This window comes from Balaenoptera physalus, assembly GCF_965194825.1.
Source record: "Balaenoptera physalus genome assembly, chromosome: 21".
NCBI lineage: Eukaryota > Metazoa > Chordata > Mammalia > Artiodactyla > Balaenopteridae > Balaenoptera > Balaenoptera physalus.
In genome coordinates this window covers 11,496,227-11,603,319 of record NC_138902.1, presented here as the reverse complement: position 1 = coordinate 11,603,319, position 107,093 = coordinate 11,496,227, and the positions used below count along the sequence as shown (strand labels likewise).

Here is a 107,093-nt window from a genome sequence, read left to right as displayed (position 1 = left end):
GTCACAGATGAGGTCGCTGCAACCCTCTCCCCTGTCCTGGCAGTGAATTCCGCTGTGTGGACAGAAAACTAAGCGGTGTAAGAACCTGACAATTGATCTCCCCATCTTCATCAGGTCCCTGCTCTGCCTTCTTGGGTTTCCATTGTAATGGTTGGAGATCCCATGAAATTTAGGATTTCTCATCCAGCTAATAACCCTCATGAAGGGTGAATTCCTTCAGATGTGGCTCAAGTCATGTTGCTTAGCAGCTGATGGTAGCACAAGGCGGGAATGTGGGTGGGTCTGCAGGTACACGCAAGGCCAGATCCTCTGTTGGCTTAGATGTAAATGTTTTGATGGGAACCACCGCAAACCTCACGGGACTCCACGAAAGCAACTCAACCAGTGCAATCAGGTTCCAAGAGGTGTGGTCCCTCCTCACCTGGAGAAAGCTGACGTTCACAGATACGGACGCATTTGAAACTCCCATGTGTGATGCATGGTGACCGTGGCCGCATAGCTTTCAGTCCAGCGATTGCCACCTTCATGGTTTCCTTTCAGCCTTGTTGGGCTACCACAGGCAAGTCCCTTTTGAAGACCCTGAACTTCCCCCAAGTGCATTTATTTCGGTACTTATGTGGCACTTCAATCCACGCAATCTTTCTTAACATCCCATGTGGGATTATTGGACCAAGTGGCCACAGATAGATTTAGTTAATGGAAAAGACTTTATGACACATACACCTGATGTTAAGTGGCTAAACTTGGACAGAGATAGCCTCCGTGTGAAAAAAATTCATTGATTCTATTTCTTTTTCTGAATGGCTATGTGAAACCTTGAGTTGCTGTCACTTCTACGTTCAAACCTCCAAGCGTTTGTAGGATCCACGCTATGCGTTGCTCTTGGAAGCTGCTGGGAATTCTCTTTCTATTCCATACGAAGTCCCCTCTCCTTCCACAGGCCCTCCTTCTAGCTGGGTTTGGCAGTGAGCTGTTCAACTCCTACCTTTAGGGAACCCACCTGGACCGTCTCATGATAACTTTTATTTGCTCATTCTGAGTTCTGTCACCCCCTAACTCCTGGGGTACAATTTCTTTATCAGCCAAGGGCACAAACCTTATAAGTGCTTCTTGAGGAAAAAGTCTACAGCATGGTTTTGTCTGCTTATTCACCTCACCTGCGAGCGCTACCATCTTACTGGGTAAGATGTAAGGCACACATCTTACCCTTACTGGGTAAGATGTCCTAGGACCTCTGTTTATGTCGGACTTTGCTCCCTTTGCTACAGGTGCTCCCCAATCTTCTAGACCTGCTTTAGGGAGCCTGGGTTCGTACAGAGGCCGGCTGCTGACGCCCTCCCATCTGGTGAGGGTCTACGAAGCGACGAATGGCACATGGGTTCCCAGTCCGTCTTTAGGGGACAGTATCCAAATCCATGTCTACGAGCAGTCCTTTCAGATGGTTCCAGAGCAGCTGATCCAGCCCCCCTACCCCCATCACCCACTTACCAGCAAGGCTTGCAATACCTGTGTTTCACGATCCCAGGCTCTGCTGGGGACATGCTGATTGCGCATGAGATCCAGGCTTCTAAGCAAGGTTAGTGGTGGGAGCCAAGGACATCCCATGCTCCCCAGAGCTCACCAAGTGTTCAAGGATTATGTATGTGCCTGTCAACTGCTCAGCACTAAGGCCTCTTCTTCAGCACAAACCAGGAAGCTGTTCATTCCCTTGTGGCCACAGACCTGAAAACTCTGTCTTCTTTCTCCCTTTCAGCAGCTGCCACCTCCACTCCAGAGCTGTCCTCCCCTCTCCCTAAGCCTGCTGACCAGTGAGCCACAAGGCTACTCACTCCTAACTTCAGAGCTGTTCCCCACAAAGGAGCACATAGGACTTTGGGGCGTAATTTCTATTTGTTGTGGAGGGAACATGGAGATGTTAAGAAAGTTGGAAATTTGTTAATTAGTGGCTCCTGATCTAACTCACCTGAGAAACTTTGGAGCTGGCTAAGGCTTCACCCCACGACGTTAATTCCAAGGGTAGTTCTTTTCTTTTCTTTTCTTTTATTGAAATATAGTTGATTTACAATGTTGTGTTAATTTCTGCTGTACAGCAAAGTGATTCAGTTATATATATATATTCTTTTTCATATTCTTTTCCATTATGGTTTATAATAGGATATTGAATATAGTTCCCTGTTCTCTACAGTAGGGCCTTGTTGTCCATCCATTCTCTATATAATAGTTTGCATCTGCTAAACCCAAACTCCCAATCCATCTCTCCCTCTCCTCCACCCCTTGGCAACCACAAGTCTTCTCTATGTCTGTAAGTCTGTTTCTGTTTCATAGATAAGTTCATTTGTGTCATATTTTAGATTCCACATATAAGTGATATCATATGGTATTTGTCTTTCTCTTTCTGACTAACTTAGAATGATCATCTCTAGGTCCATCCATGTTGCTGCAAATGGCATTATTTCATTCTTTTTTTTATTTTAAGAAATTAACATTTCTCAATATAAATTTGTTTTTATTTATTTATTTTTCGTTGCATTGGATCTTCATTTGCTGCACGCAGGCTTTCTCTAGTTGCGGCGAGCGGGGGCTACTCTTCGTTGCGGCGGGTGGGCTTTTCATTGTGGTGGCTTCTCTTGTTGCAGAGCATGGGCTCTAGGCACACGGACTTCAGTAGTTGTGGCACGTGGGCTCAGTAGTTGTGGCTCGCGGGCTCTAGAGCACAGGCTCAGTACTTGTGGTGCACGGGCTTAGTTGCTCCACAGCACGTGGGATCTTCCCAGACCAGGGCATGAACCTCTGCCCCCTGCATTGGCAGGAGGATTTTTAGCCACTGCGCCACCAGGGAAATCCCTCATTCTTTTTTTATGGCTGAGTAATATTCCATTGTACATATGGGCCACATCTTCTTTATCCATTCCTTTGTTGATGGACGCTTAGGTTGTCTCCATGTCTTGGCTCTTGTGAATAGTGCTGCCATGAACATTGGGGCGCATGTGTCTTTTCAACTCAGAGTTTTGTCCAGATATAGGGCCCAGGAGTGGGATTGGTGGATCATATGGCAACACTATTTTTAGTTTTTTGAGGAACCTCCATACTGTTCTCCATAGTGGCTGCACCAATTTACATTCCCACCAACAGTGCAGGAGGGTTCCCAAGGGTGATTCTTGCTACCCTACTACCCTCTTGCAACTGACAGCTCTTATGAGTGCTTCTTGGAAACCCCTTTTCCAACCCCAAAATGTAAGCTGAACAGTGTCTTGCCTCATATGAGACATTTCTGTCTCTGGAATAGTCTCTTCTGGGTGTTTTAGCTGTTTGTGGAATACCCTCCCTTGCTAAGGGCCTGCCTCAGACTCTCAGAGGAGAGGATGCTCATCCCTATCATTCTCACTATTCTCACCTGTAGGGGGCAGAGTAATGCCCCTCCCCAAAGATGTCCACATCTGTGATGGTTGGTTCTATGTGTCCACTTGGTTGGGCTATACACCCAGTTATTTAATCAAACACTAATCTAGGTTCTGCTATGAGGGCATTTTATAGATGTGGTTGCCATCCACAATCAATTAATTGACTTTAAGTGAAGGGGATTATCCTCAATAATGTGGAGGAGCTTCATCCAATCAATTGAAGGTGTTAAGAGCAAAAACTGAGGTTTGCCGGAGAGGAAGAAATTCTACAAAAAGAGCTATTCAAATCACAAAGTTCAAGGGGTGACAGAAGACTCAAGCCCTGTTGTCCAAGTGATCTGGGCCAGAAAGCATATAGCTATCCTCAGCCTCAGAGTCACAGGTTTTTATAAAACTTGTTCATTTTATATTCATTTTAATAAAATTTATCATTCATTTATAAAACATGTATTAGTATTAAATGTTATGATGTTTCAGGGCTGCAACAAGGCCCTGGGCATTACCTCAATTGAGGACAGTCCAGGATGATGCAGGAATCAAGTAGAACTTGGGGGAGAACAGTGTCCAGTCTTGGAACTAGAGACTGGCAAGAGCCATCAGCTGGCCTGAGGTTCAAGTCTGGGCTCCACCCCCAGGAGGCCACCTGCACTGAAGGCTGGTGCTGCAGATGGGCCACCTACAGACAGGTTCAGAGAAACTTGTAACCTCATGTCCTCTCCTACCCCATCCCCTGCCCACTCCTACTGCAGGCTTAGACACCCAGCCCACATCCACTGATGGGAAGAGCATTCTGAATAAGCTTGCTTTTGAAAGTTTGAGACCTATTCTAGAAACCTATTGCTGTATAATTTATAATTTACACCCAAATTTATGATGTAAAATAATAACCATTTTATAATGCTTATAGATTGCATGGCCAGGTATTCTGACAAGATGCAGTACTCCACCATATCTGGGACCACAGTGGGAGGGTTGAAACAGTTGACAGTAACTCGTATGGTTGAGGGGTGGAATCATTTATTCACTTACATGTCTGGGGCCTGGGCTGGGAAAACTCAAAAGTTGGCTTAGCTTTTAGACTGTCACAGGCCACAAGTGAGTCAAGGAACTCAGCCCACATTCAAGGGGAGGGGAATTAGACTCTACTTCTCCCAATGAGATAGTGACACATCACATTGCAGAAAAGCATACGGGCCCTCAAGTTAATAAAGGACATCTACAAAAAACCCACAACTCACTTTATACTTAAGAGTGAAAGAATGAATATTTCACCTCTGAGATTAGGAATAAGGCAGAGAGCATCCCCTCACCACTTCTAGAAGTTGACAATTAGGCAATAAAATGAAATAAAAGGCATCCAGTTTAGAAAAAAAGAAGTAAAAACTATCTTTACTTGCAGATGGCACGATCTTGTGTGTAAAAAATCCTAAAGAATTCATTAAGAAAACTATTAGAACTAATAAACAAGTTCAACAAGGTTGTAGGATACAAAATCAGTATATACAAAATCAATTGTATTTCTATATACTTGCAATGAACAATTCGAAAATAAAACTGAGAAAATAAAACAAAATAGTTGGAAACAGATTTAACAAAAGTGTGAAACTACACTCTGAAAACAACAAAGCATTGCTGAAAGACATTAAAGAAGATCTAAATAAATGGAAAGATATACCATGTTCATGGAACAGAAGACTGCATATTTTAAAATGACAATACTCCCCAAACTGATCTACAGATTCTATGCAATCCCTACAAAAACTTCAGCTGGCTTCTTTGTAGAAATTGACAAACTGATCCTAAATTCATATGGAATTGCAAGGGACCTAGAATAGCAAAAACAATCTTGAAAAAGAAGAGCGAAGTTGGAAGACTCATGTTTTCCAATTTCAAAACTTACTATAAAGCTACAGTAATCAAGACAGTGTAATACTGGCATAATACTAAACGTATAGATCATTGAAATAAAATTGAGAGTATAGAAATAAACCTATACATTTATGGTCAATACATTTTGGTTTTTGACAAGGGTGCCAAGACATTCAATAGGAAAAAACCAGAATAGTCTTTTCAACAAATGGTGTTATGAAAACTGTATATCTACATGAAAATATTCTCACACCATATACAAAAATTAACTCAAAATGGATCAAAACTTAATTATCAGAGTTAAAACTATAAAATTCTTTGAAGAAAACACAGGCATAAATCTTCATGACCTTGGATTAAACAATGATTACTTAGATACAACATCAAAAACACAAACAACAAAAGAAAAAATAAATTAGACTGCATCGAAATTGAAAACTGTTGTGCTGCAAAGGACACCATCAAGAAAGTGAAAAGGCAAGCCACTAATGGAAGAAAATATTTGCAAATCATATATCTGATAAGGGTCTTGTATCTAGAATATATAAAGAATGCTGACACCTCAGTAATAAAAAGACAATCCAATTAAAAATGGGAGAAGGATCTGAATAGACATTTCTCCCAAGAAGATATACAAATATGAATGTTCAACATTGTTAGTCATCAGAGAAATGCAAATAAACACCACAATAAGACATCACTTTGCACCCAGTAGGATAGTTATAATTTAAAAAACAGATAATAACAAGGTTAATGAGGATTGGAGAAATTGGAACCCTCATACACTACTGATGGGAATGCAAATAGTACATCTACTTTGGAAAACAGTCTGGTAGTTCCTCAAAAGGTTAAACATAGAGTAACCATATGACCCAGCAATTCCACTCCTAGGTATATACCCAAGAGAAATAAAAAGATATGTGTACAAGAAAACCCATACAAAAATGTTTGTGGCAGCATTATTCATAATAGCCAAAATATGGAAACAACTCAGATGTCCACCAACTGATGAATGGATGAATAAAATGTAGTTTCATACAATGGAATGTTATTCAGTCATAAAAAGAAATGAAGTTCTGATACTTGCTACAACATGGATGAAATTGAAAATATCATGCTACATGGATGGACCTAGAGATTGTCATACTGAGTGATGTAAGTCAGACAGAGAAAGAGAAATATCATATGACATTGCTTATATGTGGAATCTAAAAAGAAATGACACAAATGAACTCATTTACAAAACAGAAACAGACTTGCAGAGTTAGAGAAGGAACTTATGGATTCCAGTGTGGAAGGGTGGGGGGAAGGAATAGTAAGCGAGTTTGGGATCGACATGTACACACTGCTATATTTAAAATGGAGGGACTTCCCTGGTGGCACAGTAGTTAAGAATCCACCTGCCAGGGCTTCCCTGGTGGCGCAGTGGTTGGGAATCTGCCTGCCAATGCAGGGGACACGGGTTCATGCCCCGGTCCGGGAAGATCCCACATGCCGCGGAGCGGCTGGGCCCGTGAGCCACAACTACTGAGCCTGCGCTTCTGGAGCCTGTGCTCCGCAACGGGAGAGGCCGCGACAGTGAGAGGTCCGCGCACTGCAATGAAGAGTGGCCCCCGCTCTCCGCAACTGGAGAAAGCCCTCGCACAGAAACGAAGACCCAACACAGCCAAAAATAAATAAATAAATAAATTTATAAAAAAATATAAACAGGCATAGTTAAAATTAAAAAAAAAAAGAATCCACCTGCCAATGCAGGGGACACGGGTTCCAGCTCTGGTCTGGGAAGATCCCACATGTCGCGGGGCAACTAAGCCCGTGCACCACAACTACTGAGCCTGCGCTCTAGAGCCCGTGAGATGCAACTACTGAAGCCCGCTTGCTCTAGGACCGGTGTGCTGCAACTACTGAGCCCACATGCTGCAACTACTGAAGCCCGTGCGCCTAGAGCCCATGCTCCACAGCAAGAGAAGCCACCGCAATGAGAAGACCGCACACTGCAGTGAAGAGTAGCCCCCACTTGCCATAACTAGAGAAAGCCCGTGCGCAGCAACGAAGACCCAATGCAGCCAAAAAAAAAAAAAGGATACTCAACAAGGACCTACTGTATAGCACAGGGAACTCTACTCAATATTATGTAACAACCTAAATGGGAAAAGAATTTGAAAAAGAATAGATACATGTGTATGTATAACTGAATCACTTTGCTGTACACCTAAAACTATCACAACATTGTTAATCAACTATACTCCAGTATAAAATAAAAAGTTAAAAAAAAAAGGAAAATATCATGCTAAGTGAAAGAAGCCTGTCGTAGAAAACCACATATTGTGATTCCATTTATATGAAGTTTCCAGAAGAGGTAAATCTACAGAGAGAGAAATTAGAGATTTTGGTTGCTTAGGGCTGGGGAGGAGGAAATGATTCCTGGATAAGTGGTGGCTTTTGGGAGGGGGTGATGGAATGTTCTAAAATTGATTATGGTGATGGTTGCACAACTCTGAATATATTAAAACCATTGAATTGAACATGTTAAAGAGGTAGATTATATGGCAGGTGAATTACGTCTCAATAAAACTGTTATTAAAAAAAGGAAATGGGATGAAAGTCATTACGGCAGCTGTCGTTAGAAAATAGAATCAACTCAGTGCCTGAGCAAAGCTGAGCTGGTGAGAGGTGGGTGACCACATCTACAGGGCATAGAAGGTTTGGGGAAGGACTGACAGACTATAGCACCTGGGCCCTCCAAAATCTGGCCTTTGAGTCATTCCAGAGTGCCCCCAGGTGACCATGATTGGCCCAGGAGTGGTTCATGGCTGTGGCCAACACACCAAATGCATACCAGAGGCTATTTCAGTGGAGGACTGGAAATGACCCCTGTCCTGCCCGGAGTATGGATTCTCATGCCTGGTCTCAGAAACTGACCTGGTCAGGCCCATTTGCTTACCTGCTATGCCTCTCTCTTCCTTCCTTCCTTCCTTCCTTCCTTCATTTCCTTCCTTCCTTCCTTCCTTTCCTTCCTTCCTTTCCTTCCTTCCTTCCTTCCTTCCTTCATTTCCTTCCTTCCTTTCCTTCCTTCCTTCCCTTCCTTCCTTCCTTCCTTCCTTCCTTCCTTCCTTCCTTCCTTCCTTCCTTCCTTCCTTCCTTTCTTTCTTTCTTTCTTTCTTTCTTTCTTTCTTTCTTTCTTTCTTTCTTTCTTTCTTTCTTTCTTTCTCTCTTCTTCATTCTTTTCTGGAGGGGGTGAAGGATATAAAGTGAGTCCTGCAGAATTTAACTGATCTATATACAGAGTTCCTAATCACTGAAGTCCTGCTTGATGCTTAGTTCTCTCCCTAGAGACCCCCTCTCCAACAATTCCCCACTCCTAATCCCTACCCCGAATACTTTTATAGTCTTTGAATATGTGGAAAGAGGCTGCTGCTTTTGGCCCTGGGACTACCCAAAGGCCTCAGGAAGAAAACCTGCTGAGGCTAGGACCAGGCATCTATGCCCTGTCATATCTTATCTTAGGATAGTGTCTTATCCAGGAACTACAAGTTCTGCCCCCTATTGATAATCAGTTCCACCTCTCTATCCTCCTAGTTTCCTGTGTGCTTCCAGGAACCCCTCTAACTTCAGGACCTCACCTTAACCAATTCTCTAGTGTCTAAATTTACTTGTTATCCACCTACCCCCTCCCAAACACTCCCCTCCTGACTGCTTGTTCACTCTCCTGATGGAGGCCAACAGATGCCACACATCTGATGCCCCTGGGCTTTGCAACTTGGCCCCAAAGGCAACTGACACGGTTCTAGAACTCTTGGTTCTAGTCTAAGCTGGTCAGGTGGGATCATCACTTTTAGGGACCTACAGGTAATCCTGGGTCTGGTGGCACCTGCCCCTTTAAGACCTACTCCCTGCCTGATGGGGACATGACAGCTAAATATAAAAAAGACCTTGCTTTGCCAAAAGGCTGGTGTCCATAATATTAATTGCCTGATATTAGTCCGTGTCTGCACTTCACAACATCTTCGCCTTCTCTGTGACCGAGCCCCTGTGCCTGTCCATTTCTGGATATTCGTGTCCACAGCCTCCAGTCTCACGGCTAGTCCTTGCCTTACTGCTTATCACCTTCTGGCCCAGCCGGTCTGAGCAACAGGGGAGATGACCTTCGTCTTGGCCCAGGCCATTCTCCTGCTGACAGCCCCCATGTACAGGCCAAGTGAGCCTGGGCCTCTGCATGCTACTCTGGCTCCTAGAGGGTCAGATGGCCCATGAACTCCTGGCCCGCAGACCCTGGCACCCCTTCACTTCACAGCTACCTTGGGAGGGGAAACGGAGAATTTGATGGAGCAACTGGGAGACAGAATGGGAGAACCGTACCCTTCACAGCTCTGCAAGGATGCATGTTTAGCAGGACAGTTCGAGAACATATGGAAGGAAGGAACTACCTTAGAGCCATAAAGAGCCATCTCCTCTTCACAAGGTGGCTGTAACAGCCAGAAGTTCTGGACCTGTCCCAGAAGAGCCAGCCAAGAGGTGCGCAGCCCACTCTCCATAGTAGAACCAGCATGGTGGGCGTTAGCACGGTTGTGCTTAGGATTGCTTAACTGGGCAGGGTTTCTTTTTTTTTTTTTTAATATTTATTTATTTATTTGGTTGCACTGGGTCTTAGTTGCAGCAGGCAGGCTCCGTAGGTGCCAGCAGGCAGGCTCCTTAGCTGTGGCATGCGATCTCTTAGTTGCGGCATGCATGTGGGATCTAGTTCCCTGACCGGGGATCGAACCCGTGCCCTCTGCATTGGGAGCGCGGAGTCTTACCCACTGGACCCCTAGGGAAGTCCCCTGGGCAGAGTTTCTTACTTGAACTAGTACATCAAAAATTAAACCAGTGAGGTAGGTCTAAGCCAAGTCCTTGAAGAAGAGCCAAAGATCAAGGCACAGAGTTCCAAAAATGCCTAATGGTGCCCTGCATGATGAAACTGCTTAGGCCCCGAAGAGGGCAAAGAAGCCTGGTGGAGGCTGGCAGTGGCTGAGCACCGCACCCATCTGTCTGCTAGCTCCCACAGTTCCTGGGCAGAGGCTCTGCTTGCTGGGCTGAAGGTGCGCTTGGCTCCTCTCTAGCGTGGCTCTCAGAGCCCCCGCTGTCCACGGCGTTGCTCATGAGCTGCCCAAACAGACCTGGAGGCTCCAGGTCATTCCCCGTCTCAGGAGACATGGTCAAATTTCAACGCAATCTGCAGCCTCCACTGCCCACCTCCCCCAACCTAACCACCTGTCAGGCTGACCATCAAGTATGGAAAGGGTGCTGTGATACCACTTACGTCAGCAGCAGACGGGTTCAGCCACTTCTTCCAGCAGAATTCTCAAAGGTTGCCATTCATTCCTCCACTCTGAATTCACTGGTGCTCGACCGTGGTAGCTGTAACTTCTTCCCAGACATTTTCCTCCCCAGTGCTGGTTATAGAGCTCTTACTTCTCATAGAGAATTCATACTATGTGTCTCAAATGGGGTCAGGCCCCCATCTCCCACCACAGAGCTGGGCAGATGAATCAGGTCTGGATAATTCTATTGGACCATCCCCTGGTCATAATGGTGGTTCAGGAAAGAGCATGTGATCCAAATCAGGCCAACCAGCAAAAGACTTGGGACTTTTGCTGGTGCTATCTGGAAAAAGGTGTTTTCTTTTCTATGAGATCACTAGCTGAAGGATGATGTAAACACAGTATTGCCTTTAGCCATCTTTGCTTCCACAAGGAAAGAGCATGGCCGTGATCGAAACCAACACTGAGGAAAGCAAAAGCAGGAGATGAAACAAGACATGGAGTCTTGAGGACAAATTTTTTGGTTTTTTTTTTAAATGCACTTTTATTTATTTATTTATTTATTTTGGCTGTGTTGGGTCTTCGTTGCTGTGCGGGCTTTCTCTGGTTGTGGCGAGCGGGGGCTACTCTTCGTTGTGGTGCGCGGGCTTCTCATTGCTGTGGCTTCTCTTGTTGCAGAGCACGGGCTCTAGGCGTGTGGGCTTCAGTAGTTGTGGCACGCAGGCTCAGTAGTTGTGGCTCGCGGGCTCTAGAGTGCAGGCTCAGTAGATGTGGCACACGGGTTTAGTTGCTCCGCGGCATGTGGGATCTTTCCGGACCAGGGCTCGAACCCTTGTCTCCTGCATTGGCAGGTGGATTCTCAACCACTGCGCCACCAGGGAAGCCCTCAAGGACAAGTTTAAGTCCTCGGATGAGTTATGCCTGAAGAGAGGTTGCCTCTGTGCTCTTTAGTTACACAAGCCAATGGTTTCCCTTTCCACCTTGGTTAGCTCCGTTGGTTTGACCACCGCAGCTGAAAGGTCCTCCCTGCTACATACTCTTCCTCTGGTGCTGTTTCTGTGCCCAGTTCTCTGCGTCCTCCATTCCCAGCTGCCCCCGCAGCAGACCAGGACTTAGAGGGTGGGGCAGCTAAGGATGAGAAATACACTATTTGAGAAGGGTTTAGTTACAAAGGTATTAGTTTCCCCAAATGTGAGTAAGGTATAAGGGACCCTCACAAAACACTAGACAAGAACCTGGACCCTGTACCCCAAGAGAATGAGCGGGGGAAAAGCTTGCCTGCAACCTGGAGCAGAGCCATGCAGATTAAGCTTCCCTGAGAGAACCAGTGACACAGCCAGCCCAAGGTGACGTCGTGGGGAACCAGGAGGACAAATACTCTGGCCTCATTCTCCCCCCTACTTCGGGTTTCCTGATGGGTCTCCCTAGTGACTGAACCCAACCAGAAGAGGGAGGGAGGAGGCTAAATTATACAGGTCAGCCTCCCAGGGCAGGAATCAGGGAAGAGAGGAGTGGAGAGTGTTTCTGGGGGCAAACAGAAAATACGCAGCACAGAGGCATTATTCCCCATATCAGAGGGCCCCAGGATGACCAAATGAGAAGTTCATGGCTCTGGACAGTTAGCCAAATTCACACCAGAGGAGGTCATTTCAGTGGAGAGCTGGGAAGGGTCTAGTCTTGGCCAGAGCATAGATTCTGGAGCTTGTTCTCAATATTTGCACTGGTCAACCCAATTTGGCCTCCCTTCCATTCATCTTCTCAATTTCCCTCTGGCTCTTCCCACACATTGGCTGCCACAGCCCCACTCTGCACACCATATATCCCTCCTCCCTCCCACAGAGCAGAGATACTGAACAATATGTACATTACAAGCTGTTCCGGACTCGCAGTTTCTGGAGGCCAGTGACAATACCAAGTGGACCAGAGGAGGCATAGTCTCAGAGCACACCTGGAGACTCACAGCCCCATTGAGCAAGACCTCACCTGTGTGACAGCATTTTACTGGGAGAACCAGGAGAATCCTACCACAACCCAGGCTGTAGAGTGGGCTGGGGAAGTTGGTGTCCAGAGGACAGCTCAGTGCAGGGTAGCTCCGATGGGCCACACTTCCTCCATAGCTCCCCACTGGCTTGGCCAGGGTTTTGTTGCGCCTATCTCACAGTTCACGTTCTTTCTCTGACTAATCCTGTCACCTCCACCTCCTGTTGGTAGCTGGTGATCCCTCATAAACATCTTTGTTTCAGTGTCTGCTCCTGGAGAATCCAACCTTGGACAACAGCAATTAGGGAAGACTTTCTGTAGCTCCTAACACCAAACCTTCAGACTTATTTCCGTCTGTGCTCTGTGTCTTTCCTCCTGTGACAAGGGGTGAACTGCACACTGGATGATCCTCTCCATTTGTGTACTAGGTCCTGTCCCAGCTCACCTGTCACTCAACCAGCTTGCCCCACCTAGCGATTGCTCTTCTTCTGTGTACATTTTCCTTGTTCTACTGGACCATTTCCATTAGCATATAAACCTACTGCTACTTCTCCCACTGAAGAAGCAAACCAATGCCCTCTTTGGTCCTCCTACCTCTTCCAGCCTTTGCCTCATTTCTCTTCCTCTCTTTAGAACAAAAATTCTTTTGTTCTTTTATTTAGTTTTTAACTAATTTTCATTGGAGTATAGTTGCTTTACCATGTTGTGTTAGTTTCTACTGTACAGCAAAGTGAATCGGCTTTATGTATACATATATCCCCTCCTTTTTGGACTTCCTTCTCATTTAGGTCACCACAGAGCATTGAATAGAGTTCCCTGTGCTATACAGTAGGTTCTCACTAGTTATCTCTTTTATACACAGTAGTGTATATATGTCAATCCCAATCTCCCAATTCATCCTGCCCCACCTTCCCCCTTTGGTATCCATAACATTTGTTCTCTACAGCTGTGTCTCTATTTCTGCTTTGCAAATAATAGAACAAAATTGTTTAAACGAGTTGCTCTCATTTCTCACCTCCCATTCTTTCTCGAACCCCATCACTCCATTGAAACTTCTCTGACCTTGTTCTCCCAAAACTTCCACATTGCTGAATCTAATGAAAAATCCTCTGTCTCAATCTTACTTGACTTATCAGCAATGTTAGATACACTTTCTTTTCTTCAGGACCACCCTCACCTGGCTCTCCTCTCTGACCAATTCTCAGCCTCCTTCTCTGGTCCCTCCCCATCTTCCTCACTTCTAATGTTGGCATGGCTTTGGATGTCTTCTCTTTTCTACTCACACCCACTCCCCAGATAACTTCATCCACCCTTGGGCCTTTATAAACACTCTCTGTATGCTCACAGCTCACAGTGTTCTCCCTCCAGCCCTGACTTTTTCCCTGAATCTCCCAAGTGGAATATCAAACTACCTACTTACTCCATTTCCACGCCCCTTAGTCTGACACCAACTGGGTGTACTGCAATATGACTCAATCCTGATGATACTCACCGGTGTCTCCAGGCCACCACCCTTCAGCCTGACTGGCTACAAATATGGGGATTCCCAGGACGCACTCAGATTCAGTAATTCCCTTAGGAGGACTCACAGAACACACTGACAGTGCTATGCTTACGATTCGTTTTATTATAAAGGACACACATAGTTGGGACCTTGGGGGGAGTGCAGAGCTTCTATACCCTCTCCTCACGGAATCAGGGTGCATAACCCTCCGACACAGCACTGTGCCCATCAACCAGGAGACTCCTCCAAGCCTCCATGTCCAGAGTTTTCACTGGGGTTTCATTTCGTAAGCATGATCGATTAACTCTCATTGCCCAAGTTACTACACTCAATCTCCAGCCACCCTCCCCTCCCCTGAGGTCAGGCTGGCCCAAAGTTCCAACCCTCTAATCATGTGGTCAGTCTTTCTGGTGACCAGCCCCCATCCTGAGGCCATCTAGGGGCCACCATGAATCACTTCATTAGCATAAATTTATTTATTTAATTTATTTATTTTTGGCTGTGTTGGGTCTCTGTTGCTGCACACGGGCTTTCTCTAGTTGCAGCAAGCGGGGGCTACTCTTCATTGCGGTGCGCGGGCTTCTCATTGCGGTGGCTTCTCTTGTTGCAGAGCGTGGGCTCTAGGCGTGCAGGCTTCAGTAGTTGTGGCATGCAGGCTCAGTAGTTGTGGCTCACGGGCTCTAGAGCGCAGGCTCAGTAGTTCTGGCTCACGGGCTTAGTTGCTCCGCGGCATGTGGGTTCTTCCCAGACCAGGGCTCGCACCCGTGTCCCCTGCATTGACAGGCAGATTCTTAACCACTGCGCCACCAGGGAAGCCCCACCTCGTTAGCATAGCAAGACACTCCTACCACTCAGGAAATGCTCAGCATTTTCTAAGCTCTGTGCCAGAAACCTAGGACAAAGATGAGATAGATTCTTTATTATACCACATTACTCAACAGCTCTGCTTGGAAACATCTCAAACTTAACCTGTCCCAAGCTGACCTTCTGATGTTTCAGCTCAGACCTGCTCCCCTTGTACTCTTGTTCATTTCAGTAAAGAGTTACAGTCTCTTTCTTCCTAGGCGCTCAGGCCAATAACTTTAAAGTCATTCTTTTTTAATTTTTCTTTATATTCTTTTTTTAAATTAAGCTTTCTAAAAATTGAAGTATAGTTGTTTTACAATGTTGTGTTAATTTCTGCTGTACAGCAAAATGATTCAGTTATACATATATACATTCTTTTTTTTAGTTTATTTATTTATTTTTGGTGGCATTGGGTCTTCGTTGTTGCGCATGGGCTTTCTCTAGTTCTAGCTGCGGCGAGCGAGGGCTACTCTTCCTTGTGGTGCACGGGCTTCTCATTGCGGTGGCTTCTCTTGTTGCGGGGCATGGGCTCTAGGCGCGCAGGCTTCAGTAGTTGTGGCTCGCAGGCTCAGTAGTTGTGGCTCGGAGGCTCTAGAGCGCGGGCTCAGTAGCTGTGGCGCACAGGCTTAGTTGCTCCGCGGCATGTGGGATCTTCCCAGACCAGGGCTCGAACCCATGTCCCCTGCATTGACAGGCGGATTCTTAACCACTGCGCCACCAGGGAAGCCCCTACATTCTTTTTTTAAAAAATTCTTTTCCAGTATGGTTTATCCCAGGATATTGAATATAGTTCTCTGTGCTCTACAGTAGGACCTTGTTTATCCATTAAAGTCATTCCTGACTCTTCTCTCTCACACTTCACACCCAGTCTTCTGGCAAATCTTCTTGGCCCTACCTTCAATTATATAGAGAGTCCAACTACTTCCACTCTCTCTACCGAGGCTACCCTGGTCATTTCTCACCTTCATTATCGCAGTAGGTTTTTACCTGGAATCCCTGCTTTCAGTTCCCTGACTTCCTGCCACTCTCAGGTGATAAAAGAGAGGAGGAAACACCAAGCATCCAGTCCTCACACGTGGAGGCAGGAGGGACCGACTAGAAAGACACTCTCTCTGTATTAGAGAAAACAGAATGTTTATAAAGCAGCCCAAGAACTTGGAAGATGAAAAAAAGGCAAGTGGTCCAGTAACAATGAGAAGATGCAGTAATGGGGAGGAGATAATGGTTCCCCCCTTTTATTGGCATTCTTTTTTGGAGCTTTATTGAGATAGACCTCACATATCATTAAACCTGCTCGTTTAAAGTATATGGTTCTGGGACTTCCCTGGTGGTCCAGTGGTTGAGCATCCGCCTTCCGGTGCAGGGGATGCGGGTTCGATCCCTGGTCAGGGAACTGAGATCCCACACGCCTCAGGGCAACTAAGCCCATGCGCTCTGGAGCCAGCGCACCACAACTAGAGAGAAACCCATGCGCAGCTGCTAAGACCTAATACAGCCAAATAAATAAATAAATATTTTTAAAAAATAAATAAAGTATATGGTTCAATGGTTTTCAGTATATTCACAAAGCTGTGCGAGCATCACCACAATCTAATTTTAGATTTTTTTCACCTCCCTCCAGGGAAACTCCGTATCAGCTGCCCCTTCTCGTTTCCACTCGGCCTTGCTCCTACTCCAGGCGAATCTACCCTCTGTCCCTAGAATTTTTTTAAAAAATAAATTTATTTATTTAATTTAATTTTATTTTTAGCTGCGTTGGGTCTTCGTTGCTGCACGCGGGTTTTCTCTAGTTGCGGCGAGCAGGGGCTACTCTTTGTTGTGGTGCGCGGGCCTCTCATTGTGGTGGCTTCTCTTGTTGCGGAGCATGGGCTCTAGGCGTGTGGGCTTCAGTAGTTGTGGCGCACGGGCTTAGTTGCTCCACGGCATGTGGGATCTTCCTGGACCAGGGCACGAACCTGTGTAGCCTGCATTGGCAGGCGGATTCTTAACCACTGCGCCACCAGGGAAGCCCTGTCCCTAGAATTTACCTCTTCTGGATAGTTCACATAAATGGGATCATATAATATGTGATCTTTGGTCACTGGCTTCTCTCACTTAGCATAGTGCTTTCAAGGTTCATCCTGTTGTAGCATGTATCAGTACTTGCCTTCTCATGCCACTGTGTGGGTACACCAATTTATCTATTCATCAGTTGATGGACATTTGGGTTGTTTCCACTTTTTGGTTTTTATGAATAATGCTGCTATTAAAATTCGTTTACCAGTTTTTGTGTGAACATATGTTTTCAGTTCTCTTGGGTGAACACCCAAGAGTGGAATTGCTGGGTCACATGACAACTCTATGTTTCACCTGGTGAGGCACCACCACACCGTTTTCCGCAGCAGACGTACCATTTTACATTCCCACCAGCAACAGCGGCAGAGTCTCATTTCTCCGCATCCTCACCAACCCTTGCTATTTTTTGTTTTTTTATTATAGTCTTCTTAGTGGCTATGCGGTGGTATCTCATTGTGCTTTTTTTTTTTTCCCCTCCAAATTTATCTATTTATTTATTTATTTATTTTTGGCAGTGTTGGGTCTTCGTTTCTGTGCGGGGGCTTTCTCCAGTTGCGGCAAGTGGGGGCCACTCTTCATCGAGGTGCGCGGGCCTCTCACCATCGCGACCTCTCCCGTTGCGGAGCACAGGCTCCAGAAGCGCAGGCTCAGCAATTGTGGCTCACGGGCCCAGCCGCTCCGCGGCATGTGGGATCTTCCCAGACCAGGGCTCGAACCCGTGTCCCCTGCATTAGCAGGCAGACTCTCAACCACTGCGCCACCAGGGAAGCCCTCATTGTGCTTTTGATTGGCATTTTCCTGTTGACTAATAATCTTAAGCATCTTCTCATGTGCTTCTTGGCCATTTGTGCGTTTTCTTTGGAGAACTGTCTATACAAATCCTTTGCACATTTTAAAGTTGGGTGTTTGTATTTTACTTGTTGAATTGTAAGTGTTCTTTATATTCTAGATACTAGAGCCTCGTCTGATTATGATTTGCAAATATTTTCTCCCATTTTTTCAGTTACCTTTTAACTTTCTTGATCGTGTCTTTTGAACCTGGATGAAGTCCAATATCTATTTTTGCTTCAGTTGTTTGTACTTTTGGTGTCATACTTAACAAACTATTGCTAATTCCAGGTCATGCAGATTTATACCTGTTTCCTTCTAAGAGTGATAGTTTTAGCTCTTACATTAAGATCTTTGATCTATTTTGTAGTAATTTAAAAATTTTAATTGTAGCAAAATACACATAGAGTGTGCCCTCTTAACCATTTTTAAGTGTACAGTTCAGTACTGTCAAGTATATTCACATTGTTGTGCAATCAATCTCCAGAACTTTGTCCTCTTGCAAAACTGAAACTTTATGCCCATTAAATAACAACAACAACTCCCCATTTCCCCCTTCCCCCAGCCTCTGGCAACTGCCATTCTATTTTCTGCCTCTATGAATTTGACTCTGCTAGATGGCTGGTATAAATGGAATCATGTAATAATTTGTCTTCTTGTGACTCGCTTATTTCACTTAGAATAATGTCCTGCAGGTTCATCCATGTTGTTGCATATGTCAGAGTTTCCTTCCTTTTTAAGGCTGAATAATTGTCCAGTATGTATAGGGACCACGTTTTGTTCATCCATTCATCCATTGATGGACACTTAGGTTGTTTCCACCTTCTGGCTATTGTGTGAAAAGTGCTGCTATGAGCATGGGTGTGCAAATATTTCTTCAAGTCCTTGACTTCAATTCCTTTAAATATATTCTGAGAAGTGGGATTGCTGAATCATAAGGTATTTCTATATTTAATTTTTTGAGGAACCGCCATACTCTTTTCCACAGTGGCCACACCATTTTATATTCCCACCAGTTATGCAAAAAAAAAGGATTCCAATTTCTCCACAGCCTTACCAACACTTGTTATTTTATTTATAATAGCTGTCTTAATGAGCGTGAGGTGATATCTCGTGATTTTGATTTGCATTTACCCGATGATTACTGATGTTGAGCATCTTTCTTATGCTTCCTGGCCATTTGGGGGGTTTTTTGGTTTTTTTAAAATTATTTTTGGCTGTGTTGTCTTCGTTGCGGTGCGCGGGCTTCTCATTGCGGTGGCTTCTCTTGTGGAGCACGGGCTCTAGAGCACGTGGGCTTCAGTAGATGCGGCACGTGGGCTCAGTAGTTGTGGCTCACAGGCTCTAGAGCACAGACTCAGTAGTTGTGGCGCATGGGCTTAGGTGCTCCGCGGCATGTGGGATCTTCCCGGAACAGGGCTCGAACCCGTGTCCCCTGCATTGGCAGGCAGATTCTTAACCACTGTGCCACCAGGGAAGCCCCTTCTTGGCCATTTGTATGCCATCTTTGGAGAAATTGTCCATTCAAGTCTTTTGTCCATTTTTTAAGGTTGTTTTGTTGCTATTGAGTTGTAGAAGTTCTTTATATATTCTGGATATCAACTCATCACTGATAAGCCGAGTAGTATACTGTGGTGACATTTTCTTTCTTGTACAACTTTGTTTTTCCTGAAATTAACACTTACTTCTTGTCTGTTGGCTTGCTCAGGTTTCTATGTACCCAAATCATTCTTCTTTCACTCTCCAATAGAACTATATAGCCCCTCTCCATTATTTCCCACCTGTCAAATGCACCAGGTAACCTGTCAATCCTCCTCTTCTTCTTCCTCCTCCATCTTCTTTCTTGCTTTCTTCTTTCTTTCCTTCCTTCCTCCCTCCCCACTCCCTCCCTCCCTCCCTCTCCCCTCCCCCCCTTCTTTTTCTTTCTTTCTTTCTTTCATCTCTATCTCCCTTTGAATCCACATAGGTTTTAGATATTTTCTTTTCTTACTGTAAGTTGGTTTTCATTCTTTGACTTGGGTACTCAGTGAGTCCTTTCAGTTTAGATCCTCAGGCCCTTCGGTACTGGGAAATTTACTAGATTAAAATTTTTTCCTTCTCTCCACTTTCTCCATTCTCTATAGCATTCCGGCTAGTAAGATATTAGGCTTCCAGGACTTCCCTGGTGGCACAGTGGTTAAGACTCTGCACTCCCAATACAGGGGGCCCAGGTTCGATCCCTGGTCAGGGAACCAGATCCCACATGCACGCTACAACTAAGAGTTCACATGCCACAACTAAGACCCAGTGCAACCAAAAAAAAAAAGATATTAGACTTCCTGCATTGGTCTACTAATATTTTAATATTTTCTCTACTTTTTTTTCCTATACTTTCTGGGAGATTTCTAGACTTACTCTCCCAGATGTTTTATTGAACTTTTAAGTTAAGATGGCCATACTTAAAATTTCTGAGTTCTTTCTTGGTCTTTGTTCTCTATTGATCCTTTTTCATATTGTTCTGTTCTCATTCCATGCATCCCTTTTACCTCTCTGAAGATACTAATAATAGTTTTTGTTTTCCTCATCTTCTAATGGAAGATGCTTACAATTACCTTTCCAATTTCTTCTATGATAAAAGACCATTCATATTTTCTACTTTCTCTTGGGTCATTTTTGTCATTTAAATTCTACCTGGAAATTATACATTTCATCTAGATCTTCTAATTTGATGCCACATAATTCATAATTCCATGAAGAAAACTTTTTAAAAACTCTCTTTTATACCCATGGTTACATCTTTCTTATTCTTTTCCATTTTTACGTTCTTTTTTTCCTTGATCAGTTTTCAATGTAATTAATTTCAATTATTACTGTATATTCATTTTCTCTTCATAATTTTTCCCTTTTATCTAATTTAGTAAGATAAATACTTACCTCCTTACATACTTAATCAAGAGACTTCTTATAGAGTTGGGGATTGGCATTAGGGTGCTATATTAGTATAGTAACATGAAAAAATATTAGACAATAAGCTGAGAAAATTCATTGCCTAATTGACTAAATGCAAATGTTCATTAGTCCCTTTATATTCTTTCCTATTTAACTGTATGTGTGCTGCAAGGACTAAGAGATGGATTGAGTAGAAGTTAGTGGGTAGTTTGGCAGCAGTGGGAAGAAATGCCCATGGATGCTTATTCTAGAGATGAGAGAAGATAAAAGAGAAGACTTTGACATCTGCATTAGGTTGTGGCCCTTTCAGAACTTCTGATAGATGAAAACCTACTAAGAGGGCAATCTGGGAGTCTGAAACAAGTAATGACAACTTAAAATTGAATATGGAGGGAAAAAAGAGCATTTTACTCACATACACAGTCAGTGTTATTACCATTCCTTGATAATTTAAGAATAGTACTGGGAATTATTTTATTAGAAAATGTCCAAATATTTTCCTGACAGTGTTTTCAAGCTTAGGAAGAGACCGCTGAAATTATTTTAGCCTCTGAACCCTACCCTCTGATTTTTTAAAATTTTATTTTATTGAAGTATAGTTGATTTACAATGTTGTGTTAATTTCTGCTGTACAGCAAAATGATTCATATATATATATATAGTTTTTCATATTCTTTTCCATTATGGTTTATCACAGGATATTGAATATAGTTCCCTGTGCTATAGAGTAGGACCTTGCTGTTTATCCATTCTCTATGTAATAGTTTGCATCTGCTAACCCCAAACTCCCAATCCATCCCTCCCGGAGCCCCCTCCCCCTTGGCAACCACAAATCTGTTCTTTATGTCTGTAAGTCTGTTTCTGTTTCATAGATAAGTTCATTTGTGTCATATTTTAGATTCCACATATAAGTGATACATATGGTATTTGTCTTTCTCTGACTTACTTCACTTAGTATGATAATCTCTAAGTCCAACCATGTTCCTGCAAAGGGCATTATTTCATTCTTTTTTATGGCTGAGTAATAGTCCATTGTACATATATATATGTATATATATACATATATATATATATATATATATCACATCACATGTTCTTTATCCATTTGTCGATCCTTATCTGTGTTTTTATTATTCATAGTGCATAGTATCCTTATGATCTTAATGGAGATGTTTTTGTTTTGTTTTGTTTTGTTCTTACAGAGGGAGGATATGTTTTTAAATGAAAAGTTCTAATATTTTCTCAAATATCAGTCTTGTTTTGTTCCTCAGAAACTTGGAGAAAATGGAACTTTCAGATAAGAATCTAATTTTCCCCCAACATCTGATCAGAAAAAATTTCAAACATACAGAAAATTGGAAAGATTTGAACAATGAACACCCATATACCCACAAATTAGGTTACAGTCAGAATTTAATTTTTACTGGCTTGAATTCATATTTGCCTAAGCCACTGAGTGATGTTGAATGGAGTGATAGCTCTACCATAATTACATAGAAAGTATTCTGTGCCTACTGGTAAAGCCAGTGTTTCATAAGAGCTCTGTACTGTGGCCAATTTCATGAATGCTTTAAACAAGCCAACACAGGTCAGCTGTTAGCTGGGTGGAGGAGCTTCCAGAGAGTTCTCCCCAGTTTAAAGAAACAAAACTTCAAACTCAAAAAGTCATCTGGCTTGCTGCCTAAGACACCTACAGATTTTGGCTCTTACGAGGAGGTGTTGTCCCTGGGCATAACCTAGGACTTTCTGGTTGTGCAACAAGGGAGCAACAGCCATTGCTCTGGGCTAGAAGGTGACACAGATAGCAATGAAGAGGAGGGGTAACAGGGATAAAAATCCCCCAACATTGATTTTCCTAGAAAAGTTTTACCCTAAGATTAGTGGTAACTGTCCCTGCAGATGGCACAGGGCTCTCCCCAATGTACTATTTTTTACAAATTCACACAACCTTCTCCAGGGTTTCCAAAGCCACAAAAGCTTTTAAAGAGAAAAGGGAACACAAAAATTCTTTGAAATCGAAGAAAAACAGTGCCAATCATCTCTCTCAGTGGGTTCCAGCTACCGTATGTGATATCACAAGCTATATATTTCAATCATAGTAATCGCTGCATTTTGGCAAATCATCATGTATCTTTGGCTTCTTTCTTTCTCTGGAAGTTCTTCAGTTAAGAACAGCTGCCAAAGCAAAAAGATGGGTGACCATCAGTGAGCTGCTTCTCACAGAAGAAAAATAGCATTGTGGCTGAGGAAAGCCTATGTCAGTACATCTACCATTCTTATCCTGTAAGAACTGAAGTATATTTCTCATTGCTAAAGCCCCTGGGGACAGCCCTGAATGCACAGCTTTGAACACGAGTGGAATACTTGGGTGAATATTAAAATAATATTTTTAGAATGGGGCTAGAATTTTTAAATGATAAAAGTCCCTCCCTCTTTTGCCTTTCTGAGTGCATGACCTTAACTCTAGATCGAGGATCAGCAAATATTTTCTGTAGGAGCCAAATAGCAAATATTTTTAAAAATTTTATTATATGGAAGTATAGCTGATTTACAATGTTGTGTTACTTTCTGCTGTTCAGCAAAGTGATTCAGTTATACTTTTTATTCTTTTTCATTATGGTTCATCACAGGATATTGAATATAGTTCCCTGTGCTATACAGTAGGACCTTGTTGTTTATCCATTCTCTATATAATAGTTTGCATCTGCTAATCCCAAACTCCCAATCAATCCATCCCCCACACCCCGCTTGGCAACCACAAGTCTGTTCTCTATGTCTGTGAGTCTGTTTCTGTTTCGTAGATAAGTTCATTTGTGTCGTATTTTAGATTTCACATATAAGTGATATCATATGGTATTTGTCTTTCTCTTTCTGATTTACTTCGCTTAAGTAGGATAATCTCGAGGTCCATCCGTGTTGCTGCAAACGGCATTATTTCATTCTTTTTTATGGCTGAGTAGTATTCCATTGTAGATATATACCACGTCTTCTTTATCCATTCATCTGTCAATGGACATTTAGGTTGTTTCCAAGTCTTGGCTCAAACAGCAAATATTTCAGTCTTTGTGGGCCATACAGTCAATCTTACAAGTATGCAACTCTGCCATGGTAGTGCAAAAGCAGCCAGACAATACATAGAGGAAGGAGCATGTTTGATTCCAATTCAACTTTATTTATGGACATCTAAATAAAGGCTACATTAGTTATTCACAAAACACAGACCTCATATTTACTCTGCACAACCAAACTACAGCATGAGTTAAAATTTCATAGGTCCACTACACTGTTTACAATGGATGTTTCCTCAAATATAGTCTAATTCTTAATAGTTAGAAACTTTTAATTCAATTTGTGAAGCCACATCCAACAGGGACCTACTGCATAGCACAGAGAACTATACTCAATATTTTGTAATAACCTATAAGGGAAAAGAACTTGAAAAAGAAACATATATATGTATGACTGAATATATACGTATAACTGAAAGTAACACAACGTTGTAAAGCAACATATTTCAATTAAAAAAATCTGTGAAGCCTCAGGATTAGAGGTTCATACTGAGCCTATATTTTCACCATAATTTGAAAAGTGACGTGTAAAGGTTAAGAAGATAGGTTTTAGAGTCAGTCAGATGTGAATTCAAATCCAGGCTCTGCAGCTTTCTTAGCTGTGTGATATTAGGTAAATGGAAGAACACTTCTCCATGTTTCTTCACTTGTATAACAGGCAAATGGTTTGTTTGGAAGGTTAAAAGAAATAATGCATATCAAACCCTCAACACGGTGTTCAGTAAGTGCTCAATAGATGTTAACTCATTATCATTATTTGGTAAGTCATTAATAAGTAACAATTTTTATTTGTATCCGTGTGGAAAAATCATCCATGTCATTGGGATTCAATAGTTCATTTCAGTGACTGTATACCATTTTGTAATTAGGAAAAGCGCCCTAATGCAATGTCATATTTGTTTAATTGGGAAGCCCTGTGATTAATTTGATATAACAGATCGATTACACAGTGAGCTCCCCGAGGTGTGTATTTAGATGTTTTGGCACTCCGACTACCTTTCCGAATCTGCGAGTTCATGGTACTTGCTGTCCACGTATACTGTTTAAATTAATATTTATTAAAACATTTTTAACACGAGCTCAGGCACCTTATGGAGAGCTCCAAATCTCATTAGATAGTGTTCAAATGCAATTTTAAAGTGATTTGTAAAAGTTTTTTTCTTTTTTTGGATAATACATGGTACATAGGACAAAATCCAAAAGGTAGCAAAGACTATATTGTGAGAAGGAAGTTTTCATTTCCCCACTACATGCTCTAGTTCCACAGTGCTCTCCTAAGAAGATGCAGGACTTCCCTGGTGGCACAGTGGTTAAGAATCTGCCTGCCAAGGCAGGGGACACGGGTTTGAGCCCTGGTCCGTAAAGATCCCACAGGCCGCGGAGCAACTGAGCGCGTGCGCTACAACTACTGAGCCTGCGCTCTAGAACCCGCGAGCCACAACTACTGAGCCCGTGTGCTGCAACTACTGAAGCCGGAGTGCCTAGAGACCGTGCTCCGCGATGAGAAGCCCAAGAACCGCAACAAAGAGTAGCCCTTGCTCGGGGCAACTAGAGAAAGCCCACGCGCAGCAAGTAAGACCCAATTCAGCCAAAAAAAAAAAAAAAAAAAGAGAGAGAGAGAGAGATGCAAACACGTGCAGGTGCACAGGGGTGTATGTGTACACAGAGGTACACATAACACTCACGCTGTTCTGCACTTGCTTTATTACTTGAAACATACGGGACACTCCCATAAGCTCTGCATATGGAGCTGCCCTTTGATTTTTAAATGGCCGCTTAATATTTCATCAGAGGGATGTGTCCCACATTATTCAACCAGCCCCCAGGGACGGACTTTTAGGTTGTCTCTAATTGTTTGCTGTTAATAACGAAACGTGCCATGCTTCCTTGGAACTTTTAACCTTCTTTACACCGTGATTTTGTTCTCCTTTTTCTTCCAGCATGACTGCGAAGTGATTCTGTGGGGCTTTCCCGAGGCCCCTGGCCCCAGACCTCAGCTAGTACTGGTGGGGTTCCCAGGCCTTCCCCACTAGCCTCCCGTGCACCTGCCGGCCCACGCCCCGGGATGTGTGTGTACGCGCGCCGGCTGTGTTATCCACCCCCTCTGTGTGTGTGTGTGTGCCGGCTGTGTTACCAACCCCTCTGTGTGTGTGTGTGTGTGTGCGCGCGCGCCGGCTGTGTTAGCAGCCCCGTGTGTGTGGGCGCGTGCGCGCGCGTGCCAGCTGTGTTACCAAACGTGTGTGTGTGTGTGTGTGTGTGCACCCACGCCGGCTGTGTTACCAACCCCTCCGTGTGTGTGTGTGCGCGCGCGCGCCGACTGTGTTGCTAACCCCGTGTGTGTGCGCGTGCGCGCGTGTGCCAGCTGTGTTACCAACCCCATCTGTGTGTGTGTGTGTGTGTGTTGGCTGTGTTAACCAATCCCATCTGTGTGTGTGTGTGTGTGTGTGCCCGTGCCGGCTGTGTTACCAACCCCATCTGTGTGTGTGTGTGTGTGTGTGTTGGCTGTGTTAACCAATCCCATCTGTGTGTGTGTGTGTGTGTGTGTGTGTGCCCGTGCCGGCTGTGTTACCAACCCCATCTCCGTGTGTGTGTGTGTGTGTGCGCGCGCGCGCACACGTGTCCCCCGCTGATCGCCGCACGCCCGCGTGGGAGGGGTCGGTGCGGGCGCGAGCCGAGTCCCGGCTGCGTCGCGACCCGCGGTCTGCGGTCCCGGCCTGAGACTCCCGCGGACGCCGCAGCCACGGTCCCCAGCCCTCCCGAAGCCGGGAGGTGTTTAAAGGTGTCTCCCAGAAACAGGCGCAGCCCGGGCAGCCCGCCTCCGGAACAATGGGTCCTTTCAGCCTCCCCCTAGATGGATGGCCCGTCACCATGACAACCACCATTGTGGGAAGTCGGAGCTGTCCCGGCCCTCGACGCTCCCCGGCGCCCCTCCCCCGCGCCCCGCCGTATGGTGTGTGTGGCACTGGCAGCTGTTGTCCAAAGAAGGCATCTCTTTGTCTCCAGGGGATGAAAGACATTTGGTTTCCATCGCCCCCCCTTTCTCTCTGTCGACCCCGCTCCCCGCGCCCCGACCCCAGAAGGTGCCCGCGGTCCCCGCCCATAGCTTGGGTCTAAATTTCCTCTCGGATTGGCTCTTCCCAGAGCATTCCTGCCTTTATCTCGAACTCTTTGAGTCCCCAGAAGTCCCACTCTCGAGTGGTGTCCAAACTGGGGCAACTCACTTTAGGCATCCCGGGTGCTTTTTCCAACTCTGGTCCCGGGGTCCGGGCGCCAGCCCGGCTCCCCTCAGACCCAACAGCACCACCTTCCGTAGCCGAGAGCTCATTACCGGGTCCGGCCCGGCTGCGCGGATGCTCTCGGCGCCAAGGTTGGGAGTTGAGTCTGTTCGTGGCAATAAGGGCTAGTTGGTTAACTGTCTCGGGGATCTGGACCTCAAACTGCTGGACGCCTTCTGGCCAAAGAGGCCACGCGGTAACAATGTGACCTGTACTGTGATCAGACTTCTAACTTAAATGGATTATTAAACCATTTTTTAAGTTTTGTGTGACTTTTCATGAATGCCTAAATATGATTTCCTTTATTTTGCCTCTGGAGGAACTTTATAAAAATCAAATTTAAAAATGAGAAAAAAAATCTTTGGCTGACGGTGCGTCTGGGATTTCGAGTTGGAAGAGTATTGCTCCCGGACCTCTAATCTGCCCCAGAGACCTTAAAATTGGAACAGATGGTGTTTTCCAGACCTATCTGCAAAGAAAAAAGGTTACAGTGATGAGAGAAAAGCAGGATCAAGGAGGTGGGATATTGTGAGGACAAAAATGCAGAAGCTGGGTGGTGATTGCCAGTGTGGACAGGAAGAAAGAGCAAAACTGGGTGTATTGAACTATTATGGAGATAAAAACACGCTTTAGGATTCTGTGCGGGTAGAAAAAATAATCAGAGTATTCATAAAATTTTATCTGAAACTCAAAGGGTAGACGCTATAGAGGGAGAAATGTGAGGATAACGGTTCCAGATCTCATTAAGTCTTTCTACTGTTGTTTTTTTGAATACATTGAAGATTTGGAAGGACATTTGAAAAACTTTGGGAATGTTAAAAGTATGACAAGTGTAAGGGAAAGGAAGTGCAGCAGGTGACTGACAAGAGGTGCATTATTCTGGTCTTTGCTTCCAGTTACCAACAATTACTTTTGGTAAACAGGAAGCAGCCGCGCCTGGCACACAGGAAACAAGTATTTGCAAAACAAAGGTCTGTTTTGTTTTGTTTTGTTTTCTCTGAGAATCATTTTTATCTAAATAACTACCTAGAAAATAATAAGTATGTTGCTCTGAAAACTTTGGTTTATAATCCAAGCTCCTTTTCCCCCCATCACTGCTGAATAAATTTTGCTGGAAATTCTGTCGAGTTTTCTGTGAGATTTTATGACTATTTCCCCAGTGATTTCAAATGAGAGTCATAATAAAGTGTCACAATTTGAAACTCTAGTTATTTAATGTCACGGGTTTAAGAAAGTCTTTAAGATTGTTAGTAACAAGTAAAAGCAATTTTCCCATGGTTATATCTGTCGTCTGATTTATACCAATAAGTACATCATTTGATTTTATTAAAGTTACACATGGAACTATGTAGAAATGTCCTCTTTGGAGTTCAGGGGCCACCGTGGGGATTAAAACTGAGGCCAAGCGGACAGAACTCCAGGGTTCCGATCCCTGGTCATTCAGAGCAGCTCTGCTTTATTAGTTTTCTACATAAGCTTTCATTTGTCTAAAAGATTTCACTGCTAAAAAAGAAAGAAAAAAAGACCACTGTTACAAAAGAAATTTAGAGTTGAAAAAGATCTTGGAGATAATTTAGTCCAATCCTCTCATTTTACAGATAAGGACATTGACATCCAAGGAGTTCATCTAGATAACCTGCCCAAGATCAAGCCATCTGTTTGTGGCTATTTATGACCCTGTGACCATTTGCCTTTCCTACAACCCTTTCAGACCAGAGCTGGCCACATTACCCCTTCCCTGGCTGTCACTTACGGAACCTTCTTGTTACTATGGACGTGTTTTTTGGTTTTATCTTAATCTTGCAGAGATTAAATAAAAGCTATCTTGTGGAGCTTTCCTGTTTTCTAGTCTGCCTTGCCTAAGGTCTTCAATTCCAGACTTTATTTAAAATATCCAGTCTATTATTGATTGTAGCTGCTATTCACTCCCACTGGCTGTGGACAGGCTGCTAGTTGTCTATCCAATATCCATTCTCCTGTCTTCCTTATAAACAAAGTCCCATTTTGGGGGTGGAGGTAGTAATGTACCCAGGTAAAAACATTCCTGGGACTGGGGTCGGGGGGGGGGGGCGGGGGCGGGAAGGATAAATTAGGAGTTTAGGATTAACAGATATACACTACTATAGATCAAATAGGTAAACAATGAGACCTACTGTGTAGCACTATAGCAATATAGGGAACTATATTCAATATCTTGTAATAACCTATAATGGAAAAGAATCTGAAAAAGAACATATATATATGAACATATATATCTGAATCACTTTACACCTGAAACATTGTAAATCAGCTATACTTCAATTTTTAAGAACCACAAAAAAAACCATAAAAACAACAACAATAACACACACACACAAAGTAAAAAACAAACAAAACAAAACAAAACATTCCCAGGACTTCTTTTAGCTTACTTCTGAGCAATAGAGCACAAGTGGGACTTCAGGAAAAGCTCATTAAAGGCAAGTGACTCCAGTGACTCATGCCCATTTGCTCTTTGTCTTTTCTCCTTCTTTCTGCCTGGAATATAGCTTGATGACTGGAGCAACAGCAACAATATTGTGAGCATGAGGGTGAAAGCTCCACCCTAGAAATGGTGGAATGGGGCAAGCTAAGAGAAGCCTGATGTGAAGTTGCCATTCCAGCACTGGATCTCCTACTTCTTGACTTCTCATAATGGGAGAGAAAAATAAATCCCTATCTTATTTAAGTTAGTGTTATTTGGGTTTTCTTTTACATGAAGCTGAACATAATCTCCACTGGCTCCCATTTAGGATAAGAACAAAGTAGGAATTCAGTTTTACTGAATGATCCTTTTTTGAACACTTACTAGTTGCTCATATAGTACTTACATACACCATCACAGGGCGTACAGGATAATAATAATTCATTCACTTACTCATATAATGAAACAATCTCCTCCCTGTATTCCCTACCCCTGGCTACTATATGTGCATGTCTCTTGTCCAGAAGCCATGTCCATGTGTTGTAAGACCTAAAATTTCAAGTGCTGCCTTGACATCTTTGAGCATCACAGGGCCCAAAGTCCTCACCAGATATGTCCCCACCAGCAGGAAATTCTCCCTGCCTGATGAGTTCCCCTACCAGCGGGACCTGCACTCCATGCATTCCTCAAATTACTGGATTTTGCCTCCTTGTCGGTTCTCAAAATTATTCAAGCAAGCCAATCATGTAACGCTGCAGGAACCAAGGGTCATCCCACCCTCTTGTCACTACAAGTTTGCATCCCACTGCCCCTGTCGCTTCACTCTATTCCAGGGTGCGGCCCCCATGTGGCCCTGCGTGCTGTGCGATGTCCCCTTTCCCCAGGCTGTGAGCCTTTGTCGCTCATAAACTGCTGTCAGGGTCATCTGCCCAGTGTTGGGTGTCATGTGTTTGGCCATCTCATACTATTAAGGGCAGGAATCCTTCCTTCACCAGCAGGGTGAATAGGAGGGGCTCAGAACAGTCCATTTACTCAACAAACATTTATCAAGACTTCTTGGGTGCCAGGTACTGTGCTAGACTAGGGCTATAAGGGGAAACAAGACGGATACAGCAAGACACACATACTCTAGTGAGGAAGACTGACAAAGAAAAAGGCAACAGAGAAATGAATGCAGTCATCACGGGCTGCGATAGGTGTTATAAAGAATAGACAGAGAATAGCCTAGGGTAGCAGAGGAAGAGGGAGATGGGGGTGGATTTACATAAGGCGATAATGGAAGACTCTGAGAAGGCGATCTAGGAAGACCTCAAGGAAGAAAAGGAGCTAGCTACAGAAGACCAGGGGAAGAGCTTTTCAAGCAGAGGAAACAACATAGTCTAGGGCCTAGAAAGCAGGGTGTGTTGGGGATGGGGAATGGCAAGAGATTCAGCTGGAGACCCAGGAGGGGATAAGATAACAGAGATGTGCCTTAGTCCATTTCTGCTGCTATAACAAAAATACCACAGGCTGAGCAGCTTAAACAACAGACATTTATTTCCCACCATTCTGCAGGCTGGGAAGTCCAAGATCAAGGTGCCAGCAGATTTGGTGTCTGGTGAGGACCTGCTTCCTGTTTCAGAAGATGGCTGTCTTTTCTCTGTGTACTCACGTGGCAGAAGGGGCCAGGTTGGTCTCTGGGGTCTCTTTTCTAAGCGATCCACTCATGAGGGCTGCACACTCACGTCCTAACCACCTCCCAAAGGCCCTACCTCCCACTGTCTCATTGGGCATTTGGATTTCACACACAAGTTTTGAGGGGACGCAAACCTTTAGCCTATAGCAAGGTGGTAAATGCATTTGGATTGAATGCTGCGGGAAGGCATTGAAGGCATCTGAGCTGCAGGTAACTATTTACAGCTTGAAGAGCTCACTTTTGCTGCTGTAAAAAAGAAAAAATTGATTCAAGGGGTGAGTGTGGAACTGGGAGACCAGTCTGGAGGTGGTTTAGTGTCGTTCAGGCCATGGTGGCCTGGACTAAGGTGGAGTTGAGAGAAGAAAGATTCCTGATATACTTTAGAGATAGAATCCACATGGCTTGCTTCTGGATCTGTTGGGGGATGAGGGTAATGGAGGAGTTAAGGATGATCATGGGTACAGTAGGTCCCCTTCAACTGAACCTTCAAGTTGTGAACTTTCAAAGATGCAAACGTGTGTTCACATGTCCAATCACTTAAGTTAGTTCACGTGTCTGGCGTACCTTGTCACATGCGTGCATCCTCTACAAGTGGTTGTGCTTTTGTGTACTTTACTGTACAGTACTGTATAGAGTACAGTAGTACAGTATCTTTATTTCAAGCCCAGGATGTCTGGAAGCAAGTGTAAAAACAGCAGTGATGTAGCTGGTACTACTGTACTTTTCAAGGTACTGTACTGTAAGATTAAAAATGTTTTCTTTATTTTTTGTGTTTGTTTGCTTTTTATGTATTATTTGTGTAAAAACTATTATAAACCTATTACAGTACAGCACTATATAGCCGATTGTGTTAGTTGGGTACCTAAGCTAACTTCGTTGGACTTACGAACAAATTGGACTTGCGAACACGCTCTCGGAACAGAACTCATTCGTACGTAGGGGACTTAGTGTATCGGTTTGAGTAGTTAAATGGATAGGGCTGTCGTTTACTAAGATGGGGAAAACTGGAGCTGGAGTAGGGCTGGAGGAAGGAACAGATTTGGGAGGGAAACTCAAGAGTTCCTTTTTGCCCTATTAAGATGTCTGTAAGGCAGGCCCCTAAGTGGAGAAGTCAAGTGGGCAATTGGATATGTGCGTCTGGAGGTCTGTCAAAAGTTTGAGATTGGATGCATAAAATCAAGAGTACATCATTCAGGGGCTTCCCTGGTGGCTCAGTGGTTAAGAATCCGCCTGCCGGGAGGGTGGGAGGGAGACACAAGAGAGGAGGAAATATGAGGATATATGTATATGTGTAGCTGATTCACTTTGTTATAAGGCAGAAACTAATACACCACTGTAAAACAATTATACTCCAATAAAGATGTTAAAAAAAGAAAAAAGGAATCCTCCTGCCAATGCAGGGGGCATGGGTTCGAGCCCTGGTCCGGAAGATCCCACATGCAGCAGAGCAAATAAGCCCGTGTGCCACAACTACTGAGCCTGCGAGCCACAACTATTGAAGCCCGCACGCCACAACTATTGAAGCCTGTGCGCCTACAGCCCGTGCTCCGCAACAAGAGAAGCCACCGCAATGAGAAGCCCGCGCACCGCAACGAAGAGTAGCCCCCGCTCGCCGCAATTAGAGAAAGCCCGTGCACAGCAACGAAGACCCAATGCAGCCAAAAATAAATAAATAAATTTATTTTTTTTTTTAAAAATGAGTACATCATTCAAAGTGGACTTACACTCATGAGGTCATCTAGACAGGTAGGTAGAGAATGGAGGAGGGTCTCGTAAGAAGCCGTAGAAGAAGGCCCGGACCCCAGAGGTGCGAGTGGTGCCTCACAGTTGGGTGTTCCTGGGGTTACTTATGTAGGGAAGGGGCCATTTGGTGCGATGATTCCTTCCCCCAGGAGATGCAGATCAGTGGGCTCCTGGGGCTGCCGGGAGAGGGATGCTTCTGTCTTCTTGTCACGCATTGTTTGGGTCTCAGTAACTCAAGAGCACTTTGCTGGGGCTCCCGAGTACGAGGAGTGACAGAGAACCTCTGCCGCCTGGAAGCAGGTGTGCATCCCGAGATACCCCGATGACGTCACATCTTGTGAGCTGCATTATTGGTTGCATGTTACTCTTTCTGCTCATTCCCCTTTATTATCCCCATCTTTATAGAATTTTTTAAAATTAATTAATTTATTTATTTATGGCTGTGTTGGGTCTTCGTTTCTGTGCTGAGGGCTTTCTCCAGTTGCGGCGAGCGAGGGCCACTCTTCATCGCGGTGCGCGGGCCTCTCACTATCGCGGCCTCTCTTGTTGCGGAGCACGGGCTCCAGACGCGCAGGCTCAGTAGCTGTGGCTCACGGGCCTAGTTGCTCCGCGGCACGTGGGATCCTCCCAGACCAGGGCTCGAACCCGCGTCCCCTGCATTGGCAGGCAGACTCTCAACCACTGCGCCACCAGGGAAGCCCCTCCCCAAATCTTTAGACATGCTTTGTCTGTGTCCATCTAGTCTCGGCTCTGCTATGGGAAATTAAACAAAAACTAGTGTGTCTACCCTGATGTTGAAGAGTAGGGGACACGGTGCCTCCCAAGCTCAGCATGGCGGGGGCAGCAGCCAGCAGTGGGAGGTCCCTCAGACAGAAATGGGTCTCTTGTTCCAGAGCAGGGGTGTCAAGTTCAAGCTCTCCTCTCCACAGGGACAGGCTCATTCTACAGCCAGGCTTAAAGAAACCTGTTTTGATTTTTTTTAGCGGAATCTGGTCTTTTCTTTAGAGTTTTTTTCCCCACATTTGATTGTAAGGTCCATGAAACCACGCTTTAATTGTCTTTGCCCCCTCGGTGTCCAGGTGGTAGCAGGCCCTCCATAACTTAGTTTCATAGGTGAATGAATGTATATAAAGCATTGAGCTATGTACCCTGTGGTCCTCAAAGAGTTCACAGTTCAGTGATGGGGACCAGATTCGTACACGACATATGGCAGAGAGGCAAGAGCGCTGTAGGTTACCTGACAGAGCTGTGAAATGCTATTTGATCACAGAGGAACTACTTCCAGTGTAGGGGCATCAAGCTGGGGACAGACTTCGTGGAGGAGAGAACATATGGCTGGGCTCGAGGGCTGGAGAGAATTTCCACAAAAAGGATGAGTAAGACATGCCAAGCAGAGGATCAGTGGGAACAAAGACATGCAGGGGAGGCATCCCATTTCTTCAGGGGGTGACCAGTGCAAGGGGAGCGTGTGTGGACAGGATGTGGAAGTGTCAAGCCAGAGACAAGTGCTGGGGCCCCGCTGAGAAGCCCTTGCAAATGTCTTTCTCAGCGAGCAAGGCCTCTCTCATCTCAGATCCCCTAATTAATTAATTAATTAATCATTACCAGGAACCCCTGAGAACTGGCACTGGCCTTTTTTTTAACTTTGTTAAAAAAAATTTTTTATTGGAGTATAACTGATTTACAATGTTGTGTTAGTTTCAGGTGTACAGGAAAGTGATACAGCCATATATATATATATATATATATATATATATATATATATATATATATATATATATTCTTTTTCAGGTTCTTTTCCCATATAGGTTATTACATAATATTGAGTAGAGTTCCTTGTGGTAATCAATAGGTCCCTGTTAGTTACCTATTTTATATACAGTAGTGTGTATGTGTTAATCCCAATCTCCTAATTTATCACTTCCCTTCACGTTTCCCTTTTGGTAACCATAAGTTTGATTTTGAGATCTGTGAGTGCGTTTCTGTTTTGTAAATAAGTTCATTTGTATCATTTTTTGTTAGATTCCACATATAAGTGATATCATACAGTATTTGTCTTTCTCTGTCTGACTTACTTCACCTAATATGATAATCTCCAGGTCCATTCATGTTACTGCAAATGGCATTATTTCATTCTTTTTTATGGCTGAGTAATATTCCATTGTATATATGCAGCACATCTTCTTTATCCATTCCTCTGTCGATGGACATTTAGGTTGCTTCCATGTCTTGGCTATTGTAAATAGTGCTGCAATGAACATGGGGTGCATGTGTCTTTTTGAATTATGGTTTTCTCTGGGTATATGCCCAGGAGTGGAATTGCTGGATCATATGATAGTTCTATATTTAGTTTTTTTGTTTTTTTAATTTATTTAATTTATTTATTTTTGTCTGTGTTGGGCCTTTGTTGCTGCACATGGGCTTTCTCTAGTTGCGGTGAGCAGGGGCTACTCTTCATTGTGGTGCACAGCCTTCTCATTGCGGTGGCTTCTCTTGCTGTGGAGCATGGGCTCTAGGCGTGCAGGCTTCAGTAGCTGTGGCTCGCAGGCTCAGTAGTTGTGGCTCGCAGGCTCTAGCGCGCAGGCTCAGCATTTGTGGCACATGGGCTTAGTTGCTCCGCGGCATGTGGGATCTTCCCAGACCAGGGCTCGAACCCGTGTCCCCCGCATTGGCAGGCGGATTCTCAACCACTGCGCCACCAGGGAAGCCCTATATTTAGTTTTTTAAGGAACCTCTGTACTGTTCCCCATAATGGTTGTACAAATTTACATTCCCACCAACAGTGTAGGAGGGTTGGGATTGGCTTTTTATGGTAGAAAACTTCGCAGCAGGAAGAGCTGTTAAACACTAGGATGGTTCATCAGTGGCAGCTTTAGAAAATCTTTTCCTGGAGATTTTCTTTCTTTCTTTCCTTCCTTCTTTCTTTCTTCCTTTCTTTCCTTCTTTTTTAAAATAATTAATTAATTAATTAATTTGGCTGTGTTTGGTCTTCGTTGCTGTGCGCGAGCTTTCGGGGCTACTCTTCGTTGCGGTGCGCTGGCTTTTCATTGCGGTAGCTTCTCTTGTTGCGGAGCACGGGCTCTAGGCACGCGGGCTTCAGTAGTTGTGGCACGTGGGCTCAGTAGTTGTGGCTCACGGGCTCTAGAGAGTAGGCTCAGTAGTTGTGGCATCAGTAGTTGTGGCACACGGGCTTAGTTGCTCCGTGGCATGTGGGATCTTCCTGGACCAGGGCTCAAACCCGTGTTCCCTGCATTGGCAGGTGGATTCTTAACCACTGCACCACCAGGGAAGTCCTCTTTCTTCTTTCTCTTTCTTTCTTTCTTTCTTTCTCTCTCTCTCTCTCTCTCTCTTTCTCTCTTTCTCTCTTTCTCTCTTTCTCTCTTTCTTTCTTTCTTTCTTTCTTTCTTTCTTTCTTTCTTTCTTTCTTTCTTTCTTTCTTTCTTTCTTTCTTTCTTTCTTTCTTTCTTTTCTTTCTTTCTTTCTTTCCCTTTCTTTCTTTCTTTCTTTCTTTCTTTCTTTCTTTCTCCCTCCCTCCCTCCTTCCTTCCCTCCCTCCCTCCTTTCCTTTTTTTTTGGTCATACTGCACAGTGGCTTACAGGATCCTGGCTCCCCAACTAGGGACCAAACCGAAACCCTCGGCACTGAAAGCACAGAGTCCCAACCACTGAACCACCAGGGAATTTCCCCCTGGAGATTTTCATGCCTGAAAACTAGACTCACCATTTGTCCATGATTTCCTGTGGTCTCTCTTAAAACCATGCGAATGTACTATTAGAGCTCCCAAGTTTTATGTTGTTTGGTTCAACTCAACAAATATTTGCGTGTCGACTTGTTAGTGACCCTGGGCATCGCTATGACTGAATTCATGCCATCTCTCCTTGCCCTCAACATGCCTCTCTTCCTGGGATCCCCATCTCAACATATGACACTTCCATCCACATGGCTGCCCAAATCAGAAACCTATGAATCAACTTTGATTCCTCGTCTCTCTCACCGCTCACTTTCAATTAGTCCCTGATCTCTATCTTTCTACCTATCATTGGAATTTGTCCACTTCTCTCCAATCCCCCATCTTGGCTGCAGTCACAAGCATCTCTCATGTGGATTACCGCAGTAGTCTAAATGCTCTCCCTGCCCCCAAGCTCGGCCTTCCCTAATCCATCCCATACACATGGTCTTTCTGAAATGTCAGTCTGAAGGCATTTCACTCTCCCACTTAACATCTCTTCGTGGGCTCTCGGGCTTCTAAGAGAGGCAGGAGGTGGCACTTCGAGGAGCACTGCTTAGACCTCCCTGTGTGCTTGAATTCCATCTCTGCCACTCACCTACTTGCTTGACCTTCAGTAAGTTACTTAACCACTCCCTGCAGTTTTCTCATCTGTAAAAAGGGGGTCATAGCAATGATTCATTTTAGGGTAGTTGGGAGGATGAAATGAACATGCGTCTTCCCCTCTTCTATGAACCCTTAACTTTGGAGTCCCCCGACTCTGGGCCTCTCCTCTCTCTGTGCTCACTCTCTTAGTCATCTCAACTAGTCCCATGACAAAATATCCATATATACTGATAACTCCAAATTTATGTCTCTAGTTCAGACCTCTCTCCCAGACCCTAAACTCATATATCTGGCTGCCTTCCCAACATCTCCACTTGGATGGCTACTAGAGGTGCAATGTTTTATAACTATTAACAATTAGTACATGCAAACTACTGTATACAGAATGGGTAAACAATAAGTTCCTACTGTACAGCACAGGGAACTATATTCAATATTCTGTGATAAACCATAATGGAAAAGAATATGAAAAAGAATGTCTACATGTGTATAACTGAATCACTTTGCAGTACAGTGGAAATTAAGACAGCATTGTAAATCAACTATACTTCAATAAAATAAATTAAAAACAACACCAACAATTATTACAAAGCTCACGACCACCTGGCTCCTACCTACCCCCCCAATCTCATTTTAGGAAAAGAAAAGAAAGTCTTCATTCTTTCTCCTGTTCTAGCTCAGCTATGGTTTCCTCTCTCGTCTCTAGAGCTTTCCACGTGTACTCTTCTCTGTCCTTCCACCCCGGTGGAATCTGTATTCCTCTTTCAGGTTTCAGTTTAGATGGACTTCGCTGACTCTAAGTCTGCCCCTTCCACCAGCAACACCCCCCCTCCCCCATGTGCTCCTTGCTCATCACACCGTTTTGTAATTGCTTCTCATTTGTCTTCTCAGCCAGGCTCTCTGACAAGAGACTCGGCCTGTGATGTTGGTCATTGCAGTATCCCCGGCACAGGGCTTCATACACGGGAGGCTCTCAGCAGAGGTTAATTCAGTGAATGAGTGAGAAATGCCCGCAGCAGTGATAGCGTCTCTTCACCTTAGACACACATTGCTTAGTAACCGTGTGTAATTGTATCTTGTGCTGCTTCTTAGGCAGTAACAATCGCTGACACTGTTCTAACTCGATCCTCACAACTTTCCGAAGTAGGTACTGAAGTAGGTACTATTAGTGTCCTTATTTGAAAGTAAGGAACTTGACGTTTAGGGAAGTTAAGATACTTTCTCAATGACACAGCTGGTAAAGTGTTGGAGCAGGATTCAAACCCAGGGGGTCTGGCACCAGAGCCCCTAACCCTACAGGATGCCTCATGACTCAGCCATTCTGATTTGGGGTTGTCTCTCGGACTTCGTTCAGAATTAGCCAACCATCTGCCCTTAGCAAGTATGGCAAAGAACAATCCATGCCACCTTCAATAAACACCTATCATGGTCCTGTGTCAGGAGGAGCTGCTGCTCCAAGTGAAAACTACAGCACAGGCAGGGAGACGCGCTCCTTGTCTGGGGCATCGTTACCATCATCACCACAGCTTACCATTTTATTGAACACATTCAATGTCCAGGCACCGCGGCAAACCCCTTCCATACCCCATCCCACTTAACAACTAGGTTTAACCTTGTCTTTTGACTTCTACTGCATGCTTTTCTGGGTCACAGTGGCTTGACTCAAACTTAAAATAGTCATCAGAGCTCCAGGGCAATTTGGAGAGAGACCTGCCCAACCCCCTCATTTTCAGATCTGGGAACTGAGACTCTGAAAGGTTAATTGCCTTGCCCAAGGTCGAGCAGGTGGTGGTCCAGCTGGGGCTGAAAGAGGCCTCCTGAATCCAGGTTCAGAGCTCTTGACAGGGCGCTGTTACAGCCAATCACCTTTACTCAATGCACGTAAATGAAAAGGCATCACGCCCCTTTTTAAATGCACTTATTTAATGGAGAGTAGTTATTACTGCTCAGGATTTATCATCCATGATATGCTCTTCGATAAATCGTGCCCTGGAGGTCACACTTTTTGCATCCCTTTCGAGGCGCACTCCGCGGTTACGCAGGTGGCAGCGAAGACACCCGGGACCTTTGTGACTAGGTGGCTAGGGGCCGGGCGGTCCACCGACTGTTCATGACAGCCAATCAGGGCTCAGAGCCCCAGAGCTACACCAATCAGAGATTACCGGAGCCTGAACAAGGGCCAATTGGGGGCTCCAGAACAGGGTGAGCGGCGGACCGCGATCAATCAGAGGGGAGCAGTGGATCGCCGATGCCCAATGAGCGGCCTTCAGACCTACGTCGTGGGCGGTGCTGGCGCGAGTCCCGCTGGCCGGCCAATCAGCGGGCGAGCGGCGGCCGGCGGGCGCGGGGGGGCGCCCGGGGGCGGGGCCTGTCTGCGAGGCCAAACGGTGGGCGCTGCGAAGAGTAAGTAGGGTAAGGAGGGCTGATGACCCGGGTCCCGGGTGGGGCTGGGCGCGCGGGGGTCTGGGCGGGGGCGCGCGGGGCAGGGGCGGGGCCACGGGGTGCAGCCGGACCGACCCTCCGAGCTGCGTGATGCGGCAGGGAGAGGTGAGGGGCTGAGTCCCGGTCTGGGGAGGTGGCCTGCTCCGGCCGGAGGGCTGGGGGAGGAGGGGACACTGTTGTCATGGCGACGCAGGTGCGCAGACGTGCGACCCTTTTCAGCCCCGGATCGTGCGCACACCTTAATCCGCCCGCGCCTACCTCGCCCCAAGCGGCCTCCATCCTCCCTGCGACCAGCGCAGAAATAACCCTCGTTGGCAGCCGACTCTGCGCCGCCACAGCGTGGCTCCCCGGCCCCCTCTCCCTCCCGCAGTCTCGTCGCCGGCAGAGGGATTAAGCTCACCCTGCGGCACTTGGTACAACAGGCCTTCGCGATTTGGCCACCTGGACCAGTTCGCGGAGTGGCCACAGCTGGGGTCCCCGCGCGGCCGCCTCGTTTCTGGGGACTGGCACCGTAGAGATGCCGCCGCCTGAGGGACCTGGGGGATCCCCCAGAGGGATTTTTAAAAATGCATCCAATGTAGAGCCTTGTGCATAACAAGTACTTAGAGAATGGGGTCTGACTGGATAAATCAAGACCACAAGGACAGCTCTATTCCGTGGACCATCGCTATCCAGTAGAAATAGGCAGCGATCCACATACTATGTAATTTTACATGTTTTAGTAAGCACATTTAAAAAATAAACCAGTTGAATTAATTTTTATATCTTTTATTTACCCAATATATCCAAAATATCAATATTAAATATAATACGTATTAAGTTAATATTATTAATTGACTTAATTAATTGATATTAAATTATTGATAAGCTATCTTAAATTCTTTTTTTTTTCCGTACAAAGCCTTCAAAATCTGGTGCGTGTGTTACATTCACAGCATATCTCAGTTTGGACCAGCCACATTTGAAGTGCTCGGTGACCCCATTGGTCCGATGGCTACTGTATGAGACTACACAACCATAACCATTTCTTATATATGTGTGTGTTGTTGCCAAAGACATGAAACTAATCAGTGTTCTTTGAAGCTCTCTTGTTACAAGGAGGCAACAAAAAACATGAGGCAGAGGCTTTTTTTCTCAAGGAGCTCCCTGTCCAGTTGAGAAAATAGACACTCAAAAATTAAGTCGAATTTTAAATGGATATGATTCAGGCAGTAGTAAAGATGACAGTATATGATTAGCTGACAAACGAGATGGCTGATAATTACCCTTAGGAATTCTACGGAGGGATACTTCGGGCTCCTGCAGTAGCGGAAGACTTGAGTCTCGTCTTGAAAGGTGGGTGAGAAGGCTTGGGCTGCTGGACAGATGGGGAGGGGGTTTTGGTTGACTGGAACTGATCATAGCTTCTCTTGTTTTTAGAGTTGAGCATTTGCAGAGGCTGTCGGACGGAAAAAGACTTTCCTATCTCCCTGACAGTCTCCACCATGATTCACAGCCTTTTCTTGATCAACTCCTCTGGAGATATTTTCCTGGAGAAACACTGGAAGAGTGTGGTCAGCCGTTCTGTTTGCGATTACTTTTTTGAGGCACAAGAGCGAGCAACTGAGGCTGAAAATGTTCCTCCAGTTATCTCCACCCCTCACCACTATCTCCTAAGTGTTTACCGTCACAAGATCTTTTTTGTGGCTGTGATCCAGACGGAGGTGCCACCTCTGTTTGTCATTGAGTTCCTTCACCGAGTAGTGGACACGTTTCAGGTGCGTGAATGTGAGGAGGTTCATCCGTGTACCTTACAAAGTGTCTTTATAGTTCTGTTTCCATTGTTTTCAGCCTCAATTAAGGAACTTAAAAAAGAAATTAAAACTCTGACATTGCTCACTTCCTCTCCCATCTGATAAGACGCTTGTTTCTATTTATCGAATGGGCTGTATCTAGAATGACAGATTGTATACTTTTGAACCCGTTGCCTGGGAAGGCCACCCTACTTGGTATGATTGTATACAGTCATTTCAGTTCTAGAGATTGGACTTGGCCTACATTTTGTTCACAAAGCTGAGAAGTTTCGATTTTTTATTTATGGTAGACTTGATGTTAACCATCGTTAACGACATTGCTTTGAGTTGCATCAAAAAGTGACTCCCTCACCCTGGCAGGGGTGATGTGGGAAGCCATCCTTCAGCTTGAATTTGCGGTGCTCATCCACAGCATATGAGTACCAGTGACGGGCTGTTTTGCACACTTAACATTGGAAAATCTTCTGTACCTGTAAAAACTTAAGTGACACATTTTCCAAGATACAGTTTTCATTTCGAGTTTTTCCTTCAGGAATAGATTTGGAGATCTTGGGGCGTGGGGAGGTATGTCATACCAGGATGTCAACACCCTTTATGGCATAGGCTTTTAGGCTGCCCAGACTCTGGATTCAGACATTCTCTCCCTAAAAGAATTGCTCAACTTCTAACGGTTGTGGTTGTTTGCGTAACTCAACGATCCATGAGAATCAAGGGCCCTTTGGGTTAACTTCTGTGTCATGTGAGGCCTGGAATTGGTCACATGAATACAGAAATTGTGGGGTTGGAGAAGAGAACAAGGACCCAGACATTACGATAAAAATTAAAAAGCAAGTCAAAGAGTCCTTTCATTTGCCCTCAGATATCGATCACGTGTTTAGAACAGTTTCATCCCCAAAGAATAAACATATATTTATATTCTTTTCCCCAAATTCTTTTCTGGTAGTTCTATTCTGGGATTCCAGTGGCATACTTGTTTCATCACACAGTGAAAACCTGAGAATTATAAACCCCCGTACGTGGAAGAACTAGAAGAACCCAGCAGTTTTGATCTTCAACCGCTTGAGCTGGGCCTTTGTTAGGATTTCCACAGGGATGCTTTACCCCATTTACAGTCTGCTCCCTATCTCCATAGTGATATTATATAACTTATTACAAGGCAGGAAGTGAGAAATGTTGTTTAATCTAGTTGAAACCACAGAGGAATTGGGGAGAACATCGAAGTGGCTACTTTGGAAGGCTGGGACTTCAGAGCTTGCCATTTTGGAAGCACTTGTTAAAAGTAAATGGGCGCATCCTGATTTTAATGTCTTACCTGATGTGTGTTCTCTGGCTGCGTTCTTCCTCTCACGCTGGGCTGTGACGGAAGAGCTCCTGCTATGGAAGTGCACACACTTTGCTGTGGCGCTGTGCCTTGCTCACCAGTCTCCTTCCAGCTGCTGATTGACAAAATCACTTTCTGCCTGATTAGAAAATCGAGGGAGGTGTTTTTTAAAGTTTATTTTATTGAAGTATAGTTGTTTTACAATGTTGTGGTAATTTTTGCTGTACAGCAAAGTGATTCGGTCATACACACACATATATATATATATACATTTTTTCTTATTCTTGTCCATTATGTTTTATCATAGGATAGTGAATATAGTTCCCTGTGTTATACAGTAGGACCTTGTGGTCCGTCTATTCTCTATATAAGAGTTTGCATCTGCTAACCCCAAACTCCCAGTCCATCCCTCCCCCACCTTCCCTCCCCCTTGGCAACCACAAGTCTGTTCTCTATGTCTGTGAGTCTGTTTCTGTTTCATAGATAAATTCCTTTGTGTCATATTTCAGATTCCACATGTAAGTGATATATGGTATTTGTCTTTCTCTTTCTGACTTACTTCACTTAGTACAATGATCTCTAGGTCCATCCATGTTGCTGCAAATGGCATTATTTCATTCTTTTTTATGGCTGAGTAGTATTCCATTGTATATATATATATATATATATATATATATATATACACACCACATCTTCTTTATCCATTTATATGTCAGTGGACACTTAGGTTGCTGCATGTCTTGGCTGTTGTGAATAGTGCTGCTATGAACATAGGGGTGCATTTACCTTTTTGAATTATAGTTTTGTCTGGACATATGCCCAGGAGGGGATTGCTGGACCATATGGTAGCTCTATTTTTAGTTTTTTAAGGCCCCTCCGTACTGTTTTCCATAGTGGCTGCACCAATTTACATTCCCACTGACAATGTAGGAGGGTTCCCTTTTCTTGAGTGAGGTGTTTTATTTATTTTTCAAAATAAAATCATTCTTGAGAAGGAAATGTGTAACTTTTCCCCCCTTCAATCCTCATTTTTTTAAAGAAGAAATCTTTTTGTTTTAGAAACACATTCCTGACTCCTAAGTGCTCTTGGATATTGGAATGTCTCTGACAGTTGACATCATCTGATGTAATTTAGGTCATATCTGGAGTCTGTGTCCCGTTTTGGATGTCATAATTTGAGGAGAGTATTGGAAAACTAGAGCAAATTCAAAGAAATGGCAAGATGGTGAAAGAATCTAGAAACCTTACTGTAGCACGGACAGTGGGAGGACCAAACAGGGAGTTCGACCCTGTGAAGAAAAATGCAAGTCAAAGCTTGTCCTGGTCTTCAGATCACTGGATCACTGTGGGGCTGTTATGTAAACCTGTTCTGTAAGGCAGACCTAGGAAGCAAATTTCAGTTTAGCAAAAGAAGGAACTTTCTAACAGTCAGTGCCGCCCGTGAATAAAATGGGCTTTCTCAAAAGGGGTGAATTTCCCTCAGTGGATGAATCCCTAGAGGGCTGTCTGAGAGGCCCAGCAGCAGATGTGCTAGCATTGCCAGGAGGGGCACGCCAAGAGGCTACAGCGTTTCTCTCTGCATCATTTCATTGCCGTGCACCACAGTTTACATGGTGCTTTGTAGCTTACAAAGCATGTTCATACATGTTCTCAGTTCATCCATCAGGCTGAGTTTTTACAACCCTGTGCATCCCATGGTATTATCCTGATTATACTACGAGAGAAATCAAGACCCAAATTAGTCAGCATGACTTAATCTAGTAGGTGACAATTAAGATTATTACCCAGGCCTTCCACAACCCAGACAGTTTAGTATCTAAGTTTAGCCTTTGTTAATAAAAGGACAGAGTGTTACTAGAATCCTAGCATCTTAGAATAAGGGGATCCAAAGAGATTTTCAGGTGTGCTAGCTCACCCCCCTCATTTCATTTTGTTTCTCTCTCAATTCTTATTTGCTGCATGAATGTTAAGGAATAGCACAACAGTACGGGTTAAAAAGATTTTCAGGTCCAATGTATGTCATATCAGGTATTATCACTTTGCATAGTTCTTTCAAATTCATGTTCATAAACACATATAATAGTCTAGATTCAGATTTGTATTCTTCATATTTTATTAGTTGAAGAAACTAACCCAAAGAGATTAAATGACTTACTCTAGTTTATGAAAGAAGTTATTAATGACACTCGTAGTACAATCCAGTCCGGTGTTCTTTCCACCAAACTGAGCCTGCCTAAGAGAACCATGGTTATGCTTCATTCACTTATTTTAGAAGATCCCAGAAACACAGAGTAAACACGTGTGGACAGGACTCCATCCTTGCTCTCTGGGAACATTCCTTCACTCATCACAGTCTCTGAGTGATAAATGTATACACGTATTGTATTTTCATCAGGATTATTTTGGAGTCTGTTCGGAGCCAGTGATAAAAGACAATGTGGTTGTGGTTTATGAGGTATTGGAAGAGATGCTTGACAACGGGTTTCCATTGGCTACCGAGTCGAACATCCTCAAAGAACTGATAAAGCCGCCCACTATCCTTCGAACCGTTGTCAACACCATCACAGGTATGAGGGGGGCCCCAGGGAAGGCTGCCACCATCCTGGGTGTGGCTTAGCCTGCTGTTGTGCATTGTTTTGAGTGCTTGTCTTTGGGGATCTCAAATGTCCAGGTGCTTTAATTTTGTTCTTTATAGTCTTTGAATATAACATGAGATATATTTTTGTTATATAGAAAATTTTCTGATTTCAATGATAGAATGAACTGTTCTCCTTTAAAAATAATTTGCCTGATTACAGAAGTAGCACATGATTATTGTAGGAATGTCAGAAACACAGAAAAGCACAAAAAACATGAAAATTTCTCATAATCCCACCACACTTTTAACATACGGTGTATATATTTTTTATCTTTTCTAGACATCAGGATAATGGATGGACAGGTGGAATTTTTTAAACCAACAACTGTTGTATATTTTTAAACTTAACTTTTCATCATTGTTTTGTGAACATGTTCCCATTATGATAAATATTCATCTACATCATTTTTGGTGACTTTACAATTTTCTGCCATATGGAATAGATCCCAGGTCATTTACCGTGTCCCTGTTTATGATGTCTCTGATTTCTTGTTCTTTTAAATAGCAAGGAATTGGCATTCTTATGCCTAAATCTTTGTGCACATCTAGAATGATACCTTTTCAGTACTAGGAATGGAAGTGCCGGATCAGAGGCTGTGCGTGTCTTAAGGACTTTAATGCATTGTGCCACATAGCCCCCCAGAGAAGTTACGTCAGTTTATACTTTCAGTAGCAATTATGCAACCTGGCCAACTCTATTATTGTTATTAATTTTTTTACAACTTTGGCAGTTGGATAGTTTAGTGATATCTTGTTATTTCCAAACTTGTTTTTTATTACTAAGGAAGTTAAAACCTGTTCAAGTGTTCATTGACTATTTTTCCTCCATTGTGATTTACTTTTTCATGTCCTTTGCCCATTTTTTTGTTGTTGTTGTTGAAATGTTTTTCTTTTTTCCTACTAATTGAAAAGTATTCCTTTCATTTAAGGATATTAAACTATCATATATACTCTAAATACACACGCTAGTTTGCAGGAGTCTCTGTGTATTTTGAATGCTCTGTTGTAGATGTTTTCTCACATCCTGCCCCTGGTCATTTAACATTGTTCAAGGTGGTGTTTGTTTAGCCACCTTTAAAGTTTTTTGATGTAGTCAAAATGATCACTCTGCTTCATTAAGGTTTTACATTTTGGGTCTTGCTTAATGTATAAACAAGAGTTTTCATGGAATTTGACAAACTGAATGAAAAATACATTTTAAAAAGTAATTACAGACGGGTTGGAAGAATTTGCCCTGTCAAATATCAAGACATATTTAAGTTCACTTGGTACATTAGACAAAAACTCATAGAATGGATATACTGTAAGAGCCAAGACAGTTTGCAGGAAAAATATTTTTTAAAAAGAGCAAGAGAAAAAATGTGTCCTATCAGAATCAAGATATATTATGAAGTTTAGGTAATTTTTAAAATATAGTATTAGCCCATTAATAGACAAATAGACGATTGGGATAAAATAGAAAGTCCAGAAACAGATCCTTTTATAGGAATTTGGTATAGATAAATGTGCTTATATATCACATCTGTGGACTGCGGGCCAGTTGTTAAATATATTGTATCGGGGCAGTCAGCTTTGATACAGAAAAGAAATGAAGTTCCCCTACTCACTGTATACACAAAATAAATTTTAGCTGGATCAAGAGTTAAACACAAAGAAACTTTATAATTGTTAGAAGGAAATATTGGAAAATGTCTTTTTGATCTCAAAGAAGGGAAAGTCTTTCTTTTAAAAAAATACATTTTCTTCTAGTTCTTTTATGGTTTTATTTTTAGATTTAATTCTTTAATCCATTTGGAAATTGTCTCGGTAAAGTAAGGCTCTGTGTTTTTTTCTCCAAAACTGTCAGTTTCCCTAGCACTATTTATTGAATACTTTACCCCCTTTCCTCGTTTTTTTTAAAGTATGCATGTGTCCATTTTATGTATTTATTTTTATTTTATTTATTTATTTTTGGCTGTGTTGGGTCTTTGTTGCTGCGCGCAGGCTTTCTCTAGCTGTGGCGAGCCGGGGCTGCTCTTCGTTGCGGTGCACAGGCTTCTCACTGCGGTGGCTTCTCTTGTTGCGGAGCACGGGCTCTAGGCGTGTGGGCTTCAGTAGCTGTGGCGCGTGGGCTCAGTAGTTGTGGCTTGAGGGCTCTAGAGAGCAGACTCAGTAGTTGTGGCCCACAGGCTTAGTTGCTCTGTGGCATGTGGGATCTTCCTGGACCAGGGCTGGAACCCGTGTCCCCTGCATTGGCAGGCAGATTCTTAACCACTGTGCCACCAGGGAAGCCCTCCTCGTTTTAAAATGATATTTTTATCTTGTACTAAGTCATTATTGGATTTTTGGTCTGTTTTTAGGCTTTCCTGCCTTATAACCATACTGCTTTAATTATTATAGCTTGTTGATATGTTTTAATACATAGTGCCTCTTTTTAAGAAAACAAATTGGCAGGTTTTTCAATATTCTGGGCTCATTTAAAACTTTAAAAGCTTTGTTAGTGACTGAATCACTTAGAAATACTATGAAGTCATTTTCCTGAATCTCACTTAAATCTAGAAAAGATATCTGAGAACCAGCTATCTTAGTTGAAATGTTTTGTAAACCTGCTGACTATATGTGTGTTTAATGTTTCCTTCTTTATATTAAAAAGATCCAGGTTACATTAGAAGAAAATAGATTTTAAATTAATTCTATTTCAGAATTTCAGTATAGAACCTTTGAATTAAAAAAAAAATTTGATACCTGTGGGGAGAAAAACAAGTCAAGGAATCAACTTACATTTCTTACAGACAGGGAACGATCTGATTTATATTCTTTTCCTAAGTTCCAGTACTGGTATAAGAGAGATTATGTTTATGTATACATTTTAATACCTGGCATAAATGTACCTAAAAACCTGCCTCAAACTAGAATACTGTTTTTACCCATGAAAATTTTATATCAGTATGTAGATTACCATCCCTACCTAAAGCCAATGCATTATTTAAGGGGCAAGCTATTGTGCAATTTGAGAGACCAAGTTCAGGTTACTTTCAAAACCAAAATATGATATCTGTTTCTCAGGTAACTTTTTAACCTTTCTTCTGTTTGAGGTGGCAGACCAGCTGGTGACAAGTTTTTAAAATAGATTAGGTTACCAAGATAGAAGTTGGGAAAGCTATAATCTTTTTCTTGGAAAAATTCTTCAATTAAGTGCATGGATAGCGGATGTATAGAAACTTTTGGGGGAGTGTTCTCTGGTTGTTGGATAATTGGTTACATCTAATTATCAAATATTCATTGTCTCAGGAAGCACCAATGTGGGTGACCAGCTTCCCACCGGGCAGCTGTCCGTGGTGCCTTGGCGACGGACTGGGGTGAAATACACCAACAATGAGGCCTATTTTGATGTGATTGAAGAGATTGATGCCATCATTGATAAATCAGGTAGGTGCTTTCAGCCTGTTTACAGAACTATGAAGACAGAAAGAGGCCCCTTTTAGATAATGCTAGCTAGTACCAGAATTACCCCCCACTCAAGGTCATTCATTTTAACTTAGTGGCTACTTTGTGTCAAGCATTGTGTGTCAGGACTGGACTGAAATGTTATGATGTAGATAACATGATCATACATGTAGAAACTTCTAAAGACTCCAACCAAACACTGTTAGAACTAATAAATTCAATAAAGTTGCAGGATACGAAATCAACATGCAAAAATCAGTGGCATTTCTATACACAAACAATGAACTATCCAAAAAGGGAACTAAGAAAACAATCCCATTTACAATAACAACAAAAAGAATAAAATACTTAGGAATAAACTTAACTGAAGAGACTTATACACTGAAAATTACAAAGCACTGATCAAGGAAATTGAAGAAGAGCAGATAAATGGAAAGACATGCTTTGTTCATGGATTGGAAGAATTAATATTGTTAAAATGTTTGTAATACCCAAAGCAGGCTATCCCCATCAAAATCCCAAATGCTATCCACATAAATATCTCAATGGCATTCTTTATAGAAATAGAAAAAACAATCCTAAAATTCATACGGAACCACAAAAGACTCCAATAGCCAAAGCAGTCTTGAGCAAGAACAAAGCTCTATTCTGTATTTCAAAATATATTACAAAACTACAGAAATCAAAATATATGGTAGTGTCATAAAAACAGACATGTATCCCAGTGGAACAGAATAGAAAGCTCAGCAATAAATCCATGTGTCTACAGTCAGCTGGACTTCAACAAGAGTGCCAAGAACATGCAATGGGGAAAGGCTAGTCTCTGCAGTAAGTGGTGTTGGGAAAACTGGATATTCACATGTAGAAGAATAAAATTACCCTTATCTTACACCACATACAAAATGGATACAAGACCTAAACATACCATCTGGAACCATAAAACTACTAGTAGAAAACATAGTGAAGAAGCTTCTTCACACTGGTCTGGGCAGTGATTTTTTGGATATGACACTAAAAGCAAAGGCAACAAAAGGAAAAATAGATAGATGGGATTGCATCAAGCTAAAAAGCTTCTGTACAACAAAGGAACCAATCAACAGAGTAGAAAAGACAACATACAAATGAGAGAAAATATCTGAAAACCATGTATCTGATAAGGGATTAATATCCAAAATACACGAAGAACTCATACAATTTAATAGCAAAAAAACCCAGATAATCTGACAAAAAAGTGGGCACAAAGGATCTGAAGAGACATATTTCAAAAAAAAACATACAAATGACCAACAGATATATGAAAAGGTGTTCAGTGTCACCAGTTTTCAGGGAAAAGCAAGTCAAAACCACAGTGAGATACCACCTCACACCTCACATCAAAAAGACAAAAGATAACAAGTATTGACAATGATGTGGAGAAAAGGGAACCCTGTACACTGCTGGGGGTGGGGGTGTAAGTTGGTGCAGCCGCTATGGAAACAGTATGGAGGTGCCTCAAAAAATTAAAACTCCATTATGATCCAGCAATCCCACTTCTGGGTATAGATCCAAAGGAAGTGAAATTAGTGTCTCAAAGAGATATCTGCACCCCCGTGTTCATTGCAGCATTATTCACAATAGGCAAGATATGAAAACAAGCTAAATGTCTGTTGATGGATGAATGGATAAAGAAGATGTGAGATAGACTCACACAGGAATATTATTCAGCCATAAAATGAAGGAAATCCTGCCATTTGTGACAACATGGATGAGCCTGGAGGACATGATGCTAAGTGAAATAAGCCAGACACAGAAAGGCAGGTTTCACGTTATCTCACTTATATGTGGAATCTGCAATAGTCAACCTCATGGAAGCAGAGAGTAGAATGGTGGTTACCAGGGACTGGGGGAGAGGGAAGTGGGGAGATGTTGGTGAAAGGGTACAAAGTTTCACTTACACAAGATGAAAAAGTTCTGGAGATTTAATATATGGCACAGTGACTACAGCTGTGTACTTTTTTTTTTTTTCAGTGTTATTTAGGCGTAATTGACAAAACTGTAAGATACTTAGCATGTATATTATGGTGATTTGATATACATATACATTGTGAAAGGATTCCCCTCATCACCTCACATGTGTATCCTCTACTTGAAATTTGCTAAGAGTGTAGGGCTTAAGGGCTCTTACCACCAAAAAACCCCAACTAACTGTGTGAGGTGATGGATATGTTAATTAGCTTCATTGTGGTGATCACAGGGTATATGTGTATCAAAACATCAAGTTGTGCACTTTAAATATATACACTTTTTTAAAAAATTTATTTATTTTTGGCTGTGTTGGGTCTTCGTTTCTGTGCGAGGGCTTCCTCTAGCTGCGGCAAGTGGGGGCCGCTCTTCATCGCGGTGCGCGGGCCTCTCACCGTCGCGGCCTCTTGTGTTGTGGAGCACAGGCTCCAGACGCGCAGGCTCAGCAGTTGTGGCTCACGGGCCCAGTCGCCCCGCGGCATGCGGGATCCTCCCAGACCAGGGCTGGAACCCGTGTCCCCTGCACTAGCAGGCAGATTCTCAACCACTGCACCACCAGGGAAGCCCTATATACACTTTTTATTTGTTGATTATACCTCAACAAAGCTGAAAGAAAAGCAATAAGAAAAACGTGATGCAGACCAGTGCTGAGCTTACACTTTCACTGGTTTTATCCTCTCGAGTGAAAAAGAAAAGTTAACAATCTGATCTCTTGTTGATCAGATTTCCTTTTGGAAGTATTTGACTCTCAATTCTCATGGCAGAACTAAAGTTGTAATCACTGAAATTCAGAGAACCTTCTTTTCTATCCATTGGGATAGGTTAATGTGACTACAAGTCCTTGGAGCTTAGAAATTTAGAGAAAGTTCTCTTCACACGAGTGAACTCATTCATCCAGAAAGTGCTTACGGAGAACCAGTGGTGCTGTACCTGAGTGCCGGATCGTGGCCATGTGATGGTGACTAAGACAGGGTCTGTGGCTGCAGGAAGCTTCCTGAAAGTCTAGCGAGGGAGAGAGAAAGGGAAAAAGATGGGGCATAAGAGAGGTCCCCTCCCACGCAGGGCAAATTGTAAAGCTAACTAACGCTTTGTCAGGAGAATGAGTAGGGGTTAGTAAGACCTACGTGGATTTGGGAGCAAAGCAGTGCAAACACTATAAGATGAGTAAAATATGGTTGGGAAATAAAGTAGCTCAGTGTGATTGGATTGAGAGGTGTTAAAAAAAGAAAAGTAAGTGATGAGGCTTTAAAACGAAGTAGGCACAGCAGCTTTTGATATTAGCCCCAAACTGGAAAGGACCCAAATGTCCATCAGTAATACAAAGGATAAAGAAATTTCGATATGATCACACCATGGAATACTATACAGTAAAGAAAAAGAACTGCAGGTACACCTGACAGCATGAATGAATCTCATGGTTTTGAGCAGCAAAGGCAGATGTGTAAGATCATATACATTTCTTTTTCTTTTCTTTTTTTTTTTTGATCATGTACATTTATATGACATTTGAAAACATGTGCAACTTAATCTAAGGTAATATAAGTCAGAATTTTAGGGACTCAGGTGAAGTGGGATGGGCAACAGGAGCGTGCTGGGATGCCAGTGAGGGTCCACATCTTGACACGGGTGGTGTCTGCATAGGTGTGAACATATTTAAAAATTCATTGGGCGGGACATTTAAGATTTTTGCGTTTTACTCGAAGTTTGATCTCAATGAAAAAGTAAAAAAACAAAACCCAAAAAGCTCTAGGTGGCCAGATCATGAAGAATCTTGTATGCCATTTTAAGAAGGACCATTTGGAGCAATTGAAGAGTTTTAAGCTGGGAATAATTTGACAAGGTTTGTCGTTTAGAACTGTCCAACTGGCTGCTGCATGCAGCGTGGCACGGAGCTGGGGGGAGTCTGGGCGCAGGGAGGCGGGAGGCTGTGGTGGAGTCCAGGCCAAGATACAGATTCCGTGATGGTAGTGAGGATGGAGAGGAGTGGAGAAGTCATGGAAAGAGGGGATGGAGCGTTGGTGGGATATGGACGCCGAGGGGGCGGAAGTCACCAAGGACACATCTGTGTTTCTGGCTTAGGCAACAGGATAGATGGTTTTATCATGAAGGTAAGGAAAAGAGAAGATCTGCATTCCTGCGGATCCAGGAATGAAGATAAGGGACTCGCTTCTTGACACGTGGAGTTTGAAGTGCCTCAGTGATGGCCAAGTGGAGCAGTCCCATTGGCAGGAGTGAGGCTGAACTGGAAAAAAGATGAGGAAATAATTGGCCATCAGTGGAAATCGAAGCCTTAGGAAGGAGGTAAAGTAACCCAAGGAGACCGTGTCAAGTTCAAGAAAAGAGAAGTTCAGAACTGTGATAAGATGTAGACATGTAAAGGATGTCCAAAGAAGGAGAAACCTGCAGAAGGCAGGAGAGAGAAGAGCTAGAAAAACAGGAAATAGGAGCGGTTAAGAGAAAGGAACACTTGAAAGAAGGAAGTGGGCACAGGGCCCTGCAGCAGGGAGAGTCTGCAGGATGAAGACCAAAAGTATCCATTCCATCTGGTGGCAAAGCTCCTTGGTGCCCTTAGGGAGAGCAGTTTCTGATATGAATTTAGTGTTCTGAGCCATTGGTCAAGATAGCGGTGTTCTGTTTGATTCTGGCAGTAGATTGAAAACTCCTTTAGGCTGGCAACTATCTCACCAATCTTTTATGCCCACTGCTTCATTAGTGTCTTGTGCTTGTTATGCAGTCGATAAAGGTTTAGAAGGAGGACAGATGGACTGGGTAGATGATTTGGATGGATGGATGGATGGATGGACAGAAGGAAGGAAGAAAGAGAACGGGGGAGGGGAAGAAGAAGGAAGGAAGGAAATAGGATGGGAGAAAAAAGAGAAAGTTAAAGAAGGAGGGAGGGAGGAGGTAGGTTAGTTGGGAGGGACAGAGAGGGTTTTACCTTCTTTCTGTCTTATTCTGTCTCAGGGTCCACAATCACTGCCGAGATCCAGGGGGTTATCGATGCCTGCGTCAAGCTGACCGGAATGCCCGACCTTACGCTTTCCTTCATGGTAAAATCCTGGGCCAGAGATTTAGTTTTTGAGAAATTAGATGCTTCTGGGATGACAGAGTGGTGGGAAGGGGATGGAACCAGAAGAAGTGATCAAGGACAACCACAAAGCTCATGTTGGGCTCGAATTTCCTAAAAGTAACGACAGAATCTGTGTGTGTGTGTTTCAGTGAGAACAGCATCTGAGCTACTTTCCTGAAAGAAGCATGGTGTTTAATTCCTGCTTGTTGCTTTCCCTTGCCTGTTACCCAGAACCCCAGGCTGCTGGATGATGTCAGCTTCCACCCCTGCGTCCGCTTCAAGCGCTGGGAGTCCGAGCGCATCCTCTCCTTCATCCCTCCCGACGGCAACTTCCGCCTGCTCTCGTACCACGTCAGTGCGCAGAAGTAAGCAGCCATCGAACCAAAGGGTGGAGTGTGCGTGTGCGTGCGTGTGCATGCGTGTGCGTGCGTGTGCGTGTGTGTTTGGAAACAGTATCCATGGTGATGAAGAACTCAGGCTCTGGAGTTACCTGGGCTCCAGGTAACTAATTGGGTAACCTCAGGTGAGTTGCTTATCCTTTCCGTGTCTGTTTTCTTACCTAAGAAAGTTGAAGTAATAAAAGTAATAAGTAATGAAGTAATAAGTAAGTTGAAAATGATAAAAGTACCTTGTTATGTGGGTTAAACAAGAGACTCTAAATAGTGCTTCACACAAAGTAAGTGCTCGTTAAGTTTACTGCTGTAAGTTTTATTGTTGTTATTATATGCCTAAACAGGAACTTTTTCTTTTCTCAGATTGGAATCTGAGAACACCTGTATTCAATCCCCTCCACTCAAAAAAGCCATGAATGGTGCTGTGAAAAACCATAAAATTCAATGATTTTTTGGTCTTGCACATTGTCTTTACTATGGAGTCTGAGGGCTTTTCCAGGCAGGTATATAGTAGAAGGTATGCAGACTGAAGAGAGCTGTGGGACCTCACAGCCACTGAAGCCTTCCTATGGGATTCAGAATAAATAATTTAGGAAAATGTCTGAGCGCCTGAGGGCAGAGGCTCTGGAATCAGACTGCCCACACTTAAGCCCCACCTGTAGTACTTATGATATATGACCACGACAAGTTAGTTAACTTCAATTAAGTATGAGGATGTCAGTATTCATGACATCAGGACAGAGGCAGTGCCTACTTCATACTTACAGGGAGGATTAAATGAGCTAATAGAGAGAAAACCTTTAGAGTAGCGCTGGCCACAGGAAGTGCTCCACAGATGCTAAGGATGGTTACAACTTTAGTATCATCCTGTAGCTTCTGTGTTTCCTCTTCTGTCAGATGACAACCCTATCCCTTAGGGTTTTTTACGGATCAAAGTCAGGTAAAAGCACTCTCTAGAAATTGTAAAAGCTCCGTGAGGTATGAATATTACCCTCCCAAGTACAAATAATTATTGGTCACATGTCACAAAGTAAAACACAGAAGCATGGTTTTTGTTTGCCACGCCTTTTTCTCATAGTCTTCCAGGTCTGCTCTTTGGTTTTGTTGATATTATTCAAAGAGTCATTAGAAGAATTAGTTTACTTACCAGTCAGCATCTTAGCTTTACAAAAAGAAAATAATTAAAGACGTCTAGAGGGTTTTTCTGTGTTTACTTTGTAAGATAAGGAAGCAGGTGAGGGAGGAAAAGCTGCCAGCGGGGCAAAAAACGGGAAGTGTGGCCATTTTTCCGGTACATTAACGACATGGACTTTTTGTCTCTCTCCTTTCCAGCCTGGTGGCGATTCCAGTTTATGTCAAACATAACATCAGCTTCCGGGACAGTAGTTCTCTTGGCCGCTTTGAAATAACGGTGGGCCCCAAGCAGACTATGGGGAAGACCATCGAGGGGGTGACCCTCAGCAGCCAAATGCCCAGAGGCGTCCTCAACATGAGCCTCACGCCGTCTCAGGGGACGCACACGTTTGACCCAGTTACCAAGGTAGGAGAATAAGCGGGAGGCTTGAGTTGCCGTTGTTACAAATAGCAGCAACTCTGCAGGATCCCTTTATGGCTTGTGGAAAGGGGAGATGGATCAAAGGGGCATTGTTGAGGACATTGAGATAATTTATGGGAACAAATAGTATTCTCTGCTGGGTAACACCCTGGAGGCCGCTAGGAATACTGTGAACAGATACCCTGAGCTCCGGCGCCTCAGATGAAGGTTCCACTGTAACTTCTTTCCTGTTTCTTTGGAGATGCTGTCTTGGGATGTAGGAAAAATAAATCCCCAAAAGCTCCCCAGTTTGAAGGGGACCATGAGTCTTCAGGCTGGAGCTTCCAAACCCGATGAGAACCCCACGATTAACCTGCAGTTTAAGATCCAGCAGCTGGCCATTTCTGGTGAGTGACACCCAGCCCAAGGTTGTGGGGCGGGCACGTGGCCGAGGCAGCGGCATCACAAAGCCTCCCGGCGGCTCCGTCTGCAGAGTTGTGTCTCGTTACCGGATACGTGATCTGTAGTCAGATCTTTCCTAGCACATTTCTGGAGAAAGTCCGTAATCCTTACCTCGAAGTTGGCTTAAGTGATGTGAATAAAAGTGTCTGAGACACGTGTGAGAAGGAAACAGTATCGGAGACAGAAGTGTTCACAGGCCGAGGCTGAGTCACCCTGGGCCTGCTGATTGGGGTCCCAGGGTTTTCAGTAGGGGGATGTGTCCGCATTCTCAGCTGGTGACTGAAAGAAGAATTCCCCTCCTTTCCCCCAGTTTCAGAAGATTTCACAGGTGCTGTTACCATTGGGAACCCTCGGGCCAATCCCAGTCATCAACTATAGTCTACGCCCCGCAGGGGGATGGTGAGAATAACAGTTACCCCTTAGCGGACGTTTACTACGTGCCAGGCACTAGTTTAAGCTCTTTTCATCTATTTTCTTATTTAGTCCTTAGAACGACCCTTTCAGATGGATAGGAGATGACTGCAGCTTTATATGAAGTTCCTGTTTTCTTTACCAACGGACCTTGTCTAGTTTAAGTGATTAGAATTCATTTAAATGATAAGCTCTTTCATCTTAAAATACTTAATAAACTTTAAAGCTCTGCACAGTATAAAATGTTCCTTTCTTAGTATAGTGAGAATATTTAGGAAGCACTCATGTATTAATTCATCACTTTTCATCATTAATTTATTCATTTAGTTATACCTTTATTTGGTTATGAATTTTTTAATTTTGTTATTATTATTAATTCATATGTTCAACCTCATAACTTGAGAAAAATCTGGAGCAGTCTTAATTTTCCCTTACCCTCATTTCAGCCTGCGTATAACTTTCTGCCCTTTCCACTTCAGGAATAGGTCTCCGAATAGGCTAGCTTTTCATTGGGCCAGGGTTTTATTTTCAGCCTGTATACCAAGAGTGAAGTATCTGTCGGCTGCGTTTAAGTGATATAAGTAAGGGCAGGTATTTTCCAGTTCACTGTTGCAGCTTTTTCTAGCCCACGGATCTCTTTGAGTTGAAACGAATCTAAACAGTTACGCTACCTGCTTCTTTTGAATAATGCTTATGTCTTGTTCTTCCTTCCTTCCAGGACTCAAAGTGAATCGTCTGGATATGTATGGAGAGAAGTACAAACCCTTTAAGGGCATAAAATACATGACCAAAGCTGGCAAGTTCCAAGTTCGAACCTGAAGGGAGAGTTCTGCAAAGGGAACAGTCACGAACACTTTTTCATTGCTTACTTGTCTAAAAGTAAAAACTATCAGCCCTCTCCTAGGTCACTGCCCACTCTGGACCACCTGCTCCTGTTTTCCCGTAGCCTTCAGTGCCCCGGAGCTAACGAAGGGAGGCCGGGCCGCCAGGGAGGCCTGCGCAGAGCCCACACGCCAGCAGCACCCACTCAGTTCTCAAAGCAGAGGCGTGCGATGCAGGGGGAGGTACTTGATGCCATATGTAACTACTTGTGACATGGTTACCACAGGAAAAGACCAGCATTTGTTACTCACTTGGCTTTAATTATCTTAAGCCAAGGAAAGACGTCTTTGGTTGTTTTTTTTTTTTTTTAATTAATTTATTTTATTTTTAGTTATTTTTGGCTGCGTTGGGTCTTTGTTGCTGCGCACCGGTTTTCTCTAGTTGCGGCGAGCGGGGGCTACTCTTCATTACAGTGCACAGGCTTCTCACTGCAGTGGCTTCTCTTGTTGTGGTGCACGAGCTCTAGGCACACTCAGGCTTCAGTAGTTGTGGCACGCGGGCTCTGTAGTTGTGGCTCGCGGGCTCTAGAGCACAGGCTCAGTAGTTGTGGCGCATGGGCTTGGTTGCTCCACGGCATGTGGGATCTTCCGGGACCAGCGCTTGAACCCATGTCCCCTGCATTGGCAGGCGGATTCTTAACCACCGCGTCACCAGGGAAGTCCTGTTTTTGTATTTCAAGCTGGGAAGAAAGATTAGAAAGAGAGAGCAAGCTTGGAAGAGAAGGACTGTTAGCCAAGGAAGGGCCGGGGAAGGCTCTGTTCTCGGGGCAGCGTGAAGCACACGTGCGCACCGCGCACTAAAGTGAGGAAGTCGGGAGGAGCCGTCCAGCCCCACCTGCAGGGCGGCTGGGAGGAACAGAGTTGAGTGAGTTTCTTTTTGACCCCTCCGCTTTCATACAAACATAAAAATTTGTACTTCTGGAAATGCACTGGAAACTTCTTCGAGTGCACTGTTGACACGGAAACCCCAGTAGAATCAGATTTTCCCTTAAAGACTACGATGCTCTCCGACCGGTCTTCCAGTACGGACCGCTGCATGCCTCCAGCACGTGGCCTGGCATCTTCAGCGAGGATGAGCTGCCCCCTTCCAGGGGGCGTTGCCTGAAATGCCTCTTTCCCTAACCCCCCAGCAGCTCCACTCACTTCACGCTACAGAATTCCTGTTCCCTGAGGAGCGCTTCAGAGAAGCCAGTCCCATCACCCCCAGGGCAGCAGGTTGTGTGTCATAGTATCGGAGTGTAGATGGCCCCCTCGTGCCACCTCTGTGACCCAGTGGTTCCTTGTTCATGTCTGTCAGTGCTGCCCTGGTGCTGCAGTCCGACCTTCCCGTCTGCAGCTTTTCCAGTGGTGACCCTAAGTGAAAAGGATGCTGACCACCGGGGGCACGGCCAGTCCTGGGAGCTGCCCAGTAAAGTTATTTCCTCGGAGTCGCCACTGTATGATATATTTATTAGCAATGTATATGAACCAGTCGGTTTTTGTTTTAAGACAAAAAAGTCTCCTGAATCGTTGAATAAAACTGATGTTGTAGGAAGATGGACCGTGTTGGTCCCGCGTAGCCTGGTTTAAGAAACACGGGCAACTGAAGGCGGACCTCAGGTGTTCCCAGCAGGGAATTTTTACTCTAGTTTGGTGTGCCCACTGCCCATTGAAATATTTATAGAAAAGACAGGTTTTTAAAATTATACCTTTAGGAGCGATACTGCACCCTGCTTCGTGCAGGGAGAAAAATGAAGACCTTGTACTCTCCAAACCCTACAATTTTTCTCTAAAGCCCTGTTTCCGAATACTTCAGCAATTTTTTTTTCTAGTTTTCTCTTCCTACTTCCTGGACTTGTTGTTGCTGCAGAATACTGTTGCTTTATGGTTTTCCTCTGGGGTCAGTTGTGCTGTGGACAGCCAGCACATGTGTCTCATATTCCATCACTCCGGAATTTGTCCTGGATTCTCAGGTCCCGTACACACCTGCCATGGAAGGGAGACGCATCTGCCTGTGGATTCCAGAACACCGGAACTGCTTCTTTCGAGGGCTCTGGAGGATTTCAGGGTTTCCTCGGTCATAGGAAACAACCAATATTGGTCCCTGAATATTCTTAGGTTTATAAGTCCAGCTGTCCCTCCAGGGCAGCTCATCCTAATTTCAAGGGAAGAACTTAAGGAGAAATAAAGCACCGGGGCTGTGGGAGCCACAGGCCTTTGCATGGGAGGCACCCCTGGGCCGCAGACCCCTGGCCACCCCCTCCAGCCGGTGGTGTGTTAGCATTGGCGGGGCCGGGCGCCTCTGCTGAGCCGCTCGGTTCCATGCGTGTTTAACGTGCAGAAGCATCTTCTGTGTTTAAATGTTAATAAAGTTGAGTGTTAACAGTCCTTACTGTCCTGAGGGTCTTGTTACTAGGACCAGCGGTGATGCCGTGCACACACGCCCCAGTGGAAACAGGAAGAAGGAAACCAGTTCATGGGGATCTCACTGTTTCTGCACTTTCCAACCAGCAGACCTGAAGCCATATGTCATTTTGAAGGTTGTGAGAACAAAGGTCCAGAGCCATCAAATTATGTCCCGCCTAGCGTGTGAAAGACAAAACCATCCAAACTGCTGGCGTCTATTCTAGTGCTTTCCCCTTCCTCTCCATCTTCCTGGGTTGATTAATTAGGGCGTGAAACAGGGCTCCAAGGTCCCAGTCATCCTAATTGTAGTGGAGATTTCCCGGAGTCTCCTGTGAAGTGTAGACAAGGGTCCTTCTCCTACGTCCGTCCTGATTTCCTTCTCTAGGTCCCTCGTGGCCTGGGGGAGACTGAGACTTCTTTCTGTTTTCTAACCACAAGTGTTGTTGAGTGTTTATTACTACCCCATCCTGTTTCAGTCGTTCACGTCTCTTCCTTTGGTTGGGCTGTTTCCCTAGCCTTGTGGTGTGACCGGGTACGTTTTATAACACTTGTACTTTCCTCTATGGCCAGTAGGTGGTGACTCAGTGCCAGCAATGACATTAGTTTTTGTAATTGTTAGAATTTTTAAAAGGGAATTGAATTTGAAACGCTTAAACTTTCCCCCAAGATCCCAAGTACTGGGGACTTTGTGGGTCTTTGGCTTTCAGAGTTAAATGTGGAACCAAAGTTTATGACACTCTTTTGACAACCTGACTTAAGATTGGGGCTCCAGGGGGGTCGGAGTTTCAATCATTTGAGTTCCTCTAGGCCTTCACCCATTAAAACAATTAGCTCAATTATCTGAGAATCTTTTTTGTTCTTTGGGTCTGTTAGCATCTATCTGTTTTATCAGTATTAACCAGCTGGGGATAGTAAAGAAATACTACTTAATTTCCCCTTATACCCATTTCCTTCCCCAGACAAGTCCCAGACAGTCTGCCCTGACTTTTCTCACCCACACCGGGTAATGATGTGTTGCGCTCTGAGTGTGTTTTAGCCTCGTCCACGTGAATCAGTCCTGCAGGGCTGGGACTCTGCCTGGGGCTCAGTCACTGAGCTCTGCTGAGCACCTGTCTTCATGCAGCCTGCGGTTTCCAGGGCTTCACGCGGAGGAATGTTGGGGCCTTCTAACTTTGCATTTCCATCAAAGGAGCCCTCACTGCTTCAGTTCATTTCATTAACCCAACTACCCGAAGAAAAGCTTGTCCTGCAAGGGGGGCGGGGGTGAAAGCAGCCGAACTCTGGCCAGAGATGCTCGGGGTCTTCCTTACTGCTGCCCTCCAGCAGCGTTTTCCCGAAATGGCTAAGATGCACATCTACCTAAGACAAAACCTGCCATTTTCACAGGGGAACTTGTAAGCCAGCAGGCTAAAGTCAGGAAATCTGTGACCCACGTTTATTGAACCGGTCCAGGGACTTGAGCATTTCAGGGAAATTGGTGTTTTCCCCCCAGAGCCAAGCTCTTGGGCTTTAGAGAGTCTCTCTCCTTTGTGAGTTGAAACTACTTTTCTTCTAAGAACCTCTAAGCTGAGCAGTTCTGACAGCCTCTTGAGAGAGACAACTATGACCACGTTTGCTCCAAGGAACAGTCGGCACGTACCCAACAGCAAGAATGGCATCAGATTTATGCTTGTATCTGGGGTGTCAGTGATAACAAAAACTGTCAGGCAGCAGCCAGGAGTATGGGTTGCATCTCAAGAGTAGTTAAGAAAGTCTAAGAGAGGCAGAAAGCAGCATTACTTAAGTAACATACTTCTGTGGACTGGTCTGGGAGTGAATTCTTTCTAATGAGAACAGCAAAATGGACTGGGGAAAAATGGCCCTCATACTAGCTCCTAGTCTGAATAACAATTGGGGTGTCACTGTGTCAGCAAGGTCATGCTCAGTATCTTCTTACCCCTAATTCCTCCTTTATACTTGGGTCCCGCCCAGGGAGTCTTCCCTACCTAGTCTGCTTGCAGGGCTAACTTCCCCCAGCCTCGCTCGGTCCATCACTCCACTAAGCCCAAGCCTGTGTGGTTCCCTGTTGCCAACAGAATTAAGTCCAAAGCTCGGTTTGGCATTCAAAGCGCCGTAATTAAATTCCAACCTACATTCTTCTTCATGAACTTCACTTTGGACAAACTATAACTCAATTCCTCCCCAGACTCCCCCTGCCTTTTTTCCCCTCCAGATCTTTAGATTTTCATGCGGTGATATTCCTTGCCTCGGGAACTATATTCAATATCCTATGACAAACCACAATGGAAAAGAATGTGAAAAAGAACGTGTATATATGTATAACTGAATCCCTTTGCTGTGCAGTAGAAATTAACCACATTGTAAATCAACTGTACTTCAATAAAATAGAATTTCAAAAATATTTTTAAGAAGAATGCCTTTCCCACCCCTCTCCACCAGCCCAAATCTTGCCCAGTTTTTGAAAAGCCTACCTAATTCTATTTTTTCCTTAAGATTCTTTTTTTTTTAAATTTTTCTGTTTCTACTTGATAACAAAGTGAATCAGCTGTACATATACATATAATCTCCTCCCTCTTGCGTCTCAAGAATTCAAAGATTCTTGAATCTTTCCTGCAGCTGAATTTCAGTAAAACTTTCTGTCTGCTATTTTGTGGTCCGTCTCCATTCAGCCTTCTTATTTCTCTAAATCCCTACCTTCCTGTCAAACCAAGAGCTCCTTTCTTCCCCCTCTGTACCGTTTACATCACCCGGCACAGGGCCTTGTATGCCGCAGCTATTCTGAATGAATGAAAGGAAATATTTCCAACGAGTCAAAGAATGTGGACACAAGTAACATGAATAAAAGCTGTGGGATACTGCATGTAACAGAACGATTCCACTCTGATTCGGGGGAAATATGTGAAAAATATATCAGAATTTATTACTCCAGTACAGTATCATACAGGTATAAGAGTATAAACAAAAATGAACTGATATAAATACGTTAGAGCCTAGTTTATCAGTTATTAAAATGATACATGTCTCCTGTCCTATGATGAGATTTATAAAGGAGAAAGAATTACACTCTACACAACAGGATTCCTTCCAAGAGCTATAGCCGGAGAAAGGGAAAACCCGACACTTGATTTGAAGGCTGGATTTGAGGAACGTGATCTGGCCAGCCAGCCCATCCCTTATTAGGAAGCTCCTGCTGGGCTTCCTTGTGACTAGAAATAGACATTCTATTCCTAATAGAATATTTCTAACCCTTCTTTCCTGAAGGATCGAGTTATCTTTGCCTACTGAGACACGCTTTCACCTTTGCGGTCCCGTTTGCAAAGCTGCTCACGTGGACAGAGGAGGTGGGCTTCTGCCCCGGGGACTGGGATTCCAGGAGGGGCTGGCGTTGACCCCTCTTCCCGTCCGACAGAGTACGTTTCAGACCTGAAGCCCTGAAAACTTCCAAAACGGAAAGTACCTATGGAAATCCATCCTCCCCCACTTGTGCTGCGTGAAGAAGCCCCCGCCGCAGTGCAACCTCGGAGGTGAAGGAAGCAGGGTCTCCGTGATGCAGGGAACCGGTGCCCCTGGTCATGGTCGCGTGTTGTCCCGAACCCAGTCCAGGTAATTAGTAACCTTGGTGTACACGCCCGGGATGCCCTTCTGGCCACAGCCCAGGCCCCAGCTGATGATGCCGACCAAGGTCATGTGGTCGTCCTTCATACACACGAGGGGGCCACCCGAGTCACCCTGCAGAAGGGAGAATAGGTCAGCTCTTTGCAAAAATGCAGACTCTTTGGGGGGAGGTTAGGGTGAATGTTTGTAGTGTTCCTATGTACTCTTTTTTTTTTTTTTAATAAATTTATTTATTTTGGCTGCGTTGGGTCTTTGTTGCTGCACGCGCACGGGTTTTCTCTAGTTGCAGTGAGCAGGGGCTAGTCTTTGTTGTGGTGTGCAGGCTTCTCACTGCAGTAGCTTCTCTTGTTGCGGAGCACGGGCTCTAGGCGCGCGGGCTTCTGTAGTTGTGGCACATGGGCTCAGTAGTTGTGGCTCGTGCGCTCTAGAGCACAGGCTCAGTAGTTGTGGCTCGTGGGCTCTAGAGCTCAGGCTCAGTAGTTGTGGCGCCCGGGTTTAGTTGCTCTGCGGCATGTGGGATCTTCCCGGACCAGGGCTCGAACCCGTGTCCCCTGCATTGGCAGGCGGATTCTTAACCACTGCACCACCAGGGAAGCCCTTCCTATGTATTCTTCAAAGTGCTCAGTTCGGGGAGGGAAATTTTATCTCCGTGACCTTGGTCCTTTACAGAATCAGGTTGTAGCTACGTGGTAAAGCAGAATTGAGGTCATTGCTTGGACATTTCAGGTCCCCACCCAGGCTGTAACTCCACCACTTACTAGCTGTGAAGCCCCAGGCTAACTGGGCTTCAGTATTCTTACTTGAATGATACTGAATAATAATAATCTAAAATAGAAATCATACTGCCTCCCTTGTAAGGTTATGGGAATTAATTGAGAGAAAGTTTGAAAAGCTCTGAGAACAATGTGTGGCATTTAGTAAAACTCCTGGTAATTGTTAGCTGTTGTTGTCTTATTGAATCGAAATGATTTCTGGTTTCGTTTTTAACTTGCTGCTAGTGAGACAGGCTGGGACCTGGGACCCTTGGCTGCAATGCTTGCACCTGGATACACCTCTGCTGGAGCAATAAAATACAAAGAAACTGTATGGGACTAAAAATAGCTGTGTGCATGCACAGTTGGGGCAAATTATAGACAAAAAGATACAAAAGACCAAAAAAACTCAACTGCCACTTCTGAAGAGCCGGGAGCAAAAGCAGGGTACTGCGCATGCCCCCTGCACACACCACCACCTGAGGGGTGGGCAGACCACCTAAGCCCCGCCTCCTGCCCAACCCCTGGACCCGACCCTACCCTCTCCTCGTGTAAGGAACCAGCTCGCCCCCCCTCAGCGAGCAGGTGAGCAAGGGAACCTGTTGTTTGTTCTCGCTCCCCCCTGCAGCTGCAGGGTCCCCAGTAAAGCCTTGCCTGAATTTCTCGTCAGGCCTCTGATCAATTTCCATTGATCAAGGAGGCCAAGCACCCGGTGGGTAACCCTAGCTGATAGATCATGGTTCCACCTTGCATACAACCTTTTAGTGACTGTCGAGCTAGGTGGTGGAGGTGTCTGAAAAAACCTTTCCAGGAGGGACCAGAGGCTCTCAAGGAGCCAAGAGGGGGAGATGCTGGTGTGGTCTCCGCATGAGAACCAAGCCTACAGTCCTCAGTGCAAGAGCCCGGCCCTGCTGTCTCCATCCACTCCTCCCCAGACTCAGGGGGGAGCCCGGCACACTGTGGGCACGAAAACAGCCCAGCACGGACGGCTCCTTGGCTCTATTTAGGTCCTAAGTACACGGGTTGGTCTGTGTCTTACACCCAAGTTATCATGAAATACAAGTACGTACTAGCTCTGATAGGAATGCCAACGCAGAGACCCCAAAAGAGTGCGCTTTCCCAGGGGAAAACCCTCATCTGAGGGCTGAACTTGAGTTCCTAAAACTTATCTCACAAATCATCTGTGTCCTACTTCCCAGGAAGCTGCCATTCCTCCTTCCCCCTCTACACAATGGACTCCAGTTCCCCAGCTCCCACAGAAGTCAAAGATGTCTTAATTTGTGTTGCTTTATCCATCACTTTGATAGTCATTTAATTGCCTGGGCTTACAGGAAATCCTGTACCAGCTGGCAGCTCCGGTGCAGACACTGGGGAGATTTCCTGCAGCTTAGATTTCTTGAGTTTGGGTGACTTTGACCTTGCTCCAGTTGCTTTATTCTCTGAGGTCCTCATCTAGATCCCCAGCACCTCACTGAGGTGAATCACTCCTTTCCGGCTATCACTGTTTTTCTTGGTTAAGAACCTGTCGGCCGAGGAGCACTTCTGCCCTTGGAAGGGGAGGCTCAGGGGAGGAGAGACGCTCGTGTTTACCTGGCAGGCGTCGTGCAGGTTTGCTTGGTCCCCACCGCTGCGTGTGTCTCCGGCACACAGCATGTTGTTGGTGACAGTCCTGTTGAACAAATACTGGGAAGTGCAGCGGCTGGATGGGTACAGCCTGACATGGGCCTCCTTCAGGCGCTCGGAAAAGAATGGAGAAGCTGCAACAGAGGAGGAAGGCGTCTTGTGGTTTTAGGGAAAGTTATTTATAAACCTTTTGGAAAGAGAAAGCCGAACTTTCCAATAAGAGCTAACGTTTATCAACCTTTTACACGTATTAAGTTGAATCCTATGAAATGGCCAATATTTTATTCTTTTGACCTACAGAAACAGCAGTTTCACAGAGTTTCACCCAGGGTTTCTCGACAGCGGCACGAGTGGCATTGGGGCCAGATAACGTTTTTGCGGGGGGCTGTCCCGTGCATTGTAGATGTTCGGCAGCAGCCTTGGCTTCTACTCACTAAAGGCTGGTATAAACCTCCGTCCTGAGTTGTCACAATAACTGACATTGCCAAGTGTTTCCTGAGGGGCAAAATCGCCCCAGTTGAGAACCACTGGCTTAACCTAATATCTCATTGAAACCCCATAATCTATCCTTTTCTTGCCACTGAGTAAACGGAGGCTTGGAGCATCATGAAATAAAAATCCATGTCCGGATCACACTGCTTGCAAGGTGCAGGGCAAGGATTTGAACTCAGGGCTACCCGACGGCAGAGTCCAGCCACCCCACCCCCTTAACTATGCTCACTCCACTTCTTATCAAAGCCTCCTTGAAATCTTAGGCTCTTAGAACCCTTGTGCTACCCAGACCCCTCTTGACCTGCACGGCCACCCTGTGAGGCTGGGAGGGCAGACGCTGGGGCCTCGCTAGGCAGGAACTTGCCCTCACGGTCACGGTCACGGCGGCGGCGCCTGTCCCGAGGGTGGACACTCGTGGGACCACTTTTTCCTCCCTCTGGTCAGCACTTGTGCTCCGGTCCACCCCCACACGGACAGGACGGGGCCGAGATGTCCTCCCACTCACAGGCCTCGTGCTTCCCGTAGCCAGACAGCTCGCACTCTGTCCAGTCCGGCAGCTTCAGGCCGGCGTCTGGGAGGCAGACGGTGCGTACGGCGTTGCTCTCCAGGGCGCAGGTCAGTGAGTCCGATTTCAGCTGCAGCAGCGCTGGGAGGGGGGGCGAGGAAGAGAGCGAGGATGTCAGGGGAGAGGAGGGAGGGGGCGGGGGCCTGGGGGGAGGAGGTGGGACTGCACACGTGTGAGTCTGGAGTTCCCACGGCAGCAGGGAGAGCCAGACACCTTACCTATGTCATTGTTGTAAGTGTCGTCATCGAATTCCTTATGCACGATGTATTTTTCTACTTCAAACGTCTGCTCCTCCTTCCCAGGGACCAGCCGGTACGTCCTGCCCAGGACCACCTTGAGGTGGTTGGGAGGATACCTGATGGAGAGACGGCTCAAGGCTGCTCTTCTCTAATGGGCCTGGTCTAAGGCCTTAGAGAGGAGGAGGGCCCGCCGGCTTCTCATCCCTACCTTTCCTGGAAGCAGTGGGCGGCCGACAGCACCCAACAGGAGCTGATCAGGACCCCCCCACACAGAAACCGCTCTCCTGGGGACCTCCTGTTCCTGACGAAGATGGCGGCCTGCCACGGGTGGGAGGTGATGTCGGCGAAGAGGCCTCCTTTGATGCGGAGCTGGGGCTGCTTGTACCGTCTCAGGCCACAGGTGACTGGGGAGGGGAGGGCAGAGCCGGGGTCAGACCTGTGGGCCTGGGCGAGGTCCCTGAGCCCCATCCTGGTGTCTTGTCTTGGAACCCGGGTTTCTACCCGCTGCTGCACTTCTGCAGGCTGTACAGAGGGGTGGAGCCATCTCCACGGCAATACATCCACAGCCTGCACGTGGCGAGTATCCAGGACGAGCTAAGCACTGTATAGACACTACCCTTAACCCTCACAGCACTCAGCTTCAGAGAGGCTGGGGCCTTTTTGCCGAGGTCACAATGGCACCTGGATTAGAAGCCAGATCTGACTCCACAGCCGGGGGTCTTTCTGCGATGCTTTGTTACCTCTACTCTTTTCCTGCAGCCACTTCCTGGCTTAAGAAATAACGAGGCATTGCAGCTTCTTCCTGGGGAATGTCTACCCCATTGCTTTCCCATCGACTCAGCCTTACCCATCCTTCCAGGCCCACGGGACAGCCTGCCCCCTCACGAAGTTTTCCTAATACTGCCAGCCCACTGGTACTGCCCGCTGAGGATGCGCCATGCGTGACCTTGGTCATGAGTTCGCTGGTAGTTTGTGTCTTACCTGCCCAGTTAAACCCTATGTGCATGTGTGCCCTGAGGAACAGTCTGGCTGATCTGCGTGTTCACAGGAACCGAGTAATAACAATCGGTTCTCAGACGATTTCTAAAGTTTCATTTTTTAGCAAAGTGTGCCAACCTGCATTTCTCTCGGTCTCCACCCCCTCTGGGTAACCCCGTCCCCCTGTGTTAACTGGGTTCTGGGAGAAGGCGGGAGAGCAGCCTGGAAGACACAGGAAGCGGCGGAGGACATGGTCAGGAATGAGGCTGGGCACGGGGAGGTGGCCACAGCTGGCCTTACCACACTGGGGCACGTCGCAATACTCCCATGTCAGCTGGCGATCCTTCAGCACGTGGCACCAAGGCTGGGCGTCCCCATCTGGGTTCCTAGTCATAAGGAGGGAAGGTTTCCAATCACATCACAAGCCAGGGAAGAGAGGGGAAGGCTGACCAGCTGGGAAGGAGGACCCTGAGCCCCGGGCTGGGCTCAGCCGCAGATCCCACCAGAGGGAAATGACTGTAACTCTTTTCTTCTGTCATTAACATTACGTCTTCATCTCCCAGCTGTGCCAGGAGAAGACTCTTAGGATGGAACAAAGGGGCCAAGTGAGGACGGCACAGGACAGACCCTCTAACATGGGATTTGGGTCAAGAAACTGGAGGACTTTCCTTTTCACGACAAGTGCAAATGAATAGGTTGGGCTGGGTCACATCCATGGTTCCCTCCCACCCACTGGGTCTTTCATGTAACTTTCAGCACCAGACCCCTCCCATCCCGCTCCAACCCCGCCCTCTGCGCAGACGCCCCGGACCCTGCGCTGCGCACCGGCAGTGGTTGTGCTTGCCCAGGCCCAGGGCCTGAGCGTTGCTCTTCCAGGCGGTGTAAATCTTGCGCATCAGGATCATGGAACTCCACGGGAGGCAGGAGGCCCCAGACGCGGTGAGGCTGTGGGTGCCGCGGTATGCCAGCCCTTTCCCCTGGTAGCAGTCCCCATCTTTTTCTGGAACACAGGAAATCTCAAACTGAAACAAAGCCACTTAAATGCTAAAGCAGGCATGTGGGGTTTGCAGCAGGGCCTAAAGCAGAACTGCCGGCCTGGGACACCCAAGGCAGCCAGCCCACCACCCTTTTCTGTCCTTCAAGCCCTTTCACACAGGGTGGTAAGTGGCTTCCATCCGGTGCCAGCCTCCATCATGGGCTGTGGCTTCCTTATGGCTGTGTTAACAGAGACTCTGAGGGATATTCAGGTTCGTCAGGAAAGGGTGCTGAGTTCAGCTAGTGGGGATTATTCCTGGAGCTGCTTGGAAAGCAATTAGGGGCTTCCTTGTGTATACTTGACAGGCTGCTGGGATCCTGGGTGCTTCAATGGGGGGACACGTGGGCAGGCCCAGTTTTCTCAGATATTGTCTGCTAGGGACCTGAAGGATTTGTTGGACTTGGGAAGGAAGGGAGACTATGAACCTTCAAATGCTGCGTATTTGTCCCATTTTACCGTCTTTTCTCCCCACTTGAAACAGACAAAGTATACTACCATGCACAGATAGCATAGTGATAAGGGACCTTTAAGATCATCGCGACCAGTGACTCCCAATTTATACCAGAGCTGGGGGGTGGGGAGGATGCTTTAGAGTTACTCTAAAGAGTTCTTAGGGCTTCCCTGGTGGCGCAGTGGTTGAGAATCTGCCTGCCAATGCAGGGGACATGGGTTCGAGCCCTGGTCTGGGAAGATCCCACATGCCACGGAGCAACTAGGCCCGTGAGCCACAATTGCTGAGCCTGCGCGTCTGGAGCCTGTGCTCCGCAACAAGAGAGGCCGTGATAATGAGAGGCCCGCGCACGGCGATGAAGAGTGGCCCCCGCTTGCCACAACTAGAGAAAGCCCTCGCACAGAAACAAAGACCCAACACAGCCATAAATAAATAAATAAATAAATAAATAAATAAATATTAAAAAAAAAAAGAGTTCTTAAATTCACAGGAATATCAGCATCACCTGTAGACTGAATGTACACAATTTTTGTAAATGTATATTTAGAACTTTAAAACATATTTTCCCTACTCTTGTGATAAATAACATCATCATTTGCAAAAGCACCACTGAATTCACAGTACCTTTTTGTAACTGAGTGTTTTTTCAATCTGGGAAATTTTCTCACATTAAAAGTCTTTACAGAGACAGAGAGAGATCTTGAGAAACAGATCCATTAATCAAAAAAGAGAGAACCTCTATGCCTTCTCAAAGGGACTGGAAATCACCGATACAGCCCCATCTTCTCTGTTGATGAGGAAACAGAGGGTCAGAGCTGTGCAGAGATCAGCTCAAGGTCAAACAGCTAGTTAGATGCCAAGCCTGGGTGAGGACCTAAGCCTCTTGACTTCCTTCCCTCTGACACTGAAATGATGAACTACCAGCCCAGTCCTTTGTCTCCTTGTTTGCAGAAGGACCGTCAGCGCTGTCCTCCAGACCCTTCCCCCCGTGAGGCTACAGAGGCCGTGGGGAGGCTGCACTTACCCTTGCTGCAGGCTGGCGTGCTGCAGAACTCGGAGATGTACTTCCCTGCCTTGAAGATGTAGCACCAGGGCTTTGAGTCTTGGTCTGGGTTTCTGAAAAATCAGCCAGGAAGGCCAGGGGAGGTGAAGAGTGAGGCCCGCCTCTCGGGCCAAGGGCTCTGCACCTCTTCCGGGGATAGAGTTACGCGTGTTTGTCGTACACAGGAGAGTCAGATCGTGTTGGGTGGAGGTATGACCTTGTAATCGTCTTTATCTGGAAATTAAGTGTGGTTTACGGAGATGCATGTGGCTGCCACGTTGACAAGGGGTGCACCGTGATGGTGAGCTTTATGGGCTAACTTGGCTATCGCGCCCAGTTGTTTGATCAAATGCCAACCTAGGTGGTGCTGGGAAGGGCTGGGTCAATGTGGTTCACATTTGCAGTCAGCAGACTTTAAGTAAAGGAGATTCTCCTCCAAAGTGTGGGTGGGCCGCATCTAATCAGTTGAAAGCACTAAGAGCAAAAGCTGAGAAGAAGTTCTGTCTCAGGACTGCAGTATCGACTCGGGTCTGAGTTTCCAGCTTGGGGAGCCTGCCTACAGATTCCAGACCTACCAGCTCCCACAATCACATGAGCCAATTCCTTAAAATAAATCTCTTTATGTATACACATCTCCTATTACTTCTCTGGAAACCCTGACAGAGCTGACGCAGGTCTTTCCCCGACTGTGACAGCTTCTCAGCAGAGAAGATCCTCCAGGGCGGGGAAGGCGGCCCTCTCACCTGCAGTAGTTGTGATTCCCGAGGCCCAGCCTGATGGCATCAGGCCTGCGCCCACTGTAGGGCTTCATGGCCAGGCTGCTGCTGTTCCAGTTGACGCACTCGGCCCCGCTCTCCGCTGTGCTCCACCTGCCTCTGTAGGTGACGCCCCGGTCCTTGTAGCATGTGGCGCTGGCATCTGAGGGGAAACAGGACACACGACACCTCCCATGTGAATCCTCCTGTCATTTAGTTTCCAAAGGGGATCTCACCTCAAACCACTGAGGCAGTAGCTGCTGAGCTGCTTGGGTGACTGGGTCACCCCGCTGACGGGGACCGCGCCAGGCTCCAGATTTGTGCCCGAGGCCCTAACCACCCTCGGATAATCCATCCCATCCCACCCCAATCCTTCCCCCGTCACTGCACACTTGCTTTCCTTTCTGGGTAGGTTTGCAGGTGGGATTTCACCCTGGTGGGCCCCTGTCTCACAGCCACCCACCTACCACTCACCTATTTCACAGCGTTTCCCGATGAACCCTTCAGGGCACTGGCAGACAAACTCTGAGGAATAGAGGGCCTGCCAACATGTCCCCCTATTGAAGCACTGAGGTTTGCTGCAACCTGTCAAGTAGAAGCAAGGGAACCCCTAATTACTTTCCAAGCAGCCCAAGAATATATGAGTCAAAGTTGAAGCATGCTGTCTACACGCACACACGATTCTGAGCACTTCACAAAAACGAACTCATTGACTCCTCACAGCCAACCACGAAGTCTGTACGACTGTTCTCCCATTTTACAGATGAGGAAACTGAGGCTCACGGCCTCATGCTTTCTGCTCGGCACCTTCACCTTGGCCTAGGGCAGAGCGTGCCTGCAGCCCCATTTGAAGGGTAGACAGGCCCGGGACTGTGACAGACAGGGCTGGGGCCGTGAGACTGGACTCGAGGCTCACAGCCTGGCTTGGGTGAACACGTACTGTTGACGGGCACCGAGTGGCACTGGGCCCGGCCACTGTTGCACCAGCAGTGCTCCACCCTGTTGCCCCTGAGCAGGGGCCTCAGCCAGGACTCATGTTGCAGGTACGTCATCTGTGTTTTCTCGTCTCTGCAGGTCACTGTAACGACAGACAGGCCGGCCTCTTTAGGGCCCAACTCACCCCAAACTGACACTGATGCCCCCCTCCCCCACCCGCCAATCCTGCTCACTTTCGGGGTAATCCGTCCTTTATTCCTTCCTTGCTCTCAGCTAGAAGACAACAAATACCCCTTTTTGTCACCAAAGACCCCTTTCATTTTTCAAAAACAATTTCAGATTCAATTTATTAGGGGGCAGTGCCAATATTACTTTCCATATGACTATGTGATCTTTACATTCAATTTCCTATGAAAATCAGTTATTTTCTTGAAATATATAATAGAATATAATGGTGTATTTCTACTATTTCCTTATTTTAGTTTCAATGAAATATGAAATACACTTATGAAAAACAATAAAAAAGACCCCTTTTATTGTTTTTCCTCTGATGGGCCCTTGTTTTGAAAGAGTTTATCTATCAAGACACATTTGTTAGGTAATACTCTAATTTTTCATTTTAATTCATCAATAATATGCACATGCACACAATTGCCTACCAGAATTTTTGATCCATATTAGCATTACCACACTGAGATGATGCATTTCTGGTCCCAAACAAAGAAAATTGACATTTTAGTCTGTGCAGAAAATTTGCTACTTCCATTAGTACTTTGGTATAATGAAAATAGTTGAAGTACTCCCATTAATACACTTTCCCTTTTTCTCTCTCTCTGTTTGCAACCCAGAATGTGAACTTAAAACATCTTTAACTTTTAATGAATTGAAGCAGTGACATACGTTCACTGTCAACAATACTGCTGTTCCTTTAGAGGGCCGTCAGGGCCAGGGTACGCTTGCAGGAAGCACTGTGCTATCCGACCGCGGAAGCAGTGAGAGTTAAGCTGTGACTCACTCTGGGAAAACTTCCACCTTGAATGGGTGTTGCAGAAACTTCCAGCCCCGAAAGAGGTAGGTCATGAGGGAGGAGGGATGATCTGGGACCTGCAGTGGGGCCTGCAGCTCTTTAGATCAGAGTCAAGACAATCGGGCCGTGAGCACGTTTTATTCTTGGGATTCTAGTGGGAATGTTCCTTGGGTTTCTAGTCTCAACTCTAGACACGGCCTCACAGAGATGGTCTTCCCACAGTGCTTCCGTGAAGCAACCCAGATTAGTCATCCCTGAGTTACCAACTGAAGGAACAGAGACACAGAGAAGCTAGTTAACAAAGATGCTAAATGGAGTGCGAGGCGGTGGGGATCACAGCCCAGGGAGAGGCCCTGGAGGACCAGCACCGTGCGGCCCGGCGGCTCTGTGACCCTGGGCAAGTCACTCCGTCTCTCTGGGCTCTGTTCTCATCCGTGTAATATTCGAATCCGCTTCCCTTTGTGCCACTGGGCTTGCAGGCTCCCAGCAGCGAGCGACCCCCAGGCATCCTGACCCCTTGAGGACCTGTTCCTGTCCCCTCAGAGCCTGTGTGAGTGGTGAGACAGGACAGAAGCATCTTGGCAGAGTCTCACCTTCACGGATCTTGAGTAAGCAGGTCACGTGGAAAAAAATCCCCGCCGGAGCCTAGAGCACCCTGACCCTGACCCTGACCTTGAGCCTGACTTGCCTCCACCCCAGTGACATCTCACCTCCACCTCTGTGCGATCTGGCTCCTCTCCTGAGTCGCCTGTGGATTTCCTGCAAAGAAACCAGGGGCGGAGGAAGAGTCAGCACATGTTGGGTGTCTTAGGAATAAGGGTGGTCAAACCAGAAGACCATCATCAACCCACCAATCAGAGGCCACCTGCCCAGAGCATCCCCCTCAGGTAATGGGGCCAGGTGGAATGTCCATCACCTGCCTTCCTGTCTAATTCTTTCCCCCCTTCTAGACTAGTCCCGTCCAAAAGGACTTTCTGAATGATGGAAATGTTTAACATCCGGGCCGTGCAATGCGGTAGCCACTGGTCACATGTGACGACTGAGCACTTCAAATGTGGTGTGACTGAAGTGAATTTTAAATTTTACTTAACTTTAATTAATTTTAAATTAAAATAGCCAGGGACTTCCCTGGTGGCGCAGTGGTTAAGAATCTGCCTGCCGATGCAGGGGACACGGGTTTGAGCCCTGGTCCAGGAAGATCCCACATGCCGCAGAGCAACTAAGTCTGTGCGCCACAACTACTGAACCTGCGCTCTAGAGTCCGCGAGCCACAACTACTGAGCCTGCACGCCACAACTACTGAAGCCCGCGCACCTAGAGCCCGTGCTCCGCAACAAGAGAGGCCACCGCAATGAGAAGCCCACGCATGGCAACGAAGAGTAGCCCCCGCTCGCCACAACTAGAGAAAGCCCGCGTGCAGCAACGAAGACCCAACGCAGCCAAAAATAAAAATAATTAAAAAAAAAAAAGCCACATGTGGGTTAGTGGGGTTGCATGCACCGCCCCGCCCTGCAATCCCATCTCCTCCAGGTAGCTGCCCCAACTCTCCCTTCTCTAAAATCCTGCTGTGCGGGCATCGCTCACGTGGCCTGAACGATGCCCTGAGCTGCCAGGCATCTGCAGAGAGCACGTGTGCTGTGTAGCTCCCACCCCAAGTAGATAGTAACACAGTACACGGGCAGCTCGCCCGCCTCCATGGCTCACAGCGCCTGCACTGTCTTTTATAAATACTTTATGGATTCATTCAGACACATCCTTTAAAAACAGCCCCACAGAAGGCATTGAGAGGCAGTGTTTACTCAAGTCAGAACGAGTGCCTAGGGTTCCGCTGCCAGCCTGGATGCCGAGCGTCGCCCACCGAGGCGAGTGTGTCCAGGTGTGTGCCAGCACAGACAAGCGGGCACACCCACCTGGCTGGGGGAACTGAAGACAGCTCCGCAGAGCAGCAGCACGCACAAGAGCTCCCTCTTCATGGCGTTCATCATTTCCTCAGAGTGCCCCTTGAATTCTGGAAGAAGAGGGGAAAAGACCTTAACCGTGTGATGTGAGAGGACCAAGAGGACAGCACAGTTCGGGAGTCTGCCGGTCCCCCCCAGCGTCGGCTCCCACAGCAGGAGAGGCCACGGCAAGGGTCTGAAGGACGGTGTCTTCTTCTCGCATACCTTTTTTATTGTGGTAAAATACACATAACAAAATTTACCATTTTAACCATTTCTAAGTGTAAGTTCAGCGGCATTAAGTTCCTTCACATTGTTGTGCAGCCGTCACCACCATCCATCTCCAAACTTTCATCTTCCCAAACTGAAGCTCTGTACCAGGTAAACCCGAACTCCCCGTTCCCATGGCAACCACCATCCTACTTCCTATTTCTATGAATCTGACTATTCCAGGTACCTCATATAAATGGGCTTATATAGTGTTTGTCCTTTTGTGTCTGACTTATTTCACTGGGCATAATGCTCTCAAGGTCCATCCATATGGTAGCATGGGTCAGAATTTCCTTGCTTTTTAAGGCTGGATAATATGCCACCATCTGCATGGACCACATCTTGTTTATCCATCCATCTGATGATGGACATGGGTTGCCGGAAGATGATTTTGCCCAGACATTTCTGTGGGCTGAAGGCTGAGACCACCTCTGGCACTTCTTGGCAGCCTGGGACCTCAGGGTGCTGGTTTGGTTTCCCTTGAAGTAAGTTGCTGCCCTGGGGTTGACTAGATGGACCCAGTTGCTGCCCTGGGGTTGACTAATGTCTCATCTCTGACTTTTTTAGAGGAAACCATAGGAATTTTGTTGCTGGCACATCTCAGAGCCAGCCTGCCTCAGATGGCCTGAGCTCTTCCACTTAGAATGTGCACGCCTCCTTGTCCAACAAAGGAAAGTCTCCCGTCCCCAACTCTCCCCCAACCCCCCGGCTCCATCGGGAAACCAGCCTCTCTTTTATAGACGGGGCCCGTGAAGTGCAGATTTGCGGAAAGGAGGGGAGACATCTGGTTTTGGTCATCGGACTCAGATCTTCCTGGACCCACATCCTTGGTTCCGTGTGCCTTGCCCTGGTGCTCTCACCCTCAGCAGCCCAAAGTGGGTTAGTCGGTTGGGGTGTTATTTTGTGGTCTGGCAGCTCCACTCACCCCCTCGTCCCCAAGAATTAAATCAGGGCTTTTCTTCCCTTGACTCACTTCCCTTCAGTCACAACAACTCTGGTGCCATCCCTCCCCCTCATCCCAAGCATCCGAAGGGTCCCGTGGATTCAGAGACGTCCGGGACTTTGACCCTGGCGCTGGCTCGGGCTCCTTTCCTGTCGGAGGTGCTGTCCCCTCAACCACAAGCTCCCTTCAGAGCAAGGATGAAAACATAGAGGGAGATGGTGGGAGACGCTCTGTGCCCCAGTGACCTTCCGGGGCCGCTGGTGACAGGCAGAGGAGGGCACGGAGCTGTGGGGGGGAGGGGAGGGGGCCGGACAGTCTGGGCGGTGATTTTCCTCGGGCTCAGAGGGCGTCCTGCCAGCCAGCAAGCCCCTCCCCTACTGCGAAGGAAACAGAAGGAAGCCAGGATCTGGGTCTTTGTTCCAGTCCGGCCTGCCCAGGGCCCCTTCCCGGGCAGGGCGGGGCGGGGCGGGGTGCGCTGCTTGGGGGCCCTTTTCTCACTCATTGCAGGAAGCTTGCTGCAGCACACTGGTTCCAGGCAGTTTCAGAAGGAAGAACTAGGGGGTCAAGGGCATCCGAACAGGAGCCCGCGGGGGAGTCTTCTGATCACAGGCGATCATTCCAGAATTTCTTGCTCAGTGTTCCTCGAATTTCCCCTTTCTCAAAATTTCCCCAAATTCCTCTTCAATTCCCCTTCTTAATTTTAACCCAGTACTTATAACCTTTTAAAATAGGTCTTCTTAAACACATTCCCCCTCTCTCTTCCTGCTGTTAATCATTTTTCACGTTTATAGGTTGTCCCAGCTGCATTATCTCAGCCAAGCCTTGGCGATGGGAGAGCTCTGCCCTCTCAGGACTTTATGAGCAAATTCTGAATGAAACAATGAACCAGCCTGCGAACAGGGAATTTGATTCTTCTTCATCTCGCCTGCCAACCAGCCAGGGCTTCCAGCAAGTTCATTGCCCTCATACGTGGTGGATGCCCGTCAAGTTACTGTGTAATTTCAAGAACTCAAGCTCATCCTAAGTGGAGCACAAGTCTAGATGCTGGAAAATTGCAAAGTGACAAGTGGAGCATTAAGGCATTTGCATTCCCCGGACGAATGGGGGAAGGGGAGCCAGGTAGGGGGAGGGATGCACTTCGGGCTGAGTGTAAAGGCTCCAACAGCTGCATGGCCTCAGACCCTTTTGCAGCTAAAGAATCAGCAGAAGGAGTGTATTTTTGTCTTCTGCTCTGGGACAGTTGGAGCCTGTCTCTCTTCTATCAGTCGTTATCAGTCCTCTGCTTCGTTTGGCCTTGCTGGGCCTGGAGCTGATCCAGTGCCTAAGAGCCTCACACAAACCACATGATGGCTCCATCCTCGCTGCACAAAGGGGCTGGAAGCAGCTGGACGGGCCAAGTGGGGTGAGAGGATGACAAAGAAATGAGTCATCCCGCCTGCAGACAAGCAGTGCCTTCCCAAGACAAGGGAGTGAGAGGGAAGCAGGAAAACTGTGTCCTGGTTTTGCCTTTGTAGAGATGGCAGGGGGTGTGGAGGTCAGGGGGCAGCACCTGGACAAAGAACAAGTGACCCCAGAAAAGCAGACTGGACCCAGGACCCTGGGGTCCATGCCAGGGCGGACCTCAACCCCGGACCACAAGCTCCCACCAAAGGGAGAGGTGCCGGTGGCCCGTGTGAGGCCAGTAGGAGCGGGGGATTTGAGAAATAAGCATAAGAAGTCCTTTGGAGGTTCATTTTATAAATGCAAAACTTGTCATTTTTTTCTGTGCTCCTCTCCTTTTGCTGTATTTAATAGTTTCCCAGAATCAAAGAACTAAAAAAAGTAAGGAAGCAAGAGGAGAAAGGAAGGAAAGAAGGAAGGAAGGAGGGAAGGAAGGAAGGAGGGAAGGAGGGAAGAACGGAGGAAAGACAAGGAAAAAGAAGACCATGAGGATGACTGACTTTTGTGGGACTAGAATCCCTGAGTCACTGGAAGCATCCCTGTGTGGCGGGGAGTATGGAATGATTCTAAGGCCCGTGGTCCCCACGCTCCCAAGGCCCCAGCCCTGGCGGCCCACCCTGGCACATAAAGTCAATTTTTGTAGATTTGCAAAAGGCACCCTCTCAGCGGATGGAGTTCAGTAGATGCAGAGCTTGGCAAGTTGACAAAGAATCTGTGCAAATTAGAAACATCAGGACACGTGGCAAATAAAGCGTGGCCTGGATTCGCAGGCTGCGCTGGCAGGCATCCTTGTGTGGGACCAGCCTGCAACCTCTGAGTCCAGGGTGTCCCCCGACCTGCCTAGAAGCGGTGCTGGATCCTGCTTGGCTGCAGAGACAAAGTGACTCTGTTCTCTGACCTCTGAACAACTGTGAATGATGACTGCTCCAGGGAAGAACAATGGTGTGGTAACGAGGGAGGAGGGAGGGTTAGCCTCCAGGAGCCAAGGGTGCCACTGTGGCTGGGAAACCAATCACGCCAGCCAGAAGCACAGGGTTCCTTTCTGCAGTGGTGACACGGGGAATGCTGATTGATGGGCACCAGTTCGTTACGGCTGGAGTCTGGGTGGGGTGAGGCCATGGGAATGGCAGCAGGACAGCCAGAGGAAGGGTCTGGGGAAATGCAGTGGAGGGTTGTCCTCAGGGTCTTTCGCTGTCCTTTGCAATGACCCGTTCTGTCCACCTGCCCCTAGAGATTCCTGCTCTTAGGAAAACAACAGATACGCTCATTCGCATATGGTGTGACTGCATAAAAATTAACGTGCTGCCCTTCCAAAAAGCATCTATATTTTGAGACATCAAATCTGCCCCCAGGGATGCAAAACCAAGAGGGCTAGACTCTCAAGGCTTCCTCCAGGGCTGACATTCTGTGGTTTCTATTGTGAGAACAGACGCTGTGTGAACTGTGAAACATTTGTACATGGGGATAAGTACTTTCAGGTAAACACTCAACCACATCCCATAACGTGACCTGCAATAAAGGTCTGGACCAATGCTGTCAATCAATCGAGTTCTGTGATTCTAGGTACGAACAGTGCAATTGCCTGGAAGTTAAAGAACTTGAGGACTTGCAGTTTCTACTTTTGGCAGCAAGAAAAAGGCAGAAACGTGAGCAAGCTGGAGGACCACGGAAATTGCAAGGGAAAGATGAAGGTAAATTGATACTGTTATCAAATTTTGCACCAGTGTGCAAGGTTTGCTACCTTAATCTTTGGTAAAGAGGATTCTTGGGTTGTTATTGCTTTGCAAAGCTTCTCTCTGGAAATCTGAGTAAGAGAAAGTCAGTCTCCAAGGACACCAATACTCCAAAATGACTCAGGACCTTAAGACAAACAACACCTTCCCCACCCCACCCTCCTCTCCGCACCCCCCACCCCCGGGGCAACCACCATGCCCAGGAGGGATGCCAACAAATTAGAAAAGAAACAGTAGGTCAGAACGCCTTGGAACAGCAAAGACATGTCACTAAATCAGGGCAAGAGATGAAGTGAGACGGGAGGAGGAAGCAGGCTTTGGAAAGGGGGTTGAGCTCCCACAAAAGCACACCTGTGTCTGGACCAGCGTCAGAGCCCGGGGCCGGAGCCGTTAGCCTGGTAGCTCTGGTCCCACCTATACAGGTCCTGCTTTTTATAGAGCTCATGCTCTCAGAATAAAAACCATTTCCCAAAACTGCCATCACAGAAGCAATTCTTAGCTTTTCCCTAGAGATTATCATACTAAGTGAAGTAAGTCAGACAGCGAAAGACAAATATCATATGATATCACTTATATGTGGAATCTAATTTTAAATAATGATATAAATGAACTTATTTACAAAACAGAAACATACTCACACATTTTGAAAACACATTTAAGGTTACCAAAGGGGAAACATGGAAGGGGGAGGGAAAAATTAGGAGCTTGGGATCAGCATACACACACTACTGTATAAAAAATATCAATAGATAACTAATAAGGACCTACTGTATAGCACAGGGAACTCTATTCAATATTCTGTAATAACTTATATGGGAAAAGAATCTTTAAAAGAATGTGTGTGTATATATATATAAACTGAATCACTATGCTGTACACCTGAAACTAGCACAACACTGTAAATCAACTAGACGCCAATAAAATTTTTTTTAAAAAAGTAATTTTCTATGTGCCAAAGCTTATTTCCTCTCTTCCTGAACAGAACTCTTTATAACTAAGGAAAAAGAGAGGATTCTGTTTCTTATCTAACTGGATTGATTCCAATGAGGTAAATAGGATAAAAATCCTCTCCTGGCACCATCCACTCCCATCTCCACTCTGTTACTCAGGGCAGAATTCCCTGCAAAGTATCTTCAAAATATAGGCACATGACCTGTGTCAAGTTTTATACGACATCAACCTACTCAGAACAATCTGTCCTGAGCATTGCCATTGCCGCACCTCTCCACCGTCTGCCAGGTAACCCTGCTTATCTGGAGGAACTCAGGGAGTGCAGTTGTGGGTCTAGGAAAATAGAAGTCCATCTTGCCTCCTGTACAGTAAAAACAAAAGAAATCCTTTCCTGATAAACTTAGACCCTTGCAAAGAAAACAGAACGTTCAGCTGGCAAAGCTAACTTCACGAGTCAGTGCAAGGACATGTCATCCCCAAGTCTGAATCTCAACAAACCTGCCATCGAACGGTAATCTAAGGGAGAATCTTGTTCAGCAATGAGCTAGTTTCTCCTGTTCCCTCCACTCCCTAAAGCAAGCATCACTACAAGGAATGAAATACGCAATCATCTGATAATTCTTCAGTCTCCTTCCAGATTTCAACACATGTAAATCAGGAAAAAATGATCAGAGGCTTTCCTTGTATCACTACATGCGGAACTTTGTCCACATTTTATGAGGCTCACATGAAAGTGACTGTGATAGCGTACTTTTGAGAAATGCGTGTGGATGAATGCCACTTACTCATCTGGTACGGGAGTTGTGACCCCTTGCCAGGCATCCATTGAATCATTTAAGTCAATATTGTTATCTCATGTTTGTGGATGAGAGAATTGAACTTCAAAAAAGTATAAGGAACTTGCTCTGGCGTGACACGTCTTGTAAAGGGAGGAATAGGGTCTCAAGACACCCGGTTCTACCGAAAACCCAACAGTCGCTCTTTCCATGACTCTTACTGGGTCCTGATGCTGGACTGTCGTGTTGTTAATGTGCTCAGAGTTGCTGTGGAGAGGAGCTGCTGGTTGGCATGCAGGGAGCATAGCCTCTGGGGCCTTAGTTCAAACTCTAACCACCGCTTACAGACTGTATGTGGTTCCCAGTTTTCTAATGGGCTAGTCCTTTCCACCCTGCCTCACTGTGATGGCAATTAGCGAAGAAGCCGGTAAAGCCCCCAGTTACCGGCCTGCGCACAGCAGAGTTAACTGTACAATACTTACTGCCAGGAGCGCCCTTTGGATGGGGGAGCGCCAAAGTTTACAGCTTCTGCTTGGAACATTGACTAGAAAGGAAGCCAAGTTCTATGGGGTCATCATCAAGTTCAAGTGTTAATACCAAATCCTGTCTCCTAGATCATCTGGAGATCTTGCGATAACCTGTAACTGGATTCTTTACGATTGAAGTCAAGTTTCATGCCCTTCAGCTACGTGCACAGATCAGTATTAACTGGAGCCCTTATTTCCTGGATTATGGGGTAATGTCTTTTATCCTATTTTCAATCTGTGTTTTTGTTCACCTTTCCCAGGCCTACTTACACCACACATGCCAGGGCCACTCTGGATTCTGAGAGGAAGGTGGAGTTCGCGGCCGAGGCAGCTGGAAGGTCAGGCCCTCAGTACTGATAAGGGCTGTCTGATGCAGACCATGCAAATGTTTGAAAACCAGAGACATTAGGCAAGAAAAATAAGGAAACTGGAGCTTCTCAGAAAACCAAACCAAACCAAACCAGATCTCCCCTTTCTCTCTGCAGCCCAGGTGGCAGACACTGGCTCTTGCTGCAAAATAAAACAAATTCCTCTTTTGTGTGAACATGACCACATGTGAATAACCAGCAGAGACCAGTTATCAGTGGGCTTTCTGTTTTACATTATTCATAGTAGGATACCGGGTTTAGCGTCCTGCCGAGCCCCTCCCGCCGCCTTCAAGGAACTGCCTCTGCCGAGGTCTCTAACCAAGGGGCTTGGGAGCCTCCTGGGTGCCATCCTCCTGGCTTCCATCAGATCCCCCATCCCATCCACCTTGACCCGAGCCCTGGCTCATTCTGGTTTCCTCTCTTCCTGAATTCACAGGTGATGACTTACTCTGCGTATCACCAACAAACCTGAGCACCAGCTATGCACCAGGCACGGGCTCTGTGGTATAAAGACACATGCGTTCCATCCACAAAACCTCATAGTCTAGGAAGGGGACAGACAAGTAACTAGACAAGCACACCCCGCAGATCGGTGCTGTCATATGCGGGGGTCGGGTGGGTGGAAGGTGGGCACACAGAGGAAGAAGGGGTCCTGCTGGGATGTGAAGGAGGGGATGCAGGTCACTCTTGTTGAGGTGGGCGCTGGTCGAAGTGGGCTTTCTGGAATGGACACTATATAAGCTGTTTGTCGAACAAAGGCAGGAGTGAGCCAGGCACTGGAGAGGTGTCGCTGGCAAAGCACAGCCCCAAGATGGGCCCATCGTTTGGGGCCCCGGGTAGCGGCAGCAAGCAGCCAGAGCCTCTTAAAATTCAGCACGAACACCTTTCTTTGGGCAAAGGAGTGTGAGTCACACACCCCAGGCTCTCCCTTTGAGGGCGTCCCTAGGAGGAAGTGTGGCTTGGAAAGCCCAAGAGTCCTAGGGATGTAGGGGCCTTGGGGGAGGAGTTCAACTTGGATTCCCTAATGTCTAATTGTAAGTTAAAGGAATCCTTGCGACTATATAAGAAACAAAAAAGGCTCGTAATACAAAGATCTCCTAGTATCTGGGTTCAGCCTGACCTTGACGTGGTCTTTCAGAGGCTCCAGGTGGAATCAGGCCAAACCTCTCCAAGCCCTGTGTATGTATCAGGAGCGTCACGTAGCCCTCCTCTGCAGCTCAGCCTAGCCCATGGCCAAGGCTCACCTTCCAGGTCATGGCCATTGCTATGGATGGTGTGGCAGCTGCTAAGGACCGTCGACTGCAGCAGTTCCACGGGAAGAACAGCCGCTGGCATTTCCTGGAGAATCACGATCAGAACCAGAGCTCGCCTGAGTCGTGCCTTCAAAAACTGTTTATGAAATGCCTGCTATGGACTCAGCAGCTGGCTCCTTTTCCCTTCATCATAGGTCTTAACTTTCAGGCGATCAAAAGGCTTATCTTTCCCTCTACACCCTTCTACAGAAGTCTTTTTCCCAGGAAGGAAAGTGGAATGTAAAATGCACAAAATATCACTAAAAGAATGTGCTGTCCTTATATGTAAATAGACACCTAAGCCAATAGCAGGAGACCATGTAGCTGGACTTGGGGTTGAGCCAGGGCAGATGGTCTTGAGGATTCTTTCTAGCTGGAACTTTCCATGAGTCTAAATCATCCTCGCTTTTTATCTGGCTTCACTGGAGACTCACCGCTTGGTTTTGTGAGCTGGTCGACTAGGGTGAGGTTTACCACCTGAAACTACCGACAGCATTTTTCTCTGTGCAAGGCGAATGGCCCAAAGAAGGAATGGACAGAATATTCTGGTCACTCATTGTCTATCCTGGCCATCTTATCAGAACAGAGCTGAAAATCACTCGCAGAAAATAGGAATTTTATTCTGAGACTGCAGATGCCAAAGAGTCATCGAAACTGAACACTTTAGCTCAAAACCCAAATGTTTCCTCCCCACCAGATACTCGGTATTCAGAGAAGCACATGGATTTTGAACTTTGACTGGAACTAAGCCCACTATTAATTCCATGAATCATGCTGCTACCTCAACCTCTGATCCAAACAACCTGCCCAAACTCTGGAATCTTTGGAAGATCTAAAGCCAGCACCGCTCCTCCCAAATGATCATCTAGCCAAAGGGCCCCTTACACTGCTGTAAAACCCCAGGACCAGAGGAACTCCTGTAGGTGGATTAGTGACAGAGCTCACCGGGGCTGTAACTTCCCCAGATGCTCTGTGGTCCTGGCCACCCATTTACAAAAACCTTACCTGGTGATGGTGGCTTCAAGTCACACCACCAGGGGTGTGGCTGAGTTGCTTGTTACAATCATTTGAAATATACTGATCACCAGCCCTGCTCACCAACATGCTAGGTCCCCAGGTCCAAGAGTTCCGCCTCCATGAGCAAAAACTAGTAACGGGATCATTTATCTTGCCCTCGAAGCAGGAACTTCTCCAGGCTGGTGCAGAAGCACCTGAGACCAGCACCATCACTGGGAGACTCTGATATGGGGATCCACAAAATAAACTGAGGTGGTCCTGGAGAGTCTGCACAGAGACTGAGCCATTCAGGCAGAGAGCAGCCTCTCACCTGCTCATGACAAGAGCAATTCAAGGCTGGTGTCTCTGAGAACGTTTTAGGTGGAATCAGTTGATGGGTAGGATGGAGCTATTTCTATTTCAATATTCACGGCATCTCTGCTGGTGCCCCGTCTGGCTTTGCTCTCACAGGAAGCACTTACCCGGCAGCTCACTCTGACCGTCATCTATTGATTCTGGACCAGTCAGTGTCTAGATCCCGGGATGAGTCTCCTGTCCACTGGCAAGAATTGCTAGGAAGTCCTTTTGAGGGAATTCCACTTAATGGTTGTGTTTCAGAATTTCTTCATGGGATTGCACACACATACACACACACACGTAATTTTTTTCTGTCATCCACCAGCTGCTGCAGGAGACCACCATTGCTATCCACACCAGTCATCACTACCACACGGCTTTGGGCTTGAGTTTGTCATCAGTTACCTTTCCCTTCCTTTCCCTTCGCCTCCTACCCTCCCTCCCTGGGAGGTTAAGAAAATAAAAATAATAACACTGAAAGCCTAGAGAGCCTGATATGGTCCCTGCAGAGTGCTCTGGGAATAGAAGACATTGCTGTTATTTTCCCCTGTAATTGAAAAGTCCTCCAAGAGCCCCACCTCTTGCACCCCAGGCAAAAAACCAGAGGACAAAACCTGCCGTGGAGGTGGGGGACGAGGAGGGAGATCAGAGGCCTCCCTGAGACTGTCCTCCACTTCTCTCGCCCAGCACTTCCCTCCCGGGGAATCTTCTGTGGGCAACTCACTCACTGCCCAGCCCAGCCTCAGTTTCCCCATGGGCTCAGACACCCCCCACACACAAGGGACCCTCCCGGCTCTGCCCCATCAGCCCATTTCACATTTCTTGCCTGTGAGTCATAAGGTGTGCCCATTGACTATTCAGAGCATTTCTGTATCATTCTTTTCACTTTCCCCTTTGCAAGCAGAGATTTCCTCTCCGGGAAACACAACCCTTCTATCCTCTCTCTTCCCCTGACGACCTGGCCCCTGCAAACACTTCAGCCCATCCCAACGAGATGCACATTCAAAAACAAATCTCCCCCTGGACGAGGATTCTAGCTAATCCCCTTTTGGCCTGAATTACAACGTCGGCCCCTCGGTGTAGACATTCCTTCATTGGCTCAGAAAGACTTTTAAGAGAGCTGGGGTGCAGAGAGGCACAGAATCCAACCTACCACCGCCGCGAGCCTTCTCCCTTCCTTCCAGAGGCGTCCTCTTCAGCCCCAGGCTCTGCAGGACCTCGGCTCTGCGCTCCCTGCACAGCTCCCGCCTCCTTTAAATTTCAAGGCAGGGGGTGGGGTCAGTGGCCCCGGGTGGGCGGGCTTCTCTGCGGCGGGAGGATGCCCAGTGGACCAGGCCGCAGGAGCCAAACCAGGGCGGGCCTGTTTGTATAACGAGGGGGAGGAAGTTCCCCATGGAAGCAGCACAGGCCCATCCTGGCTGGAGGCCAGGCTGATTATTCACGGTCCTGATGTCTTTGAATCACAGCAATTTGGGAGTTGGACGGGACCTGAAGAATCCTAGCCTCGTCTCCTAAAGGGACCCTGAGGATCTGCTAGCTCTAAGCCCCGCGATGGGAAAATAGGCGATTACAATTCTAAACAAACACACGCGGAGGGGACAGGGTTCTTCTGGAATGTCCAGCAGTAACTCTGCCCCTCCGGACACAAGAGGTTGGAACGGCTAGACTGGTGGACCGGCCGCCCTCCGGGCAGAGGAAATACCAGAGCCGGAGCACCTGGGGGGTGGGGACACAGGTAACAGGTGGGTGGGCACCACCTGCTCACCTGCAGTGGAAAGTGCCGCCGCCTGGAATCAGCCACTCCCCAGCTCTGTCATCTTGGGGGAAATCATTCTGTAAAGTGAATCCGCGGTCGCTGAGGTCTTTTCGGCTCCCGAGGTCTCCAGCTGGGCTGTGGATACAGGTTGGGGCGCTGAGCTGAGGCTCTGCCTAAACGTGGCTGCGCGCGCCGGAAATTCCACCCCTCCCCCCCCCCCCTGACACTGGGGAAGCGTTTCAGCGTTCTGGAGTTTGTTGTTAAATGTAAATGCCCCCGTTGGACTTGGTAACCCCTTGCAGAGGACTCATAAATAAGGGTGCACCGTGTAGGGGAAAAGGCGATGCTTGAATCACCTCTATCAGGAATGAGGGATGTGACCTCAGTCAAGTTTTTCAATGACGCTGAGCTTTCGCATCTGAGGTCATGTATGGATTAGAGAGAGAGACTGCACACGAGATCCCTGGCACATCCCAGGGTGCAGTCGGTGGCATGTGTTATGCCGATGTCTAGCCAACACCAGGCACCATTATGGTGAGAGAGAAGTAAGAGAAAGGATGCCAGAGAGGGCACAGGAGGCTGGATGAGGAAAGTGTGGGATGACTGGCCAGATGTCCCGTATTCTGATCCTAACTATGCTCATATTTGTCAAGTGATGAGAGCTGCTTTAGAGGTTGGAAAATAAGTCAGGCATGGGCAATGTTGAACTGTTTTTCCATATTTTTATCAAGCCATAGGTCCGCCAATGGCTGTTACAGGAAAGGGGCAATGGGAGACCGAGTCAGGTACACTGGTGCATTGGAGCCAGGCAAGCTGCAGATAAGCATTATCTGCAGACAAGCATCGGATAAGCTGCAGCAGTGGGAAGGGGCTGTGCCTCGAGACGGTCTACTTTCCTGTAACATGCTTTGCCATGATGATGCTTGGAGGGTTTTTTTTTTTTTTTTTTGGCATTTCTATTCAGCAGGTTGGAAGGGAGGTGGTAATAGGACTTTAATTTGGGCTCCTGTAGAGGATGAATGATCCCATTTAAATGCTTAGATCACATAGAGACAGCAGTCTGGGTAAGGGCTCAGAAAGCCCGGGCAGAGACCCTACTGGGGAGGGGATGAGGGGCAGGATGTGATTAAAGAGTGGGTAGGGAGAGTCCTCCCCCCATTCTACCCCTGCCCCCACCCCTGCCAGGGTGCTTGCAATTTCACCTTTAGAAACATGATCCCTTAGTACATATATATACAGTGGAATAGTATGCAGCCATAAAAAAGAATGAAATAATGTCATTTGCAGCAACATAGATGGACCTAGAGATTATCCTACTAAGTGAAGTAGGTCAGGGGACTTCCCTGGTGGTCCAGTGGGTAAGACTTCATGCTCCCAATGCAGGGGGACCGGGTTTGATCCCTGGTCAGAGAACTAGATCCTGCAGGCATGCCACAACTAACAGTCCACATGCCACAACTAAGAGTCCACATGCTGTAATTAAGAAGTCCACAAGCCACAACTAAAAAAAAAAAAAAAAAGATCCCACATGCCACAACTAAGACCCGGTGCAGCCAAAATTAATTAATTATTTTTTTAAAAGTCAGACTGAGAAAGATGAATATCATATGATATCACTTATATGTGGAATCTAAAAAAATGATACAAATGAACTTATTTACAGAACAGAAACAGACTCACAGACTTCAAGAACAAACTTATGGTTACCAAAGGGAAAGGTGGGCAGAGGGATAAATTAGGAATTTAGGATTAACATGTATACACTACTGTATATAAAATAGATAATCAACAAGGACCTACTGTATAGCACAGGGAACTCTACTCAATATTCTGTAATATCCTATATGAGAAAAGAATCTAAAAAAGGATGGATGTATGTATAACTGAATCACTTTGCTGCACACCTGAAACAAACACAACATTGTAAATCAACTACTGTATACTGTAATATAAAATAAAAATTAAATTAAAAAGAGAAACACGATCCCTTAGGTTTTAAGGCCCCAATTAAAATGCAAATTGGATCAGTTAACCTTCAAAGTGGTCTCCAGTAGGGAGGAGCTGTCTGCTGGGCCCTGGTGGGGGGGGGGGGGCCTGGGGTCTTGAGGTGGACCAAGAGCTGCGGATAGAGAGGAGAGAGTTTTCTGGTCACCAGCAGGTGCCCCCCGGAGCTTTGTTGAAACACAACCAAATGACTCAGGCCAGTTAATATCCTGGTCCTAGGAACGGGCCTTTGTGTTCCTACTAAGCATGAGAGTGATTTTCTCTTTCCTAGATTCTGGGGAAAGTGGGAGTAGGGAGGCTGCTATGATGACAATGGGAGCATTGATTTTAGTCACAAGATTCCTGTGGAAAAAAAAGAGAAGAAATGAAAATAAATCTTGATGAAATCACATCCTGAGAAAATTGTATCAAAGGCCTTTGCTTTCAAGGAAGAGAGATAAAAACCCAGGCCCAGATAACACGGAGACCAACTGGGCACAGGGAAACTGGAAGGAAATAGTCCTACAGAATTCCTCCAGGGCTTTCCCAGCAGATGCTGTTTCTGCTGTGGCCCCCTCCTCTGCAGCATCACGAGTCACCAGCCCCCGAACCCTTATCACCCGAGTGGACCCAGGGATGGGCACAAGAACAAGGACCTCGCTGAGACCCCATTCAGCTGAGTAAGAAATGATGTGATGTCTGGAAACTCAAAGAAAAGAGAGACAGACAAGAGGCTTATGACAAGGTGGTCTGGCACCAGAAGACAGAAATGTTGTGTACAATCTAAGGTTTTTTTTTTTTTAATACAGCAGGTTCTTATTTATCTATTTTATACACATTAGTGTATATATGTCAATCCCAATCTCCCAATTCATCCCACCACCACCACCACCCCCCTTCCCCCATGGTGTCCATACGTTTGTTCTCTCCATCTGTGTCTCTATTTCTGCCTTGCAAACTGGTTCATCTGTACCATTTCTTCTAGATTCCACATATATGCGTTAATATATGATATTTGTTTTTCTCTATCTGACTTACTTCACTCTGTATGACAGTCTCTAGGTCCATCCACGTCTCTACAAATGACCCAGTTTCGTTCCTTTTTATGGTTGAGTAATATTCCATTGTATATATGTACCACAACTTATTTATCCATTCATCTGTCAATGGGCATTTAGGTTGCTTCCATGACCTGGCTATTGTAAATAGTGCTGCAATGGACATTGGGGTGCAAGTGTCTTTTTGAATTATGGTTTTCTCTGGGTATATGCCCAGTAGTGGGATTGCTGGGTCATATGGTAATTCTATTTTTAGTTTTTTAAGGAACCTCCATACGGTTCTCCATAGTAGCTGTATCAATTTACATTCCCACCAATAGTGCAAGAGGGTTCCCTCTTCTCCACACCCTCTCCAGCATTTGCTGTTTATAGATTTTCTGATGATGCCCATTCTAACTGGTGTGAGGTGATACCTCATTGTAGTTTTGATTTGCATTTCTCTAATAATTAGAGATGTTGAGCAGCTTATCATGTGCCTCTTGGCCATCTGTATGTCTTCTTTGGAGAAATGTCTATTTAGGTTTTCTGCCTGTTTTTTGATTGGGTTGTTTGTTCTTTTAATATTGAGCTGCATGAGCTGTTTATATATTTTGGAGATTAAGTCTTTGTCCGTTGATTCACTTGTAAATATTTTCTCCCATTCTGAGAGTTGTCTTTTCCTCTTGTTTATAGTTTCCTTTGCTGTGTAAAAGCTTTTAAGTTTCATTAGGTTCCATTTGTTTATTTTTGTTTTTCTTTCCATTACTCTAGGAGATGGGTCAAAAAAGATCTTGCTGTGATTTATGTCAAAGAGTGTTCTTCCTATGTTTTCCACTAAGAGTTTTATAGTGTCCAGTCTTACATTTAGGTCTTTAATCCATTTTGAGTTTATTTTTGTGTATGGTGTTAGGGAGTGTTCTAATTTTATTCTTTTACACGTAGCTGTCCAGTTTTCCCAGCACCACTTATTAAAGAGACTGTCTTTTGTCTACTGTATATCCTTGCTTCCTCTGTCATAGATTAGTTGACCATAGGTGTGTGGGTTTACCTCTGGGCTTTCTATCATGTTCCATTGATCTATATTTCTGTCTTGGTGCCAGTACCATATTGTCTTGATTACTGTAGCTTTGTAGTATAGTCTGAAGTTAGGGAGTCTGATTCCTCCAGCTCCATTTTTTTCCCTCAAGATTGCTTTGGCTATTCGGGGTCTTTTGTATCTCTATACAAATTTGAAGATTTTTTTGTTCTGGTTCTGTAAAAAATGCCATTGGTCATTTGATAGGGATTGCAGTGAATCTGTAGATTGCTTTGGGTAGTATAGTCATTTTCACAATGTTGATTCTTCCAGTCAAAGAACATGGTATATCTCTCCATCTGTTTGTGTCATCTTTGATTTCTTTTATCAGTGTCTTATAGTTTTCTGCATACAGGTCTTTTGTCTCCCTAAGTAGGTTTATTCCTAGGTATTTTATTCTTTTTGGTGCATTGGTAAATGGGAGTGTTTCCTTAATTTCTCTTTCAGAATTTTCATCATTAGTGTATAGGAATGCAAGAGATTTCTGTGCATTAATTTTGTATCCTGCAACTTTACCAAATTCATTGATTAGCTCTAATAGTTTTCTGGTAGCATCTTTAGGATTCTCTATGTATAGTGTCACGTCATCTGCAAACAGTGACAGTTTTACTTCTTCTTTTCCAATTTGTATTCCTTTTATTTCTTTTTCTTCTCTGATTGCGGTGGCGAGGACTTCCAAAACTATGTTGAATAATAGTGGCGAGAGTGCACATTCTTGTCTTGTTCCTGATCTTAGAGGAAATGCTTTCAGTTTTTCACCATTGAGAATTGTGTTTGCTATGGGTTTGTCATATATGGCCTTTATTATGTTGAGGTAAGTTCCCTCTATGCCCTGTTTCTGGAGAGTTTTTATCATAAATGGGTGTTGAATTTTGTCAAAAGCTTTTTCTGCATCTATTGAGATGATCAGAAGAATAAAAAATATGGTTTTTATTTTTCAATTTGTTGATATGGTGTATCATATTGATTGATTTGCATATATTGAAGAATCCTTGCATCTCTGGATAAGTCCCACTTGATCATGGCATATGATCCTTTTAATGTGTTGTTGGATTCTGTTTGCAAATATTTTGTTGAGGATTTTTGCATGGTCTGCAATTTTCTTTTTTCGTAGTATCTTTGTCTGGTTTTGGTATCAAGGTGATGCTGGCCTCGTAGAATGAATTTGGGGGGGTTCCTTCCTCTGCAATTTTTTGGAAGAGTTTGAGAAGGATGGGTGTTAGCTCATCTCTAAATGTTTGATAGAATTCCCCTGTGAAGCCATCTGGTCTTGGACTTTTGTTTGTTAGAATATTTTTAATCATAGTTTCAATTTCATTACTTGTGATTGGTCTGTTCATATTTTCTATTTCTTCCTGGTTCAGTCTTGGAAGGTTATACCTTTCTAAGAATTTGTCCATTTCTTCCAGGTTGTCCATTTTATTGGCATAGAGTTCTTGTAGTAGTCTCTTACGATGCTTTGTATTTCTGTGGTGTCTGTTGTAACTTCTTTTTCATTTCTAATTTTATTGATTTGAGTCCTCTCCTTCTTTTTCCTGATGAGTCTGGCTAAGAGTTTATCAATTTTGTTTATCTTCTCAAAGAACCAGCTTTTAGTTTTATTGATCTTTGCTATTGTTTTCTTTGTTTCTATTTCATTTATTTCTGCTCTGATCTTTATGATTTCTTTCCTTCTACTAACTTTGGGTTTTGATTGTTCTTCTTCCTCTTGTTCCTTTAGGTGTAAAGTTAGGCTGTTTATTTGAGATTTTTCTTGTTTCTTGAGGTAGGATTGTATTGCTATAAACTTCCCTCTTAGAACTGCTTTTGCTGCATCCCATAGGTTTTGGGTTTTCGTGTTTTCATTGTCATTTGTTTCTAGGTATTTTTTGATTTCCTCTTTGATTTCTTCAGTGGTCTCTTGGTTAGTTTTTTTTAAATTTTTATTTATTTTATTTTTGGCTGTTTTGGGTCTTTGTTGCTGTGAGCGGGCTTTCCTCTGGTCGCGGCGAGCGGGGGCTACTCCTGCGGTGGCTTCTTGTTGTGGAGCACAGACTCTAGGCCCGCGGGCTTCAGTAGTTGTGGCACGTGGGCTCACTAGTGTGGCTCATGGGCTCTTGAGTGCAGGCTCAGTAGTTGTGGCACACAGGCTTCGTTGCTCCGCAGAATGTGGGATCTTCCCGGCCCAGGGCTCGAACCCGTGTCCCCTGCCTTGGCAGGCGGGTTCTTAACCACTGCGCCACCAGGGAAGCCCTTTCTTGGTTATTTAGTAGCATATTGTTTAGCCTCCATGTGTTTGTGTTTTTTACATTTTTTTCCCTGTAATTGATTTCTAATCTCATAGTGTTTTGGTCAGAAAAGATGCTCGATATGATTTCAATTTTCTTAAATTTACTGAGGCTTGATTTGTGACTCAAGATATGATCTATCCTGGAGAATGTTCCGTGCGCACTTGAGAAGAAAGTGTAATCTGCTGTTTTCGGATGGAATGTCCTATAAATATCAGTTAAATCTATCTGGTCTATTGTGTCATTTAAAGCTTGTGTTTCCTTATTAATTTTCTGTCTGGATGATCTGTCCATTGGTGTAGGTGAGGTGTTAAAATCCCCCACTATTATTGTGTTACTGTCGATTTCCTCTTTTATAGCTGTTAGCATTTGACTTATGTATTGAGGTGCTCCTATACTGGGTGCATATATATTTATAATTGTTCTATCTTCTTCTTCGATTGATCCCTTGATCATTATGTAGTGTCCTTCCTTGTCTCTTGTAACATTCTTTATTTTAAAGTCTATTTTATCTGATATGAGTATTGCTACTCCAGCTTTCTTTTGATTTCCATCTGCATGGAATATCTTTTTCCATCCCCTCACTCTCAGTCTGTATGTGTCCCTAGGTCTGAAGTGGGTGTCTTGTAGACAGCATATAGATGGGTCTTGTTTTTGTATCCATTCAGCAAGTCTGTGTCTTTCGGTTGTAGCATTTAATCCATTCACGTTTAAGGTAATTATAGATATGTATGTTCCTATTACCATTTTCTTAATTGTTTTGCGTTTATTTTTGTAGGTCCTTTTCTTCTCTTGTGTTTCCCACTTAGAGAAATTCCTTTAGCATCTATTGTAGAGCTGGTTTGGTGTTGCTGAATTCTCTTAGCTTTTGCTTGTCTGTAAAGCTTTTGATTTCTCCATCGAATCTGAATGAGATCCTTGCTGGGTAGAGTAATCTTGGCTGTAGGTTCTTCCCTTTCACCACTTTAAATATATCGTGCCACTCCCTTCTGGCTTGTAGAGTTTCTGCTGAGAAATCAGCTATTAACCTTATGGGAGTTCCCTTGTGTATTATTTGTCATTTTTCCCTTGCTGCTTTTAATAATTTTTCTTTGTCTTTAATTTTTGTCATTTTGATTACTATGTGTATAGGCATGTTTCTCCTTGGGTTTATCTTGCCTGGGACTCACTGTGCTTCCTGAACTTGGATGGCTATTTCCTTTCCCATGTTGGGGAAGTTTTTGACTATAATCTCTTCAAATATTTTCTCAGGTCCTTTCTCTCTCTCTTCTCCTTCTGGTACCCCTATAATGCAAATGTTGGTGTGTTTAATGTTGTCTCAGAGGTCTCTTAGGCAGTCTTCATTTCTTTTCATTCTTTTTTCTTTATTCTATTCTGCGGCAGTGAATTCCACCATTCTGTCTTCCAGGTCACTTATCCGTTCTTCTGCCTCACTTATTCTGCTATTGATTCCTTCTAGTGTATTTTTCATTTCAGTTATTGTATTGTTCATCTCTGTTTGTTTGTTCTGTAATTCTTCTAGGTCTTTGTTCTTTAATTCTTCTAGGTCTTTGTTAAACATTTCTTGCATCTTCTTGATCTTTGCCTCCATTCTTTTTCTGAGGTCCTGAATCATCTTCACTATCATTATTTTTAATTCTTTTTCAGGAAACTTGCCTTTCTCCACTTCATTTAGTTGTTTTTCTGGGGTTTATCTTGTTCCTTCATCTGGTACATAGTCCTCTGCCTTTTCATTTTGTCTATCTTTCTGTGAATGTGGTTTTCGTTTCACAGGCTGCAGGATTGTAGTTCTTCTTGCTTCTGCTGTCTGCCCTCTGGTGGATGAGGCTAGCCCTAAGAAGGTTTAATTTGGGTAGCCATCTGGTTTTTCAGGGATGGAGTAAAAATCACAATGGATTTGACATGGTATCATTGGATGTGTCCTTTCTATGCCTTCATCCAGACCAGACTCTCACATTGGTCAGCTGTTCTGGTGACCTGCTGAATAGGACAGGCCCAATGCCTGGAAAGTGCCCTTAAAAATAGTTGCTCTTGTTAAGAATCATTCACCAGGTTGCGAGTTCTTTGACCTACTCTTGCAACTTTTCTGTAAGTTTGAAATTACTTCAAAATAAATAGGTAAAAACTGAGTTATTCTCTTGGAGTAGTAATTCTACTTCTGAATATTTAACCCAATGAAATAAAAAATTTAAATTCCCATACAAGAAAACAATATGTGCAAGACATTATCCTATCTAAACACTGAAAATGATATATGTCCAAAAATAGGGGAAGAGTTCTATATAATATGTCAGTATAATGCAACATTGTGTAGCCATTATGATGATTATAGTGTAATTATATAGAATATCAAAATCGATCATAAATTACCTTACCCGAAAAAGTAGAAAACAAATTTGTATATGAACTGTGATATAAACTATGTAAGCACCACATATGAATGTAATAAAGATTGGAGAGAAAATCAAAAGTGGAGTGCTGTTATTTCTTTTTTTTTACATTTTAAAAAATAAACTTTAGGGCTTCCCTGGTGGCGCAGTGGTTGAGAGTCTGCCTGCCAATGCAGGGGACATGGGTTCGAGCCCTGGTCTGGGAAGATCCCACATGCCGCGGAGCAACTAAGCCCGTGAGCCACAATTACTGAGCCTGTGCATCTGGAGCCTGTGCTCTGCAACAAGAGAGGCCGCGATAGTGAGAGGCCCGCGCACCGCGATGAAGAGTGGCCCCCGCTCACCACAACTAGAGAAAGCCCTCGCACAGAAACGAAGACCCAACACAGCCATAAAAAAAAAAAAAAAAAAAAAAAAGCCGGAGCGCAGCAACGAAGACCCAATGTAGCCATAAATAAATAAATAAATGCAGTAATTATAAAATAAAATAAAAAATAAACTTTATTTTTAGAACAGTGTTAAATTTACAGAAAAAATGAGAACGTATCATATTCCCTGCACCTACTGTCCCTATTAGCGTATTAAATTAGTATGGTACATTGGTCACAATGAATGAACCAAAATTGATGCATTAATATTTTTTTTAATTTTTTAATTTATTTTTTTTAATTGAGGTATATTTGTTTTACAATGTTGTGTTCGTTTCTACTGTACAGTGAAGTGGAGTTCCCTGTGCTATACAGCAGGTTCTCATTATGGAGTGCTGTTATTATTACTTATTTATTTATTTATTTATTTTTGGCTGCATTGGGTCTTCATTACTGTGCGCAGGCTTTCTCTTGTGGCGAGCAGGGGCTACTCCTCATTGCGGTGCACGGGCTTCTCATTGTGGTGGCTTCTCTTGTTGTGGCACATGGGCTTAGTTGCTCTGAAGCATGTGGGATCTTTCCGGACCAGAACTCAAACCCGTGTCCCTGCATTGGCAGGCAGATTCTTTTTTTTTTAATTTTTATTTATTTTATTTTTGGCTGTGCTGGGTCTTCCTTGCTGAGCACGAGCTTTTCTCTGGTTGCGGCGAGTAGGGGCCACTCCTCATTGTGGTGTGCAGGTTTCCCATTGTGGTGGCTTCTCTTGTTGTGGAGCACGGCCTCTAGACACACGGTCTTCTATAGTTGTGGCACACAGGCTCAGTAGTTGTGGCTCATGGGCTCTAGAGCACAGGCTCAGTAGTTGTGGCGCACGGGCTTAGTTGCTCCGCGGCATGTGGGATCTTCCCGGACGAGGGATCGAACCCGGGTCCCCTGCATTGGCAGGCGGATTCTTAACCACTGCACTACCAGGGAAATCCCTGGAGTGCTGTAATTTTTGATGCATTTTTTTTTCAATACTTTGAAATTGCTTTAATAAAAAGAGACTTACTGACTTTGCACTGGATCCAGGCTAGTCTGAGTGCGACCAGCAGTTTCTCTCTGACTCGGGCAATGGAAGGGCAGGCCTGGTCAAGAGGAGGCAGGTTTGTGTGCCGGAGGGTTAGGAAATTTCCTTAATCTGTTATGGAAAGTTATGGAGTTACCCATGAATGTGTTCAAACAGTCCTAGAATACATCTCTTGTTCAATCAGTTCCTTCCTGGAGGGAATCGACTTGCTCAGGTTAGCCTCTTGATTCTCTAAAACAGAACTTTCTGTCCCATCAGAAAGAGAAAGAAAATACCATGATATCACTTATATGTGGAATCTAAAATATGACACAAATGAACTTAACCTATGAAACAGAAACAGAGTCACAGACATAGAGGACAGACTTGTGGTTGCCAAGGGGGAGGTGGGTGGGGGGAATGGATTGGGAGTTTGGGGTTAGCAGATGCAAACTATTTTATAGAGAATGGTTAAACAACAAGGTCCTACTGTAGAGCACAGGGAACTACATTCAGTGTCCTGTGATAAGCCATACTGGAAAAGAATACACAGAAGAATGTATGTATATGTATAACTGAGTCACTTTGATGTACAGCAGAAACTAACCCACCACTGTACATCAACCCTACTTCAATTTAAAAAAAGACCTTTCCATCCCTAAAAAATTGAGTTTGAAACATAACCCCTAGTTTCGACCTTTCAGGAGTCCTTAAATAAGCATGTGTCCACTGTGTCCCTGTGAACTGTCCTCCCGGCGACATGTGAGCTGTGCCTCGGTGGTGAGAACCTGTGGGGGTAAATCAGAAAATTCACCCTTTTTCCTCTGAAAGCAGTCGCCCCACTGTGGCCAGTTTGCCTGAGCTTTAGCTTCTTTCTGTTTCAGAGGAGAGCCGTAAATTCACAGGGTTGTTATTTCACTCAAATAAGACAGCACGGGAAAGAAAAAGCCCTCAGGCCGATGACATGCTATGGGTGATTTCATAAGCCATTTCATAAACGTTTTTTTGCAGCTTCGTCCCTCTTATATCTTTCCTCAAATGGAAAACCCTTTGTAGGGGAAAACCTCTCCCTCTTTTTTCTACCTCAAATTTTCTCAGACTGTCCTTGAAGCAGTAGGAGTGTCACACTTATGAAAAAAATCAATGCTAATGATGTTTTTCTTTTAAAAACAATATTACCGCACTAAATGTAAGATAATAATGCAGGAAGAGAAGAGTATATGGGAAAACTATTTTCTGCTTAGTTTTTCTGTAAATAAAACTTTTCTAAAAATGTTTATTAATTTTAGAAATATTTACTTGAAACTGCAAAAGATGGTCATTTCTGATATAAAATTATATAATAATATTGTATACACATTTGACACATTGTAAACAAGAAAGTTTAGCTCTAAGATTACTTTTTAAATTGATTTTAAATACGGCAAGATTACATCTGAAAGAGATGGCTATAAAGCCTATGTTTTATCAGTTGATTTCAATTGACCTGTAGTAATCTCTAACATTTGAATATTTTCCTCAAATGACACTAAGAATCCAGTTTTTCTGGTTTTTTGGCAGAGATTAACTGGTCTGTGAAACCATCCACCGCCATCTACTTATATGCACATCTATCCCATCGAATCCATATCTGTAAGGATTCTATCAGCGTCTTCGGGTTGTAAGGGTGTCTGTGGTCCATTAAGTTTACCTAAAGGAGCTTAACTTTAAACCTGAGGACCCTCAGAAGTGACCGCTGGGGTCGCTGTGTGGGTGATGCTGGGCGGTGACTTGTCCTACTGTATCCAGTGCCAGCGAAACCTGAGGCCTCATTGGAAGCCTACATTTGATTTGTTTCCTTTCAGCCTTTCTGGTCATTTCCTTTTTGTTTGGAAATAACAACAGCAGCTATAACCAAACTAAGTGGATATGGATCTGCCCACGAGCTGACCCCACAGTGTCGGGTCCTTGTGATGTCTGGGACAGGCCCGCGGAGGGGGCCAACGCCCTCCTCACCTCCCACACGACACAGTTACGTGGGCGAGGCAGTCCACGTCAGTTCTGATCATCGTGGGGGAACTGCATGTGTCCAGGGTGACAGGAACACGCTGTTTCCGCTGGACCCCTCCCGCCGCAGCATCACAGGATCCCCTGCCCACGGCCTCTTCCTGAGTCCAGCATTTTTGCCTGGTGAATTCAGCTCTGGTGTGGCTTCCAGTGCCCGTCTCCTCCACCCCAGGGAAGTGATGTGTTTTCTAGGAGATGCTCTTTTAACTCATCCTGACTGACTGTACATTTCTTTCCCCTGTGAGGCGTTTGCACCAATCCCAACAAACCTGACATCAGATTTTTTCCCAGCTCCCCTTTATCAGTGGGCACAGGGTTTCCTGTTTGATTTTAGATTGGTGGCTTTAATCACATCCCAAATGTCACTTGTCCTATCTCACTGTGTGGTTCAGGCATGGCTCAGTCCACAGCTTTGATTAGAGATTGAGGAAAGCTGCCAGAACACAGAACACTGAACACGCACTTGTTGATTGGAATAATCTGACCTATCCTCCAATTCAAAAGAAAGACCTCTGTGAGCACCGATCCACCTAACTGTCATCACATCACAACTGCAACAGGTCAAGGGCAGAGACCCACCCATTCTCAAGGTACTAGCTGATGTGTTTGGGCTAACAGGGAAATTACTTTGGAAAGTGAAGAAATAATCAGGTTATAAATGTCCATCGACAGAGGAACGGATAAAGAAGATGTGGCACATATATGCGATGGAATGCTACTCAGCCAACAGAAGAATGAAATAATGCCATTTGCAGCAACACGGATGGACCTAGAGATTATCATACTAAGTGAAGTAAGCCAGGCACTGATGTCACTTATATGTGGAATCTAAAATATGACACAAATGAACTTATCTACGAAACAGAAACAGACTCACAGACATAGAGAACAGACTTGTGGATGCCAAGGGGGAGGAGGATTGGGGGAGGGATGGACGGGGAGTTTGGGATTAGCAGATGCAATCTATTATATAGAGAATGGATAAACAACAAGGTCTTACTGTATAGCACAGGGAACTATATTCAATATCCTGTGATAAACCATAATGGAAAAGAATACGAAAAAGAATGTATACATATGTATAACTGAATCCCTTTGCTGTACAGCAGAAATGAACACAACATTGTAAATCAACTACACGTCAACAAAAAAATAAAAAATAAAGAATTTTTAAAAATTAAAAACTTTTAAAAAGAGAAATAATCAGGTTACAAAGCATTCTGATGCCAACTTTTAAAAAACACACCCCCCCCAAAGGGTTCACAGGAGAGGAGAGGTTGTAGCTGAAGAAATAATATTTGAAACCAAGGGAGTAAGTGAGCCCCTCCGAGGGAGTGTTGAGATGGTCAGGTCCAAGCTTGGAGTTAGAGTAAGAGCGTAAGAGTTTCTAGCACGCTCGTGGGCACCGTGTTAATGGGCTGTTGGGTCCAGGCTGGTAGAGGGCAAAGGAGTCAGGGGTTGGGATAGGTGGAGCTGAAAAGCAGAGGAGACTTGAGGACCGTGAGGCAGGGAACGGGGATGGCTATGGGGCAGCATGAAGCTGGGAGGGAAGGCACCTCCCCTAACCCTAACCTTGCTGGGAAATGAAAGGTAATCGGAGTCATGAAGGAAAGGAGAAGCTACAGATGAGGTGGTGCTGGCAGTGTGGTCCCCCGCCTCACCGTCCCTGGCTGTGGTACCCAGGGGATGCTGAGTATTTGGACAAGAGATAGAGGGAGGAAGGAGGCTCAAACAGGGAGATGCCAAATGCTTCCAGGGTGAGCCGGCCTTGCAGACACCACGGGGTTGTGGTAATAACTAATTTTATACCGTGCCTTGTCTCTTACAAAGCTCTTTCCGGTACACGATCACTTCTGTTCACAAATGTGATCGCCTAGCAGCCAGACAGAGATGGTGTTAGACCCAATTTGCAGAGCAGCAGACGGAGGCCCAGAGAGGACTTGCCTGTGGCCACAGAATTGTTCACTGGTACCGGAGGGAGCCCAACGAGGTCAACCGAAATAGAATGTGGGCTCAGCCAGGAGAGCACACAGCAGAGGTCTCCGGCCACCTGTCGGTGGGCAGGCAGGGAGTCCGCAGCAGATGCCCACAGGTGGCAACTCAAGCGAGGATTAAGTGTGCTGGTGTTTTTGTCTGCCGTGCCCCCAGCAGAACCCACACCACATCAGAAGCCGACGTGCTGGCCAGAGGAATGCTCCTGTGGTAGGTGTGCCCACCAAGTGGCTTCCTGGAACCAATGCCACCTGGCGCTTCCCACGTCCTCAAGGCAGAGCCGCTCAGCTGGCTCTTGTTGCCACGGAACGTTCCTGAGACTGTGTTGTGTTTCCTCCTGTCCGTCTCCCACACGGATGGGAACAGAAGACCGCTTCCCCACGTCCTGTGACCGCCCATGTCTCCTCCTGGGCCTCTTGGCTCCCGGGAAGCCCGTGGGTCTGAAGTGGCCCCAGCCTCCCGGCCAGGAGGAGGGCATGGACGCCAAAAAGCTGAGGCTGCCGCACGACTTTGCCCTGCCCACCTGCCTCCACCCTGCCAGGCCTGGGACGGGTCACTCTTTTTCCATCCCCAGAGATGCCGAAGGCGTGCCCTTGCCAGAGTCATTAACCTTGGCCCCCTAGCCTGACCTCCCACTGGGCTGGGAGTCCCGCTTTGGTGGTGGTGGTGATGGTGGTGGTGATGGGTCCCCCGGCCGTGCTCTGCCAGCCAGGATGTGCTCCACCTGGGGGGATGGGGCAGCCCCGCCTGGCACTTTGTCCCTGAGAGAAGCGGCAGGAGGCAGGTGGGACGGACAGGCTCACACCTGGAACACACCTGCCCAGAGGGTCTCTGACTACCTCTATTAGCAGACACGGTCCAGAGATCAAACTAGGCCCCAGGCCATTCACCAGGTGCCACTTAAGCTCTTGGACCAGTTTCCACATCTGTAAAATGGGAATGAAATCCAACGCTGTGCCTTCAGAGGGGTGTTGGAAGATCGAATGATCATTGGTGAGACCTTGCTATGCAAAAATAAGTTCAGTTATGACTCCCTATGAAATACCTTCATAAAGGGTACAGGTCAGAAAGGAGGGCGGGGGCAGGGCAGGCGGAGAGGGCAGTGCAGCTATCTCTGCACACCCCACCTGGCTACCCAGCTCCTGGATCTTTCTCAGGCCACCCTGGGGTCATCAGCTGTGCAGGGGGTGGACGGCACAGGGGACAGAGGGCTGGAACGGCTAACCCACACCGTTTCCCTTAAGCGCTCTGCGTGTCCTAAACAGGAAATTGTGCCCAACTGCCGAATTCCTGTAAGTGATTCAAGGTAAAGCAATAAACAAAAATGCATCTGAAGTGGTCCTATCTGGCTGGGGTTGGACAAAAAGTTAAACACAATTGTTGATGCACGCACTCCCACCCCGCCACGCCGAAGGGAGAACGGGTTTCCATCAAGAGTCTAAACTTCCTCGGTTGTGACAGAGATAGCCTGAGTTCCCGGGGAGAATATTAATAGCCATGTCTTACACGGCACCTCCACGGTCAGGCCCTTCACACGTGTTCAGCCCTGTGAGGGAGATGCTGTGATCGCGCCCATTTTGCAGATGAGAAAACAGAGGCACCAAGAGCTGCATGTCACACAACTAGTAAGTGACAAACCAGGATTTAGTCCAGCCTGACTCCAGAGTACTCCTGTGCAGCCACAATGCAGCACCGCCCAGCAAAGACTCTCCAGAGAGAGCAGTAAGGGCATCGGGGAGGGGGCCCCGTGGGGCCCTGAGCTGCCTGAAGAGCTGTGAGAAGGCCAGGACTCTGCTGTGTGCTCGGGAGGTCTGGCCCCGCGCACGGCCTTGAGCACAGAGGGGATTTATTGGCACAGTAGCCGGTAAACTGGCCTGTCGGGCAGCAGACACTGGTCTTTGCTCACCGTCTCTCCCCTTCTCTCTGTGTGACAGGGCCTCTCAGACTGGCGTGCCACGCGTCCAGGGGATGCAGACATGACAGTCCTTATAGCCCGGCACCACAGAAAGATCCTGCGGACAGGCCCAGCCTGGGTCGTGTGTCCATCACTATGGCCTGCAGAGAAGCAGAGAGGGTGCAGGAAGACGGGAGCAGTGGCCAGCACGCTGCCTCGGAGATCACACAGCAGTCCCCGTCTGCACTGAGACCCTGGCACCGTAGTCCCATGGACGGGAGGGGACTCTTGTACTCCCAAGCCAAAGGGAGAACAAATCGGATTTGCAGAATTATGGAACTAGAAGCAGCCCTGGATTCCACTTGACGTATAGCCCACACTCCACACTTTCATGTCCCTGGACCAGTGGTGGTAGGACTGGGCCCCCACTGCTCCTTGACCCGGTCCAGGGCTCTCTCTAGAACACCACGAAATCCACCTTGCCACTCCGAAGAAATGACTAGACGAGGTTAAATGCGGCTACAGGGTGAGGAGGCTGCCCATCTGGAGAAAGGCTCAGTATGACCCTCCCCGGAAGTAGGTGTAGACAGCCCAGGGCAACCTCATGCGTGAAGCCGTCACCACGTCACAACACGCCGATCTGATCTCCAGTTCTCCCTCTTTACAAAACTGACTGTGGACTCTTCCTCGGACGGAAGCAGAGCTCCCGCCCTGCTTCCCTGCTGTCCTCCTGCCCAGGGACTCTGTTTGCAGTCCCAGGGCATCCTGGGGGCATCCTCAGAAGCACTGGCAGAGATGGAGATTTTGTCATCCAGATAAGCTACTTTATGTCACCATTTCATTCGGATATGCTCGCTGGGGTCCAGGAGACTTCATCTCAAGCACAAAAATCCTGTGCCTCGGGCTTCCCTGGTGGCGCAGTGGTTAAGAATCCGCCTGCCAATGCAGGAGACGTGGGTTCGAGCCCTGGTCCGGGAAGATCCCACATGCCGTGGAGCAACTAAGCCCGTGAGCCACAGCTACTGAGCCCGCGTGCCACAACTACTGAAGCCCACACGCCTAGAGCCCGTGCTCTGCAACAAGAGAAGCCACCGCAATGAGAAGCCCGTGCACAGCAACGAAGATCCAATTCAGCCAAAAATAAATAAATAAATAAATAAATAAATAAAACCCAAAAAATCCTCTGCCTCTACTTTCAAGCCACACGATGGGTCCCCACTCCACGGGGGGATAAGGAAGACAGAGACTCGCAATTCCAGTACTTATGTGCTCGCTCTTCCATCTCTCAGACATTGGCTAGAATCTTGCTACCTGCCAGGCAGGGTGTGACGTGCTGGGGATACAGAGGCAGGTGACACTTGCCCTGCCCTCAGGTACCTGACAGTCTAGAGAGAGGAGACAAAGATGTACTGGAGAAGATGCTGACAGATTTCTCTGCAACGTGCCGAATGATCCAGGGCCATAGGATCTCCACGGTGACTATGCAACGCTGTCACGGCAGCATGAAAGCAGCCACGTGGTCAGCACAGGAATGTAGCTGGGTTCTGATACAACTTTATGGACCAAGCCGGGTGGCGAGCTGGATTTGGCCCGTGGGCTGCGGTTTGCCGATCCTGCCCCAGAGGGTGGTGCACCAGCTAGACGTGACCACCCAGTGTGGGGAGGCTCAGAGGGGGGCCGGCACTTTTACTGAGGAGACGTCAGGACTGAGCAGGCCTCGTGAAGGAGGCCTTGCAGGGTTGAGCTGACCGAAGAGTTGAAGCTACCATGTGGGCTGGGCTGGGGGCAGCGTGGCTGGAAAATGGAGGCATGTGGCAGAGCAAAGGCCCTGCGGTCAGCACTGCACGGGACGTCAGGCCGCCGCATCCCAGGAATGTGATTAGACTGGAGGGAACGGGAGCCAGATAGGAGGCCGGAGAAGCAGCAGGCAGCTCAGGGGGGCTCCGTGCTCAGGGCCGAGGGGAAGAGGAACAAGCAGGCCCGAGGAGTCTGTGTTCAGCGCACTTCCAGATAGTTTACATAAACCATCTCAGTTTCATTCTCACAGAACACAGTGAGGTCGGCATTATTAAGCCCGTTCCGTGATGGGAACCCTTGCCCAAAAGTCACTGCCTCCCCTGAGTGGCAGATGTGTTTGGTGCCAGACCCCTGGCTCTCTCCACACTGCCCCTCGTGGGTCCCAGCTCTGAGGATCCCCTTCCCTTGTCCCACCCCTGTGGCCTCCCCTGCCAGCGGGGAAAGGATGCCAAGATTTCTCAGAGTTGGAAGAAAGTTAAACCGTGGGTAGTGCAGGGAGGGGATCTTAAGAAGGAGCGCTGTCCGGTCACCCCACTGGTCAGGCTGGAGCATCCCAGGCGGCTGGCAGGGAGCCAGGGGAAGCCAGTGCCCTGGGGGGAGGGCATGCCTTTGTGGCCGAGGGTCTCCTGCTCTGTGGCATCACCCTGGCTGGGGCCCACCTGGAGCCCACTCCTGGCAGCAGGCTGTGGTGCCCGAGGCCACAGAGCAAGAAGAATTCCAGAGATTCCCGCACAGAGCCACCCACAGAGCTCCGCCCTGGGCCCCGTCTACGTGGTTGCTTAGCTGCTGGACACTTTGGTTCTTTTTTGAGTCCAGGCTCTGAAATTGAGAGTAATTCTCAGGAATTCTGTCTTCCATATCTGCCAGGTGTTTGGTGGGTACCTCAGCGGACACTTGGTGAATTAAATAATTAACATCAAAGTGTATCATTTATCCAAATAACTTTTATTTGGTTCTTCACATTGGCTTCACACCAAGACCTCTGTGGCCACTTTACAGAGGTTTGTCCTTTACAGAAGTCTGGCTCCTGTTTACCCAGGTGTGAACTTGACCTGGAACCCCAGGTCCCTTCCTGGACCTGCTAAATCGGAATATTTATTCTAACAAGATCCCGGGTGATTCATACGCACATTTAAGTTTGAGAAACGCCGGGAATGTGATTATGCACCTGTACCCAGAAATGGTCACTAACCCCATTTCAATCCTTAAATCACCTCTAAAGAGAGATTCTGTATATATTCTGAGTCCAGAAAACATGATCAACTGCCCCCCTGCCCAGGTTTCTTCCTCTTCCCAGTTCTGTCCCTTGTGTGCACCTGCCCCATCCCTGCTTCTAGTGGCACTGGTGGTTGACTAGGTACATTTCCAATAGCGATGGCGGTTGGATAGGTAAGAAGGAAGTGAGAGTAGAAAAACTGTAAAGTGACACATTTGAGAGTCAGAGCCAAATACCTCAGCCCTGAATTCCCATCTTACGTCTATCTTGTTTCCTATTTCTTCATTCCTTTGCCCAGCCTTCAGAGGGTTAGAATGAGGGCAAGGCGACTTTCCCAATGGGGCACGTGGAGAAGGATCTCCTGGTGTCAGCACTAACCCTGGAAAGAGGGCAGAAACCCTGCGGGCCCCGGCCCCGGGCCCTGGACGCAGCCCACGCTCTCCTTTGCACAGAAGACAGGTCTCTGCATTGCTGGCCGGGCCACGTGTTTTCTCCACAGTCACTGCCTGGGGCAGAGGAAAGCATCGCGCTTCGGAGTCAACACACTTGATTTGAACCTTAGTTCCACAATTTGCCAGCAGCGTGGCCTTGGGCAAGACACACGCTCTCTGAGCAGTTTCCTCATTTGTAAACGGGGCCGGTGTTCACTCTGCAGACTGGCTGTGGGGCTGAGAGAGAGAATATCCACCGGGCCTGCACACAGCCTGGCACTTATTGGATGCCTGCAAACTAGCCGTTCTCATTTCTCAGAGAGTTGTTCCCAGTCATCGCTCAACGATGCCTGCCTCATATAGTCACCTGGCTCTAAAACATTCACTGGCTCCCTGCTACCCATGGGAGAATGTACAGACCCTTTAGGAAAAGCCTCCCCTGTCTCGTCCCCCCTTCACCTTTCCAGCCTTCCATCCTTCTTATTCTTTTAAATGGACGTATGCCAAGAAATCTGATTTTCATATTTCTAATTACTATTATTTTTAATAATAAGTATTATTTCTTCTAAAATATATAGATTAGTTCAATAGTTTGTCAGGGCTACTGGTTGATTATGGGAATGAAACCACTTAAACTGATACCTTCTCTTATGCCTGCAATGAATTTTTGGTATTTTCATTGATCAAC

At 45.8% G+C, this 107,093-nt stretch overlaps 2 protein-coding genes and 1 long non-coding RNA gene across 4 annotated transcripts; 1 reads left to right on the top strand and 2 right to left on the bottom strand.

Moving 5' to 3' along the window:
• Nucleotides 1-15,774: 15,774 nt before the first annotated feature.
• LOC309651541 lies at nt 15,775-19,654 on the bottom strand. Its single transcript, XR_014258220.1, has 2 exons — nt 16,901-19,654; nt 15,775-16,584 (listed from the first exon to the last, which is right to left on the bottom strand). It is a non-coding gene; the product is annotated as an uncharacterized lncRNA (long non-coding RNA).
• Nucleotides 19,655-39,603: 19,949 nt separating this feature from the next.
• On the top strand, nt 39,604-60,843 carry AP3M2 (adaptor related protein complex 3 subunit mu 2). 2 transcript variants are annotated; one of them, XM_082444360.1, is made up of 9 exons: nt 39,604-39,660; nt 41,110-41,447; nt 45,200-45,371; nt 48,713-48,850; nt 53,834-53,919; nt 54,171-54,304; nt 55,664-55,871; nt 56,128-56,272; nt 57,457-60,843. In XM_082444360.1, the coding sequence occupies exons 2-9, from the start codon at nt 41,175-41,177 to the stop codon at nt 57,555-57,557; spliced, it is 1,257 nt and encodes a 418-aa protein (XP_082300486.1). In that variant the 5' UTR covers nt 39,604-39,660; nt 41,110-41,174; the 3' UTR covers nt 57,558-60,843. The 2 variants fall into 2 exon arrangements, with proteins under 2 accessions (XP_082300486.1, XP_082300487.1); XM_082444361.1 differs by lacking the exon at nt 39,604-39,660 and adding an exon at nt 39,807-41,025.
• Nucleotides 60,844-62,899: 2,056 nt separating this feature from the next.
• On the bottom strand, nt 62,900-86,372 carry PLAT (plasminogen activator, tissue type). Its single transcript, XM_082444349.1, has 14 exons — nt 86,259-86,372; nt 75,426-75,523; nt 74,226-74,274; nt 72,493-72,630; nt 72,027-72,137; nt 71,541-71,715; nt 70,780-70,871; nt 69,094-69,268; nt 68,569-68,654; nt 67,499-67,694; nt 67,270-67,406; nt 66,992-67,132; nt 65,962-66,128; nt 62,900-63,733 (listed from the first exon to the last, which is right to left on the bottom strand). Exons 2-14 carry the CDS (start codon nt 75,498-75,500, stop codon nt 63,575-63,577), a joined length of 1,701 nt encoding a protein of 566 aa, XP_082300475.1. The 5' UTR covers nt 75,501-75,523; nt 86,259-86,372; the 3' UTR covers nt 62,900-63,574.
• Between the last annotated feature and the right edge of the window lie 20,721 nt (nt 86,373-107,093).

Excerpts from the sequence above, each read along its gene's own strand:
- AP3M2 (XM_082444360.1), top strand. The coding sequence starts at position 41,175 with ATGATTCACAGCCTTTTCTTGATCAACTCCTCTGGAGATATTTTCCTG. Across the intron at positions 54,305-55,663 it reads TACCACGTCAGTGCGCAGAA|CCTGGTGGCGATTCCAGTTT; the intron begins GTAAGCAGCCAT and ends TCTCCTTTCCAG. Across the intron at positions 55,872-56,127 it reads CGTTTGACCCAGTTACCAAG|ATGCTGTCTTGGGATGTAGG; the intron begins GTAGGAGAATAA and ends GTTTCTTTGGAG.
- PLAT (XM_082444349.1), bottom strand. The coding sequence starts at position 75,500 with ATGATGAACGCCATGAAGAGGGAGCTCTTGTGCGTGCTGCTGCTCTGC. Across the intron at positions 70,872-71,540 it reads GGGAATCACAACTACTGCAG|AAACCCAGACCAAGACTCAA; the intron begins GTGAGAGGGCCG and ends CTGATTTTTCAG. Across the intron at positions 66,129-66,991 it reads CTACGGGAAGCACGAGGCCT|CTTCTCCATTCTTTTCCGAG; the intron begins GTGAGTGGGAGG and ends CCTCTGTTGCAG.